Source organism: Melanerpes formicivorus, unplaced genomic scaffold (genome assembly GCF_026170545.1).
Source record: "Melanerpes formicivorus ecotype bairdi unplaced genomic scaffold, bMelFor1.0.p_v2 SCAF_65, whole genome shotgun sequence".
Lineage (NCBI taxonomy): Eukaryota > Metazoa > Chordata > Aves > Piciformes > Picidae > Melanerpes > Melanerpes formicivorus.
The window spans coordinates 2,369,547-2,492,596 of NW_027142417.1; the positions used below are offsets into that span (position 1 = coordinate 2,369,547).

The 123,050-nt window shown below is 54.2% G+C and overlaps 3 protein-coding genes across 8 annotated transcripts; 1 reads left to right on the plus strand and 2 right to left on the minus strand.

Annotated features, from left to right (window-relative positions):
- Positions 1 to 13,645: 13,645 nt before the first annotated feature.
- Positions 13,646 to 33,757, minus strand: ARMC1 (armadillo repeat containing 1). 2 transcript variants are annotated; one of them, XM_068162483.1, is made up of 7 exons: positions 33,585 to 33,757; positions 30,441 to 30,642; positions 27,204 to 27,295; positions 19,007 to 19,196; positions 16,232 to 16,348; positions 16,080 to 16,154; positions 13,646 to 15,839 (listed from the first exon to the last, which is right to left on the minus strand). In XM_068162483.1, exons 2-7 carry the CDS (start codon positions 30,630 to 30,632, stop codon positions 15,648 to 15,650), a joined length of 858 nt encoding a protein of 285 aa, XP_068018584.1. In that variant the 5' UTR covers positions 30,633 to 30,642; positions 33,585 to 33,757; the 3' UTR covers positions 13,646 to 15,647. The 2 variants fall into 2 exon arrangements, with proteins under 2 accessions (XP_068018584.1, XP_068018585.1); XM_068162484.1 differs by having other exon boundaries at positions 30,441 to 30,645.
- A 568-nt stretch (positions 33,758 to 34,325) lies between these two features.
- Positions 34,326 to 54,456, plus strand: MTFR1 (mitochondrial fission regulator 1). 4 transcript variants are annotated; one of them, XM_068162488.1, is made up of 8 exons: positions 34,326 to 34,386; positions 43,767 to 43,909; positions 46,679 to 46,777; positions 48,767 to 48,873; positions 49,929 to 50,173; positions 51,341 to 51,602; positions 51,720 to 51,885; positions 52,640 to 54,456. In XM_068162488.1, the coding sequence occupies exons 2-8, from the start codon at positions 43,844 to 43,846 to the stop codon at positions 52,697 to 52,699; spliced, it is 1,005 nt and encodes a 334-aa protein (XP_068018589.1). In that variant the 5' UTR covers positions 34,326 to 34,386; positions 43,767 to 43,843; the 3' UTR covers positions 52,700 to 54,456. The 4 variants fall into 4 exon arrangements, with proteins under 4 accessions (XP_068018589.1, XP_068018592.1, XP_068018590.1 ...); XM_068162491.1 differs by having other exon boundaries at positions 50,022 to 50,173; XM_068162489.1 differs by having other exon boundaries at positions 34,343 to 34,360.
- A 2,721-nt stretch (positions 54,457 to 57,177) lies between these two features.
- On the minus strand, positions 57,178 to 108,278 carry PDE7A (phosphodiesterase 7A). 2 transcript variants are annotated; one of them, XM_068162486.1, is made up of 13 exons: positions 107,979 to 108,278; positions 78,912 to 78,972; positions 72,812 to 72,895; positions 66,120 to 66,271; positions 65,241 to 65,304; positions 63,794 to 63,889; positions 62,683 to 62,783; positions 61,780 to 61,911; positions 61,410 to 61,501; positions 60,114 to 60,258; positions 59,897 to 59,993; positions 58,681 to 58,761; positions 57,178 to 58,281 (listed from the first exon to the last, which is right to left on the minus strand). In XM_068162486.1, the coding sequence occupies exons 1-13, from the start codon at positions 108,114 to 108,116 to the stop codon at positions 58,064 to 58,066; spliced, it is 1,461 nt and encodes a 486-aa protein (XP_068018587.1). In that variant the 5' UTR covers positions 108,117 to 108,278; the 3' UTR covers positions 57,178 to 58,063. The 2 variants fall into 2 exon arrangements, with proteins under 2 accessions (XP_068018587.1, XP_068018588.1); XM_068162487.1 differs by lacking the exon at positions 72,812 to 72,895.
- Between the last annotated feature and the right edge of the window lie 14,772 nt (positions 108,279 to 123,050).

The window sequence follows — 123,050 nt, forward strand, 5'->3', positions numbered from 1 at the left end:
AACCTAAACATCCCCTGGCACAAGAAGAGGCTGTTCCCTCTGTGCCTCAGAGCTCTCTGGCACTAACTGACACCCCATAGTTGTTTAGTTAATCCAGCACCACTGGAGACCATGGAGACATGAACTGTATTCTGTCCACTACAGGCACTTAGCAGGAAGGGCTGCAACACCACAAACCCGAGTGCCTGGTCCCAGCCTGTTGGCTCAAGCTGCTCACCCAAGAGCAAAGGCTTCCTGGCTGGCCCATGGAGAATCTGCTTTGACTCATCAAACCTTTTTCTCCCCTTGGTCCTCTGGACCTCCTGAACATGGAGCTGCCTACCTCCAGCTGATTATTAATTATGGCTCCTTGCTTGTGTGCAAGACTGATAGCACCAGAGAACAAACAGGGCCCTTGCCTGTGCTGTTCAGAAGAGGTCTGGCTCATGCTTTCTATCACTCAGAGCTCCTCATCAATTCCAAAGAAAATATCACAGTTATTGGAGTTGGGAAAGACCTCTCCCTAAGAGCATCAAGTCCAACCATCAGCCTAACCCCACCACGGCCATTAAACCACATCCTGGATGTGAAGTCTCCTGGACCACAAAGCAGATTATACTGAGGGTGTCTCCTCCTCCTCAGTGGTGTAGAGGAAGCTCTTGGTTCAAAACTTCAGATCAAACCCCAAACCATTGACAGCAGCCATGGAAAAGACCCCAAGGTAGCTAACAGAGAGCTCCAGTGCAGATGTGCTGAGAGCACTAGCAATGAAGCCAGGAGGGGCTGCTCTCCTTAGGGATACGCTGGCCTTCGAGTGTGAGTTATTTAGTGAGCATCCAAAGGTCCCTGCTATGCAAGAAGGCAGATTAGATGGTCAGAGCAGACCCCTCTGGCCTTCAGCAATCAATCTCTGACGTGGTGTCAGCAGGTTGGTTCATCACAGCCAAAGGAAGCAATTTCCTTGCTGATAGATGAAAGAGTAAATCAATTTTCACTCCACGGTGAGGAAGGGATTTCACCAGTCCCTGGGGGCTGCTCCTGAACCACTGAGCAAGGACTGTGGCAAGCAGCAAGTGCTGGGCCTGGAGCATCTCTGTGAGGAGAAAAGACAGCCCTGGGGCTGTTGAGCCTGGAGAGCAGCTGAGAAGGGAGCTGATCAAGAGCTAAAGGAGCTGGTGGGGAGAAGAGGCTGAGGCCAGACTCTGCTCAGTGGTGCCCAGGGACAGGACAAGAGGCAATGGCACAAACTGGAAACTAGAAGGAGAAACTTCTTTGGTGTGAGGCTGCTGGAGCCCTGGAGCAGGCTGCCCAGAGAGGTTGTGGAGTCCCTTTCTCTGCAGACATTCTTTCAGTATTCAGTATCACTAAGGCTGGAAGAGACCTCAAAGATCATCGGGTCCAACCTGTCACCACAGACCTCATAACCAGAGTAGGGAGGACACTACTGCCCACTGCAGGCTTGAACTCACCACCTTCCCATGAAGGGTCTTATGCACTACCAACTGAGCCACACTAACTCCCCTGGCCACTGGGCAAGCTGCTGTGGGTGCCCTGCTTCAGCAGGGGGCTTGGACTGGATGATCCCCAGAGCCCCCTTCCCACCCCCACCATGCTGGGATCCTGTTTTCACCCATGGCACCCAGCTTTAGAGCACTGGAGATGCTGCAGGCTGGCATCCCTCTCTGTGGGGCTGCATGTTGTGCTGAGCCTGCAAGCAAACACCTCCCAAAGCCGCGAGTCGTTAGCGCTGCCTTCACAAGTTATAGCCAATTAGTCAATAATTAGCCAAAGAATTCAAAGTATCATTATGTAACCATGCTGCCTGCTTTAAATTAAGGACTCATTCACGGGCTGATTCCCCTCTCTGAGGCTAGGCTGCTTTGCTGCTGCAGCCCAAGCACAGAAGCCTCAGCTGCTTTTCCTCCCCTTCGGAATCAAGGCAGGATTCTGCTAATAAACGGACAGGCTCTTATTAAAATGCTGTCACCAGAGACACAAGGATGCAACTAAACACTTCTGTAGCCCCCACCAGATACAACTCTATCTGTGAGGGCCATCACTGTGCTGTTGGAGACCTCTAGAGCTGCAGCTCTTCTCCTGATGCAGCAGAGATCAGCAGTGATCAGGGCTGCAGCTCAGGGAGGCAATAACGAGCCTTAGTAAACAAAAAAGCCCCAACAAGCCCAGAGGTCTCCTCTAGAATGATCAAAGCATCTCCTGCATACAGCCACAAGGTGTGCCATGCTTCCAGTATCTTTAGTCATTTAGTCATCTTCAACACCTAGAGATGTTCAAGGCCGGGTTGGATGAGGCCCTGAGCAGCCTGGGCTGGTGGAAGCTGTCCCTGCCCATGGTGGGGGCTTGGAACTGGGTGATCTCTAAGGTCCTTTCCAAGCCAACCTCCCTGGGTAACCTGTTCCAGCATCTCCCCACCCTCTCTGGAAAGACAGGAGCCCTTCAGGCCACTTAGGTGAGCAGGATTCTCACCTGAAGAAGAGCTGAAGACCTTTAGCCCTGGTCATGAGGGCAAGTGTTCAATCCCAGCCACACAGCACTCTAAGGTTCTAAACCAGACCTCTCCAATCCTCCACCAGAAAGCTTCATTTGCTCTAGGGATGTTTTTTCCAAGCAAGCTCTCAAGCCCTAATTGGTACCAAAATGTGGGCTTGGCAGGTGCATGGAAAACTTCAATTTTTGTCTCTTAATACATGGTAGTAGAGATGGGAAACATTTTTGCCTTCATACAGGACCCAGATGGCAAACTGTGAAAGCTTAATTTTGAGAGCATTCAGGCTGACAGCTCCACAAGCAGCAAGCTGAATTTAACTTATGTGATTCTGACACATGCAGAGGACTCTCCCACCAAGTGGCCCAGCACCCTACCTGTTTGAGACATGCCTGTGAGAGCCACGGGCACTGCAGGAATGCCTCCAGTCTGCAGCTCAGGCCTGGGTTACTGCTGTAGAAACCACACCAGCACACAACATCCTGCATGGGCTACCTCATCACCACACAGCCACAGGGTTGTTTGGGTTGGAAAAGACCTCTGAGCTCATCCAGTCCAACCATCCACCCAACACCACCATGGCCATCAAACCATGGCCCCAAGTAACATGGCCAAAGGTTTCTGGAACACCTCCAGGCATGGGGACTCCACCACCTCCCTGGGCAGCCTCTGCCAATCCCTGACCACTCTTGAAGCAAAGAAATATTTCCTCCTCTCCAACCTAAGCCTCCCCTGGTACAATTTCAGACCATTTCCTCTCCTTCTGTCACCTGAGACTAGGGAGTAGAGTCCAACTCTGAGATAACTTCAGTCCAACCTCCTTTCAGGTTGTTGCAGAGAGCAGTGAGGTCTCCCCTCAGCCTCCTCCACACTAAACAACCCCAGGTTCCTCAGCTGCTCTTCAGCAGCCCTGATCTCCAGACCCTTTCCCAGCTCTGCTGTCCCCCTCTGGACCTGCTCCAGCTCCTCAATGCTCTTCTAGTAGTGAGGGGCTCAAACCTGACCCCAGAATTCAAGGTGTGGCCAGCACCAGTGCCCAGCACAAGGGCACGATCATTTCCTGCTGGCCACACCACAGCTGAGCCAGGCCAGGATGCTGGTGGCCTTCTTGGCCACCTGGGCACACTGCTGGCTCATCTTCAGGCAGCTGTCAGCCAGCACCTTCATTTTCCTTCTGCTTTGCAAGTGGTAGCAGAGTTGCTGCAGCAGGGAGTTGCTGCAGGCTCCTCAGCAGGTTGCTTTTGCTCTGTGCTTACCTAAAGGGCTTCACTCCTGTGTTCTGCCTTACTCAACGTCATGCTGGCAACACCACCTACTGACAGCCCAGTGCTGCTTTCTCTAGCCACTCTTTCAATCCCTGTGTGAGCCCAGGAGCTCTGATCCTGAGATCTCTGCCTGTGCACAGCAGCCTTTCCCAGGGCTCTGGAAAGAGAAAGAACTCGGGGGGGGGGGGGGGGGGGGGGGAGTCTTCGTGCCCCAGTGGTGCATTGATAACAAATTGATAACAAGACAGTAACCTCACCCCCTCAGCATTTCCTGCCAGGCACAGGGAAAGCCAAACTCTCCCAGCAGAATGAGAAGCCAGCAGTCAGACAGCTTGCCAGGAAATGGTTAATGACACCCTGGGAATTCATCCCATCCAAGCACAAAGTTAGCAAAAGGAGCCATAGTTGCATGGTGCTGTGCCCTCCTCCCCTTCAGCCTCCTCCTCATCTCCCTGGTGCCAGGGTTGGCTCCACTCTCTTTTCATTCAGTGTTGTTTGAAGGTGTCTGTGTGCTTTGGTGGCTGCAGATTGTGGTGCACAGGGCAGAAATGCACTGAACACCATCTCTGTACAAGGGCTTGTTGTGACAGGACAAGAGGGAATGGGTTGAAGCTTGAGGAGGGCAGATTCAGACTGGACATTAGGGAGAAATTCTTGCCAGTGAGGGTGGGGAGACACTGGAACAGGTTGCCCAGGGAGGCTGTGGATGCTCCCTGCCTGGAGGTGTTCAAGGCCAGGCTGGATGAGGCCTTGAGCATCCTGGGCTGGGGGAAAGCATCCCTGTCTGTGGCAGGGGGGTTGGAACTGGATGATCTTTGAAGTCCTTTCCAGCCCAGAACATTCTATCATCTTCCTGACTTTCCTACACACACTGCTGCTGCACAGCTCAATCAAGGTCCACTTCCTGTCCCTGTTCCTGGCAACATTTGATGTTCTTCCCAGCATTATTTGAGGGATCCTCAGCCACAGACTTTACACAGAATTACACAGAATTACTTTGCCACCTTCAGCAGCCCAGTGGTGGTTCCTTCCCCCCCTTCTCTCCCCAGCCTCCCATGACACATTTGTTCACTCTCATCCCTCCAAAACTCACAAAACTTCCTTAGAAACCTGCACACTTCAGAACTTGTGATACTAGGACAACAGCAGCAGAGGCTGAGACATGCCTGACTGACCTGCAGAGCCATGTGATCCTGGGGTGCATCAGAAGAGCTGTGGTCAGTAGGATGAGAGAGGTTCTCCTCCTCTTCTGCTGTGTGCTGGCAAGGTCACATCTGGAACCTTCTGTCCAGTTCTGGGCCCCTCAGTTCAGGAAGGGCATCAGGCAAGTGCTTGAGAGAGTCCAGTGCAGAGCCATAGAGCTGCTGAAGGCAGGGGAACATCTCCCTGCCTAGGAAAGGCTGAAGGAGCTGGGGCTCTTGAGCTTGGAGCAGAGGAGCCTGAGGGGTGCCCAAATTCACATTGCTAAAGGTGTGAGGATCACCACTTGCATGTCCCCATTGGACACTCAGTGTGGTTGTGGGTAATAAATGAAGGGACATTTGCTACTGAAGCCATCTCTGGTGTTGCAGCCTCTGGAAGTCTCCAGTGTCTCTAATCATCTTGAGTCAGTTGGAAAGAAGATTAAGGCTGGTCTGATCCAATTAGAGGGGATTTGAGGAGGAAACCCAAGACAAGTTGTAGGTTAAGCTTCAATCAAGTCTCATTTGTCCTCCTCCTAATGTTTTGCTGTTGGGTGTGCAGGCAGCAGTTCACACAGCACAGGAGCCACCAAGCCATCCAACTCCCACATCTCCAGCAGGGGCTGAGCTTCCTCACATCCAGGAGGACAACACACTGTCTCCATTTGTCCAGGTGAGAGCTGAAGCTTGCTGCCTTCCCCAAGTCACACAGGCACAGCAAGGAGCAGAGCCCAGGGATCACCAAGCAAACATGACTGAGCTTCCCCACCTGGAGACAGAAGGAGTAGTAAGAGTTAATCCCCAAGCTGTCCCACAGAGAGCCTCAGCAAACAAGTCCAAGCTTCCAAAGCACAAAGGTGTTGAGATGTGCAGATAAAACACACTCTTTACTGCAATGGTGCTGATAAAACTTCATTAAATGAACCATAACACTTAAACTAATGAAGAACCAGCAGATGTTCAATCTGGGCTACTTTATAGTGTGGCTTTATTGGGGGAGAGAATCCACTTTTGCTAAATTATTAATGAAACCTGCTCATTTTGCTCCTGGATTCACTCAATGCCTCTGCTCAGGACTTTGGTCTCATTTTCAGGTCCCACTGTTGCTGCTTCCTCTCACTAGCAACAGGCATAAAGCAACAGCTAAGTCTTTGTGCCTTGGCCTCTCAGATGTGTACCACGAGGAGGACAGGCGAGAGGCTGATGTCCCTGGGGTGTCCCCTGGAAACCCAACCATTCCAATGCACAGAGCCCCAGCATGGTTGGGGTGGGAAGGGAGCTCTGGAACTCACCCAGCCCAACCCCCTGCTAAAGCAGGGCAGCCACAGCAGCCTGCCCAGCATCACAATGCCCAGGGGGAGTTGGAAGCTCTCCTGAGAAGGAGACTCCACAGCCTCTCTGGGCAGCCTGCTCCAGGGTTCCAGCAGCCTCACACCAAAGAAGTTCTCCTCCTGTTCAGGTGGAGCCTCCCTGGTTCCAGTTTGCACCCTCTGCCCCCTGTCCTGTCCCTGGGCACCACTGACAAGAGTCTGGCCCCAGCCTCTTGCTCCCCACAGCTCCTTTAGCTCTTGCTGAGCACTGAGAGGATCCCCTCTGGGGCTGCTCTTCTCCAGGCTCAACAGCCCCAGGGCTCTCAGCCCTTCCTCCTCACAGAGCTGCCCCAGGCCCCTCAGCACCTTTGCAGCCTCCCCTGGACTCTCTCCAGCAATTCCCTTTGTCTCTTGAGCTGGGGAGCTCAGGACTCAGCACAATACTCCAGGTGTGACCACTGAAGTCTCCCTTTGGTGATATCCACACAGTATGGACATAAGTCACAGGAGCCTTCCCAAGCCTTGAGCTGCAGGTTGCACATCTTTTGAACACACCCAAGAGGATTCCTTCAGTTCAGGCAATCTTTGACTCACCACAAGAGCCCCTAACCAGTCACTGCACCGTGAAGCCCATCCTGTGCCACTTGATTGCTACCATTTCGGTTTGCCCGCAGCCCTCGCCACTTGGGACAGCCCTGGAGGCTTTGGCTGAGTTCTCTTCTGCCTGACTGCCAGGAGATCATTTTCCTGTCCCCACCAGAGAAACCTCAGCTCCTGTCATCTCCATAGCAGGCAGTGCTGTGGCTGTGTTTTGTGAATCACTCTGCTATACATGCCTCTCTGCTGTTATACATCTGTTGTGGCACGAGCTCATCTCCCCACTGTCATTCTCTGAGTCAGTATTTGTACTTCTGTCTCACATTGTGATGAAAACATCTCTAGTGGCACTACACTTTAATTGGTATCAAAATATTTGGTAGCAGAGTCAGTAACACCCACAACTTTCATTTAGCACTTCTCTCTCTATGGAATATTGCTGTCGTCATCCACTTTTACACGGCGTGATTTCATCCCTGCCTCTTATTTCTCTGGTGGGATTCCTAATTCTGACTGGCCCAGGCTAGCCAGACACATCAAAGCCTTTCTAGGGAAGGGTCTAGAGACAGGAGAAGGAAATTCAGGCCCACTGCAAGCATCAGAAGATCTTACACCAACACAGAGTCATAGACTGGTTTGGGTTGAGAGGGACCTTAAAGATCATTCAGTTCCAGCAGCTTGCCATGGGCAGGGACACCTCCCACCAGCCCAGCTTGCTCAAGGTCTCATCCAGCCTGGCCTTGAACATCTCCAGGGAGGGGGCACCCACAGCCTCCCTGGGCAACCTGTGCCAGCATCTCACCACCCTCACTGGAAAGAATTTCTTCCTAATCTCCAGTCTGAATCTGCCCTCCTCAAGCTTCAATCCATTCCTTCTCATCCTGCCGCTCCAAGCCCTCATGAAAAGACCCTCCCCAGCTCTCCTGCAGCCCCCTTCAGGTACTGCAGGGCTGCCCTAAGGTCTCCCTGAAGCCTTTTCTTCTCCAGGCTGAACAGTTCCAACTCTCTCAGCCTGTCCCCACAGGGGAGGTCCTCCAGCCCTCTGATCACCTTCAGGGCCTTCCTCTGGACCTGCTGCAGCAGTTCAATGTCCTTAGACCAGAGGCAAGATGCCTGCCTGACATGAAGCCACATAAGACAAAAGCATTCCTGAAGTGACTGCAGGTTGGTCTTGCTGGTCAGCAGCTGCCCACACACCAGGCTGACTTCTGCTGGCAAAGTCCCCTGAGTGAAATGAAACCACCATGCCCCTGTGTGCAGCCTGCTGCCAGAGCATCCCAGCTGCAGGGATCTGCTGACATTTAACCTGGCTGTGGACTGCAGGGGATGTGGTGGCTGAGTGTGCCCTGGAGAGCAGCAGGGGAAGTTTACACACAACTCTTTGGGGAAGCCTGAGCACCAAGAATGATTGGAACTCATGCCCACAGCATTTCCCTCTCCCACACACACCACACAACCATCTTGGTTGGAAAAGCCCTTTAAGGTCACTGAGTCCAACCATCGAGCTGGCATCATTAGTGCATCCACACCCACCAAAGCCAACTGGCCTCCCAGCAAGCCACCTGAAATGGGTCTGTGCCAGGAAAAGGCCTCTGCTTCTGCTTGCTGCCTTTGGGAGCTAGATGCACACAGGGCACCCTGAGAGAGCCACAGCAGAGGTGTGACACACACAGGGCACCCTGAGAGAGCCACAGCAGGGGTGTGACACACACAGGGCACCCGGAGAGAGCAGCACATCTCCTCTGGGCTCTAAACTAAAATGCCTTTTGGGACCTCCACTGCTCATCTCCTTAACACTGGGATTAGCTTCCTCCAATTTCACAATCAATCCCTCTGTTTTGTGCAGGCCAGGCCCAACAGAGTGAGAGGCAGCAGCTGGAAAGTCCTCGACCTGAGTGTGAGGACTGCTCAGCCCCAACCGAACCAGCAGTGTCTTATCAACATCATTCCCATCCAGACCCCCAAACACAGCCCTGCAGTGGCTGCTAGGAGGAGAGCTCACCTCACTGCAGCCCAGAGCAGGACACTTGTGCTTGCCCTGCTGATAAGGAGGCCAGCCCTGGCTCCTGGCACTCAGGGGGGTACAGAGAGCAAAGATTTAGAGGGGAAGATATAATCCTGGGGACGTGCAGCCCAGATCTGGGGCTAACTGCAGCAATTTCTCCACCCCCCTGTGACCCCTCCCCAGCAGAGAAGAACAGGAAAAGGCCTCCCAGGTTGTAAGGAAAAGGGTTTGTGTGGGTTTGGGCTGCCCACTAACGCCAGTATGAAGCAGATCAAGCTAAACTCACCCAGGGGGTGTGCAGCAGCCACCCTGAACACAAAGGAAGCCTTTGAGAGGAGGAGGAAGAGGAGCAGGGCCAGGAGAAGCTCGAGCAGGAGCAACAGGATCAAGAGAAACCTCAGCTCTAGCAAACTTCCCTCCTTTATACTGAGGCTGCTGATTAGGGGATGGGATTCACCTGCAGCCAGCTCCGCTCAGCTGACTCCAATCTACTGACAAGCTGCAGCCCCTGGCTGGCCCAGGGTGGTGTCCCAGCCAGACCAGGACAAATCCCCACCACCAATTCCACCTCATGGGTCATAAAATCCTCCTCCTGCAGAAGGGTTTTCCAATTCTCCTCTTTTCCAGCCGAGTCACTTCTGTGCTTCACAGCATCACAGTATCACTTAGGTGGGAAGGGACCTCGAGGATCATCGAGTCCAACCTATCAACACAGACCCCATGCCTAGCTTCTCTGACCTGCAGCTCTGGACGGGGATGCATTTGCTGGGGAAAACCCAAACAGCCCTGTGTAGGTAGTGGCAAAAGCCTGGACTGCCACAGGAAGTTTGCCTCTCGGCAAGCAAAGCAGCAAAGCCCAAGCGAACGGCAAAAACCTACCCAAACCATACAGAAACCCAAACGGAGCTGCACCGGAGAACAAAGAGAGCCAAATGCAGAGAAGAGCAGGAAGGGCAGCGGAGAAGTGAACGAATGCGTGCTAAAAATAAACCAAAGCCAAGCCCAGAGGCTAACGAGGAGGGGGTGCACGAGGGGCTCCCCTCTGACTTTGCCCCTAGCCTGGAGGCCACCTCGGGCTCTGTCTCGGCCAGGTCTGCCCCCCCCGCGCCGCCGCTTGCCGCCCAACGCACGCGCCTGCTGCCATCTAGCGGCCGGGCGCCGCCACTGCGCCTGAGTCTCCTGAGGTGCCCTGAGGCCAGGGGCAGGGGCCCCGGCAGAGGATTGTTAGGCTTGGAAGAAGCCTTTCAGGCCATCCACCGCTCAATCGTGTCCCCTCAGCACCACATCTCCAGGGCTTTGGAAACCCTTCCAGGGATGGGGACTCCACTACTGCCTCTGGCAGCCTGGGCCAGGCCTTGACAACCCTTCCAAGCAATAAAATGTTCCTCATGTCCAGCCTAAACCTTCCCTGGTGCAACCTGAGACTACTTCCTCTCGTGCCACCACTTGTTCCTGGGGGGAAGAGGCAGAGAACGTGAGCCCCTTCCTCCCTCCAGCCTCCTTGCAGGGAGCTGCAGAGAGCCAAAGAATCTGCCCTCAGCCTCCCCTCCTCCAGGCTGGGCACCAACAACCACAGCAGGCTGGGGGTGTGCAGGGAGGGAGAGCAGCCCTGCAGAGGAGGATGCTGGGGGGTAGTGGTGGGTGGAAAGCTGGACATGCGAGCTCACAGCCCGAGGGACTTCTCCCTTTCCATCACAGCTGCAGGATTAAGTCCACTTAGGAAACAGATAAATAACTTCTGAGGAGCCTCATAAAATTGAAACAGTTCTAAAGCACAGCGTTTGGAAAGGAGGACAGAGCAGCCCTCGCGGAGCTCCTGCGGGACAGAGCAGCCCTCGCGGAGCTCCTGCGGGACAGAGCAGCCCTCGCGGAGCTCCTGCAGGACAGAGCAGCCCTCGCGGAGCTCCTGCGGGACAGAGCAGCCCTCGCGGAGCTCCTGCGGGACAGAGCAGCCCTCGTGGAGCTCCTGCAGGACAGAGCAGCCCTCGCGGAGCTCCTGCGGGACAGAGCAGCCCTCGCGGAGCTCCTGCGGGACAGAGCAGCCCTCGCGGAGCTCCTGCAGGAACTGGAAGGCTGCTCTAAGGTCTCCCCAGGTCTTCTCCAGGCTGAACACCCTCAGCCTGTCCCCACAGCAGAGGTTCTCCAGCCCCCTGATCATTTCCATGGCCCTCGCTGGGCCTCCTCCATCAGCTCCATGTCCTTCCTGCGCTGAGGGCTCACAGGGTACACTTCTCCTAACAAGTACTATATGGGTCATGAGAGCTGAGTGTTCAGAAAGGAAGACCACCTTACCCACGGACAAAGTAACCTCTTTGGGGCAAGATTTATTTCTGCCCAAGAAAGTTTCCCTCTTGAAAGCGGTGGAAGATGTTGATCAGCTTGCAGACTTCTTCCCAATCAGCTCAGGGACAACACTGCAATCACAACAGCATTATGTGGGGGCATTTTTGTCAGCATTGACAATTTTTATCCTGTACAAATGGTGGTGTTTAACAAAGACATATGTTTACACAGATGGAGGAGGGAGGTTGTAGTAATGGTGTGATTGAAAGTAAATTGGATTGGTTGAGGAGCTGCTGCCAGCTGCTGTTTCAGTCTAGGAGTAGGTGGGTACTGGAGAGGGGCTGCAGGCACCAGGACCACGGATGGAAAGTTTGCTGGGCACCCCTTCTTGGCCACTTACCTGACCCCCAAATCATCACATCTGGGCTACAAACCCCAGGACTGCTTTAGCTACTCTTTTGCTGCTGCTCCCTTTGGGGCCTGCTTCCCAAGTTAGCCTCCACAGGCTGAGGATTCAGCAGGATGCTTGGCTCTGGGTGTTCCCATCCCCAGGGAAACAAACCCAATCTCCACTGGTGGCATTTAAGCACAAACCTCTTTTTCTTGCTTATTTTTATTACTTTCTTTCTTAGTCCACTTAATTTAAATGTTGCAAGGAGCTTGTATACAGTCAGGGTCTTCAAGAGTAGGCTTCTGAGACATGCCAGGTGAAAAACCAGCCACCAGCAGCTCTCATCTGCAGGGTCCTAGCTTTGGAATGGGGAACAGGCACTTCTGCATTCAGCCCAGGGCTAACCTACAGCAGCTGCTCCATCACCCCATGGCCCCTGCCCAGCAGAGGAGGGGAGCAGGGAAAGAAGACCCCTGGGCTGGGATGAAACAACCAAACTCAGCCCAACGCCAGTAGAAAGCAGACAAAGCTAAACTCACCCAGTGAGTGTGCAGTAGTCACACGGAACGGGAAGGGAGTCCTTGGGAGCAGAGGCAAGAGGAGTCCACACAAAAAGCCTCAAGCCTCTCCCTTTCTGCTGAGGGATGAGAGTCACCTGGAGCCAACTCAGCTCATCTGCCCTGGCTGACTCCAAACAGCTGACAGCCTGCAGGCCATGGCTGGCCCAGGGCTCTGGCCCAGCAGCTGCTGAGTTGTGTTTCAAGAAGCTGTTTTGCAGCACAGGTTCATACACAGAAGCACTGCATCTCCCCACCCGACCCAAGAACACGTTCCAGGCCGGCAGGGAGCGTTCCCAGCGCTGGAGCCACCCCCGTGAGAAAGAGCTGCAAGCAGAGCTATTACTCACTTTCCCTTTGCTTGTCCTGCCGAGGGGTCCAGCCGTAACTTCATTTGAACAGTGAGAGCAGCCTCGGAGCACCTGTGATTTACTGGTCCTACCAGCAATGGGGTTTACACAGCAGAACAGCCACACATATGGAGAGAGCAGCCCAGCTACATCGACTGCAATAAGAAGATTGCTCCAGCAGCCTAAATGCCAGCGTTAATGCTCAGCGGTGTTAAATGGCTGCTATTCCCCTATTACAGGGGGTGATAGATCTTCATTGGCTCGGCAAAGCAGCCAGCAATTGAGAGCTAAGTAGTAGCCGCTCTTCACCTCCAGTAAAGCTTTAGAGGTATTTTATATGCAAAGAAATAGACTCCTTAAACCCTGCCCTTTGCTGCCTGCCGCTGAGTCCCAGGCGCTAAGCCAGCCGGGGGGCTTGCTTCACGCCTCACAGGGGCTGCTGGGGGGAGCAAAGGAGGAAAACCATGAGACTCTGGAGGTTTGTCAGAATTAAAGGTGGGATTTCCACAGCAGCAGTGCAGGGCTCAGAGTCACAAAGCTGTTGTGGCCGGCTCAGGTTTTATCCAGGAATAAAGAAAAGGGATCTTGCAGGGTGAGAGGGGATTCTGCCCCTTGGCTCTGCTCAGAGCCCACCTCCAATACTGCATCCAGTTCTGGGGTCCCCAGCATAAAGGACACAGAGCTGGTGGGAGTGAGTCCAGAAGAGGCCACAAAGGTCACCTCTGCTCTGGGACAGGCTGAAAGAAGCATTTCAGTATCTGAAGGAGAGCTACAAGAAGGCTGAGGAGGGACTGTTTAGAAGGGCTTGTGAGGATAGGACAAGGGGCAAGGGTTTGGAACAGCAGCAGGGTAGATTTAAGTTGGACATCAGAAGGAAGTTCTTCACAGTGAGGGTGGTGAGACACTGGAACAGGCTGCCCAGGGATGTGGTTGAGGTCCTGTCCCTGGAGACATTCAAGATCAGACTGGATGTGGCCCTGAGCAGCCTGATGTAGTTGGAAGTGCAGGGGGGTTGGACAAGATGACCTTTGAGGGCCCCTTCCAGCCCAAAGCATCTCACTGTGAGAGGTGGTGCTGAGGGACCTGGTTTAGTGTGGCCTGGCAGTGCTGGGTTAGCAATTAGAGCTGGGGAGCATAAAGCTCTTTCCCCCCTAAGCAATGCTGGGCTGCCAATCCCAGGCCAGCCAAGGAGGCAGCAAGAAGGCAGCAGGCAGGCTTGGCTCAGTTATATTATCCTTTATTATTTTACAATAGATTTCAAAACCTTGTACAGATGCCTTAAACTGTTCTACAAGAGCTGCAATACTGTCAGAGAAGCACAGCTAGGGACCCAATGCACAGACAGGCTGCCACACCTACTGGGATCCAACCACCGACACCCACAGGCTGCAGTCTTGCCCTAAACCCACGTGCAGCAATGCAAATGCAAACACTGTGACTGCAGACCGAGGAAGCTCTGCATCCAGAGGACTTCTCAACACACATTGGGTACACTGGAGACAGCAGGATGAGCAGCAGCACACATCTAAAGCAATACATGCCCTGGGAAGCCTGTATTTGCAATCTGTGCGTGTAAACCTGGATCAAACAGAAACCAGAGAGGGGGAAACCAGGAGGCAGCTCTTCTGCCAGCAAGCTTTTGTTCCTGTTTTGATCCTAAAATGACACCTGGGGGTGGGGGGAGCTCTGGCCAGCATCATTCCTTGACATCATCTCCTCAGCACTACTACAACACTCTGTGCTTTTCAGTTGCTGTTATTCCTCGGGCAAGGGCAGGGAGGAATAAACTTGGATGCATTTTCTGAGGCTCCAAGTGGTAAACGAGGATGAACACTATCACTAACACCACACAGCAGCACTGTATGATGAGCTGGATACCATTACTTAGAGGCTGCTAACAACATTCCTTAGAGGCTGCCACATTTCCAGCTCTCAGCTGCCTTTCCCTGGGGCAGCTAAGCAGCAGTGGCACTGCAGGTCAAGCCCTGTGCACTGAACGCTCTCAGGCACACCCCCAGGGCTCACCAGCGGCTCACAGATGTTTGTTACCCTCTACCAACAGAAGTTTTGCTTTCATTATCACTTTCTGCTCACAGAAATCACCAAAGAAACCCTCACACCCAGGCTATGAAGGTCAAGCCATTGGTTTGCAGGTGTGTGGAAGTCTCATCAGGAGTCTCGTCAGGAACAGTGATTAACAGGTCAGATTTGTTAGGGAATAAACCACAGTAGAAGGGCTTAGAGTCCCAGTCCCTGTGTGGCACTGTGGCAATAGAGGCATTCAGCTCTGCTTTCTTCTTCAAGTTTCAGTCCCCATTAACCATCTGCTAACAGCAAACACCATTTCTTACCCAAGCACAGCCTCCACCCCTCTCTCTTCTGCAGACAGAGCTGCACTGGCTCATCAGCACCACAGCTTTTCAGCTCCAGTCTCCCCAGCTAGCAGGAGAGCAGCCAGTGGTATTGGCTAGTGACACAGCCAGCAGTCACTCACACCCATCCTTACAAACACCTGCTGCTTTATTCACTGTACAACATCTGTACACACAGCTGTGGCCAGGCAATCCCTTCCTCCTTCGTCCTAAGCACTCCAATGGTTAAGGGTAGGCTGGAAAACAATTCAGTACAGAGAGAAGGGTTCTAAGGTTCAAGTCTGTAGTGATTTGAGTCGAATAGCAAAGGGGGAAGGTGATGCTCAGGCAGTGAGCAAGAACTAAAGGACATAAAAGCAAAGAGAGGCAGACTGCATTCTTCATCTGGAGTCAGAATCTATAAAATGAAACAAAGTAAGGTTAGTCCCAAAGGGATGAGGAAATAAAAAGGGGATTTTGTTTAATACACAGCCAGAGCTCTCCAGAATTGTCTTCCACAGAGGCCCTGAGGGTTGAGCTAAGCAGCCTCTCCCTCAGGGGTGCTCCACGTGAAGCCAAACTTAAAGCTCTGTGGACATTTGGTATGGAAGAGTGGACCCAGTTTGGAGAAGTGAAGCAATAAAACCTTACAGGAACAACAACTGAAAGAGGTTTGCTTGGAGGCCTCTGTCCTCTGCCCCCTGTCCCATCAGGCTAAATGTCCAATAAAATGTCAGCTGGCAGCAGACTTTTGCTCAATCTAAACCTCCTGGGATGGGTTATTGCAAATTGCACTTGGCAGCTCCACCACAGCCAGGGCAGGCCGGCCCCCTCTCGGTTCAGCCACACAGTCTCTGAACACCAAACCCAAGTCACCAGTAGAAAGATCTCGATAGGAAGTTTGCTGCTGTGCTGAGCCAGCTGGCTGCACCCTCTGGGTGTGACCCAACACGGGACACTGCTTTGTCCTGCTCCTTGGTGGGGCTCTCATCTTCGGGTAGGTACTCCGGGAGGTCTGTGTTCTGCTCCACTTCCACAGGGGTGTCTTGGAACGGGACCAGCATCTGAGCAGACACAACAGGGGCAAGTTATGGCCAGTGCTGTCGGTTAGCAACCTGATGGAAGCACTTGGCTGAAGTGCACACCCACACCTGGAGCACTGGGGTCACTGCTGGGCTCCTCACCAGGAGAAGCGAGGGGCAGAGCAGCCAGAGGAGGGCAAGAGAGGTTAGGGGCACAAAGGCACTGGCATTAAAGACACAGCCAAGGGGACAGAGTCAGTCCTTAGGAGACCCACATCTTACCTCCTCCCCACTCTCACTCTTCACCACTTGCTGAGCCTTCATGACTTTGGTGGACGCTATGGCCGTGGCCAGGGCCTGCAAGCAGACAAAGCCGAGAGCTCAGCGCGGCAGCGGGCAGCGGCGCCGGGGCCGGAGGGCTCTGGGGCACTCACCTCTGCCTTCAGGTCTGAGCGAATTCGCACCACACACCTCTGGACAGCCATTTGAAAGGTAAAGCTGATCACCCCTTTGATCTTCAGCAAGGCTTCTTCACAGAGGTTCCTTCGAGACTGCAAAGCAAACAGAACAGCTTCCCAGTGAAGTGCTTCCAGAGTGCACCACGGGGAAGTGCTCAGCACAGGGTGCCCAGGAGCGTGGGTGTCTGAGGGCAGCTGGTGACTCAGCTGGGGGTTTGTAAAGGCAAAACTGAGATCCACATTGTAGTGCAGAGATACTAGACTGCCTTGCCACAGAGAAGCCAAAAGTGCTTACACTTTAGAAGTGGAAGGAGGATGGAATCAACTGTAAGTAATGAGAGGAAAGTGCTGAAAAGCAAAGAATGCTTCCCCCCGTCTGATCAGCTAAACAGTCCCCTCTGGTTAGGCTGTGAGTGACTCAAGTGCTCATTGATGAGTAGTTAGTGTGTAAGTTGCTATTTATCAGACACCTTGCCTCCATCCTGACTGAATGCATCAAAGCAGCTGCTCTGCCCTTCAGCTGCCTCACCCCTGGCAGCTCGCAGACAGGGCTGAACTCTCATTTCAGCCAGGGAAAATCTCTGGCTGATAACCCACAGAGCACTGTGGTTACAGCAAGTGACAGCTCCTGCTGTGCTCCAACATCCCTGACCTGTGCTCCCTGCATCTGCTCTACATTAGCTTACAACCTTCACAGAGTCACAGAGTGGCTTGGGTTGGAAGGGACCTTCAAGACCATCCAGTTCCAAGCCCCCTGCCACAGGCAGGGACCCCTTCCATCAGACCCTGGAGGGGTTTCAAAGCTGTGGAGATGTGGTGCTGAGGGCCATGGTTTAGTGGTGAGCTGGCAGTGCTGGGCTAAGGGCTGCAACTGATGATCTGAAAGGTCTCTTCCAACCAAACTCATTCTGGGATTCCATGAAACTGACCTCACACAATCCCACCCTGAAACAACAAACAACCTTTCTCCTGCTGCCCTGAGGCAATCGATATCTACTGTTTGAGGTTGCAAAATCCACTGGCATTTGGGGGACCTGCAGCCACCCCCACCAGCAGCTTCCTCTTTCAAATCCAAATGGCAGAGCACAGGTGGATGTGGACAGCTCTGTTTGCTTATGGCACCCCTTCAGACCCCTCTGTGCCACCCAAAGAGTCTTTGCTTGATAAGCAGGGAATAAGCTCCTGAATGAAACAAAGCTGCTTCTATTGCTCACATCCTTCATCCTCCTCCCACTCCCACTTCAAGCAGCATTACTCTGCTGGCTGGGCACCTGGAGAATCACCAGCACATAGCACCAGAGCTATGGACAGCAGCCACCCCCAGGCAGATTTTCATACTCTTCAGCAACCAGCACAGGAAACTTAGTGGAGAGCTCTGGGCAGCTACAGAACCTCAGCTCTGCTCTCTGGAGTATCAAAATACCACAGAATCATTTAGGCTGGAAAAGGCCTGAAGTGGGGCCAGGGGAGGGTTAGGCTGGAGATTAGGAGACATTTCTTCACTGCAAGAGTGGTCAGGGCTTGGCAGAGGCTGCCCAGGGAGGTGGTGGAGCCCCCATCCCTGGAGGTGCTCAGGAACCCTGTGGCCATGGCACAATGTCCATGGTGGGGCTGGGCTGATGGTTGGCCTCAGTGACCTTGGAAGTCTTCTCCAACCCAAACAATTCTACGGTTCAAGGACACCTGTGAACAAACCAACCAACTACAAGCTTAACAAACAACCCCAACTTAGCAGCAGACAGCTGACTAAAACTACTTGAGAGGAGCAACCCCACCCTGGTGCCACCACAGCGCTGCCTTTTCTACACAGAGCGAGCGCTGGAAGGACAAAAAGCGCAACCAAGACCGTCTCCTTTGTGTGAAGTGAGCGGGAGCAGCTTCTTGCTGCTACAGGAACTGAGCCTGGTCTCCTGCAAGGAGTGCTGCTGCTGAAGTGGAGCCTCTGGACACGCTTACTTGGCAAAATGGGAAGCAAAGCAGCAGAGGATCAGGTTTGATCAGTTAAAAGTGGGCAGAAAACTGAAGATGCAGAGTCCGGAGGGCAGTGGGGGCTGAGGCGCCGAGGGGCGAGGCGCAGCGTGGCAGCCAGGGAGAGGCAAACAGGGCCCTGGGCTGTGACCTGCAGGGGCAGGGCAGAGAGATCCATGCAAGTTATCCTGACATCACAGAGCCTCAGTGAGACCTCATTAACTCAAATGCCATTCTGGTCACTACAGTAGAAAAGATTCCCCAGACAATGCAAAGATGTAGCCAAGGCAGCTCAGAGAAAACTGAGCACTTGGGGATGGAGAGCAAGGCAAAGCCCAGCAGAGGCTGGAATCACCCAGAGACAGGAAGGGCTTGGGGTGGCTTCACAGAATGCTTTGGAAAGGGACCTTAAAGATCAGCCAGTTCCAACCCCCTGCCATGGGCAGGGACACCTCCCACTGGACCAGGGTGCTCAGGGCCTCATCCAACCTGACCTCAAACACCTCCAGGGAGGTGGAGCAGGGCAGCTCTAGGCTGGACATCAGGAGGAAGCTCTGCACAGTGAGGGTGGTGAGACACTGGGACAGGCTGCCCAGGGAGGTGGTTGAGGCCCCGTCCCCAGCAACATTCACGATGGACTTGACGAGGCCCTGAGCAGCCTGCTCTAGCTGGAGGTGTCCCTGGGGAGCGCAGGGGCTTGGACTAGACGACCTGGGAGGCTCCTCTGCAGGCCAGCGCGCTCTGTGAGCCTGTGTGGGGCAGAGGAGCCGGGGGTCCCCTCACCGAGTCGTCCAGGCCGTCGATGTGCAGCACCACGGTCTTGGCGCGCTTGTTGCTGCTGCCCAGGAAGAACTGCGCCTTCCGCCGCCGGTAGTTCAGCTCGCTCACGCCCTCCGCGTCCGACAGGCTGGAGGACTGCAGGACCTCGTACACCTCAGAGGCTAGGAGTTTAGTCTCCCCTGGGGTAGTGGTCCTGAAAGGGGAGAGACAGCAAAGAGAAAGGGATCAAGGTTTGGGAATGGAATCATCCTGGAACGATTTGGGTTGGCAGGGAGCTCCAAAGGTCACCCAGTCCAAGCCCTGCTGGGTACCAGCCCGCAGGGATTATTCACACCTCATCAGGAGCTTCCTCTTGCATCCAATGGCAATTCATTCCCATTCTGTCACCCTCTGCTCAAGGCTATTCATTCCCATTCTGCTCAAGGCCTGGGGGAGATTTTCTAGGCACAGCCTAGAACTACCACACCAAGGGACAGCGTTTTGAGACACTAAGAACTGGCCCACCTGTTTGGGCACCACCACAAAAACCCTGCCCATATCAGAGGGCATTTTGAGGGGCAAGCTGAACTGGAGTGAACTAAGCAGACATTGAAATGCCTCCATCCCAGCTGCAGCACCCCTGTCTTAGCAGCTGAGGGAAGTGGGGTGGTTTAGTCTAAGAGCAAAGGAGGCTGAGGTGAGAGCTTGGACAGGGCACCAGGCAGCATCACTGAGGTTCCCTTTCCCAGGAGAGGTTGGACCAGAGGATCTTTCAAGGTCCTTTCCAACCTGGGCTGCTCCACAGTTCCATGCCAGTGCTCTGCTCCCTGCCAGGGCATTGGTTGTCCCTGGTTAGAGCAGAGTAGCAGTTGGTGAAGCTGGTTACCAACTCTGTCAGAGGCAGCAGCATCTTTCCATCACTTCAGCAGGATTCAGAAGATGGCTGTCAGAAACCCAAACCTTCTTGAATTCCTGTCATGCTAGATTGCTGCCTGTCCTTCCATCATCTTCACCCAAGGCTGGCTGTATAAGCAATGAGCACAGGATCCAAGTGCCATGTGCTGTATCTGTCAGAAGACACAAGAACTAGTTCCCATCTTCACTCTTCACAGTGACTTTGTGAACAGGCTCCAACTCCTGCAGAGGTTTCATTAGCACCACGAGACATGAGCAAAGCTCAGCCCATGGGGAGGGCTGGAGGTTAACCAGCTGGAAGGCAGCTTGGCAGAGAAGAACCTGAGGGTGCTGGTGGACAGCAGGTCGAAGCTGAACCCACCATGTGCCAAAGAAGGGCAATGTGTCCTGGGCTGTAGTAGTAGAGTGCAGCCAACAGGTTGAGGGAGCTGATTCTCCCTCCCTGGAGGTGTTCAAGGCCAGGTTGGATGGGGCCTTGAGCACCCTGTTCTAGTGGAAGGTGTTCCTGCCCATGGCAGGGGGTGGAACTGGATGATCTGTAAGGTCCCTTTCAACCCAAACCCTTCTATGAACCCTGCCCCTCTACCTAGCACTACTGAGGCAACACCTTGAGTACTGTGTCCAGGTCAGGGCTGCCCTGAACACAAGAGATATGAGCATGCTGGAGGGTCCAACCAAGGGTTAAGAAGAGGATTAAGGGGCTGATGAGAGGCTGATAGAGCTGGGCCTGCTCATATTGATCCTGTTTCCCTAGGATCCCAACTGGTGATGCTTCCAACCATCATTTTCCTTCCATTCTGAAGCTAAACCTAGCAGCTGCACTAAAGGTAGCATCCTGCAGGACACCAGAAGTGCCAGCAGAATGTGATGGCTTGGCACCAACTCTGGCTAAGTGCAGGTGGATCAGAAAACTTCAGACACACTTGGCAGAGATTGATTGCATTGATTGATCATTTGATTGCATTACAGTTAACAAATGGCTACCCACATCCACCATGCCTGAAGGCCACTGCTGGGTTTGTTTCCAGGTGACCAACTCCTTTCAGAGCCCTTTCACCCTAAATGCAAGGACAGAAATTGTCTCCAGCAGCAAGTGAAGGCAGCAGTAAAGCTGCACAGAGCTGCACACTGCAGGGAGGGGGGTGGGAAGTCACTAATCCCTGATTGGAGAAGAGAGACAGAGTGATTGACACGGATTTGATGGAAACTTTGAGCATGAGTGACAAGCCTAAAGAAAGAGCAGGGTATTAGAGGAAAAGCAATCTGCTTCCAGACAGTTATCTGATCTGGCTGGGCTTTTCCTGGCTGTTCTGCTCCAGTGCCAGGGCAAGACTCCTCCTTATCTCTGAGAATGCTGCTCTTTCTTGGGAGCTTCCAGGGCATGCCGTGAGAGGCTGGGCTCCCAAGCATATGGCTCTCTCCTGACTCATTCCAGGCACCAAGCAAGTCCCTTGAAAACGACCTGGAAAAGAGCAGTACCTCAGTGCACAGCTCCTCACACTGCCAGGGGGTGCTAGCACCATGCCACCAGTGAGCACACCCCCAGCCAGCAAACCCAGGGGCCAGCAGCTGACTGAAAGCATCAGCACCTGCTTTGGTAGGGGTCACAAACCCCAAGGTAACAGCACCACCCTATGCTGGCCAGCACCACATCCCACAGCCCCAGCAGGGTGGGGGTGGGAAGGGGCCTCTGGAGCTCACCCAGCCCAACCCCCAGCTCCAGCAGGGCACCCACAGCAGCCTGCCCAGGAGCACCATGGCCAGGGGGGGCTGGAAGCTCTCCAGAGAAGGAGACTCCACAGCCTCTCTGGGCAGCCTGCTCCAGGGCTCCAGCAGCCTCACACCAAAGAAGTTTCTCCTCCTGTTCAGGTGGAACCTCCTGGGTTCCAGTTTGTGTCCTCTGCTCCTTGTCCCTGGGCACCACTGAGCAGAGTCTGGCCCCAGCCTCTCGCTCCTCCCACAGGAGCTCTTGCTGAGCATTGCTCAGATCCCCTCTGGGGCTGCTCTTCTCCAGACCCAACAGCCCCAGGGCTCTCAGCCTTTCCTCCTCACAGAGGTGCTCCAGGGCCCTCAGCATCTCTGCAGCCCAACTCTAGCAATGGGTTAACAAGAGGAAACACCATTCAGAGGTGTAGAACAGGAACAACAGAACCTGGAGGACTGAGCAAGTCTGAAGCTGCTGGAGCACTCTGGATCTCCAAATCCAGCTCCCAAGCAGCTGGGCTGCTCCATGACCCTGCCCACAGCCCCAGGGCAGCTGTGCTGTGTGAGTGCCCCCATGCTATGACTCTGTGGTTTAGGGCAAGATGGATGTTCTGAAGACTGCTGAAAGCAAACCAACAAAAGGCTCAGCATCAGCTGTGAGCAAAATCACAGCCCAGCCCCTTCAACTGCTGCAGCACCAGTGCTGTGATAGCACCTGAGACACTGAGCTGAGCAACTACCCAGCTCAGAACACCTCCCTGAGCCATCCCATTGTCCTCTGACCAGCAGAGGGGAGGCCACTCTCAAGACTGGGCTAACAGATTTGAACAGGAGCCGTATGTCTAACCCAGCTCCTCAGCTCGTTTGGTTCACCTCCTGCTATTTATATGCTAAGTGGAAGATCAGGAGTTGATCTTCCACAGCTTGCTACCTACAGATGGACAGATTCTCCACTTCAAAGTAAAGAAACCAGTGCAGGAGCTCAAGGCCTGCCTCTCAGCTCAGCTGGCTCCAGAGGGAACACTGAGACAGGAGCCTGCACAAGACACCAGCCCCATGCTGAACTTCACAGGAGCTGCTCCCAGCACCCTGCCTGCTAGTGAGCAGTGAGCAGCTATGGGTTTAGAGGGCAGAAACCATCTCTGTTGTCTGGCTCCAAATTGCATCAGGGTTAAAAGTAGCATCCTAAGGCTAATGACTCTCTCTGGTCCTTCCCAGTGGAAGAACTCAAACAGTGGCATCAAACAGGCAGCTCTGCCTGGGAGCAGGGAGGAACTAAGCTGTGCTGAAGCATGCTAGGAACATCCTGAAGGAAGCCAAACACCACTCCTGTATTAGCAGCAGGCTAATGGCATGACAGGATCACAGCCTGGGCTGGGTGGGAAGGGACCTTGCAAACTCATCCAGTCCAAGCCCTGCACTCAGCAGGGACATCTGCAACTACAGCAGGTTGCTGAGAGCCCCAACCCACCTGACCTGCAGTGGTGCCAGCCATGGGGCACCCCCACCTCTCTGGGGGACCTGGGCCAGGCTCTCACCACCCCCAGTGCAAGCATTTCTTCCTTCTCTCCAGTCTGCATCTCCCTCTTTCAGTTCAAACCATCACCCCTTGGCCTGTCACAACAAGCCCTGCCAGACTGTCCCCAGCCTCCTTGTAGGGAAGCTCTGGAGGACACAGGAAAAAGCCTCAAGTTTCACCAGGGGAGGTTTAGCTTGGACATGAGGAATAAATTCTTCCTCTAAGGCGTTGCCCAGGGCAGTGGTGGAGTCCCCAGCCCTGGAGGGGTGTCAGAGCTGTGGGGCTGTGGTGCTGAGGGCCATGGGTTGGAGGTGACCCCAATGAGCTTGCAGGTCTTTCCCAGTTCCATGATCCCCTTGCCCTTTGCAGAGCAGCTCTGAGGTGTTCAGTCAGCCAGCAGCAGGATGGATACATGCAGGCAGGAGGAGAGCTTTCCAGGCTACTTCAGTGTGATCACACAGCCAGCTAGGATGTGGCAACCTCCTCCTCCTCCTCCTCAGATATCCCCTGCATTAATTCCATTGATACATGGCCTTTGCCCTGCCTTCCCCCAACCATTTCCTCCCTTCCCATAAAGGAGAGCCAGGAGAATTTCCCACAGCCCCCTGAGCCTGCATCCCTGCTGTGCACTGCAGCAAACACCACCTGAGGCACTTGATGGCTTCTTGATGGCTTCTTGATGGCTTCTGGGGTCAGATCATAAACCTTTGCTGCCTTCCAACAAATAATTGATGCTTCCAAAAGTCCTGGTAATTAAGATCATCCAAAATTAAAGCTGAGGCAGAAGAGGGCAGTTAAGAGACTGGATGTATTTCACCAGATCTGCAAGGGACTCCAATTAACCACATATTAATTGCCCTAATCTTCTTAGGCAAGTAATAAATTGGGAGAGCTGATTAATGCCCTGGATTGAGTTCAGCTTGTTAGAGCTGACAGCCTGGCAAAGGAAGGCTGTCTTGAAAGGCTCTTTCAGCTGAGTAATTGGGATGTGACTCTCCATCAGCAGCTCTGTAGGACGTTGACTCTTCAGCAGTTGGTGGTTTTAAGCCAGGTTAGACTTCAGCAGCAGCACTGAGCTGCTCAGCACCACCACCCCCAAAACACCAGCCACCCAACCCTGAACCTGGGGCTCTGCTGCCCATCAGAAGTCCCCTCACTCTGAACACAGATGAGCACATTTCCTTGCAGGCTAGAGATCCTCACTAATTTGAATTCCAGAAGCTGCTAATGACTCTTCATCAAGTCCATAAGGACACATTAAGCCCTCCACACAGTGCATGAAGCCAGCAGCCAGACCAGTTTCCAATATTACATCACTGCTGGAACACAACAAAGCACCATTCTCCAACCAGCTTCTCCTCTCCTCCTGACCTCCCTCCACCAGCACTTCCACCAGCCCCAACTGGCAGCAGCAGATCATTGCTTTGGTTGGACTGGAGAAGCCCTCTGAGATCACCAGACCCAACCATCAACTCACCACCATGGCCAGCAAACCCTGGCCCCAGGTGCCATGGCCACAGGCTTCCTGAACCCCTCCAGGGCTGGGGACTCCACCACCTCCCTGGGCAGCCTCTGCCAGTCCCTGACCACTCCTGCAGCAGAGAATTTTCCTCATCTCCAACCTAACCCTGCCCTGGGGCAATTTCAGGCCAGCTCCTCTCCTATCACCTGACACTATGGAGAAGAGAGCAATCCCCAACTGCCCCCAAGCTCCTTACCTCCCTCCACAAGACCTGTACACACACAGCTGCTTGCTCACCTGGAGTGACACCTCTGGGGCAGCAGCAAAGCAGAGGATGACTTCCTGCTTAGCAGGGGATGAAGAGGTGGCACTCCAGTGCAGCTCCCACCCTCAGCAGGTTAGGAGAGAAACAGGACTTCACCTTCAGGATGAAGGGTTCAGACCTCATCATCTTCTCCCATGAGCTGTGGAGTCCTTGCAACAAAAGGGCTCTGGCCTGTTCCTGGGGCTCCCAGGTACTGCTACAAGAAACCAGAAGCAGCAAACCAGCTCCAACTATTTCCCAGGTGGTGGCAAGAGAGCCCTGGAATTCTAACCAGGCTCTTGACCTGTCCAGCACAGCATCAGCTCAGTGCTGCTGAACATCAGCTTAACCCTGAAATGTGACAAACATTCAGCTTGTGGCTTCCCTCTGTACTCAGGAGCTGCCCTGCACTGCTTGAAGAGACAAGCACAGCTTCATCAGTGGCAGAAACAGTTTGTCACCATTCAGTACTGAACAAGGAAAGCCAGTGGATATTAAGTGAGAAGGGAGTGGAAGGGAAGAGTGAAAGTTACAGAACTGCTGAGGAAAGGCAAAGATTCAGCCCCCAGGATGTGCTCACTTGCCAAGAGCAAAGCAGCATTGGCTCCTAGGGCTAGGAGATGCTGGGTCCTGTTTCACCTGATAGAACTGGGAATAAATCAGAACACTGACAGGAGCTCTCTTCTCTTCCCAAGGTTTGTATAACATCACCCAGGGAATGGTCTAAGCCCCAAACTGAACTGTGGCCATAAACAAGATGTTAAAGGGATGAGCCAGACAGGCAGAGTGGAAGACAGCCTGAAGTCCTTCAGACCAACTTCCTGCTGAGACTCAGCTCAAAGCACCTCTGGTGCACTGAAACCTCACAAGCAGCCAGAATGTGCAGGAGGCTGAGACCCTGACTGCTCCCCTGCAAACCTTCTGGCACAAAACCACAACCCAAAGCAGCTGGGTTCTGTGACAGAAATAATTCCCCAGCTCTCTTCTCAGCACTTTCCTGCCATCCCTCTCCATATTTCTGCAGGCAGCACAAACCCCAGCTTCAGCATTTCTTGTCAGCATGAAAGGCTCCAATCCTGACAAGCCCATGACAAAGTCTTGTGCTGAAGATGCTAGGTACTGAAATTTTCATGATCTCACACTCCCCAAATGTTACAAGCACACAAATCAAAGCCATGCTCTTGCTCTTGCCAGAGAGCTTTCTAGAAGACACCCACAGGATTGCCAGCTTCCCCTGACTCCTCTCTGAACCCTGCACTCTTTCAAGCCTTGACACTGAAATGCAGGGGGAAAGAGTGGTGCTGAAGAGACTGCCATAAAATCCTGCAAAGCCAAGGTTGAAGGCTGCTGCCTGAGGGATGCTGGTTAGCTGCAGAGCTGAAGGACATGGACTTGCTGGAGTGGGTCCAGGGAAGGGCCACAAAGATAAAGGGGGGGCTGGAGCACCTCTGCCTCGAGGACAAGCTAGGGGAGCTGGGGTTGTCCAGCCTGGAGAAGGCTCTGGGAAGACCTAACAGCAGCCTTGCAGTACCTGAATGGGGCTCCAAGAAGGCTGCAGAGGGACCTCCAGAGGCCATCTAGTCCAACCCCCCCCTGCAGTCAGCAGGAACATCCTGCACTAGAGCAGGTGCTCACAGCCCTGTCCAGCCTGACCTTGAAGATCTCCAGCCACAGGGCCTCAACCACCTCCCTGGGCAACCTGTGGCAGTGTTCCAACACCCCCATGGTGCAGCACTTGTTCCTCACATCCAATCCAAATCTGCTCTGCTCTCATTTCAAACCATTGCCTCTTGTCCTGTCCCTGCAGGCCTTTGCAAACAGTCCCTCTGCAGCCTTCTTGTAGCCCCTGCAGGTACTCAAAGGGCTCTATTAGCTCTCCCTGGAGCCTTCTCTTCTCCAGGCTGAACAATCCCACCTTCCTCAGCCTGTCCTCATAGCAGAGGTGCTCCAGCCTCCTGATCACCCAGTTCCAACCTCCCAGCAGCTCAGGTTGCTCAAGGCCTCACCCAGCCTTGCCTCGAACACCTCCAGGAAGGTGTTCAAGGCATAACCTCCCTGGGCAACCAGTTCCAGTGTCTCCCCACCCTCACTGTAAAGAATTTCTTCTTCATCTCCAGCCTAAAGCTGCCCTCCTCAAGCTTCAGCCCCCTCCCTCTCACCCTACCACCACAGTTCCTCTGGTGCAGTGCAAACAGAGCCATGAGCTGCTTGCAGCCACACAGCATCAACAGGGAAGAACTCCCAGTCAAGGCTTCATTTTGCATCAGAGCACTGTGTTTAGAGTCTCTTGGGATCCAACAACCCCTTGTCAACTTACTTCTGGATTACATTCTGTAAGCTGAGCATCATCCCCAGCTCACTCTTCATCTTCTCTCTGTTGGCACGGCACTCGGCCAAGTAGCGGAGAGCCTGGAAGAGAGGAGCAGCACAGGAGGTCAGCAGCAGGCCCAGCACAGGGGCACCCGCACAGGGGCACCCGCACAGGGGAGCTTCCAGCTCACTGCAAAAGTCACAGCACACTTGCAGGAAGAAGAGGAAGAGCATCAGCACCTACTAGGAACATTTAAGAACTGCTCTAGCCTCCTAAGTGCACAGGAAGCAGAGGATCTAACCTAGAAGCAAAAGAGGAGAGCCTGGGTTTGGTTAACCTGCTAAAGAAGTCTAAAGGACAATCTAACAGCTGCCTAGGGCTGCTCACAAAGCCTTTCTGGAGGGGATGAAGCCAAACTTTCCTCTACAGAAGCAATGAGCACAGGGAGCTAGCCACAGACTGCAGCCTGGGGAGTTCCAATCAGCTAGTACAGTGTCTTCACTAGGTCCTTCTACACTGGCAGCTAGTGGGACTGCAGGATCAAGGAGCCAAAGCTGCCACTGACCTGATGGAGTGCTGGTGACAGGCCCAGTTCAAGCAGGAAGCTGAAGTGAATGACTTCCAGAAGTCCCTTCCAACAAACATTTATGTGATTGGAGAACTAAAGCAACTGGCCCCATGCTGGAGGGGTTCAGAGCTGTGCAGATGTGGTGCTGAGGGCCATGGCTTAGTGGTGACCTGGCAGTGCTGGCTTAAGGCTTGGACTTGATGATCCTGGAGGTCTGTTCCAACCCCTACCAGTCTGTGGTTCTCTGATCTTAAAGGCCTCTTTCCACCAAGATTCTTCTGATTCTCTGCATTTTCATACACTATGCATCTGGGATGATTTCCACCAAGCTATGGGCTCCCCCAGCAGCAGCAAACTCAGCAGCAGCACCAAGGCTTTCTTGTCCACAAGAAAGAGGCCTCAGATATTTATAAGCACCTGAAGACTCCATGCAGGAGTAAGAACAAAAGCAGCAGCAAGTTACTTGGGTTTCTGTTATCTACACACAGTGTGACACTCATTTGTTGTCCAAGGCTTTGTTCATTTGTCTCTCAAGGCAGACTCTTTGCACAAGCCCAGCCAGCACCTCTGTATCTGCTTGATCTTCCTAAGGTGGAGCTAAAGCAGCAGCCCTCCAGGAGACATCTCCCCTGTTAATGCTGCCATGGCCTCAGCAGGACCCTCCAAAGGTGTCCTGTGCATTGTGCTTTGATCAGATGCAACAGCTGCACTTGCAGACTCCTGCAAACACACAAATGCAATGGTTTATAGAGTGGGGTTCTGACAGCAAGGCTCAGAAGAGCACAAAGCCTTTAAATATAGGCAGGAAATAGCTCTGCTCAACAGCTGCTTTGAAAAGAGCTCTCCCCCAGCTGCCTTCAGGGAGAGAGCTGATGAGCTGGGGGTGGTCTCCATCAGCTGCAGCACACAGCAGGTGAAATTCAAGGCCTTCTGAGAAAGTCTGGCTGCTCTCTGGCACGACCAAACCCCCAACTGTCTTTTGTTTGCTGCTTCCTGACCTGGCTCAGCCCCAAGGGCTGCAGTTTATAGCTGCTGTGCATGCACTGCTTTGTTCTTCAGCTGGGGAGAAATACCTGAATGGCAGCTTGGAATAGCTAGCTGCCAGATGAAGAAAAGGATCCTCACTGGGGGAAAGAGCTGCTCAATTTTGACTAGGCTGTGTTCAGGCACTTTGATGAGGATCTTATGCTGCTGGACACAGGGAAAAAGCCTCTCTGAACAGCTAAGCCAAGATGCAAGCAGTGCCTTTGCCAGCTGCACACCCCCTCACACACAAACCCAATCTCCACCAAGGAAAGACCAAAATCAGAGCAACCAAAGTGACCTGCCCTAGGGGGTCCTGTTCCCTCTGCTTCCCATGAGGGGATACAAAGTCCTGTCCCTACAGAGAAGTGAGGTGATTGGTACTGACTCCACTGCAGCCTCCTGAGGGCAGGAGGAGGACTACTCTGGACTGTGTCTCAGCCTCTGCTCAGCTAAACACCTACCTTCACTTTGAGCTCCCAAGAGATTTCATCATCATCATCAACAGGAATATCTCCAGCCAGGAACAGAAAAATATACCAACAACAAGAGCCACTTTTGCTGTGTTACCAAGGAAATGGTCATGCAGCTCCTTCCCAGGCCTCTGATGTAAAATTCAGTCCAAATTTGAGAGGGGGAAAAGAAAGCAAGCAAGCAAGCAGCATTGTCTGGGCCACTGCTGATTTAATTTACTTACAGCACTGAAAACCTTTAGCATTTGAAGTGCACTGTAAAGAAGTCCTGAAACCAAAAGCAAAGGAAAGCAGGAGAAAACCAAAATCTAGCAGCTCTTGATGAGAGAGAAGAGCTGAGCTGAAACTGCACATGGGGAGGAGAACAGCCTGAAAGACTCCACAAAGTATCAACAAGCTCAACAGAGAATTGTTAGTCAAGGCCTCCTTCAGAGAAAGGTTTAGGTTGGAAGGGACCTTAAAGATCATCCAGTTCCAACGCCCTGCCATGAGCAGGGACACCTCCCACCAGCCCAGGCTGCTCAAGGCCTCATCCAGCCTGGCCTTGGACACCCCCAGGAATGGGGGACCCACAGCCTCCCTTGGCAACCTGCTCCAGTGTCTCCCCACCCTCACTGGCAAGAATTTCTTCCTAATCTCCAGTCTCACTCTCCTCTCTTCCTGCTCAAAGCCATTGAACCTCATCCTGGCACTCCAGGCCCTTGTGAAAAGTCCCTCCCCAGTTTTCCTGCAGCCACCTTCAGGTACTGGAAGGCTGCCCTCAGGTCCCCCTGGAGCCTCCTCTAGACTGAACAGCCACCACTCCCAGCCTGTCCCCATAAGGGAGGTGCTCCAGCCCCAACAAGTATTGCTGTGGACTCCTCTGGACATTTGGAGAGCCATGGGATTGCAGGCTTGAAGTTTCTTACTGCTGAAAACCATTACACTAAGCAACCCCTTTCACATGGAAGCACCTTTCTGACCAGTGAAGGGCCCAGAAAGCCAAACCAAACCCCCTAAATTCCCCTGGAACAGTGTGTCACTGCTGGAGAGGTTTTGAAGCCATGGCTTCACAGCACACATCAGGAGTATCAGCAGGACATAAGCCCAGGGTTTGGCCTTTTAGACTCTTACCTCTTTAAGAGCACTCTGACAAAGTCAGAAAGCATCTCAGTGAGAAAGCAAGATGAGAACACTTACTAGTAAAGCTGAATGAACAACCTGAGGGTTGGGATGGTCCAAAAAGAGAATCAGTCCTGGCAGGCACCCTTGGTCCTGCACAATGGCCCTTCTGTTGAGGGGGTCAGCTGCCAGGTCTCGCAGCTGGTTCACCACAGAGAGGGCATCAGGCTCCTCACTCATCGTAGAATTCATTGCTGCTGCACCATGCATGGAACAGGACCTGCTGGAGAACAGAAGAAACCATCACTAATAGCACAGCATCTAGAGAATCAGGACTGGTTGGGCTGGAAAAGACCTTTAAGGTCCCTGAGTCATTGGGATCTCAATAATGACTGAAATCATTAAGATGAGAGAGTCAGAGAATGGTTATCCTCTGCCCAGGCTGGGGCTAACCCTGCCCCTCAGCACCACCTCTCTGCCTCTTGGCAACACCACCAGGGATGGGGATCCAGCCACCTCCCTGAGCAGCCTGTGCCAGCCTTTCAGAGCCTTTGCAGGGAAGAAGTTCCTTCCCATGGCCAACCTAGAGCTCCCCTAGCACAATTTCAGGCCATTTCCTCTTGTCCTGTCATTTGTTCCTTGGCAGAAGCCAACCTCCACCTGGCTCCAGCCTCCCCTCAGGGAGCTGTAGAGAGCAATGAGATCTCCCCTCAGCCTCCTCTTCTCTACACTAAACACCCCCAGGTCCCTCAGCTGCTCCTCCCCAGCCCTGTTCTCCAGGCCCTTCCCCAGCTTTGTTGCCCTCCTCTGGGCAGGCTCCAGCACCTAATTGTCCTTCTTGGAGTGAGGACCAAAACTAGACTCAGGATTCAAGGTGTGAATGGCCAGTGCCATGCATCCTGTGCTTTTCCAGGCTACCTTTGCCTCAGCATTTGAAAGCCCCCAGAGTTCCATTTGTTAAAGAAGACAAACACACACTTAAGGTAGAATCAGACCACAGCCAGCATATCTAAACTCAAAGCAGAAGGGGATGGAGTCACCAGCTGCAGTGAGTACCATCACCTTGTCTGTTACCAAGGCAGGCACAGGTAAAACCAAGGCCCAAAGGACCTGAGTTGCTGTAAGCATAAAAATAACTACAAATGAAAGGACTGGAATTGCTGGGATGTGGATGGAGCTGAGGAGGAGCTGGCTCTTGGTAGCTGTAAACTGGAAATCTCAGTTCCCACAGAGGACTGGCAGGTTTGGCTCATGACACCTGGACTTGTTTCCTACAGCTCCTTCAGAGCAGTGTGTGCCTGTGTCAGCCACAGAATCACCAAGGTTGGAAGAGACCTCAAAGATCATCGAGTCCACCCTGCCACCACAGACCTCAGGACTAGACCATGGCACCAGGTGCCACATCCCATCCCCTCTTGAACCCCTCCAGGGATGGGGACTCACCACCTCCCTGGGCAGCCCTGAGAAATGCACTTCTCTCCCAAGAAGGCACCCTAGAAGCCTATAGACACCCATCTGCACCTACACCTGTAAAAACCAACAGCAGCAGCTCCAGAGCAGCTTCAGCAGCAACCAGACCCTACACAAAAACGATGCAGAACAGCCAGCAAAAGATCAGCACTGCCCCAAGAGCAGCAAGCACTGCTTGGACCTGGATCTACAGACTAAATAACTGCCACACTCGAGGGCAAAAGGGGCTCAGAAAGTGGATTGGGCTGGTTTCCTTTTCACTAGCACCCTCTGAAGGAAAAGCAAGCAGGTCACAGCGTGCTGCAGCTGAAGTCCAAGCACAGATCAGTTTCAAAGGAGACACGTGTCAGCTTGAGAGTGTCGGATTGCAGAGCTGCTGCTGAGGAGCAGCCCTTCACAGGCAACAAAAGCACAACGATTCAGAGAAAGTGCTACACCCTGCTGCAAACAACTGCTTTCCTTCAGAAGACTTATTATGGGTCCCTGAAACAACTACTCAATGCCCATTCTGGCCCTGCTGTGCCAGCCAGTGCCAAGGAACTTTCCCCAAGGCACAGAAGTTGCAGTTAATTTGTGTTCTCTTCTTTTCCCTCTGCATAAAAATGACACAAATGAGGTTTCTAAGTGGTCACATCCTTCCAACCCATTTCCCAAGCACACACTGCTGCACAAGCACTGTCTTGTTTCCTCACTGGAGGGAGGCCTCTCAGCAGCACAAACCAATCAGACTCCTCAAACCCAAGCAGCCACAAGTGTGCATTTTGGTTATGGTAATTCCTGACGTTTTCAGAGAAGGAGAAACGTTGTGGCCCTCCAAGTCAGTCCAGGAAAGTGGTGATGGGAAAAGTGAGGTGTCTGCAAGGTGCTCCTCTTGGCTACAAGTCCAAGAGATCAGCTGGGGGACACAGCAGCTCAACCAATCCACAATGATTTCTATCTCACAAGCAGAGAGCTAAAAAGCTTCTGTTAAGTATTATCAATTCCTTCCCAGAGGTCACAACAGAACTTCTTCAAAACTTGTATCCAGTCAGCTGGGGAGCTGATGCTGCCCCACCTCTGACCTCACTTCTGTGTCCCAAGCACTAGATCATTCCCACAACTCTCTCCCATCCTGATCACCTTTTCCTTGTTTCCTTCAAACCTCCTGGAAACCACAAAGCCAAATTTCCCCTCCCTCCCTCACCAGTGAGCCACACTCACACCCACCCCAGACTCTGCTCCCCTCAGCCGAACAACTGAAGTCATTACTTTCCCCATCAGCTACAACCAATTCCACGCTCTAGGAGCACAGGCATTTTTAAACGCTAAAAACTGAAGTGGTTAAAAAGATTCAAGAAGTTATCTTGAATTTGTAGGCCGAGCAAAGGAGTTAGCCAGGCACCAGATCCTTTCTCCTCCCTGTAGCTTTGAGAACAAAGCTAAAGCAAGGCAGTGCAGACCTCTCTGCCGATCTCTGTGCTCTCAGCGGGGAGGCCCAGCAGAGGAAGCGCCTCACACCCCCGCTGTCAGCCTGAGCCTTCTCTAAACGGCGGAGCTGACAGCCCGGCTGCGACAAGGCCCCGGGGCTCAGCTCCGGGCACCTTTATCCGGCGAAAGCACAACCCTCCAGCGACCGACTGACAGGCGCTCCGGGAGCCGGTTAGGGAGAGCGGGAGGCCCTCCCCGCCCCTCTTTCACGACCATCCAGCCCTTCCCCACCATGCCCCCCCTCCCGCCCACCGGCGCGGCCTGTTCCCCTCCCCAGCTTCATACCCTCATCAAACACGTCTCCGACCGAGCAGCTCAGCCTCGGGACCCCATGGCCCGCGGGGGCGACACGGCCATGAGAAGACAACGGGAGAAGGCCGGAGGCAGAGCCCGCCACTCACGCACCGCCCGCCGGGGCCCGCTCTGACCCCCACACCTCCCACCGTCCCGCAACGCGATTGGCCCACGGCGCTCTGCCACTCGTGGGGCTCTTTGTTCCTGGCGAGGCGTGATTGGCTGCCGGGGCTGCCGCGGTGCACGCCGGGAGCTGCAGTGCAGAGCGGGCCGCAGGGGTAGCGGGGCTCCTTCGGTCGCTTTGTTGTCTTTTTTATTACTTCTTTCCATGGATTGTAACCGGCGGGATTCGAATTTACCGCTCAAGCAAGGTCTAAAGCGTGCTGTAAACCCATGTAGTGTAAACCACTCCTCGGCCTGCATGGAGACACGATACCTGTCCCTGAGCTGAAAGCCGAGACAGGCACTCCTCACCCCATGAGACCCTATCAATTAAGTTTATAGTCATAAAATGAGCCGGAGCCTTCCTCACCACCGCCTAGCAACCGTTGACGGCTACACCGGGGAGCTTTTTCTATTGGCCGTGTCGGATCCTGTGACCGGCATGGGCGCAGTGGCTGCCGGGTAGGTCACCGCGCCGCAGCCCGGCGGAGGGCTCTCGAGGTCCCGCCTCCCGCGGGCGCGGCGCCCATTGGTGGAGGTGGCGCCGGGGCGGGCGCGGATTGGCTGCGCGGAGGGGGGGTAGCGGGCGGCGGTGGAAGAAGCGGGTGAGAGAGCGCGGCGGCCGCCGACGGTGGGTGAGGCCAGGCCTGGCGGCCGCTTTCCCGTGGGCTTCTCCTCCGTCCGGGCTCTTTCCTTCTTCCTGGACTGTCCCTCTTGGTGGGTGGCGATGCATGCGGGGAAGCGCGACCCGGGCGCGCAGGATCCGCTGAGCCCCGGTGCTCTCACACCGGGAGGCCTGTGGGTGTCTGGGGGGTGTTTTCCTGGGGGATCTACCCTGAGGAGCTCCCCAGTCGGCGCTGAGGGGACTAGTAGTGGGTAGAGGCCGCTCAAGGCCGCCCCGTTCGTGGCCGGTGTCCCCCGGCAGGGCGGCGGGACGGAGCCGGCGCCTGCCGTTGTGAACGTGGCAGCGCCGCGGGCAGATCCTGGGCAGGGCAGGTGCCGGGCGGGCAGTGGCCTTGCGAGGTGGTGTGCTTGCGCCGCCCCTCCGGAGTGGCACAGCCGCGTGGACGTGGGTCGGGTTGTTGAGGTCGAGGCTGTCGCAGGCAAACTGCCCGAAACTGAAACCCTCCGACGGTGCTGTGACGGGAGGGACCGGGCACGGGGATCACGGGAGGGACCGGGCACGGAGATCACGGGAGGGACAGGGCACGGGGATCACGGGAGGGACCGGGCACGGAGATCACGGGAGGGACCGGGCACGGGGATCACGGGAGGGACCGGGCACGGAGATCACGGGAGGGACCGGGCACGGGGATCACTCACGGGAGGGACCGGGCACGGGGATCACTCACGGGAGGGACCGGGCACGGGGATCACGGGAGGGACCGGGCACGGGGATCACGGGAGGGACAGGGCACGGGGATCACGGGAGGGACAGGGCACGGGGATCACGGGAGGGACCGGGCACGGGGATCGTGTAAATGACAGGGCACTGGAAGAGGTTGGAGGAGAGTTCTTTTAAGGAGGTGTTCTGGATTGGCTGGGACGGGATGCTGGGGCAGCCGCGGGCTGCAGGCTGTGAGCAGGCATTCAGCCATCCTGCTGCCGAGCTCAGGTTCTCCTCAGCTTCTCCTGCTGCCCTGCTCAGGTTCTCCTCAGCTTCTCCTGCTGCCGAGCTCAGGTTCTCCTCAGCTTCTCCTGCTGCCGTGCTCAGGTTCTCCTCAGCTTCTCCTGCTGCCGTGCTCAGGTTCTCCTCAGCTTCTCCTGCTGCCGAGCTCAGGTTCTCCTCAGCTTCTCCTGCTGCCGAGCTCAGGTTCTCCTCAGCTTCTCCTGCTGCCGTGCTCAGGTTCTCCTCAGCTTCTCCTGCTGCCGAGCTCAGGTTCTCCTCAGCTTCTCCTGCTGCCGAGCTCAGGTTCTCCTCAGCTTCTCCTGCTGCCGAGCTCAGGTTCTCCTCAGCTTCTCCTGCTGCCGAGCTCAGGTTCTCCTCAGCTTCTCCTGCTGCCGAGCTCAGGTTCTCCTCAGCTTCTCCTGCTGCCGAGCTCAGGTTCTCCTCAGCTTCTCCTGCTGCCGAGCTCAGGTTCTCCTCAGCTTCTCCTGCTGCCGAGCTCAGGTTCTCCTCAGCTTCTCCTGCTGCCGAGCTCAGGTTCTCCTCAGCTTCTCCTGCTGCCGTGCTCAGGTTCTCCTCAGCTTCTCCTGCTGCCGTGCTCAGGTTCTCCTCAGCTTCTCCTGCTGCCGAGCTCAGGTTCTCCTCAGCTTCTCCTGCTGCCGAGCTCAGGTTCTCCTCAGCTTCTCCTGCTGCCGAGCTCAGGTTCTCCTCAGCTTCTCCTGCTGCCGAGCTCAGGTTCTCCTCAGCTTCTCCTGCTGCCGAGCTCAGGTTCTCCTCAGCTTCTCCTGCTGCCCTGCTCAGGTTCTCCTCAGCTTCTCCTGCTGCTGAGCTCAGGTTCTCCTCAGCTTCTCCTGCTGCTGAGCTCAGGTTCTCCTCAGCTTCTCCTGCTGCTGAGCTCAGGTTCTCCTCAGCTTCTCCTGCTGCCGAGCTCAGGTTCTCCTCAGCTTCTCCTGCTGCCGAGCTCAGGTTCTCCTCAGCTTCTCCTGCTGCTGAGCTCAGGTTCTCCTCAGCTTCTCCTGCTGCTGAGCTCAGGTTCTCCTCAGCTTCTCCTGCTGCTGTCATAAATAAGTCAATATCTGAGTTTGTGTTGCATAACAAGCTGTCGACATTGCCCATACTGAGTGTGAGCTGGAGAGCTTGACAGCAGCCACAGCACATTGATCTGTCTGACAGCCTCAGCAGGGCTTAGCAATGCTTCCTAGCTGCAGCTCTTTCACTCTTGTGAAGGCAAGGCTAACAAAGACTGAGTCAAAAGGAAGTTATTGTCTTCTGATAAGCCACCTAGGTGATGGTGAGAGGGGAAGGCAGCTGTGTTTTCTGCACATCAGCTCTGTTCCAGTTAACTGACACTGGATGAAAAGGCTTCAGAGAGCTGAAGTAAGATCACTGTGTGGGGACTCAAGGTTGTTACGAAGAGTGGAGGGAGCAAACCAAACTCTTGAAGTGCTTTTTCAGCCACATCCATCATTTTGTTGATGAAATGTGCATGCTCTGTGTGTGGCAGGGAAGTGTAGCTCTGTGTGTGTGTGATATCAGCCCCTGTGCTCCAGAGCTGCTGAAGGGTTTCAGCGACCTCTCCACGGTGTCAGCTTGCACAGGGCAGGTATCATCTGCACTGAGCAAAGGCTTTTGATTGAAGCAGTGCTGAAACACTGCTGGGAGCACAGGTGAGATGTGAGGGCTGTGGGTTTGCACTCTGAGGTGTGTGTGTGGGGTTGGCACTCATGACCAGGCTGGATTTGCAAGAAAGCAGCAGCAGCTTCTAGAGCAAGACTGTCCTTAGTTCTTGCTTTAGGTTCCATGCTGGTAGCAGCTTGGATAAGCCCTTGCTTGTCCCTCTGCAGCACTCACTGACTTTTATCTCTCTGCATACCTTCCAAACATGTTTCTGCAGTAGCAGGGCACTTCATTGTGGCTTGCACACCAAAACCCAGCCTTCTGCACTTGCCTCTGTGCTCTCCCTCAGCAGATTCTCCCTGCCTGTTTGGGTTGCTGTTGCTGTGGTCAGTTTTTGCTGGCTGGCTGTCTTGCCTACTGCTTTGCTGTGCTCCCACATGGCTGCAGTCTCACGAGATGAGCTTGGGTCATGGTTGGTTTGGAAGGCTGTGAAGATATGTGTGCCCTGGTTCCCTGCTAAAATGAGGAGGGACCTGCCCTCTTTGCCTGTGGTTGGTATCCCTGTGAAGCCAGGCTGCTGGGGACGTGCTGGGCTGCTTTTTGTTACACACAGCCTTGCACTTCAGCTGCTCCACCTTTCATTCTTCAGCTTTCCTGGAGTCATTTATCCTGTGCCCAGGCTGAGCTGCTGCACCAAGCACATGAAGGCATTCTCTTCTGGTTTGTGTGGGTCTGCTGTGCATGAGGGAAAGGGACTTGGGCAAACACTGCATGAGGAATACCCACAGAGGGATTTGCATTTGAAGGCTGATTTGTCTTTCACTCAATCTTTCATGTGTAGGACTCCCCAGGAAGCCTGGCCAAGGGCTCCATCTCACATCTGCTGGGGGTGTGTGGCCTTGTGTACATCCTCCAGAGCCTTTGTGTTTGTTTGATGAACACTTTGTAACTCCTGAGTGCTATTGGCTTTCAGCTTGGTGCCTGAGATGTGAGAGGAGAGTGCTGAGTGACACCTGCAGGAGTGGCTTAGCTTGAATGTCTTGCACAGCTTCTGGACGTCTTCCCTTGGGTTTCCACAGTAGATGTACAGCAGGGCTGCACTGTGGAAGGAGCTGGAGTGCAGCACATGGCTCCCACTGTTGGAACAGGCTTCCCCTCTCAAAGGAGCATGCCTGCAGCCCCAGCTCTGCTGCCCAGGCTAGTGAGGGGCATCTAGAACAGCCTGACCTGTCCCTGGTTTGAAAACACAGCAGGGGCAATGTGATCAGGGAGCTGTGCCTTGTCCAAGAGAGGGATGCTTAAAGGAAGTCGGTGGTCCTGCTTCCCTGGGGCTTTTCCAGGTCTCCATGCAGCAGGCCATGGTTATTTGGTGTGTGAGGGTAGCCTGCATTCCTGGCACGTTGGCAGGTGGCCTGTTGCTCTTCCTTCTTTTTCCTGTAACAGCTGTGCTTCCCATCCTCACCTCCTGGTGGGTGAGGCGCTTCAGAGCTTGAGCTCACACCTCCAGGAGCCCTCCTGCAGCTGATGCTTCATTCTGACCCTGTTGGGAAACGCCTTTGTTTTCCATGGTGAGGAGAAGCTGGTACCAGCTCTCCTCTTTTGACAGGCAGAGCTGCTGCCAAGAGTCCAGAAGCAGCAGGGTCTTGCTCAGGAGCTGTAAGCTCTCTGTAGTGGAAGCAGTGCTGGTCTGACTGCAGTGCTTGGGGGCACTTCCAAACAGCATCACTTTGCCATCTCCTGCCTTTCAGACTTCCCCAGGAGCCAGGTCCTTGCTGCTTCATGGCTTTAGTCAGCCCTCTCTGTGAGTGGATAATAAGCAGAGTGGCTTCACCCTGCACACAGACTCCTCAGGGTGGTTCATCAGTGTGGTTCCCAGCTTGATAGACAAAGCAAACCTAAACCCCAATCTACAGCTCCCTTGGTTTCAGTGGCACATGCTGCTCTGCAGTGTCCAAGGGGTGGTGCAGAGCACAGAGGAGCTGCACTGCTTTCTTGAGAGGAGCAACAAACATCTTGCTCTCAGGGGAGGGCAGTACCTATAAATAGATGGAATCTGAAACCTGTCCAACTCTGTAAGCCACAGGAGGATTTCCAGGTCCCACATCTGGGCCATTTCCTGTCCTGCTCTTGCTTTAGCCACTTTCCACTTTTCCTTCCTCCCCTCAGCTGGGGGCAAAAAGGAGGGGACAGGCCAAGCTGCCAGTCAGTGTGAATGAAGAGAGGGGATCAGCTTTGTGGGGCTGGCTGCTGCGTATGGCTGAGCTGCTAGAAAGCAGCTCCACAGAGAAGGGCCCAAGTGCCCTGCTGGCCAAGCTGGCCATCAGCCTGCAGTGTGCTCTTGGGGCCTAGGTGGCCAGCAGGAGCAGGCTGCCCAGGGAGGTTGTGGAGGCTCCTTCTCTGCAGAGATTCCAAACCCCCCTGGCCTTTGGGATCCTGGCCAGCCTGGCTGGGGGTGCCCTGCTGTAGCAGTGAGCTGGACTGGATGGTCTCCAGAGGTCCCCTCCCAGCCCCCCCATGCTGGGATTCTGGGATAGAAAGGAGGTTTAGATAGGAGCACAGCCCTTTAATCTTAGTCCTGGTCCCCAGCTGCAGGCATTGTGTAGAGCTGGCTGCTCCCTCTGAGCTGCTGCGCTCCCTCTGAGCTGCTGCGCTCCCTCTGAGCTGCTGCACTCCCTCTGAACTGCTGCGCTCCCTCCGAGCTGCTGCGCTCCCTCCGAGCTGCTGCTGCGCTCCCTCCGAGCTGCTGCTGCGCTCCCTCCGAGCTGCTGCTGCGCTCCCTCCGAGCTGCTGCTGCGCTCCCTCCGAGCTGCTGCTGCGCTCCCTCCGAGCTGCTGCGCTCCCTCCGAGCTGCTGCTGCGCTCCCTCCGAGCTGCTGCTGCGATCCCTCCGAGCTGCTGCTGCACTCCCTCCGAGCTGCTGCTGCGCCCCCTCCGAGCTGCTGCTGCGCCCCCTCCGAGCTGCTGCTGCGCCCCCTCCGAGCTGCTGCGCTCCCTCCGACCTGCTGCTGCGCTCCCTCCGAGCTGCTGCTGCGCTCCCTCCGAGCTGCTGCGCTCCCTCCGAGCTGCTGCTGCGCTCCCTCCGAGCTGCTGCGCTCCCTCCGAGCTGCTGCTGCGCTCCCTCCGAGCTGCTGCTGCGCTCCCTCCGAGCTGCTGCGCTCCCTCCGAGCTGCTGCTGCGCTCCCTCCGAGCTGCTGCGCTCCCTCCGAGCTGCTACTGCGCTCCCTCCGAGCTGCTGCTGCGCTCCCTCCGAGCTGCTGCTGCGCTCCCTCCGAGCTGCTGCTGCGATCCCTCCGAGCTGCTGCGCTCCCTCCGAGCTGCTGCTGCGCTCCCTCCGAGCTGCTGCTGCGCTCCCTCCGAGCTGCTGCTGCGCTCCCTCCGAGCTGCTGCGCTCCCTCCGAGCTGCTACTGCACTCCCTCCGAGCTGCTGCTGCGATCCCTCCGAGCTGCTGCTGCACTCCCTCCGAGCTGCTGCTGCGCCCCCTCCGAGCTGCTGCTGCGCCCCCTCCGAGCTGCTGCGCTCCCTCCGAGCTGCTGCTGCGCTCCCTCCGAGCTGCTGCTGCGCTCCCTCCGAGCTGCTGCTGCGCTCCCTCCGAGCTGCTGCGCTCCCTCCGAGCTGCTGCTGCGCTCCCTCCGAGCTGCTGCGCTCCCTCCGAGCTGCTGCTGCGCTCCCTCCGAGCTGCTGCTGCGCTCCCTCCGAGCTGCTGCGCTCCCTCCGAGCTGCTGCTGCGCTCCCTCCGAGCTGCTGCGCTCCCTCCGAGCTGCTACTGCACTCCCTCCGAGCTGCTGCTGCGATCCCTCCGAGCTGCTGCTGCACTCCCTCCGAGCTGCTGCTGCACTCCCTCCGAGCTGCTGCTGCACTCCCTCCGAGCTGCTGCTGCGCTCCCTCCGAGCTGCTGCTGCGCTCCCTCCGAGCTGCTGCTGCGCTCCCTCCGAGCTGCTGCGCTCCCTCCGAGCTGCTGCTGCACTCCCTCCGAGCTGCTGCTGCGATCCCTCCGAGCTGCTGCTGCACTCCCTCCGAGCTGCTGCTGCACTCCCTCCGAGCTGCTGCTGCGCTCCCTCCGAGCTGCTGCTGCGCTCCCTCCGAGCTGCTGCTGCGCTCCCTCCGAGCTGCTGCTGCGCTCCCTCCGAGCTGCTGCTGCGCTCCCTCCGAGCTGCTGCGCTCCCTCCGAGCTGCTGCTGCGCTCCCTCCGAGCTGCTGCTGCGCTCCCTCCGAGCTGCTGCTGCGCTCCCTCCGAGCTGCTGCTGCGCCCCCTCCGAGCTGCTGCGGCGCCCCCTCCGAGCTGCTGCGCTCCCTCCGAGCTGCTGCTGCGCTCCCTCCGAGCTGCTGCGCTCCCTCCGAGCTGCTGCGCTCCCTCCGAGCTGCTGCTGCGCTCCCTCCGAGCTGCTGCGCTCCCTCCGAGCTGCTGCGCTCCCTCCGAGCTGCTGCTGCGCTCCCTCCGAGCTGCTGCTGCGCTCCCTCCGAGCTGCTGCTGCGCCCCCTCCGAGCTGCTGCGCTCCCTCCGAGCTGCTGCTGCGCCCCCTCCGAGCTGCTGCGCTCCCTCCGAGCTGCTGCTGCGCCCCCTCCGAGCTGCTGCTGCGCCCCCTCCGAGCTGCTGCGCTCCCTCCGAGCTGCTGCTGCGCTCCCTCCGAGCTGCTGCGCTCCCTCCGAGCTGCTGCGCTCCCTCCGAGCTGCTGCTGCGCTCCCTCCGAGCTGCTGCGCTCCCTCCGAGCTGCTGCTGCGCCCCCTCCGAGCTGCTGCGCTCCCTCCGAGCTGCTGCGCTCCCTCCGAGCTGCTGCTGCGCTCCCTCCGAGCTGCTGCGCTCCCTCCGAGCTGCTGCTGCGCTCCCTCCGAGCTGCTGCGCCCCCTCCGAGCTGCTGCGCTCCCTCCGAGCTGCTGCTGCGCTCCCTCCGAGCTGCTGCTGCGCTCCCTCCGAGCTGCTGCGCTCCCTCCGAGCTGCTGCTGCGCTCCCTCCGAGCTGCTGCGCTCCCTCCGAGCTGCTGCTGCGCTCCCTCCGAGCTGCTGCGCTCCCTCCGAGCTGCTGCTGCGCTCCCTCCGAGCTGCTGCTGCGCCCCCTCCGAGCTGCTGCTGCGCCCCCTCCGAGCTGCTGCTGCGCTCCCTCCGAGCTGCTGCTGCGCTCCCTCCGAGCTGCTGCTGCGCCCCCTCCGAGCTGCTGCTGCGCCCCCTCCGAGCTGCTGCTGCGCTCCCTCCGAGCTGCTGCGCTCCCTCCGAGCTGCTGCTGCGCTCCCTCCGAGCTGCTGCTGCGCTCCCTCCGAGCTGCTGCTGCGCTCCCTCCGAGCTGCTGCTGCGCTCCCTCCGAGCTGCTGCGCTCCCTCCGAGCTGCTGCTGCGCTCCCTCCGAGCTGCTGCTGCGCTCCCTCTGAGCTGCTGCTGCGCTCCCTCCGAGCTGCTGCGCTCCCTCCGAGCTGCTGCTGCGCTCCCTCCGAGCTGCTGCTGCGATCCCTCCGAGCTGCTGCTGCACTCCCTCCGAGCTGCTGCGCTCCCTCCGAGCTGCTGCTGCGCTCCCTCCGAGCTGCTGCACTCCCTCCGAGCTGCTGCGCTCCCTCCGAGCTGCTGCTGCGCTCCCTCCGAGCTGCTGCTGCGCTCCCTCCGAGCTGCTGCTGCGCTCCCTCCGAGCTGCTGCGCTCCCTCCGAGCTGCTGCTGCGCTCCCTCCGAGCTGCTGCGCTCCCTCCGAGCTGCTGCTGCGCTCCCTCCGAGCTGCTGCGCTCCCTCCGAGCTGCTGCTGCGCTCCCTCCGAGCTGCTGCGCTCCCTCCGAGCTGCTGCTGCGCTCCCTCCGAGCTGCTGCGCTCCCTCCGAGCTGCTGCTGCGCTCCCTCCGAGCTGCTGCACTCCCTCCGAGCTGCTGCGCTCCCTCCGAGCTGCTGCGCTCCCTCCGAGCTGCTGCTGCGCTCCCTCCGAGCTGCTGCTGCGCTCCCTCCGAGCTGCTGCTGCGCTCCCTCCGAGCTGCTGCTGCGCTCCCTCCGAGCTGCTGCGCTCCCTCCGAGCTGCTGCTGCGCTCCCTCCGAGCTGCTGCTGCGCTCCCTCCGAGCTGCTGCTGCACTCCCTCCGAGCTGCTGCGCTCCCTCCGAGCTGCTGCTGCGCTCCCTCCGAGCTGCTGCGCTCCCTCCGAGCTGCTGCGCTCCCTCCGAGCTGCTGCTGCGCTCCCTCCGAGCTGCTGCTGCGCTCCCTCCGAGCTGCTGCTGCGCCCCCTCCGAGCTGCTGCGCTCCCTCCGAGCTGCTGCTGCGCTCCCTCCGAGCTGCTGCGCTCCCTCCGAGCTGCTGCGCTCCCTCCGAGCTGCTGCTGCGCTCCCTCCGAGCTGCTGCTGCGCCCCCTCCGAGCTGCTGCGCTCCCTCCGAGCTGCTGCACTCCCTCTGAGCTGCTGCTGCACTCCCTCTGAGCTGCTGCTGCACTCCCTCCGAGCTGCTGCTGCACTCCCTCCGAGCTGCTGCGCTCCCTCCGAGCTGCTGCTGCGCTCCCTCCGAGCTGCTGCTGCGCTCCCTCCGAGCTGCTGCTGCGCTCCCTCCGAGCTGCTGCACTCCCTCACCTGCCCAAGCTGAAGTCATCAATCATTCCCCATCTTTTTAATCATTAACTTTGCAGCAGCTTTGATTTCTTCCAGCTGACACTGCTGCAAAGTCTTGGTCACCTCTGATCAGTAAAAGCCTTCTGCCTGCCCCTGCTTTGCAGCACAGGGAGTGCTCTCCCCAGCATGTCTTGTCTCCAGGAGCTCTTGCTGCAGTCTGCTTTCCAGGGAGCAGCTCTGGACATGCTCCTTAACATGTACCTAAACTTCTCCTCTTTCTCATTTCAGAAGTACTATGGAACCTCTGGAGCCCTGTAGGCTTGGAAGGCTTAACTCCACCTGTGGAAAGGCTTTTCCCCTCCCAGATGATTTGCTGGCTTAGGCACTTCCTGAGGATGGCCTTGGAACAAGTTGGATTGAACATGGAATCAGTAAGTGTGAGATGTGCTGAGTGTCTGCAGGCTCTTGGGCTGCTGTAGCTTGTGCCTGCCCCCAGAGTAGGTGTACCCAGCACCTGGGTCAGGTTAGGGCTGGACTCAATGATCTTGAGGGCTCTCCCACCCAGGCCCTCCTGGGAAGCAAGCCTCTCATCTCTTCCTCCTCATTCCCTGTTTGGATCAAGCCTGTGGGGGTGCAGTTACCCTGCCCAAGAGTCTGCTGCCCTGGACACCCCCACCTGCTGCAAGAGGAGGCTGTGGCTGTGTAACATGTGGCAGACTTGCTCTGCCAGTGCTTCCAGCCAGCAAGGAGCTGTGGGAGCTGGGGCAGAGCAGTGCTGAGGCTCTGCTGAGCAGTGGCTGGCTGTGTGTGCTCACCTGGTGCACAGCTCCCACTCACTGCTGAACATACTGTCTGGAGTTACCAAAACTGAGTCACTACAAGGTTTTGGTGCTCCAAACAACTTGCTGAACAGCCCCAGGGCTGTCTGGGCATGCAAGGCTTCTGAGGCTCTGGGTGCTTCATCTTCTCTGTGGTCTGAGCACTCTCTGAACGAGTTGCACCACCCATTTAAAGCACTCTGCACTCCTGCTGGGGCCACAGCCTGTACTCTGGGCTCTGCTGCCCCTCTGGAAGTGCTTCTCTGCTTCACTCAGCCCTCCCTGCAGCAGCATTTTCCCCAGTGCAGCCTCACTTGGAGGCTGTCACCAAGAGCTTGCTTGTCAGTCAGGGAGGCTGCCTCGCTGTGGGGCTGGTTGTCAGGAGCACTCTGCTGAAGGCTGCTGCTCCACCTGCTCTTGGCTCACACACCAAGGGGAAGGAGGCAGTCACAAAGGGCAGGCCCAAGAGTGCTCTGCACTCAAGCCCTTTGCACTTTGAACAAGAGGATGCAAGTGGAAGTGGTTCAGGATGGATTCAGAGCATCACTGAATGGTTTGGATTGGAGAGGGGCAGGGACACCTCCCACTGCCCCAGGCTGCTCAAGGCCTCAGCAAGCCTAGCCCTGAACCCCTCCAGGGAGGGGACAGCCACCCCCTCCCTGGGCAGCCTGGGGAAGCTGCAGCTGTGCTGGGAGGGCTTGGGCAGTGCACACCTGCTGCTGCCAAAGTCAGTGCCTTCCCCTAAAGCCCAGAGGAAGGAAAGTGTTGTTCTAGAGGTAGCCCCCATGTTTGTGAAGTTTCTGAGAGGCTTGATGCTGTGGAGCAGGACTGTGCTGAACAGAAGCTGCAGCATCTAAGAGCAGTGATCTTTGCTCAGTCTAGCCAGAGGTAACTCAGCAGGGCTGTGAAACAGCCACAGCCACATGCACCAACCACAGGGGCAGTGCTGCCAGGCCAAGCTCAACAGCCTGGATTGTCACAGAGCCCCAGCAGGGGGGGGTTGGAAGGGACCTCTGGAGATGATGCAGTCCCAGCCCTTGCTGAAGCAGGGCACCCACAGCAGCCTGCCCAGGAGCACAGCAGCCAGGCAGGGGTGGAAGCTCTCCAGAGAAGATTTTATCTGAGAGCTCCTTGGGCAGCCTCCTGTCAGGGTGTTTTGTTTGCTTGGAGCTATGAGCCTTTAAACCTAAGCTCTGAGTAGCAAACTCATGGCTGCAGCTCCAAGCAAACACTGGCCAGGGTTTGCTAATTACTACACAATGCTCTGATTGTTTGCTGTCAACATCCTCTGCCCATCCTCCTTCTTTGCATTGATTGTTGTGGCCTTTCCCTGTGCTGAAACCTTTCCTCCTCTCTGGGTTTAGTTTGTTTTTCATGCACCTGTGGCACACAGCAGAGCAAACATTCCTGTCACAAGGTACAGGAGGAGGAGCAGATTGCAGCCCAGCAAGCTGAGGTGCAGCAGGCAGGGCTGTGAGGAGGGCAGAGGCTGGGGGGTGCTGGGGGCAGCAGGCAGGGCTGTGAGGAGGGCAGAGGTGGGGGGTGCTGGGGGCAGCAGGCAGAGCTGTGAGGAGGGCAGAGGCTGGGGGGTGCTGGGGGCAGCAGGCAGGGCTGTGAGGAGGGCAGAGGCTGGGGGGTGCTGGGGGCAGCAGGCAGGGCTGTGAGGAGGGCAGAGGCTGGGGGGTGCTGGGGCAGCAGGCAGGGCTGTGAGGAGGGCAGAGGCTGGGGGGTGCTGGGGGCAGCAGGCAGGGCTGTGAGGAGGGCAGAGGTGGGGGGTGCTGGGGCAGCAGGCAGGGCTGTGAGGAGGGCAGAGGCTGGGGGGTGCTGGGGGCAGCAGGCAGGGCTGTGAGGAGGGCAGAGGCTGGGGGGTGCTGGGGGCAGCAGGCAGGGCTGTGAGGAGGGCAGAGGCTGGGGGGTGCTGGGGGCAGCAGGCAGGGCTGTGAGGAGGGCAGAGGCTGGGGGGTGCTGGGGGCAGCAGGCAGGGCTGTGAGGAGGGCAGAGGCTGGGGGGTGCTGGGGGCAGCAGGCAGGGCTGTAAGGAGGGCAGAGGCTGGGGGGTGCTGGGGGCAGCAGGCAGGGCTGTGAGGAGGGCAGAGGCTGGGGGGTGCTGGGGGCAGCAGGCAGGGCTGTAAGGAGGGCAGAGGCTGGGGGGTGCTGGGGGCAGCAGGCAGGGCTGTAAGGAGGGCAGAGGCTGGGGGGTGCTGGGGGCAGCTCTTTCTGGGGGGATGGCTGCAGTTTTGTTCCTTTGAGCCCAGCAGATTCATTCTGGCAAGAAAGGAATAACTTGGACTACCTTTAGCACCAGCCCAGTGTGGGAGGGCTGCAGGGGGCCAGAGCAATCAGCTGACAGCTGCCTGCCTCTCGCTGCCTCTCCCTGCCCCAGGTGCTGTGGTCGAGCAAGCCCTACGGTTCCTCTCGGAGCATTGTGAGGAAGATTGGCACCAACCTCTCCCTGATCCACTGCCCAAGAGTTCACTTCCAGGTAGGTGCTCTCACACCTCAGAGTCTGCCCCTCGCTCTGCTCTTGCCTCCAGAGATGTTCAGCCCAGATGGAGTCCACCTGATGCCTGGAGGGTTTGTAACAGCACACTGAACACCAGGCACAGCTTGCTTCCTTTCTTCCCACCTCCAGCCCAGTTTCTTTTCCAAGTACAGATTCTTCAGCCTCTGTTCTGCCTAAGACCTGCCTCAGTGCTGCTGTTCCACACCTCAGGGAAGCTGAAACACTTTTTCCTGAGGAAACTGGGACCTGGAGACTGGAGCAGCACAGGAGGCAAACTCTTACTGGGGGAAAAAAAGGGATAGAAGAGAAAAATATTTGCAGCCTCTCCCTGGGAAGAGGAATTCTAAGCTAGGCTTAGGCATGGCAAGATGAGCAGTGGTGCTTCCAAGTGCTGTGGCAAAAGTAACTGTCAGACAATAGAAAGTGAGGGAGCAGGTGGCTGAGAGCCCACTCTTTGCTCTAAATCCCAGCACTGGAAAGGGAACAGCAACTCCCTGCAGCTTCCTGACTTCTTGATTTTAACTGCATCTAGTAGGAGGGTAAAGAGTGAGGGTGGAGCTTGAGGGAAGCAAGCCTGGCTTTTTACAGGCAGCCTTTCAGGAACAGATGGGGAAATGGAAGCTGTTACACTCTGGGTGTGGGGATAGAGACAATCAGTGCTGGAAGCTCAGGATGAGGGAGGGATGCTGCTTAGGCTGAGGAACAGCTCCCACAGTCAGAGAGGGCCAGCTCCACACAGCTGTGTTTTGCACTGTGAGTTCCTTCATCCCATGTGAAATGTGTGGACAGGAGTTAGAGTGAGGTCAGAGCAGCAGAGCTGGGGGCAGGTCAAGGGGCAATGGTCTGAAATGAGAGCAGAGCAGACTGAGATTGGATGTGAGGAACAAGTTCTGCACCAGGAGGCTGCTGGAACACCACAACAGGTTGCCCAGGGAGGTGGTTGAGGCTCCATGCCTGGAGATCTTCAAGGTCAGGCTGGACAGGGCTCTGAGCAAGCTGCTCTAGTGGAGATGTCCCTGCTGACTGCAGGGGGTTGGGCTGGATGACCTTTGGAGGTCCCTCTGCAGCCTTCTTGGAGCCCCAGTCAGGTACTGGGAGGCTGCTATTAGGTCTTCCCAGAGCCTTCTGCAGGCTGAAGCACCCCAGTGCAGACTTCCTGACCACTGCCAACAGGAAAGGATCCCAAACCCAGAAATACAGGAGTGGGAATTGCTTGGCTCAAATGTGAGTGTCATGATCTGAGGGTTGGAACACTGCCCCTGGTGTGGTTTGTGCAGGCTCTGTTCTACTGCCTCAGCTGCTGACCATTTCCCAGTGTGGGGCTGACATCTGACTTTTTGTGTCTTTAAGATTCCCTGCTGAAGCTCTCCAATGCTTTCAGTCACCTTTGAGCTGTTTCAACTGACACTTTCCTGTGGCTGTCTCTTCCTCTCTCTCTCTCTCTTGCCAGCTTTAGCTATGCTATGAAAGGACCATGCACTGAACCTTGCTGTAAGTCACTGTGTTTCAAAACCAAAGCCAACCTCACTTGCCTCCCCTGGGGCTGCATGCTCAGCATCAGTGTTTGTCTAACAGCCTTCCCACAGGCCTTCATTCTCCTGGTGATAAAGGGATGAGAGCTGCTGAAAGAGCAGCAGGTGCTGCATGTCTGGGCAGGAGCAGCATGGGTTAGCAGAGCAAAGTAGTGGAGACTGCTGAGGGGTGCTTGTCTTGAAGGAACAGCTGACCCTGGATGCTCAGTGGTGCCCTGGGAGAGCAGCTCCAGTTAGCTGAGAGCCTCTGCAGAGTGTCCAGCAGGCTGGGGGGAGCAGTCTGAAGTCAGTGATGTGGTTCTGGACCAGAGCCAGGCTGGGAATAAGTGTGTGAAGCCCACAGCTGCTCAGTTACCTGTGGCTCTGGGGGGAGGTGAATGGGGCCTGGGCTGGGAAGAGTGACTCTAAACCCTTCTGTCTTGTCTTTGAAATGCAGCTCACTTCTCATGCCACAGAAGGACAGCTTAGAGAAGATGCAGTGGCCTCCTTTGCAGACGTGGGATGGGTGGCTCAAGAAGAAGGTGAAGTCTCCACAAGGCTCAGGTATGTTCCTCAGGTCTTCCCTGGGGACTTAAGAACTGAAAGGAGGAAACTTAGCCTCTCTCCAGGGAGCATGTGCCATGCACTGCCACTAAGAGAGCACTGGGAGGAGAGAGAGGGAAGAGTGGTGGGAGAGGTAGGGGCTGGGAAAGAAGTAGCAGAGGTGATGCTAAGAGGATCAAGAGTGAAGGCTGCCTTGATGAAGCTCTGGCCCTGCCTGCCCAGATGGCTGCTCAGACCAGCCAGAAACAAAGGTGCAGCTCTGCAGTGCAGAGGAAGTTTTCCTCCTAGACAAAGTAACCTTCCAGAGCAAGGCAGAAAGTTGCCTTCAGGAGACCTTTCTTACTCTGAAAGCTTGGAGGGGGTCAGTGGTGACCTCGGTGCCTCCCCACATGGCAACAAATGTTGTGGCACTGCCACCCTGTCACAGCCCCCAGGGCAGCCACAGACATCAGCCCTTGGCTGGAGGTCCCCTGGGTAAAGGCTGCTTGCTGGGCAGGAAGCTCACTTTGAATGGAACTGTGTGAGGTTTCCTTCTCCTCCTGGGTTAGGACAGGAGATCCAAGCCCCTTCCCAGCTACTGCTGAGCAGCCTTGGGCTCACTCAGCTGTTGCAGCACTCCCAGCACTGCTAGGAGGGAGGACTGTCCCCTCAGGAAGCCCCTGCAGGACAGTCATGTGCTTCAAAGGACTCAACTGCAAGTGCCTGTTTGCAGCCCCCAAGAGGAAAGGGTAGCATGTGGGCAGCACCAGCCAGCAAAGTCCTAACTCCACCAAGAAGTGCAAAGGGTCTGAGGCAGAGAAGTAAGTAGGGGTGAGAGGAAAGGGGTTGCCTTTCCTCCTGCAAGTGAGGAGTCCACACAAAGCTGGCTAGGGGAGGAGAAGAAATGAAGCTGGTGATGCAAAGAGAGGAGGAGAAGCTCTCTGCTGGAAGCTCTGATGTCCTGGGGGAAGTGATTGGTGTCAGCTCCTCAGCCCCTGCTGCTGCTCTGTGTGTGGCATTCAGTCTTGCCTAGCACAAGGCCCTTGAAAAGGAATCTTGGGGTGCTGTTGTTGCAGGTCAGAAGCTTGGGCACAGGCAGCCCAGCCTCCTCTCTCAGGTGAGCTACATCATTCTAGAAAGCCTCTCTACAGACAGATGTCCTTACACAGCCCACTGGAGGAAGAGCCAGAGCTGAGGAGCCCAGTGCTGGCCAATGATGAAGCTCTGCAGAAGATCAGTGCCCTGGAAAATGAACTGGCCTCCCTGAGAGCACAGATAGCCAGAATTGTGACCATGCAGGAGCAGCAGAGCCTGACAGCAGGTATGGCAGCTGCTGGCATTAGCAGAACCTCTGAATGTGTCTCTGTTACCACTGCTGTGCTGGTTTGGTGTGGGGAGGTGCTGGGACACTGCACACACCTCCCTGCTGGCAGACAGCTGCAGCATGCTACCCAAGGGCTGCAGCACAAGAGACCTGCCAGGAACTGTGCAAGACCAGGCTGGATGAGGGCCTTGAGCAATCTGGGCTGGGGGAAGGGGCCACGGTGGTGCTGGGTTAATGGTTGGACTCTGATCTCCCAGAGCTTGTCCACCCCAAACAGCTCTGATTCCACTCTGCAGCTGCCTCCTCAGCTGCTCTTGCTTTCATCTGCGAGCTGCCAGCAGCGCCTTTAGTCCTGCTGAGCTGTTGATGGGCAGAGAGTGACGCTGCTGAGGCTCAGAGGGTCTCGGCCCGGAGCTGTGACCTCCTGGCCCCCTCGGGCCAGGGCCAGCACGGAGCCGATTTCCCCACCTCCGGCTCCCTCTGCTGGTGGCAGCTGGCACTGACACGCCGCCTGCCCGCGCAAGGAGCAGCCTCCTGCTCCTTTGATCTGCTTTTGCTCACCTCTTTGAAGGTTCCTTCCAGCAGAGGCTTCGCTTCCTTGCCAGCTTCTGACTGCTGTTACGTTTCTAACATCGAGTTTTGCCTACAGAGTGCAGGGAACCTGACATCAGGACTGTCAGGAGCAGCTTTGTCTTCAGACAGATGATTAACTGGCCTGAAAAGCTTTATTCCAGCTCCCTGAGGAGGCAGAGTCAGCTCTGATTCTCTTCTCAGAGCTGGGTCAAGCTGCACTTTAAGCACTCCTTGAGCTCTGAGGTTTTTAAATACCAAGTCTTGTGTTGGAACTCCTTCTGAGCGAGGCAAGCAGGAAGAAGCCCTGCTCACATGAGAGGCTGTGGTGTCCAGCTGCCTCAGAAGACAGCTGCACCATGAGGGTGCTGGAAGAGGTTGCTCAGGGAGGGAGTGGAGCTCTTCAAGGCCAGGCTGGAGAGGGCTCTGAGCAAGCTGCCCTAGTGGAGGGTGTCCCTGCTGACTGCAGGGGGGTTGGACTGGATGCCCTATGGAGGTCCCTTCCAACCCATTCTGTGATGCCTACCTGAGCATTTGAGAGGTGTGAAGAGGCTCTGCAAGTGAGCTGAGGTGCAGTGCATCTTTTCCTTGCAGTTGGGTCAGGTGCAGTTGCTCCAGCTGCTCTTCCTGCTGCACCTCCTCCTCCACCACCACCTCCTCCTCCTCCGCCGCCGCCGCTGCCAGCGCCGGGCCGCCAGCAGAGCATGTCTGCAGTTGACCTCATTAAAGAAAGGAAAAGCAGAAAGAACAACTCTGGCCAGCACCTGGCAGAGAAGGGGCCAAAGAAGGCTGAGCTGCCAAACATGCTGGAGGTGCTGAAGGACATGAGCAGCGTCAAGCTGCGCGCCGTCAAGAGGTAAGCGGCAGGGGCCCCCGGGTGCCGCCGTGACCCTCAGCTGCTGCCAGGCAAGCAAAAGCCTTCACAGCTTCTGAAGCCTTCTGTGGGGTTGAAGCTTCTCCTTTTCCTCTCTAGGTCCTCAGAAGGTACCAAACCCAAGGCTGACCCTGCAGACCCAGCAGCACTGATAGCAGAAGCACTCAAGAAGAAATTTGCTTACCGCTACCGGAGCGACAGCCAAAGCGAGGCCGAGAGGCTGCCCCCAAAGCCTGAGCCAAAGGCACAGCCTGAGGTGGTGCTGGTGAGTAGGGGGCTGGGGAGCCCAGCCTGGGGCTGAGCTGCAGTGAAGCCAGGGCCTGCACCTGCCTGGGAGCTGCCTTCTGTGGTTGGACTCAGTGCTGGGCTTGGGCCAGGCACAGAGCCTGGAAGCCAGGCAGGAAGCTCAGGAGGGTTGGGGTCATTCCCTTGGGGCTTTAATCTTTTCTGTTGCTATCAGAATGTGAGACCCCAAGAACTGCAACCCTGAGGGCTCAGAACCAAAGCTGAGCTCAGTCACCTGTTAGGACTGACCTGAACCATTCATCAATGGTTGCAGTTATCTGGAGGGTGGGTGGCAAGAGGCAGCAGCCTCTGCTCAGGTGCTAGAATCCCTTCAGAGCTCCCTGGAAGTGTGGCCATGGCTGAGCAAAAGCACCACACCACCTCCCACAGTGCCACACCTACGTGTTCCCTGACCACCTCCAGGCATGGGGACTCCACCACCTCCCTGGGCAGCCTCTGCCAACCCCTGACCACTCTTGGAGTAAAGAAGTCTTCCTGCTGTCCAGCCTGAACCTCCCCTGGTACAGCTTGAGGCCCTTTCCTCTTGTCCTGTCCTTAGCTATGTGGGAGAGGAGGCCCCCAGCAGCTCTGAGGGGGGTGGGACCCCCCCACAGAGGAGCAAGCTGATGAAGGAATGACCTCTGGGCCCAGCTCTGCTCCCAGCTTGGGGGGGTGAGAGCTGCAGCAGGTGGCTGGGGGCAGGCAGCTGAAGGGGTCTCTGCTTTCCTCCCCAGTTTGGGCCTCACCTGCTGAAGTCTACAGGAAAAATGAAGACTCTAATTGAAAAATCTTAAGCCCTGGAGACCCCCAGTGCAGGACTGTGCTGAGCTGGGCTGCCTGGATGGAGCCTTTCCTGCTGCCAAGAGCACCCAGTGGCCTCAGCCAGCAGAGGGCAATGCCAGGGGGAGCTGGAGGCCCTGAGCAGGCTGGTTTGTGAGTCACTGCTGCACTCGGCTCCTCCTTTCGTATCCAGGCCTGGCTTTCCTACCCAGCCTCGTGTGGTGGCTTTCCTGTATGAACACTAAGGTGTAGAGAGCAACATTCTGTGCATGACTGACCCCTGAAGCCTGTGACCATGCTGACAGTGACACCACCCCCTTCAGCTCAGAGCAGTCCCTGGAGCTCTGCCTAACTGCCACTACAACCTTTGGCTGGTACTGGAGTTTCCCTGTCCAGAGCCTCCTTTTCACCCTCACTTTGGCAAACTTCTAAGCCCCAAGACAAGCTGAATGCAGGCAGCTTCCTCCTGAGAGGGACAGCTTCAACCTGCTGCAGAGAGCAGCTGCTGGGAGATGGTTCCAGGCACAGGGTTTGGGGTTTTTCCCCCAGTGAGCTTCAAATAAGATGCTGTGGAAGCCTCTCTGGAGGTCTGGAAAGAACCAGCAGCAGAGCACAAGGGCCAGCAGCAGAGCTTAGCTGGCTGGAAGTGTGCAGGGAAGAAAAACCAAAGTATTTGGTGGTGCAAGTTGCCAAAAGGTCATTGCTCTTCCCTGTGCTGAGAGCTGCTGCTCAGGGACACCTCTTGAGCCCCTGCTGGCTCGGGCTTGGGCAGTGCCCAGCTGCTGCAAAGCCCCTGGGAAGGTGTTCCAGCAGCTGGGCACTGCACAAGCCCTGGTCCTGGCTGCAGAGAGGAGGTGCTGCAAGCTGCTGTCCAGAGCTAGCTCCTTAAGCAGCCACCCAAGCTGCTGTCTCCAGCCCCAGATGGAGGAAGGACTGAAGCTAGAAATGAGGTAAACAAGAGCTGGTTAGGAAGCAGAGTGACAGCTCAGCTGTACACTGAGCTGCAGCCAGGGCTGCCTCTGACAGAGGCTGGGGCTGGGTCTTGCAGAGCTCTGAGGGGCTGCTGGCACAAGCACAAGATGCCTCTTGGAGCTTCTGCTTTCTAGGGAAAGAGAAAAAGCAGCTTAGGTAAAGCCAGCTGAAGGGAGCTGCTGCCCCTGGCTGAAGGGAGCTGCCCTGGGCTGAAGGGAGCTGCTCTGGGGGGGCTGCTGCCCCGGGCTGAAGGGAGCTGCTCTGGGGGGGCTGCTGCTGCCCTGGGCTGAAGGGAGCTGCTCTGGGGGGGCTGCTGCTGCCCCGGGCTGAAGGGAGCTGCTCTGGGGGGGCTGCTGCTGCCCTGGGCTGAAGGGCTCTGGGGGGGCTGCTGCTGCCCTGGGCTGAAGGGAGCTGCTCTGGGGGGGCTGCTGCTGCCCTGGGCTGAAGGGAGCTGCTCTGGGGGGGCTGCTGCTGCCCCGGGCTGAAGGACCTAACCAGGCTACTGACCATGGCTGAAGCTTTGCTGCTTTTAACTGGAGGCTGTACAGCCCAGGAGGATGTCTTCTGGCATGACACTTCCCAAGTCCCTTCCTTCCCTGCCATCACTGTCACTGAGGGGCCATGGGGTCCTTGTGTTCTTCTCAATGCCTTTAACAAGCTTTTGTTGTTGTTTGTTTGAGAGAGAAAGGTTGGGTTCAGGTTTTGTATTTAATGCTCTGTTGCCACTGGCTGAAATGCAAAGCAGTTCAATAAACACTCTGCATGCCACCAGGTTCCACCCTGTTGTGGTGTGGCTGTACATCAGTGGTGGTGACAGCTTCTTTCCATCTCCTTCAGGACTGGACCCCTTGCCTGGCAGTGAGTCCCAGGACAGTGCTGGTGATTCAGTTACAGGCAGGTAAAGACCAGCAGGAGGAAGGTCCTTGTCCAGCCAGGGCCTCTCCAGCCTCTGCTCCCCAACAGGCCCCTGTGAGGCACAAACCTTCTCCCCTAAGGTCTGTGCTGGAGCTCTTGGAGACAAAACCTCTCTTCAGAGTGGTTGAGCTGCTGCTGTTGATTCTCTGATGCTGTCAGCCTGTACAACTCAGGCTCCACTTGCCCCATGCCACTGCTCAGCTGGGCTAAAGCCCCTGCACACCCCACACCAGGCTGCCTGAGCTGCTGCTTGGGGCAGGGAGCCAGCACCCCAGAGCCTGTAACAGACATAAAGCACTGCTGAGGCCTCACACTCAAACCAAGCCCCCAGCAGCTCCTGCTGTGAGTGAGAGGCTCTTTGGGAGGTGGCTGCAGGCCTGGCCTCTCACAGGCAAAGGGGAACTGGTGCTTTCCCACACTTACCTCTGCAGAGGAGCTCAGCTGCAGCTCTCTGGGGCAGGATGCTCACAGGGGCATCACAGTGAGGGAAGTGAATACTGGAGCAGGCTGCCTGGGGATGTGCTTGAGGCCCCATTCCTGGAGACATTCAAGAGCAGACTGGACGTGGCCCTGGGCAGCCTGATCCAGTTGGAGCTGTCCCTGCTGGCTGCAGGGGGTTGGACAAGATGCCCTTGGAGGGTCCCTTCCAACAAAACACAATCAGTGAACCACCTCTGTCCTGGCAGCTGCAGCCAGCACTGCTGCCCATGGCCCCCTGGAGCCAGCCTGCTCCAAAGCAGACTCTGCTGTGACAGCCAAAGCTCCTCAGCCCCTGGCTCCTTCCTGGGGTGAAGGCAGACAAGAGCAAAGGAAGGAAGCTCAATGCAGGTTCCAGAGGATGGTTTCAGTAGAAATTTATTTCTTTCAACATGGCCACTTTGAGATTCAGGGCAACTGCTTCAGGGAACAGGAAAGAACCAGCAACAGCTTCAGCTTGGAAGGGAAACAACCTCGACAGCTTCGTCTGGGAAGGGAAACCACCTCAGCGACTTCGTTTGGGAAGGGGAAGAGCCAGGTGGAGTCAGGATTTGCTTTTCAGGAAGGCCAAGCTCTGAGGTGATCGATTTGGGCAGGTCAGGACCAATTGAAGTGTTTCCAGATCCAAAAGTTGGCTGCAGCCTTGGGCTGCCCTCCGTGCGCCGGGCAGGGCGAGGGTCCGGGCGCCTCAGGCGAGAAGAGTGGTGTTGGTTGATGGCAAGGTCACAGCAACAGGCACCTTTCCAACAGGGATGGCAAAGCCTCTGCAGATGGCTTTAGGCTGCAGCTCTCTTCCCCCATGGCTGTAAACAGAAGTAAGGAACAGTCTGGTAGGAGAACAAGCAGCAAGCAACCAACGGACCGAAAGCACCGGGACAGGAGCTCCCCCTGGCTTGCGCTGTGCTCGCTCCGCTCCGCCCCGCCGCAGACCAACCCCAGCAGTGGAATGTTTGCAGTTGAGAATCAGTCCTTGTCCCAAAAGCCCATCTTCTCCTTCCCTTTTGTTTGGGTGTGTTCTTGTCTTCCCCATCCAAACCCCTGTCCAGTGGGTGATGTCTCCAAGGGAGGAGCAGGTAAACAATGCACTTCCTTTGTGTCTGGCTGGGGGGGTTATTGTTTATTGTTAGCATTTTCTGCTCCAATCCAAACCCCAAAACGCCTCCCATTTGGTCACTTAGCTTTGTGCATAGTTTAAGGCAGCTGTAGCAATTGGTTACAGTGTCCTCCCCACCCTCCCCACCCCCGCTGTGGCTGGTGGTGAAAACCCTCGGGGTGGAAAAATAAATTAGAAGAAGAAAACTGGTGGCAGAAAAAGGAATAAAAAAAGGGAAAAGCACCAAAAAAACAAAAGGGAGGGGAGAAAAAAAGCACAAAGAGGGAAAACAAAAAGGAAGAGTCACAAAAATGGAGAGGGAAGATACAAAAAAAAAGGGGGGAAAAAACCCCAAGAGAATAGGAAGGAGGAAAAAACACAAAAAAAGGACAATAACACAAAGTGAAAGAGACAGGAAGGGAAAAAAAACAAAACACACAAAAGGAAGGAAAAGGAAAAACAAAAAAAAAAGGAAGAAAACAGGAAAAAAGGAAAACCCAATCAGAAAAAGGAACAAAAAAGCAGAAAAGGAAGGGGAAAAAAAAAACAGGAAGAAAAAAGGAACAAAAAAGAGAAAGGAAGGAAAAAGGAACAACAGCAAACCAAAGGAGGAGAAAACCACAAAGGGGAAACCCAAGCAACACAACAGAAGGCCAACAAACAAAGAGAGAACGCTGAACAAGGCAACCCCCACCCCCAACCCGGGACCCGCTGCCCCCTCCCCACCACCCTCCCCCCGCAGCCACGCTCCGCCCCGCAGGGCCAGGCCACGCCGGGGCCTCTGTCCCCTGCCCCTGGAGGGCCTCTTCCCACCCCCCGGCTTGCGCCTGGCCGATACCCTGAGCTGATTGTGGAGTCTGTTGGTTGTGTTGGCAGCCATGCCCCCGGGCTGGGTCCTTGCTCTTCTCTTGCAGGTGCAGTTGAAGCGTGCAGGAGTGGAAGCAGCATGCGGTGCTCCCACTGCCCCTCGCGATGCAGGCCGGACGCTTCCCCCCCACCCCCTTACACCCCGACCTCCCAACCCCCTCCCCCACAGTCTGTTTGGTTTTTGCCCCCCCTTATTTCTCATTTCTTTCAGATCCTTTTCCCCCTTCCCACATTCCCCAGCTGGTTGGTTGGGTGCTTTTTGTTCCCCCCAACAGGAGAGTTGCGTTCCCAGGGAGCAGCGGGGCGAAGCTGGGCTCAGTCCCCAGGGCTCAGCGCGAGCTATGGCAGAGAGGGAGAGGTTTGTTCCTGGCCTCCAAAGAGCTGCAGGCTCCAGTTTGAGCTTTTTCTTTTTTTTCTTTTTCTTTTTTCTTAAAAAAAAAAAAAAAGGCAACAAAACCCCAAACAAAAAACCCCCCCAAAAAAACCCCAAACCATAACCCCAACCCAACGACCCCAAGAGTCTTCTTGTCTTTTCTTTCCCCCCTCAGTGGTTCCTTCACGGGCGTGAAGCAAAGGTTCAGAGGTCTATTGTAAACATGGAGTCTCGCCAGAGGCAGCAGAGGATGGGCACTTCACATTTCCCTATGGAGAGAGGGGCTGGGAGGAGGGGGTCTGCCCTCACCAGGCCTCGCTGCAGCCCAAGGCAGTGGAACCATCCCAGCCCGGGATTCTGGAGACCCTCCGTTTCGCTTCGCTCCGTTTCTCCTCCGAGCGAAACCGAGGGAGGAGGAAGCCAGGAGGCAGAGGAGGCTCCGGCCGCGCTCCCCCGCGGCGCAGTCCCTGCTGTGCTTTGCATATTGGAGGTTCCGAGCGCAGTCCGGCCGGGTATTGCTCTGGGTTCTGGCCTGGCAGGGGCAGGAGGGCTGAGTCGAAAGGGAAGCTGGAAATAAATAATGCTGGCATCACTTCGGACCAAAACCTGGGGCTGGGGAGCGGCTCCTGTCCAACCCTGCAGATACCAAGGGAAGAGGCAGTTTCGTCGGGAAGGCTGAGGTCAGGACAAGCGAGGTTCCTGAGGTAATAAGTCTGAGTCCATCTCCTCGAAGGCAGGGTCCACGTCGTCAGCAGCAGCACCCGCAGCCTGCTCCCGCTGCACCCCCTTCCAGCTGGCCTTGTTGAGTCCCAGGTGGCCCAGCATGGTCTGCGAGAGCCTCGTGTTGGAGAAGCGTGCCCACTCCCCGAAGAGAGGCTCCACCAGGTATGTCATGAAGCCTGCAGCAGAGCGCACACACACGGCCTGTGAGAGCGCAGCCCAGGGCCCCCCACCGGGCCAAGGGGCAGCACAGCCCCGGGGCCCCCCCCCAGGGCCAAGGGGCAGCACAGCCCCAGGCCACTCAAATGAAGTCTCTGGGGCAAAAAGCAGTAGCAAAACTGTGACCCAAGGCAGCAGAGCTCCAACTGGGGAAAAACCCACTGCAGATTTTAGGGGATCAGAACTGTTGGGGTTGGCAAAGCCCTCCAAGATCACCCAGTGCAACCACCAGCCCCACACCACCATGGCCATCAAACCACGTGCCCAGGGGCCATGGGCAGGGTTCCTGGAGCGCCCCCAGGGACGGGACCCCAGCAGCTCCCCACAAGGCAGGGGCTGGCAGGGCCCCAGGGCATTACCGATCTGGATGTTGGCGATGGTCTCTGTCTGCCGGTCACAGAGGGGACTCACACCCAAGTGGTATTTCTTCTCGATGTCTCCTGAGGAAACAAAGAGTTGGCAGCTGTTAGCTCAGCGGGTCCAGGCCCTAAGGGGGCCATCAGACACCAGCAGAGGGGAGATGGGCAGGCTGCTTCACCTGGGGGGTCCCTTGCAGCGGGCTGAATGCTCTGACTCCTCTCCCCAAGCCCCCAAGCAGGGCTTTGCATTGCTCTTTAGATAACACTGAAAGAACAAGCCCTCAAATCCCAGGGCCCTGCAGGACTAACCCTTCCCAGGCTGCTGCAGCAACGACAAATGCCCCTGAGCAGTCTGGAAGGGGAGAGCTTGGCCTTCAGACCTTCCTCTCCACAGCCACTTGGCTGCTGCTTCCCCATCACCTTGGTCACAGTTCACAGAGTGCATCTGGGTGGAAGAGTCCCTCCAAGGGCATCTTGTCCAACCCCCCTGCAGGCAGCAGGGACAGCTCCAACTGGAGCAGGTTGCTCAGAGCCCCATCAAGTTTGGCCTTGAATGTCTCCATGGATGGAGCCTCCATCAGCTCCCTGGGCAAGCTCTTCCAGCACCTCCAGTATTTGACCTCAGAAGCAGCCTCAGAGGGCCAGCACCAAAGAAAGGAGGCTGCTCCCCACTGGTGGCACCAAAGGAGCAGGTCCCAGGCCAGCTGAACCAGCCCTGGGAGAGGAGCAGCACATTTTGGTTCATTATTAAACCAATATACTAACCCTGGAGAAAGCCTTCTCTGTGTCAGCCAGAAGCTTCATGGACTGCTCACAGCAGCAGCCTGAACTGCATGGTAAGCAAACCCCCTCCCCTGCCCTCCCCTGCTCACCAACAGCCCTCCCAGCTGCTTCAGCAAGGAGGACTCCTGATGAAGGGGCCTCATAATTCACTGGAACCACTCCATAAATGCTCAGTGAGCACAAGTGTGCACCTGGAGCACCTTTCAGGCTGAAGGCTCTCCTGAGCCAGCCCATCCAGGTCCTGATTCTCAGCAGGCTCTTGGCTGGGGTTTAGCTGCACCAACCCCTCCCAAGCAGAAGCCATTAAGGTTAACAGGAAGAAGCCCCAAGGGCACTGTAAATCTGTCAGGCCAAAAGACAAAGCCCAGCAGCCAGTCGAGGTCTCTCTCCCCCAACGCAGGAGGCAGCAGCAGGCCCTGCTGCTCTCACTTGCCTTGGTGGAAGAACTCCTCTGTTACTTTCTCACTCCACTGCTTGCTCAGCTCCCACGTCCGGCAGGGGTTGCAGATATCAGCGCACTTCAGAGCCATCTAGGAAGGCAACAGAGCAGCGTCAGAGCAGCTGTGCCCCCAGCAGAGCCAGCTGGGGGCTGGCAGGAGTGCCCAGCACTGCCAGGGAGGGGCCTGGGACTCTGCCCTCCCCCAGGTCACCTGGAGGATGAAGTGTCGGTGGTTGGCGTTCTCCAGGCATAGGTCTCCTCTGTCCAGGTGGGATCGGAACATGGCCAGGTACTCATTCTGCTGGCTGATGTCAGTGGCAAGGATCAGGTCTCCTATCTGGCTTTCCATCAGCTGCCTGCAGGCAGGGGCAGCACACTCAGAGAGCAGAACAAACCACACCAGCAGCCAGCCCCACACTGCTCAGGCTCATGACAGTGTCTGTGCTTGCACCGGGCTGTGAGGATGCCCTCTGAAGCGCTTCCAACAAGAGAGCTCCTGAGGGTGCCCAGCTCAGGGCTCCCAGCTCAGGGCTCCTGAGGTGCCCAGCTCGGGGCTCCCAGCTCAGGGCTCCTGAGAGTGCCCAGCTCGGGGCTCCCAGCTCAGGGCTCCCGAGGGTGCCCGGCTCGGGGCTCCCAGCTCAGGGCTCCTGAGGGTGCCCAGCTCGGGGCTCCCAGCTCAGAGCTCCTGAGGGTGCCCGGCTCAGGGCTCCCAGCTCAGGGCTCCTGAGGGTGCCCGGCTCGGGGCTCCCAGCTCAGGGCTCCTGAGGTGCCCAGCTCGGGGCTCCCAGCTCAGGGCTCCTGAGAGTGCCCAGCTCGGGGCTCCCAGCTCAGGGCTCCCGAGGGTGCCCGGCTCGGGGCTCCCAGCTCAGGGCTCCTGAGGGTGCCCAGCTCGGGGCTCCCAGCTCAGAGCTCCTGAGGGTGCCCGGCTCAGGGCTCCCAGCTCAGGGCTCCTGAGGGTGCCCAGCTCGGGGCTCCCAGCTCAGGGCTCCCAAGGGTGCCCGGCTCGGGGCTCCCAGCTCAGGGCTCCCGAGGGTGCCCGGCTCGGGGCTCCCAGCTCAGGGCTCCTGAGGGTGCCCAGCTCGGGGCTCCCGAGGGTGCCCGGCTCAGGGCTCCCGAGGGTGCTTCACTGGCAGCTCTCTGGGTGACAGGAACAGTTTTTAGCTTTCCCTTCTCCCCCCTCCTTTCCCCCCCCCCCCCCCCCCCCCCCCGTTTAAAACTGCTTAGAGCTTGTTTCTTGCTGCAGGAGCTGAGGAAGGTCTGCTCTAACCTGCAGCTGTGGTGGCAGAAGAGGAACCAGCTGCCAAGGCTGACCTGAGCAGGAGCCTGACTGGATGGAGGGAGTTGCAGTAAGGGTTCCTCTCCACACATCACACTGCCCCATGAACTGCCTCCCCTCCAACACCCTGGCACCCAGGAACCCCTCAAGAGCAGGATCTGCAGCTTGGAGTCAGAGCTGCTGGCTGTGGGAGGCTGCCCCAGCCCAGCCTGCTCACCCCTGGAGCCATACCTGTTCTCTAAGGACATGTGTGCAAATAAACCAGACTCTCTCAGCAAGCCCACTGCTGATCTCCAGTGATGGTTCTCCAGTACTGAGGTATTCTGCCAAAGGAGAGGGGGTCAGAGGCAGCAGGCAGGGAGCCAGAGCAGCACCAGACACATTCATAGGGGCCTGGGGATGCTGCTTGCCTTGTTTCCTTTCCCAGCCCCTGAACACTTTGCTAGCTCACAGGTGTTTGTTACCCCAGTGACATGGGAGCAATGCCTGGACCCAAGCCTCCCCCAGGCTGAACACCCCACAAGCCAAAGCCCTTTTCCCTGCTCCTCAGGGACTTCCCCAGCCTGCCTGTCACAGGAGCACCAACCCCTTGTGGCCTTACCTTATACAAAGTTGCTAAGTAATGGTTGGTTTTAATTAGGAAGGGTTGGTTGACACCTGGGTGATCCAAATCATGTGTGGCAGCTGCTATCAAACTGAGCAGGACGTCCCATGGGGTTAGAGATCTGGAAAGCTGGAAGAGAAGAGCAAACAGCCTGGTAGCTCTGCCAGAGTGCCCTCAAAGAGGGGCTGGGTGGCTCTGCAGTGGCTAACAGCCACCAGCAGCTCAGAGCCACTTCTCATTTCAAACCAAGGTTCCACTGACTTCTGGCAGTGCTTCCCCCCCAGAGCTGCAGAATGGTCACAGTGCTTTGGGGGGTGCTCTTTCTGAGGGGGAAGGTCTGGCCTCCAAAGGTGCTGGCACACTAAATGCTACTTCCTGGCTGGTCAGGAGCTCCCCATTTCCCAAGCAGAGCTTGGAAAGCACCCAAGCAGCCAGAACTCCTTTGTCTTTGTCTCAGAGCAGAATGCAGAGCTGTGCCCCTCAGGGAATGCCACACTGGGGATGAGCTGCACTGAGGACACAGGACCAGAGAGCTGTTTGGGTTGGAACAAGCCCTCTAAGGTCATCCAGTCCAACCATCAACCCAACACCACCACATGCCCAGTGCCATGGCCACACAGTTCCTGAACACCTCCAGGGGTGGGGACTCCACACCCCCCTGGGCAGCCTCCTCCAGTGCCTGACCACTCTTGCAGGACAGAGATGTTTCCTGGTGGACAAGTCCACCAGCAGCCACTGGGTGTGAAGCCAGGGCCTCAGCAACATGCAGGGGACCTCCCTGCCCCTGTGTGCTCCAGGGGGGCTCTGCTGGGGGCTGGGTTGGCTGTAACAAAGCCTGCAGCGAGAAGATGCACACACAGCAGCTGCCCCCCCGGGGAGGAGGTGAGAACATCCCCTTACCTTGGGCTCTTTTAAGTAACAGTGCATGGCCTGAGTCACATCAGCAGCATGGACTGCGTTGTGGTAGGGGTTCTGACTGTGATAGTCTTCCTGAACCATAACTGCAGGGGAACAACAAACATCCACACCTGAGTAACACAGCAAGGTTGGATGTGTCCTTGCCAGGAGCAGCCCCCCAGAGGCGCCCGGGAGCAGCCCCCCCAGAGGCCTGCAGTGGGAGCAGCCCCCCCAGAGGCCTGCAGCAGGAGCAGCCCCCCAGAGGCCCCCAGCGGGAGCAGCCCCCCAGAGGCCCGCAGCGGGAGCAGCCCCCCAGAGGCGCCCGGGAGCAGCCCCCCCAGAGGCCCCCGGGAGCAGCCCCCCCAGAGGCCTGCAGCAGGAGCAGCCCCCCCAGAGGCCCCCAGGAGCAGCCCCCCCAGAGGCGCCCGGGAGCAGCCCCCCCAGAGGCGCCCGGGAGCAGCCCCCCCCAGAGGCGCCCGGGAGCAGCCCCCCCAGAGGCCTGCAGCAGGAGCAGCCCCCCAGAGGCCCCCGGGAGCAGGAGCAGCCCCCCCAGAGGCCTGCAGCGGGAGCAGCCCCCCCAGAGGCCTGCAGCGGGAGCAGCCCCCCAGAGGCCCCCGGGAGCAGCCCCCCCAGAGGCCTGCAGTGGGAGCAGCCCCCCCAGAGGCCTGCAGCAGGAGCAGCCCCCCAGAGGCGCCCGGGAGCAGCCCCCCCAGAGGCCTGCAGCAGGAGCAGCCCCCCAGAGGCGCCCGGGAGCAGCCCCCCCAGAGGCGCCCGGGAGCAGCCCCCCCAGAGGCACCCAGGAGCAGCCCCCCCAGAGGCACCCAGGAGCAGCCCCCCCAGAGGCCTGCAGCAGGAGCAGCCCCCCCAGAGGCACCCAGGAGCAGCCCCCCCAGAGGCCTGCAGCAGGAGCAGCCCCCCCAGAGGCCTGCAGCAGGAGCAGGGCCCTGGATTCAAGACAGATTCCCACACTCCTGCAGCCTTCGCCAGTGTCTCAACCACATCGTTTCCACCACCACCTGGAGTCATCCCTGCTCAGCTAGGAGCAGCAGGGGGCAGAGCAGGGCTGCAGGGAGCCAGGGCAGCAGCAGTCACTGCCATCAGGAGCTGCCCTTACCCAAAAACCTGCGGAGCTTCATGGTGTCCAGCTGGAAGTGTTCGATGAGTCCATGGAGGTTGAAGAGGTGAAAGGTTAGGCTGACAAGACTGTTGCCTGCAAACAAGATGAAGACACTCAGCTCACTGGCAGCCAGGACAGCAGTGGCTCTCAGGTGCATTGCTCCAAGCACAGTGCTCACACACCTTGCACAAGCAAACGGGCAGGGGCAGCGCTGCCACCCCAGGGCAGGGGGAGGCTGCAGGAGCTCTCTCCTCCAGCAAGGCCTCAGCAGAAGGCATGCAGCACCCAGCTGGGAGGAGGAGAATGTGGCTGGGCAGACAAAGCACCAGTTTCAGTGGGCAAGCTGCTCACAGTGGGATCCAGCCTCATCCACAGCAGGGTGCAAGACCTCACCGGCAGCCCTGCGGCTTCACACTGAGTCACACAACCTGAGGTGAAGAGCAAACTGCCACTGCTCTGGCTCAGTGTGCACTGGGCCTGTGCCAGCTCTCACTTCCTCAGCTGCTGGCCCAACTGCTCCCTCTTTCACCCAGGACATTTCCAGTTCCTGCAGGAAATGTGCAGGAGGAGAAGCTTCCAGCACCCTTCCCCTGCTCCCAGCTAGCAGCGTCCTGGTCACCTGCAGTGGGCAAGCTCTAAGAGACCAGAGAGAGCCTGCAGAGGTCTGCTTGCTCCATGTGCCTGCTACTGACTGCAGACAGATCCCAGTTGTGGCTTATTAGAGAACCACAGAATGCTCTGGGTTGGAAGGGACCTCCAAAGCTCACCCAGTCCAACCCCCTGCACTCAGCAGGGACATCCTCCACTGCAGCAGGCTGCCCAGAGCCCTGTCCAGCCTGACCTTGAATGTCTCCAGGGATGGGGCTTCAATCACCTCCCTGGGCAACCTGCTGCAGTGTTCCAGCAGCCTCCTGGTGCAGAACTTGTTCCTCACATCCAAATCTGCTCTGCTCTCATTTCAGACCATTGCCCCTGGGCCTGTCCCTACAGGCCTTTGGGAACAGTCCCTCTGCAGCCTTCCTGTAGCCCCTTCAGGGACTGGCAGGCTGCTCTGAGGTCTGCCTGGAGCCTTCTCTTCTCCAGGCTGAACACTCCCAGCTCCCTCAGCCTGGCCTTGTAGCAGAGCTGCTCCAGCCCCATGATCATCCTTGTGGCCTCCTCTGGACCTGCTCCATCAGGTCCATGTCCTTCCTGTGCTGGGGGCTCCAGAGCTGGACCCAGCCCTGCAGGTGACTCAGACCCTGAGAGGATTCCAGCAGGATTGTAAGAGTGAGCAGGCAGGTTAGGATTTAGATTCAAAGCCATCACATCACAAAGTGCTGCCTGATGAAAAGGGGGGGTGGGGATGGGGGGGGGTGAGCCAAGCAATGACATCCTGCACCCTGAGAGCAGAGGTATTTCATGCTAAGAGACAGCAGAGATGCAGCAGCCCCAGCACACTCACCATTTGTCAGTCTGTCAAAAAGAAAAATATCAAAATTCCAATTGCCAACCTTCTCCAGCATGCACTGAAAGAAAACACAGAGCTGTCAGTTCCCCCTTCCCACAGCCCAGGAGAGTGCTTCAGTTTCCAGAGGCAGGTTTGTGCATTCCCACATACACAATAAATGGCACCAAGAGCAGAATGAAGCCTGAGAACTGCACCCCTCTCAGCTCCATGGTGCAGAATGAAGTGCAAGCAGTGCCCTGCCAGACTGGCTGCAGAGTGTCCCTCACCCTTCAGCCACTGTCCTAAAGGAACTCAGACGCTTTCCAAGACTGAGGTTACAACAGGACACCTCTGCCTCTCCCAGCTCAGCTTCTGCAGGGAGCCAGTGCACTCAGCTTGCTGCAGGCTCTCCCCTTGCTTGATGTGTCTTTTTCTTGTTGCTGAGAGAAGTAACACCTGGGTCTGCTACTGGACAGAGGAGCCAAGCTTCTCACCTCCTTGAGAAGCTGCCTTTTGGCTGCCCAGCCAACTGAACCAGCACCGCCCTGCTGGTGCAGAATCATAGGCCAGAGACACACACAATGGGTGGAGCTGGAAGGGACCCTGAGGATCATCCAGTTCCAACCCCCTGCCCTGGGCAGGGACACCTCCCACCAGCCCAGGCTGCCCAAGGCCTCCTCCAGCCTGGCCTGGAGCAGCTGCAGGGAGGTGCCTGCTGCAGTGCCTCCTCACCCTCCCTGCAAAGAGCATCCTGGGACTCGCAGGCACAAACCAGAGGTCGCAGCCCACGCTGGGCTGCACTGCGAGCAGCGGGGCCAGGCCAGCAAAGAGCCAGCAGTACTTCACAAGGGATAAACCAAACCAAAGAGATGAGCAAGAGCTGAAGCAACCAACCTTGGCCTGTCCATTGTAATCATCATCTAGGATGTTAGAGGCGTGCGGGCCGGCGCTGCCGCGGAAGAAGCGGGACGATCGCAGGTACCTCTGGAAGCTAAGCAAGCGCCGCACGTTCCTCGCAGACACAGACACCTCGATCTCAGAGTTTGCTACAAAGGAAACCAGGACAATCAAACACTCTCCCAGGAGCCTGCGCCAGAGAGGGCTGGCCAGGGCAGGGCAGGCAGGCTGCCTGCTGGGGCGGGTTTGAGTTCGGCCTGGCGCTGAGGGCGGCGCGGGGGGTGGGTGTCAGCCAGCCGCACGTAACAGAGCTTTCCGTGGGTGCAGAGCCACGAGAGATGGAAGTGTTCTGTGTGAGCACCCTGTGAGGAGAAACAAGCATTGAAAGAGCTGAAACTGAGCTGTCTGAGGACCTCTGGCACTGAAAGGTCAGAAGTGTTAGGGGAGTTGTGCACAAACACCCAGCACTGCAGACAGCTGCCTGACGCCCAGGCAGCACGCCAGGACCCCAGCAAAGCTCCTCTGCTCTCACACCTCAGTGCCAGCCACTGCCTGCTGACCCAGGAGCTCTGGCACAGCTGTCAGAGCTCAGAAACTCCCTTGGCTGGCAAAGTTTTAACCAGTCAAGGGATTTGGGTGCTTTTGCAGACAACTCTGCTGCAAGCTCTCCTCTGCCAAACAAGGACCACAGACTCACAGCAGCTCCAATTCCCTTGCCCAGCACAGTGAATCTTTTACCCTCTTCCTGATCCAAAGGGTTTGCTTTGCTTTAAGTGGTTAGTTCTAACAAGTGATGCTGGCTTAAGCCTGATCCCACCTGAGATGCCTGAAGTGGTTCAGAAACAGTTCTGCACAAACAGTCAGTAATCTTGGAATTCCCTCATGCTCCCCAAAGTGACTTGGAGCAGGGAAAAGGAGGGGGGAAGGGGGAGGGAAGAGGGAAAGAAGGGAGGTCTGGCATTATAGCAACCTCAGCTCAACCCCTGCCTTCCAGCAGAAGCAGTTTCATTCTCCCTAAGTCTTTATCCACATCAGTTCTTTCCCCTGCAGATGTCCCAATGCACTTTGTGTTCTCCATCAGCTCACCAAGCCATTCATTCCCCACCTGCACTGAGCAAAGCCCCCTGGACAGGCCTGGCAATGCACAACAAGGCAGCATCTAAGGAAAGGCAGCAGCATGTCACACCCCCCAGCCTGTGCCAGCAGAGATGCAACTGACACAAGACCATGAAACACTGGAGCAGGGGGCTGGAGCTCCCAGCAGCTCCCTCAGAGTAACCTCACAGGAAAAATCATCTTCAAGTCATCCCACTCAGGCCAAGGGTTGATCTCCCCCAGCCCAGCTCTGGCAGCAGCTGCTAAAACTGCTTGCACAGCCACATCCACTCACACACAGGGCAGTAAGGACATTGCCACACTCTGCCCCCTCCCAGCCTTCCTAAGCACTCTGGTTCAAGGGAGGAGAGTGCCTGAGCAGTGCCAGCCTGCAGAACACAGAGCAGGGAGCAATGGAAGAGGTTCAGCAACCATGGCTTGACCCAAGCCCCTCTCATTCAATCTGCAAGGACAGGAACAAGCTGCCCATGAGAGAAGATTTGGAGCCCTAGAAGCTTTCTGCAGCTCCAGAACACCAAATTCAGGGGGACTGCACCAGCCCCAAAGGCAAATTGCTCTGTGTGACAGCTAAGCATTTGCCAACAAGACACTTCAGAACAGGTGAGTCAGCTGTGGAGGTTTGACAGCTGATTCATTTCAAAGGCAAATGGGTGGCTTTCAAGGAAAGAGGGGGAAGGGAGCAGCAGAGAGAGAGGCTCCTCAGCTGCAGGAACACTGACAGCATCCATGGCTGCCCTTTCCTCTTCCTCTCAGATAACCTGCTCTAAAGGAGACAAAAAGCAACCACTTCCCAGCCCTGGCAGACCAAAGCTCATGGGATGGGCTGCTCCAGGGAAGGACTCAGTTGTGCAGTGGGAAGTTGGTGTTTCCCTCCTGGCACAGGCAGAAGGCTCCTCTTTACAAGCATGATTAATTAGGGAGTGCCAGCCTGCCCTCTGCCATCCTGAGTCACCAAATGCTCATTTCAGAGCCCCTGCCAAAGCCAGGTTCAGTAACAAGCTCATCATGGGAAGGAGGAGGTGCAGAGGAGGTTACAGCTGCTCAAGAACAAGCAGGCTGCAAAACATGCCCTGTGTCATTGGGAACCTTCAGTGTGCCAAACACCCCTGCAGGATTCAACCACAGCCACTGGCTCAGGAGCTGAGGGCAGATTAAAGGACAAGTTAGACACTACATAAGTGCACAGGACCTGGAAAGTCTGGAGACCTGAAACAGCATGGGAGCCAGGGCAGGAGGCTGCCAGGGGAACGAGGCCACAGCCCTCACAAGCACCTTCCATGCAAGGAACCAGGGGACTGGAACTGCAGCTTCTGTGCAGGTCCCCAGCAGCTCCCCCAGGCTGCTCCTCCTCCTTTAACTCTTCCTCCCCTACTTCAACAGCCCCCAAAGCGTTTGTCACTCCCAAGCTGTTGGCTTGTATTAATTAATGAAACGCTGCTATTCTTGTTTCTCAGCAGCCCAAGTGAGCTGCTGGTGTGCTAACAGAGTGCCTGTGTCTGCAGCAAAGGCCCAGCTCTGCTCCCTGCTCCCAGCCAGCCTGCTGATGCTCTGCAAGGACAGCAAGGGAAAACAAAAGCTAATTCAAGTTGTCTTCGTGCAACAGATTTTGTGTTTTCCAAGACACTTATTTTAATCTCCCTTCCCACTCCCAAGCTGAAGTGTGTTGTGCTTTGTGAAAACCTGGGGAAAAGAGAAATTAATGTTCTCACATTTTAGAGGCATATTAAAGACTTCTCCTTCCTCCTGCTGAAAGAGAAATCCAAAGTGAGTGGAGCACAGACAGCTGCCAGCCACAGAACCATACCCTCCTGATGACACACAGCCACTCTGCATCTTCTGGGGAGCAAGGACAGGCCCCCAGGGGGAGAAGGACAACTCCTTCATGCTTTGGGTTGATTTTGTATTCATGGAAACCTTCAATCCCAGCAAAAAGCTTCAACCTGCTCTTCATACAGTGATAAAAGCCTCTGCTGGGGTCCTGGTTAAGGCAAGGCATAAGAGCTCTGCCTCCAGCTCTCCCCTGCCACAGCCCAAGAGGGGAACAGGAAATGATCCATGCTACCAGCCACTGAACTCTGGGATTAGCAAGAGGGCTGCCACCAGCAGAAGAGGAATTAAAGGGCATACAGGAGAGGAAGGATGCTGTGTGAAGGGCAAGGCTGAGGTTTGCTGGGGGGGTCACCAGAGGAGGGCTTTCCCCTTGAAGTTCAAGGGAATCTCTTCTTCCAGAGGACTCAACCCAGCTGATCGTTTTCACACAGCAGATACTCCCAGCAGAGCTGCTGGCAGTTCCCAGCACCTGGAAACACACACACTGGGCAGAAGTGCTCGTTTCCACATGCCAGCTCTCCCCACATGTTCAGTGAAGAGCTCTTTCTGCCCAAAGTGGAGGCATTCCCCAGCACCTCACACCACTAGAGGGACCCAGCAGCATTCCAGCGGCAGCTCTGTTCCCATCAAGCCATTCAGAAATGCAGGAGATCCTAGCAAGCAGTGTGTCTCCTGGCTGAGAGGAATCCAAACCACTTCACCTTCGAGAAGCTCTACCAGTACCCCACCTAAGAACAACTCTACTGTGGAGTCTCCTTGATCACAGGATGGGAGAGAGTGGAAGGGACCTCTGGAGATCATCCAGTCCAAACCCCCTGCTGAAACAGGGTCAGCCACAGCAGCTTGCCCAGGATCACAAGGGCCAGGTGGGCCTGAAGGAGGCTCCAGGAGTTGCTCTTCTGGAGGTGATGCCCTGCAAGACATCACCAGAGACCTCCTTTCCTGAAGAGTCTTACAGACTGCAGCAGTGCCACAGAATCACAGAAGGGGTTGGGTTGGAAGGGGCCTCTAAAGGTCATTAGTCCAACCCCAGGGCACTCAGCAGGGACATCTTCCACTAGAGCATCCTGCTCAGATCCTTGAATAGCTCCAGGGATGGAGCCTTGACTCCCTCCCTGGGCAACCTGTAGCAGTGTTCCAGCACCTTCATGGTGCAGAACTTGCTCCTCACAGCCAATCTCAATCTGCTCTACAAACTTGACTTTGTTAAGCCTAGCTGAAGATGCACTCTAGGAAACAGAGGTGATTAAAAAGGGAATAAATAGCCCCAAGACCACAAAGCCAGCAGCTTCCTGAAGGGAATGCACTCAAAATTCAGTCCTCTGCAAACCTACCAACAGAGAACCGGGTTAAACTGGGGGGAAAAGAGAAGTGGTCAGCAGACTGTGAGCTGGACTTCCTGAAAGACACTCAGCTTCTTCACGAGACATGACTGACACCAGCAGGACACTGGACACCAGAGCTCAGCCAAACAAAACACAGACTTGCACTAAGACTTCAACACTGGGAGCCACAGCCAGGACAGAAGCCCCCAGCAGAACAGGCAGGCAATGGTCACTGCAAAGCACTTAGAACCAGGGGGTGGAATTAGTGGAGAGGAGAAGTCACAGGGAAGCTTGACAAGGACCAGGAAGTGTATCCATGCACTGCTGCTGGGGTAGAGGGGAGGGAAGCCAACACTCGATGTGCTTTACTCTGCTTTAGCTGCAGAGAAGACCCTTTGGGGGGCAGTTTTGCCCAGACCTGCTCCTCTCTCACACTGCCCACTGCTCAGATGGGCTAACATTCCTTAGCCATGTAGCTCTGTGAAGGAAAGTCCTTCTGGAGGGCAGGGAGAATGCCCTCGAAGTCAGGTCAAACCTGGCTCTCCACCTGCAGTCTGGAAGGAGGATACTAAAACTCTTTTGCTTAAAGGATTACTGACCTGGACTCAACTAAAAGCCAACATTTTGCTGATAAACCCCATTCTGTAATAGGTAACCTCATGATTCAGTGAGACTGGGCTGGATCTACCCCTTCAGGTTGGAAGGGACCTGCAAGACCATCTAGCTCCAACCCCCTGCCCCAGGCAGGGACACCTCCCACTAGAACTCCTTACTAAGTCCACAGCATATGGAGTCACAGAAACATTTAGGCTGGGAAAGACCTTTAAGATCATCAAGTGCAACCAGGGAGCAGGAGTCTGAGGTCAAGCAGCAGTCCTGAACTGCAAAAGAAAACCTGACTCTACCACAGCAAGTCCCAGAGCTGCCCCAGCAGCTGACTCCAGAGGGAAGTTACAGCCAAAGAATTTTTTGGGCCTCCTAGCAACATTCTTTGCTGTCATCAGACACCACAGTTGATGTTGCTCAAAGTTGGTGCCTGTGCCTGGACAAGCAGGAACAAGAAGAAAGGGTGTGAAAAGCCTTTTCCTGATTAGTCATGGGCTGCCCGGTGCACAGCCAGGGGAGAGACAGCGGCAGCCCCGCAGCAGCACAGCCACCCACCGGGGCTGCCTCCCAGCAGAGCTCTGCTGGCAACTGACAGCCTGAAAGGCCATGGAAATGCCTGCAGCACAGAGTCAGGCAGCTCCTCACTCACAGGCCACTGCCACAGAGGATTTTTATAGCACTCAATACAATCAGCAGGACCTGAAACAGGATTCTCACCCTCTCTTGAAAGAGAACCCCAACACAAACCAACACAACCCCCCAGCAGGCTCCTCAAGCTTTGCTTTCTCACCTAGTTTGTGCCACCAGCTTCTGAGTGAAGCCCAGGGTTTAAGAGTTCTGAAGCAGTGATCTGCTTGTCAAGAGGAACTCAAGAGATCAGAATATTCACTGGAGCAGCCTCTGCCACTCATTGTCATGCACAAAAGAATGACAGCCACCACACTGGCTGCCAGGAGGGAGCAGAATGCTTGGAGTGGGCTGATCCAGTCTTGGTAGAGACACCTGAGGAGATTTAACACACTCACTGCTACTGGCAGCACTCAACTGAGGCTCAACTCCCCTGCACCTTGGCTGCATGGTGGTCATCAAAAGCTTTTGTACTACAACAACTGCTGAGAGATTTAGTTCTAGAAACAGAGAGGGGGAAGTGAAATCCAAAATTATTCTTCTGATAGCAAAGATAAAGTTTGGGGGAGGGGGGGAATAAAGTTTTTGAGGAAAAAATGTTTCCTTAAACACAATTAATTAATTATTAATCTGCTGTTTTCTTAGAACACTTCAAGATTTATCTGAGATCTGTCTGTGTCCAAGAGCTGAAGTCCTGGCTTCATGCTTGGGTGAATGTAATGCTAAGTGCTGCTGCTGAGAGCAAGAGCTTTGCCATCTAATTGTCTTCAAATAGCATCCTGGGCCAGGCAGGAAAACGTTCTTCTCACCTGGTTGTGTGTGCCAAGGAAGAGCTCAGCACTCAGAGTCTTCATTTCCAGAGGGAGTCAGGGTTCAGGGAGCTTAAATTTTTCAAGCTAGAAGTTTAGAGATTCCCAGGCTGCACTGGGTTGGAAGGGACCCTCCAAGGTCATCCTGTGCACCCCCCCTGCAGTCACAGCAGGGCCACCTCCCGCTGCAGCAGGCAGTGAAGCTTTTCCTCTTGTCTTTGCTGATGAAGTAGCACTACAGACTCTTCCTAAGAAGCATAAAAAATCAGCCTTGCCATGTAAGCTGCTGGCTTTCATTTTAAGAGGCTCAGGAGTTCAAACCCTAATGGAAGCCTTTGTTTATTACTTTGTGATCGAGCTGCTTTCAAATACTTACAGTGAAAAATACGGAAATCAATGTATGGATGAGAGCCTCTTCTCTCTGTCTCAAATCCTGCCCGACTTCTTACTCGCACATCTCCTAGAAACAGGGTCAAGAGTGAAAGAAAAGTGTGGAAGAGTGGCAGAGATAAAATGCAAATGCACATAGCCTGGAGGGGGAAAGAGTCACCAACCCAGCTGGAGGAGGGCTATTCAAACAACAGGCCGGCTGCAGCGCTCCTGCTTCAGCGCCTGCTCCAAAGGGGAGATTCAAAGTTTGAAGACTCGGTTGGCATGCAACCTGCCTGCGTGCTCCTCTCACTCTCCCCTGCCTGAGCACAGCTGCTTTGCTCCTCTCACTCTCCCCTGCCTGAGCACAGCTGCTTTGCTCCTCTCACTCTCCCCTGCCTGAGCACAGCTTGCCAGAAGCACGTGAGAAGCATTCAGATGGAATTAGGGACAGCTTGCTACACCAGTATGGGACAGGGAAGGAGGACATTAAAGGCTGGGCTGGCTCCTCAGTCACACACACAGAACAGTAACATTTTGTACCACAGCAAAACAAACAGATTCAGGTCTAGAAATGGCAGCTTGGGGACGAGATGGGGTTAGATCACACAGGAGAGTATTCTCCCACTAGCATTTACTTACTTGTGCTCAGCTGTTTGAATACTACACAAGAGCCCAGTAAAACACCAAAACTCAGTATTAAAATGTCAGCAAAGCCCCTTGCACTGCAATCAGCTTCAGCCTGAACCCTGCAGCATGCCAGCTGACTTCTGCTCAGGCACTGGACCAGCTGAAAGCTGATCAGTATTCCCTGGTTAGCTATCTGCACACATTCACCTGATTAAAGGCTTGCACTTCAAATCTCTGGCAGCCACAAACTGGGCAGCCCTTGGAGGCTCAAATGCAGCAGAGGTTCACTTCTCAAATCCTAACCAAGTGGTGGCATTTAAGATGGGAAAATGTCCTGGTGTCTAGCTGTGAAAACACTTTCTGCTCTCCTCAGGCACAGTTTGATATGAACCCCAAGTCTGACATCAGCTTCCCATGAACCCAGAGTTTGATGACCTGCTTCCTATGATCCCAAAGTTCAACGCCTGCCTCACAGGCACCCCAACAGAAGAACAAGATAAAATACAGCTATTCCATTTCCAGCTAACTTCTTGAGAGCAGTTTTCCCCTTTCCTCTCCATCCTGCTCCTCTGTAATGCTGAAGCAGGCAGGTGATCAGAACACAGTCAAAGCCACTGAGTGAAACTTCAGTAACAGACTTCTAACACTCCAGAGGTGCTTCCTAGAGACCCATCTCTCTGCACACTGCCTATCTGTGGTGACAGACTGCGCATGAATGTTATCTCATGAGGCAGGCTGGGAAGCCCACAAACCCTAAAGAGGCCAAGAGCTCCCCAGAGAACAAGCCTGAAGTTTGTGTAGCAGTAAAACCACACCAAACACACTTCTAACTCCTCTGGGGGTTTTGAAACTGAAAACCTTGAGAGCTGCAAGGGGAAATAATCCAATTTCTACCTGTGGCTATTATTTTTCAGCCCACTGACAATATATTGCTTAAGGAGGTTCCAAGCATTCAGCTGAGCAGAGGGCAAGAGGCAGTACAGAGGCAGCAAATTGCAGAACTCCTCTGTTGGGCACCCAGAATAAATCAGCACAAAGGGAAAGGGGAGGGAATTCTGGAAGAAGAGGGGAAGGCAGTAGTGGCTGTGTAAGGAAAGAGAAGTTTAGAGGGAGGAGAATGCAACCTTCCACTCAGTTATCTGGGCAAACAGTCCCAGCTACAGCAGGGTGAATGAGCTCACAGCCTGAACTACAGCAGAACAGAAAGGGGTTACTTCAGTGTTGGTTGGTGCTTTTACAGAGGAGGTGATGCAGCTTTGGGGCACTGTGTGGCTTTCAAGGCAGCCTTAGCCTCCACGTTCTCCCAACCACGATGTGGATTAGCAAACAGCTTCAGAGGGAGCTGTGGGTGAACAATTCACCTGAACCTGCCCTGAACAGCACAATCCTACAATGGGTTGGGTTGGAAGGGACCTCCAAAGCTCACCCAGTCCAACCCCCCCTGCAGTCAGTAGGGACATCCTCCACCAGAGCAGGCTGCTCAAATCCTTGTCAATGAGGACACCCAATCATGGGATGGTTTGGGGTTGGAAGGGGCCTTTAAGGGTCACCCAGCCCAACGCCCCTGCAGTGAGCAGGGACATCTTCAACTAGAGCAGGTTGCTCAGAGCCCCAAACCACCTCAGCCAGAATGCTCCAGGTGATGTTAAACCTGACAGTTCCAGTGCTGCCTGATGAAGAGGTTCAGATCCTGACAAGGACCACAGCCAGCTCTAGGTGCCAGATGTGGGTTTAATTTGAGATCTAATGCTCAACCCCAAAATTCAACTGAGAGAGAGCCAGGACTGTAATGCTGCTGCAGGCCTGAGATCACAGGTCTGCAAACTGCATGGCACAGGGGAATGTCATTTGCTAGACATCATCCTCCAGGGCATGGCCACTGAGTCACAGCCATGACAGAAGAGCTGTTCCCCAAGCAGTCAGCTGCATTTTTCCCTACATCACCAGGACTGTAAGTATTTTTAAGACAAAGGCTTGAAGACTGAATAAACAGCAGAAGGAGGAATGTGAGAAGCAGCTTTGCAGCTCCAGCTGAGAAGGCATCAGGGCTGTAACAAAAACTTACCTTGAGCCAGAGCTCTCAGCTCCTGCCCCCTGCTCAGTTTGCTGCTCACACAGCAAGGACAGCTCTGATACTCAGGGGGCAGCTGGAAGGCCACAGCTGTCATCCCTGCCTGTTAGGGTTACACTGCACATGCTTGGTGCTACCCTAACAGCCCAGCATGGCACAGTAACAATGCAGCAGCTGCCTGGGGAGATGAGGCAGAAATCACAGAGCATGGAGAAGGACTGCTGGGAGCAGAAATTGTGACAGACACCTCAAGGGAAAGCACCCAAGGCAGAGCTGTGAAGAGCAGGATTTCCAGCAGGGATCATTAGCTTCACAGCCTAAAGCTCCCAGGAAATTTGCTGGAGAAACAGAGGACAGGTCAGCTGAATGTGGCAGAACTGAAGCAAAAGGAATACAGCATCACAACTGCTACCAGAGGAGTGTGAACCTGGGCTCCACAGCAGCTCTGCCTCCACTGTTCTCTACCTGAAGTGCTCAGGACCTCTGAAGGAGGTTGAAACACTCCAGTCTGAGCTGAGGTACCCCTCACCAGTACAAGCAGTCACTGCCCCACTCCTCCCCCATGCACAGCAGCAAAACTTTCAGGCAATATAAAAACCAAACAAATCAGAAGAGCAAAATGAAGACAGCAGCAAGAGGACACAGAAGCACTTACAGGAGCTGTTGGAATCCCTCCCAGGTGCTGAGAGCAAAAGCTGGCTGAGGTGAAGCAGCTCCAAGGGCTTAGAAGGAAAATTCTACAATGCTGCATCTGTATCTGTACTTTAAAATAGTAAATAAGGCACTGGGGAGTGGCCTGGGAGTATTTTGGGCATGGGGCATGACAGATGAGTCAGAGCCAAGGCCATTTGTTTGTATCCCTGCCGATGGGGACAGTTAAGTTCCTTGTTTGGTCTGTGTGCCCTTAAAACCGGCTCTTTCTAAGGGCCCCTGGAAAGGCTGCCACCCCACAGGGCTTTCTGAACCCTTGCTGCCAAGGGGCTCCCACTGGAGCAGCCTGAAAGGTTCAAGGAAGCAACTCTCCAGTCTGCACAAGTGGAGAGGGGCAGAGAGGTGTCCTAGATACCCAGCTTTGTATTTTTGGTCTGCTAAATAAACACCCTGTTGAGGTCCATTCTATTGGGATGATAACCAAGCAAGGCAAAGGCAAAGCCTCTTGTGGCTGTGCCTACCTTGCAGCTATGTTACACCTGAGGACTCCTTACAGCTTCCTCTGCTGAAGTGCATGAAGACAAACAGGAAAAACTAAACCAGAGCTCTCACAGTTCTGCAGGGGAAATGCATTCACTCCTGAATCCACTCTGACCTGGCTGCTTCTGCAGACTGCTGTGTCCAACTGCTCAGCTCTCAGGCTGCTCTTTGCTACAGTCCCTTCATGAATCAAACAGTAATACATCTGTAAATAGCTGCTAACTCCTGCAGGAGAGCAGAGGGAACCCCAGGGGAAATCAAGTGATCACCCACAAGTGAGAAACCCTTCCAAAGCCTCACTGCCTCTGAACAGCAACAGCTGCCAGCAAGCCAGCCACACCAAGCACCCAGCACACCCTCTGCTCACTAACTGCAAGGAGAGAATGAGGGAGAATTTCCCTTCCTTCACATTCTGGACACATTCCAGTTCTGCCCAGGACAGTCCAGGGCTTCTCCTACAGTGCTTTGCTCTCCTCTGGATTTACTCAGGCATTAGCACAAAGCCTCCTGCAGAAAGGATGGGTCGAGTACTTCATGGGACTGCTCAGCTTCCAAAGCAGCAGCAGAAACCAGAAATGAAGGATTACTTCCTCACAAGCTGAGTTCCTATCCCTGGCAGACCCAGTTTGAAAGGCTAAACCAGACCCACACTTGCAGCACCTTTAATTCAAGCATATCAGTGCAGTGGAGGTAAATCCTTACAGATCTTCACTGTACTCAGTCTGGAAGATTTGAAGCAGAAAACCCAACTCTTCTAATTGCAGCACAAACTAAACTGAGTTTTTAAACTGTCACAACATGAAGACAACAAAACCCCCTCAGGCCTGAACTGACTTCCTTTCTCTTCTGGGTAGAGCAGGGGGGAAAAATTAATCACATTGTGAAGTATTGTAGTGTGCAGCCTACCAAAAGGAGGAGTAAACATTAAAAGGTTGGTTTAACTTTTTAAAATCACTCCCATTTCCACCAGCAACAACCAGCAGCAGCTTTTCCAGGCAGCATTTAGCTGCCCAGCATCTTCTGTCCTCTGCCTCTTAAAGCCTCCAAAGCAATTCAGGACAGGCTCCTAGCAGAAAGCCTTCAGCAGGCAGTGCTGTGCCATTAGCAATCTCAAGCTTCAAATAAAAGAAGACAGCAAAGTAGGTGAGAGGATCAGTTGGCTGTCCAGGTGCACAGGCACACAGGTGCCTCCACACCTGGGCTACGAGGAGATGTGCACACAGAGAGCTCACAGCTGGAAACTCACAGGCAAGGCAGTGAGGAGTTTCTGGGGGCCTTAAGGACCACAGAATGGTTTGGGTTGGAAGGGACCTCCAAAGGTCATCCAGTCCAAACCCCCTGCAGTCAGCAGGGGCATCCTCCAGCTACAGCAGGTTGCTCAGAGCCTTACTGAGCCTAACCTTGAATGTCTCCAGGGATGGGGGCCTCAATCACCTCCCTGGGCAACCTGCTGCAGTGTTCCAGCAGCCTCATGGTGCAGAACTTGTTCCTCACACCCAATCTAAACCTGCTCTGTCCCCATTTCAAACCATTACCTCTCATCCTACCCCTGCTGCAGGCATACACTGTTAGCTCATGTCCAGTTTCTCACCCACCAGCACCCCCAAGTCCTTTTCTGCAGGGCTGCTCTCTATCTCCTCACCCCCCAGCCTGGGCTGGCATCTGGGATTGCCCTGACCTAGGTGCATTGTTTCAAACCAACAGCTGTTTATCAATACAAGCAATATATCCAAGTACTCTTTTCAGAACACCTTGAGCATTTCATAGCCTCACTTTTGAGGGTTTTAAAAGCCTGTGGTAAGCTTCAGACAAATGTTCTCTGCACTACAGCTTTAAGCAGAAGAGTCCCAGACAGAGGTGAGAGAAATTCCATTGTAGCAATACAAATCACTCAGGAGTCACCTGGAAAACTCCACTTCTACCAAAGACATCAGATTCATTAGCAGAACTTTCTTTGATATAGGAGTACAACATCTGGCAAGAACTCTTCATTTGATTCCAGGTGAAACATCTGGCACAAAGGTGAATGCAGGAACAGCAAGAGGAAAGTCACCACGCAACCCAGCCAGCCCCACAGCCACCACAGCCCAGACCCTTCTAAGCAACCTAACCAGCACAAAGGGAATGAGAAGTTGCCACAAGAGTCAGCTGTAACCCATCCTTGGAGCTCCATCCCAGGCCTCAGAGCTCGGCAGTACAAAGCTGCTGTGCTTACCTAGCATACGAATGTAGAGCGCAGTCTGGTCGGAGCTGTCATAGGAAATTGCTCCACGTCTCTGCCAAGAGAAAGGAAACAGAGTTATGGTCTGGGCAGGTCAGAGCTGAATTGTTTGCACTTTGAGATGAAAATAAACTGTCACTTGTCCACTTGCAACTTAGCAAGAGCCCCGGAGCAGGCTGCCCAGAGAGGTTGTGGAGTCTCTCTCTGGAGAGATTCCAAACCCACCTGGATGTGTTCCTGTGTGCCCTGCCCTGGCTTATCCTGCTCAGGCAAGGGGATTGAACTCTGCAGGTCCCTTCCAACCCCTACCATTCTGTGACTCCATGAACAAATTCCTTAGATCATTAGGTGAGGCTCATAACCACCCTGCTCCTTTCCAGGCAGGAGCACAGTCACCAGAAGAGGGTGGGCTGGTTTGCTTCAGCACTGAAGCCAGGGAGCGATCTGGGCAGATTGTTTATACAGGGCTGCCGCTTTGAAAAGCTCACCTTCGATTTCAGTTTCACACCAGAGTGTCATTTACCCTTCCAGAAGGCAGAACAGTAAGAGAAGCTTTTGCTTCTCCTCTTTTCTAGCACATGTTTAAGGAAGAGGAGTGGAAGAAGTTCCAACTGCAGCAGCAGATCATTCATCCGCCCAGAACAGCACCACAGGGACTCCCTGCAGACAGGTGAAGGAAGCAGCTACCAAGAGAGGAGATTTTTCAGGAAGCTCTGCCTTAAAACCTTTTCCCAAGAGGAGAGGAAGTTACTAAAGGCCATGCAAGGGGGGTGAGGTGCCAAAATAGCACAGAGGGAGATCTTCAAAGGGAAACCGTGCAGTGATGCTGGGGAGCACAGCCTGGAAACGGAGCACCTGCTGCTGTTTGTGCCAAACACAGACGTTTCCACTCATGTATCAGTTTTAGCTCCCAGCTTTCCCAGTCCAGCCCAGAGCACAGCCCCAGCAGCACTGATGGGCACTGGGGCTGAGCAAGCACTGACCTGCCGCCTTTGGGAGCCTGGAGAGGGACAACTGCTGGTCTCATGCCCCAACAGCTGAGGGAGGGCAGGCTGCTGAGCTGGGGGCCTCCGAGGCTCAGCACTGCCATCCAGAACCATCTCTGCTCTCTGGGGGAGCACACAGCACTCACACACACCTCAGGGGGTTGTTCAGAAGCCAGAGGGCAGCAACACACCCAGGCAGGTGGTTTTACCTTCTGGGGGCTTTACTACCCCAGTGACTTGCCCACAAGCAGAGGATGGGTTTCAGGAAGAAAACAAGAAGTAGTTTGGAGCTTTCTCTCAGGCAGTTCTGGTTGTGCTGCTCCCAACAGGCTTCTCTCTTTTGTTCATAGAACCCTAGAATGGTTTGGGTTGGAAGGGCCTTTAAAGATCACCTAGGTCCAGCCCCCTGCCATGGGCAGGGACACCTTCCACTAGAGTCCAGGCTGCTCAAGGCCAAGCTTTGAAACCATTTAAGTTTCTAAGACAGCTGATCAACTGCAGTCCCCAGAAGGACAAACCAACCAGCCCAGGTTTCTCCAGCCATCACTGACTCCAGAGCAAGCCTGGCCTTGAGCACCATCCTCAGAATTATTTCAAGTGATTCCAAGTTCCACACTAAGGTCTGATCCAGAGTCTCCCACAAGGCATTTGCCTACTCCACAAGAGAAGCTTTTCCCCACTGACAACACTGGGGAATGGTCTTTTACACCACTTAAACTGGGGCTGAGCTTGGGAAGGCGCTGCAGAACACTGCTGGCATTTGCTGTATCCCTCACTGGAGCTCAGTGTTCTGAGAGTTCATCAAACCAGTAGCCAGACAAAGTTGCTGTCAGGAAGGTGACACTAACCAGCTGGAGGCATCAGAGCCCCCCTGCAAACACCTGAGTGAGGCAGGTTTGTCTTTTCCCCCACACAAAGCTGTTTCCCAGGAGCATCTCCCAAGGCACTCAGCCACAAACTCAGCTGCTTTGAGTGAGTTACCAGCACCAGTGACACCTCAACAGCAGCTGTAGGGCATTTTCTCTTAGACACCCCAGCAGGTCAAGAGAGCTGATTCTGCCCCTCTGCACTGCTGAGGCCTCACTCACAGTGCTGTGTCCAGCTCTGGAGCCCCAACCACAGGAAGGACACAGACCTGGTGGAGAGAGTCCAGAGGAGGCCACAAAGATGATCAGAGGCTGGAGTACCTCTACTATGAGGACAGGTTGAGAGACTTGGGTTCAGCCTGGGGAAGAAATGCTCCAAGGAGACCTTAGAGCTGCATTTCAATATCTGAAGAGGACCTACAGGAAGGCTGGGGAGGGACTGTTCAGAAGGGCCTGTGGGGATGAGGGGCAATGGTTTGAAACTGGAGCAGGGCAGATTTAGGCTGGACATCAGGAGGAAGTTCTGCACAATGAGAGTGGTGAAACACTGCAACAGGTTGCCCAGGGATGGGGTTGAAGCTCCATTCCTGGGGACATTCAAGACCACGTGGACCTGGGCAGCCTGATCTAGCTGCAGATGTCACTTCTGACTGCAGGGAGGCTGGACATCATGACCCTTGAGGGTCTCTTCCACCCCAATGCAATCTGTGACTCTGCATCATGTGGCATCTTAAGATTTACCCAAAGGTTTATCAACACAAAACCCTCAAGACTCAACAAAACCAGACAGAACAAAAGCTTGAAAACTGATCAGAAAAGAAAACAGAGTTGGGGGGTGGGGGGAGAGCTTGGTTGACTTCAACTTAGAACTCTAGAACTCAATCAGAATAGCAGGAGGACTGAAAAGCAGCAGGAAATAGGAGGAATGGATGAGCACCAAAGGAATTCTTCAGGAGAAACATCAGGCATCAGCCCCTTTAAAAACACAGCCAGCAAGTGCAGAGGCATTAATGTGGCAGCTACCTGGAACCCCTCCTTTTTCCCACCTGAACACAATCTCTGACACCCTTATTATGGGGGCCACCCTTTACAAATGGAGATGAAGAGGAACCCCTTATCATGGGGCCAGTTCTGTTCCTTAGCATGAGAAGAGGAATTGCTAACTCAGACAGCAGCACACATTTTGCAAACAGAGGCATCTCAGATGGGAAGGTTACAAAGTGAAGCAGCCAGCACTTCACCCAGGCAAACAGAACTGGTATTTCCACTCCTGTAACCCTGAAATCAACACCACAAAAAGGATATCCTGTCCAGGAAGCAAAATGCACTGATTTCTACTATCCTCACTAAGTTTTAAGTTGTTCTTCCTTCTTTCCACGAAGCCTTTCCAGCCCTAGGAAGCTGCAGCTCTCCTTAGCAAAGCCCTGCCATTCAGAAGCCATTTCAGCTCCCTGCTCCCCGTCTCCCCCTCACTGGCCCTGCTACAAACACACTCCAAGGCCAGGCAGAAGTTGAGAGCCACAAAATCATGGATGAACACTTACCAAAGACAATCTCTAATGACTAATGATGTGTTGCCAAACAAAAGCAAAAGCAGAAGCAGGTACTGCTGAAGTTCTGAATGACTTGTTTCCTCCCAGGCTGCCTGAAAGCCCAGTGAGCCGAAGCAGAGCAACAACCTGGCCTACCTTAGCAGTAATCCATTTGATAAGGCTCAGAGCTAAGCACCAGATCAATGCAATTCCCATTGGATCTCGCCACAGAGCCGAGGCATAATCTCCTCCCCGATCCCAGCCCGTGCTGGAAGCAGTGTGAGGGCTGAGGAGCAGCAGGCAGGGGCTGCCTGCACCCAGCAGCTGCCGTCAGCTGACGGCCAAGCAATGCGCTCCACGTGAGCGGCGCTGCCCCGCGTCCCGCTGCCAGCCCCACGCTCACCGCCAAGCTCTTCCAACCAGAGGGCACAGGCAGGAGTGAAGCCTCAGCCAGCCCCACAGAAATGCTAAAGGAAATGGAAGGCATCATCAGGTGCTCCTGAAACAGATTTTAATACAGCAAAAGGCTGGTGAGACTCTGGAACAGGTGTGGCTGCCCCTCCCTGAAGTGTCCAAGGCCAGGCTGGATGAGGCCTTGAGCAGCCTGGGCTGGTGGGAGGTGTCCCTGCCCATGGCAGGGCGTTGGAACTGGATGGTCTTCAAGGTTCCTTCCAACCCAAATCATTCTATGAATCTATGACCAGCACTCAAACCACCAGAGCCAGCTCAGGACAGCAGGCTGTGAAGTGCCTGTTTCCAGCAGATCTCTCCAGGGCTGACACCCACAAGTTGCTTCTGTCTCTGCCACCTGGAGAGCCACTGTGAACTGGACTTCAAAACATCCAGACTGATAGAATGGGTTGGAAGATAAACCATCTGCTGCCAAGGTCTTTACACCTGTGTTGTATAAAGACCAGCAGAGGTTCTTTGCAGGCCACATTCATTCCAGCTTCCTGAACTGGAGCCTACAGGAGGTGCAAAGCTGACAAAAAGGACCCAGAATTGGTCCAACCCCCGGGACTCTACCAAGCATTAGAGTGCATCTGGTACACACTAGACACGGCATGGCTCAGTTTCTGTTGAAAGGAGCCCAGTTAGCAGCCACTGCAAGCACGCTGGAAAACAAGCCCCTGGAGCTGACAAACAGGGACAATGAGGTGATTTGCTTGGAGCCTGAGCTCTCCTCCAAATAAAACTCTCACACAAATAGCCTGAAACACTTTGAAAGGTCAAGTATTGTCCTCTGTCACCACTATTTTCAATCCCTGAGCAGTCTTCTCTCTTTTCATGTCTCACAAACACACGGAGGGCTTTGTGGAGCATGGGGTTGGGCTTGCACGGAGCAAACCTTTTCTCCGCCGATGTGGAAACCCAGCACTATCCCAGCAACCCAGTGGCACCAAAGAACCACCCTTCCCTCCTTTGTCTTCCTGTAGTACGTGGGGTAACCCAGGAGCCTCCTCTTACTGGAAGCTCTTCTTAAAGCCACAGTCTCATGCAGCAGTTTCACACCAGAAGAGAGAAACGAAAGCCCTTGCCCATCTGCTGAGCAGCACTCCAGCACCGCTTGCCTTAGCTGTGGCTTGGGGCAGGAGAGACTTCCGGACATAGGGTTCCAAAGCTGGGGACAAAGGAAGACCCAAAAGTGTGAGAAGCAGGGGAACTCAGCAAGGAAGCTGAAGTGCTGCTTCTGGGGAAAGCACTGCTTTGAACAACATTCTTGATGAGCAGGACTGCTGACAGTGGCACAGCTAATGAGGGTTTACAAGCACCCAAAGCAAGGAGAGGAGCAGGACAGGGAAGGGATTCTGCCCCCTGCTCTGCTGAGACCCCACCTGCAGCACTGCATCCAGAGGGACATGGAGCTGCTGGAGCAGGTTCAGAGGCCACAAAGATGATCAGAGGGCTGGAGAACCTCCCCACACCATGAAGAGCTATCACAAGCTGCATGTTTGGTCTGAGAACTCAGAGACCTTCCTCAGGCTGCTTCACTTTCTCCCTTCTGTCTTCCCTCTCTGCTTTTTAGCAGGTTCTTTTTCAGCTTTTCTAGAACTCATTTTCTCAGTGCATGCAGAGATCTCATGTTTGATGGGGACTGGAAACCTTGCCTTAACACTCACAAGCTAGCACACAAGCCACTCTCTAGTTCCTCTGGCCTTGCCATCAGCTCCAAGATCCAAGTGCACTCGCTGTCTCTTTCCATTTCCAAACAGCACTCTCCCAGGGACCTCAATGCAAACTCAATGCTGTGTGACAGTGGGGATGCATCTGAGCAGCAAAATGCAGGTTTTGTTACCTTTCTTGTGTTTGCTGAGTAAACCTTCCTGTGCAATTCCTTCCAAGGCCAGAATTCATGATCTGATCAGCAGAAAGCATCTGGGGGCTGACAGAGCTCTTACCCAGGTCCCACTAAGGAATCTGCTGAAGACACCATGGTGGGACTGGCATCTCCTGGGCCCAGCTCCTATGGACTCAGAGCAGCTTTCCATTCACATATCATTTGCAAGGGCCCCATGATTTCCATTCTTTCCATGGATGCTCCCAGCCACCTGCAAGGCTGCACATGGAAGCCCCCTCCCCTCTGTCAGCATACTCTGGTCTCTGAGGCAGCAAGTGCAAGGTCCCAGTTTTACTGGTGGATCTCTAACTCCCCATCTGTTCCCATCCTTTTCTCTTTCTCTTTTTAAATCCATTCCAGCAGTCCTGAAGAATGACTCAGTGTTGCCTTACAAACCCCAGCAGCTACTATAGCTACTGAAGAGGCTTTAAATGCTCCCCCCCACAAAAACCATTTCATTAACACCTACAGGAAAGGCAGAGCTGAGGCGGCAGCACCGTATTTCAGACATCATGATGCTCCTGTTGAAGTGCAGCAGGGCTCCTCAGATCTGCATGAAGCCTCCTGTGGTGATGGAGAAGTTCAAGGCCCGCTGCTAATCTCCCTGCCTTTGCAGACTGACCTGATTTCACACACTTGTACACCTGGCCCAGAAAGGAGATCTCCGTGGAGTCTCCTTTGCCCTTCAAAAGGCACAGAACAGGCAGAGAACGGCAGCTTGTGGCACACTGATTTCTAGGCTACACTTCTGACTTGTTATGGACCAGCCAGGGAAGTTAAAAATGTAAAGACAGCAGAGGAATAAACCCATCATTTACCAGCTCATCAGCATGGAGTGACAAACCCCACAGCTCTCAACTCATTTCCATCCTTTCATCGCTTCTCTCCCTCATTATCTATCATGTGTGATCTCTCTCTCCAGCAGACTTCACTAACAAAGAATAATTAAATGGTAATCTGTGAGAAGGATTCTTGTAACAACTGTGGGCTGCTATTACTGCAGCCCAACCCAACCACTGAATGCTGCACTCCAGGGAAAAATCAATTCCAACTATTCTAGCTGCTTAGTAATCGAGCTACACATCAGCTAGTAAGCAACAGGCAATGAACATTAAAGGCAGTTCCAAAATTCACCTCCTTTACTACACAGAAGTCATCATTCCTGTTCATTGCAACTAAGCTCCAAAGGCTGGCCGAGCTTAAACCAAGAACTCAGAACTCCAAGGCCAGGTTGGATGAGGCCTTGAGCAGCCTGCTCTAGTGGGAGGTGTCCCTGCCCATGGCATGGGGGCTGGAACTCAATCTTCAAGGTCCCTTCCAACCTAAACCATTCTATGAGTCTATGAAACTCCCAAACAGGGACTCCCAAAGCCAAGGAAGGCTATAGATGCAGAGAGATGCATTTAGCAACTCCCTGAAAGATCACTTTTCACTTCCAGAGATCTTCCAGTTCAGTCTTCAGTAAGATAGGAGAAGAATTTTCCTTAGCAAAGGAAGGATCTGGTCTCTGTGAAGGAAGCCAACAACCTACATGCCTCAACTGTAACACAGAATGGTCTGGGTTTGAAGGGATCTCCAAAGGTCATCCAGTCCAACCCCCTACAGTCAGCAGGGACATCCTCCACTAGGGCAGGCTGCTCAGGGCCTTGAAGACCTCCAGAGATGGAGCCTCAAGTCCCTCCCTGGACAACCTGTTGCAGTGTTCCAGCAGCCTCCTGGTGCAGAACTTGTTTGTAACTGGCAGGATCAGCACAGTGTCCAGTTCAAGAGAAACAAGGAGTTACTGGAGGGAGTCCCACAGAGGATACAAAGATGAGGAGCAGACTGGAGGGTCTCTGACATGAGACATCATCTGTGTAGCTCTTTGTGGGCTAATCAGCTGAAGAGATTGAACAGAACCAAACTAAAAGCTTTTGCCTGGCCTGTGGGTGATCTCCCACAGCTGAGAGCTCACCTCCCTCTAAGCCTAAGAAACATCCACCTGCCTGGCTCTGGACTGGCACATTCTCCTTAGCCCAGCATGCTGAAAGCCATTTCAGCATCTCCCTAGGCACAGGGGCACATGCTACAGCTCAGAAAACAATGCAACAGGTTCACAAGACTGTAATAAACTAACCTTTGTTTCTGGTTCCTTGCCAGCCATTACACTGAACTATTCTGTTGTCAAAAGAGATTACACTTCCAGGGGAAAGCTGGAAGTCTCATTAATAAATTAAGCAGAGATGGCAAAAGAGCATCTGAAATAAATCACCTAAGGGTTTTCATTTCATCTCCTGTGATCACTGCCATTAAATGAACTGAAGGACTACACAGGACCAACACTGAAGCCGGTCCCACCGTGTGCTATCCAACTCACAAATCAATAGAGGATTGTATTTGTGAATGAAAATAAGAATTAGCTTCAACAGCCAGCACAGAGTTCCTACAGAGCCCAGGGAAGGATCACACACCCCATGGCCAAGCGTCTCACAGAAGAGCAAAGCACAAACCCGAGCAGCTACAGGAAGCGCCGGGGGTACAAAAGAGCTGAGGAGAAGGTATGTTGGCCATCTACACTCAGCTCCTTTCACCTCAAACATCAGTGCAAGCTCAAAACCCCAACACCAGACAAAAGACACCCCCAGCACTAGCAGAGGCACTTTCTGCTACCATGTCCTCTCCAGAGGAAATCCACCTGGAGACTCACCTGCACTCAACTCTTCTTTCAGCACTTGCTTGTGCACCACAGCCACAAACCGCTTGGAGCCTTCCATGCCTTTCCCCAACACCCAATTAAATCTACACCTGCTAAGGTTAAGCTGCCCAATTTCAGCAAAACTGGTTAAGCAGACCAATTTCAGCTGAACTGGTAAGCCCTGGACAGGCTCTAAAGAGCTGGTGAGCAGAAAGCCAGCCCTTGCAAGACCTCCTCGCCTTGCCAGCAAGGTATTTTCATGCACCCCTGAGTTTTCCAAGACATTCACACATTTGTGAAGCATGAAGCAACTGCCTTCCACTAACACTGGGTGCAAGCAACCCATGAATCTAAAGGCTTCTCATCCAAGCCCTCAGCTATTCAACCCAGCATCTTGCCCACTCTAGCTAAAGCTGACCCAGTGACAGCCAGAGCCATTCAGCGGTGGTGTGGCTTCAGCCTGCAGGTGTTGCACTGAAAAAGGCTACTGTGTTTGAGACCAAAATGCACTGAAAAGGTTCAGCCCCCCATTACAGAGACCTCAGCACAAGAAGTTTCTTTCTTTTGAGCACAGAGGCAGAGGTCTTTGTTTTAAATACATCAGTGCTAAGAGGCAGCTGACAAAGGAGCAGAGGAATTAAAAGCTCAAAACTAATAGGAAAAAAACAACCCCATGGCTGCAGCCCCCTGTTAGGGGGAGGCATGGAAGGAAGGATGGCAACAGGCATACAAAGGAATTGTTCTACTAATAGATTGATATATTTCTTATACACTTCACAACTGACAGAAAAAGAAGGTGGAAAGCTGATAAAAGTTTAGGGATGCCTTCCACTGCAACTAAAATGCTTCCCCAGCCTTCCCCAGCACACAAGATCTCACACAGGCCTCTCAGCATTCAACTCCAGTCTGCATTCTATGGCATTTAGAACATTTCAAGGCCTCCTACAATTAAAACCCACTTTGAAATACTTCTTCTTGCAGGGATTTCACAGCAGCAACCCCCTGAATTTAATGTTCCAGTGTGGAAGGCAAGAAGATGCTCCTTCCAGCGAGCTGGAGAACCCGGCCCGGAAACACAGCTCCTTCGACAGGGTGGGAAAGGTTTCCATCGGCGAAAGCGAGCTCCCCCGCGCCCCAGCGAGCCCGCAGGGATGCTGAAAGCAAGCCACACAATGATTATATTGTTGTCTTCAAGAAGCAAGAATTGTAGCAGTACCAACAAGAATGTTTCTCTCTGAAGCTCCTTGCCACCCACTGGACACCTGTCAGTCTTGGCACTGGCCTTGATGTGCCCATGTAAAGAAGATTTTGCATGGCGTAGCCCTCTCTTGACCAAATTAGGCTAACCTCATCTGCATTGACATCAGTGCCTATAATTTTGGAATCTCATCGACAGAAATAGCTTTATCACAGGGCCCAGCATACAAATTAAGCATCTGTATAGGGCATGCTGAACTTGGGGAAGTGATGAAAAGCTGGAGTGGAAAAATCTTCGCATACGCTTTGAAGCTCTAATTAAGGCAACAGTTAACGGCTTGGGGTGAATTTATTACTTGAAGCCTTGGGTTTAATTCACTTGCAGTCTTCTGTTTGCACACAAAACCTCTCGGTTTTAACCCCAAACTTCGAATGGTGCTGAGCTTTGCAGGGAATATTTCAGGTGTTCAGGAACCAGGCCGCTTCCTGGCACGGCGGTTTGGCCTCAGTGATCTTGGGAGGCCTTCCCCAACCCAAACGATTCTGCTGTACCAGATCCCACTCTTGCCTCCAAATGGGGGGTCTCATTCTGGGAAGAGTCTGGATTTCAGCTTGGTACAGGATTGACTTAGTTTTGGTGCACAGAGAATACTAACAGTAAGAGATAGAAAGTGAAGGAGCAGCCTGAGAATGGCACCAGGGCAGGGTTAGGTTGGAGATGAGGAAAAGTTTCTTTGCTGCAGGAGTGGTCAGGGACTGGCAGGGGCTGCCCAGGGAGGTGGTGGAGTCCCCATCCCTGGAGGTGTTCAGGAAACCTGTGGCCATGGCACCTGGGGACAGGGTTTAACAGCCATGGTGGTGTTAGGTTGAAGGTTGGCCTTGATGATCTTAAAGGTCTCTTCCAACTCAAACCTTTCTATCAATCTATGAACACCAGGACACAATCAATTCCATTCCTGTTGTCTGACTTAGGCAGTGAGGCTAAAGCCTGTGGTGCTGGCTCCATCTCTTCATGGATGCTGTGATCTAATTTCACAGAGGGATTTTGGAAAGCAGAATGATGAAACAATTCAGCTACATAAGCAACCTCAAAAAGGCACTTGGGAAAATGAGGGATGAGAAAGAGGAATAACTTGCACGACTGTAGCATCATTCCAGGCTCCTCAAGGCTCTGTCAGAGCTGGGAGCTTCCAGATCAAAAGGCGCAGAGCACTGCTCGTCCCATTCTCTGAGGGAAAGGAGGATCTGCTGTCACTTACTTCTCCACATATGATGGAAGACAGACACAAGCCTCAATATAATTAAAGCCTTTCTCATCTTATGAAGGAACTTGAAGCCTTGTGGAAATTGAGATGAGCACGTCCAAGTGAAGATCAGAACAAAAGATGAACAGCAAGCACTGAACAGCTTCTTGCTTTAAAATAGTTCCTGGGTATGGATGTCACTGCCTCTGAAGGGAGCAGTGCTGGAAGCACTGAGCCTACCCACAAAGGATTATAGGAGAGAGAAGCAGAGAATTCTTTGGGTTGGAAAAGACCTACAAGATCATCCGGTCCAACCATCAACCCAACACCGCCATGGCCACTAAACCCTGTCCCCAGGTGTCATGGCCACAAGTTCTTGAATGCCTCCGGGGATGGGGACCCCACCACCTCCCTGGGCAGCCTGTGCCAATGCCTGACTGAAGAGAAATGCAACCCCAGGGATCCTGAACCACAGGCTGCCCTGGGGAGGGAACATGAGGTGCCAACCTGTGACATACACAGCACAGCCTTCCTTCCCAGGCTCTACATCAGCCTGCCCACGCCACAATTAACCAATCCCTTTCTTTACTGCTTCCTACACAAGTTGCTCCTCATGCCTCTAACCAGAATTTTCCAGGTGTAATTAAAGACCCTATTCTCATCCTTCTGTGCCCTCTTTCCCATCATATCCCACCAAATATTAGCATAGGAGAGCAGGGAAGGAAAAGTACCAAGTGCTTGAGGTGGGTGTCAGTCTCTTCTGCCTAGTAACAAGTGACAGGTTGAGAGGAAATGGCCTCAAGGTGCACCAAGGGAGGTTTAGGTGGAATACTAGAAGAAAATTCTTCTCTGAAAGGGTTCTCAAACAGTGGAACAGACTGCTCAGGGAGGTGGTTGAATCCCCATCCTCAGAGGTGTTTCAAAGCTGCAGAGATGTGGTGCTGAGGGACATGGTTGGGCTCCATGATCTTAAAGGGCTTTTCCAACTGAAACAGTCCTGTGGTTCTCAGGGGAGCCAGACATCTTCTTGCCTCCCTCAGCAAGGAGACTGTTTTCCCTCCCAGCCTGACAGTTCCTGCTTTGGCACACAGATGCAAGAGCACATGCATGAGCTGCACCGGTTTGGACAGAGTTCTTCAAGAGTAACCTAGCCAATTTCCCTGCCTTTATCAGCCTGGCCTGGCAGATAGCTGCAAAGCTTTCAGAGAGCAACCTGGGATGGTGCCCAGCAAACCAGCACGTGCTGGGCACCCAGATCCTTTGGTGTGATAGAGTCCAGGAGAGTCAGCAAGGTTATGAATCTGGGAGCAGCCTACATGTGTGCAGCAAAGCTCTGCATGTCAAAGCCTGCCACACGTGTGCAGAAGGCTCCTCAGACTCCTAAGCACCTTCTCCAAGGGAGAACAGGAGGTGACTCATTTCCCTCATGCAGCATTTCAGTGCAGGTAAGAGACTGGTTCTTTCTTGCTTTTCCTTTTTTAACTGCAGGTATTGTCAAATTCCATCAGACCAAATCAATCTCACACCAGTGAGACTGCAGGGAGAGGAGTCCTGCTCCTAACCATTTGGCAGACCTGGTGCCAATCCACATGCCTGACAGAAGTTGTTAGGGGGAAGAGCAGGAGCTGATGAGGAGGGAGCTCAGCTGGCTTGCTAGGGCAACGTGGGGTTTTACACCTCTGGTCACCACTGACAGGAGAGCTACCAAAGAGTGTCCAGCACAGAAAGCATCCTAAGGTGAGGAGAGAGCAGAAAAGAGCAGCTAGAAAGCAGAGATGATGTCAGGCATTACACAGCCCCCTGAACAGCCACGGCTTAGGAGTTCTCTTTATCATCAATCAAGTACCAGGCCCATTATATCTGCTGATATAAGAGGCTAATTCCCAACATCTAAAGGCAGTTTAATCTGTAACAGAATTGACAAAGCTCTCCTTGGTATCTTGATAAAGCTGCCTTTAGTATCCTGGACAAAGCCATCTCCAGTTCCCTGACAAAGCTATCTGCAGTACCCTGATTTAGGTGCTTTCTAAAGCCACAGAATACTCCTCAGGCATGCCACCAATGTTTTTGTTCCTTGCCCCTCTGTCTAGATTTCTACAGCATTTCAACAACCCTCAACTTAATTCATGTGTCACAAGGCAGCTCTCTAAGAGAAAGGATGGCAGATTGTGGAGCTGTGTGCTGCTGACTTTACATGAGGTTCTCTATTGTGCTGGCAAAAGAACAGTCTGTCTGTCAGTGGAACCAAAACTCATTAAGCCACACAAGTCACTCCTAACAGCAGAGAAGAAAGGCAGTCAGGCACGCGGTGGTGAGGCTCCTTCTGCCCCCCAGCCATCCCCAAAACAGCAGACCCTCAAACTCTCTCAGAAATCCCTAAGAGGAAGCTGCTTTCAGGAGCAGCACCGACCCATGCCAAAGCCCCAGCAGAATAACACACTTGGTTAGAACCCAGAGATAAAAACCTGGTACAGCAAGCTAAAGCCTCCTGAAAATGTAATGATCAGTCACCAGTTCTACAGTGCAACCTCCAGCAACATTTGTCACTCCAAGGCACTAAGAGACTTTCCCTTCTGCTTTCTCCACCAACAGAAAAACATCACAGAATGTTAGGGGTTGGAAGAGCCCTGGAAAGATCATCCAGACCAACCCCCCTGCCAGAGAAGGATCAGCCAGGAATGCTTCCAGGTGGGTTTGGAATGTCTCCAGAGAAGGAGACTCCACAACCTCTCTGGGGCAGCCTGCTCCAGGGCTCCAGCACTCTCACAGAGAAAGAAGTTTCTCCTCCTGTTCCCGTGGTACCTCCTCTGCTCCAGCTTGTCTCTGATGCCCCCTGTCCTGTCCTTGGACATCCCTGAGCAGAGCCTGGCTCTGTCCTTCCCACACTGCCCTGCACATCTTTACCAACAGGTATGAGGGCAGCCCTCAGGCTCCTCTGCTCCAAGCTGCTGAGCCCCAGCTCCCTCAGCCTGTCCTCACAGGGAGATCTTCCACTGCCTGCAGCATCTTGGTGGCTCTGTGCTGGGCTCTTTCAAGCAGTTCCCTGAGGTGGTTCTTGAAGTGAGGAGCCCAGAAGCAGACACAATATTGCAGATGTGGCCTCAGCAAAGTTACTGTCACAGAAATACTGAGAACTGGGATGAACCCTTCAGAGCTAATGAGAACAGGCAATCTGTAGAGGCGAGCTGAAAGAAGAGGGGCTGGATTAAAACCAACACCCAAACACCAAACTAACAAGAGATTGCTCTCTTAGCTTTAAAGCCCTCCACAAACAGGAACAAAAGCCTGGGGATAAAAACCTCTGTGGATTCCAGCAGCTCTCATCATTCTGCCTCACCTGCTGGGCTTGAATGAAAGCAAGAGAACACAAACCAACCTGGATTTGCCAGGAGACAGTTTCTAAATGCAATCCTTGAAGTCAATCCTATCCCTCATGGAGGGATCATGCTGCTGGAAGGGTGAACTTGGAAGGAAGCTCACTTCCAAGACATTCCTTCTTTTAGGAAAGGATTTCTCCAGCTCCTGTGAATCTGGAAACTCTTGAGATAGTAAAAACTATTCAAGTGCAGCTGGGGCTGTTCCCATTGGCAGGTACAGATAAACACAGCTCCTGGAGAGCTGCTCTGGGAGCTTCCAGTGCACAGCCATGCCTGTCTTCCAGGCAACACCAAGGCAGCTGGGATTACCTATAAAGCCACTTACAAAGGACAACACAGATCCACCAAAACCCAGGCTGCAAGTTCCCTTCAGAAGAAAATGACCTTTATCTTTCACTTCATCTGCATACCCTGACAAACCAGTTTGCAGGGAGAGACCCAGTACTGAAACACATTCTGCAGGTCTCATCTTCCAGAAGGGAACTAAACAGCTGCTTCAGCTTCCCTTCTTCCTGTTCAGTTTCTTACAACCACACTTTCCTCACCACAGGCTCTTAATTAACTGATAGCAATTCCAAAGACAAATCACAGCATCACTAAACCATATCCCTAAGCACCATACCCACAGGCTGCTTGAACACCTCCAGGGATGGGCACTTCAGCACTGCCCTGGGCAGTCTGTTCCAGTGGTTGAGAACCCTTCCAGTGAAGAAATATCCAGCCTGAACCTCCCCTGGTGCAGCTTGAAACCATTTCCTCTTGTCCCACTGCTTGCCACTAAGGAGCAGAGGCTGCCCCCTCCTTGCTCCAACCTCCCTTCAGGTAGCCATAGAGAGCGATAAGGCCTCCCCTCAGCCCCCTCTTCTCCAGACCTCAGGATGGCCAGCCAAAGCTGATGCAGAACAGAGCAGCCACACCAGCTTCATCTGAGGGTGTGGGAGGAACCCCCCCTGGTGCCAGCACATTGGTGTAATGTGGTCCCTGCAGATGTTCACAGGCTCGGGGGTGGCGGCTGCCTTCAGAGATACACACCACAGAGTGGGCTGGCAGCCTGGAGAGCAGCCCTCCAGGTGGTGGTGTGTGGACTGGGACATGGCAAGGCATCTTGAGAGACACACTGGGCTGTCTGCCTCGGGGAATCAAAGTCCTGAGAACCTCAGTGACAGAATTCACCTGTGCCCCGGGGCCTCAAGGGTCGCTCTCAGAGCACTTGGGACTCCTCCACACCTGCAAGACCTCCTCTGGCCATCATTTTGGCTCTGCAGGACAATTTAAAGCAGTGTACCTGGAAAATCCCACATTCCAAAGCTTGTCCATCCACACAAGCCCTTTTTAAACACCATTGTTTCTTGTGCCAGTGTGTGTTCCCCTGATGGATTGATCCACCTTGCCTGGGCCTTTACCACTGGCAACAGACACCAGCCCGCAGCTGCACCTGGGCCACTGTTTGTACCCTCACGAGGAATCCAAGGACAAACCCAAGCAGGCATAGCTGTTAAATACCACCACAGAGGAACTCCTATCCCAAGCATCTGAAAAATCTACCCAAGAACACCACACTGCTTTTTTTCCTTGTAAATTACAGGTTCTGCTATGCCTTTCACCCTGCCTTCTGCCACCTTCACCTGAACACTTCAAAGCCACTTCAACAGTTGCCTGCCTTGCCCTGGAACTGTTTACCACAGAAACATAGAATGGTTTGGGTTGGAAGAGCCCTTAAAGAACACCCAGTTCCAACCCTTCTGTAGTCAGCAGGGACATCTTCAGCCCAATCAGCTTGCTCAAAAACCTGTCCAACCTTGAATGCTTCCATGGAGAGGGCATCCACAATCTCCCTGGGCAGCCTGTGCCAGTGTCTCACCACCCTCACTCTAAAGGATTTCTTCCTAATCTCCAGCTTCAATCTGCCCTCCACAAGCTTCAAACCATTCCCTCTCACCCTATCACTACAAGCCTTGTAAGAAGTCCCTCTCCAGCTTCCTGGAAGCCCACTTTAGGTACTGAAAGGCTACAATAGTCTCCCTGGAGCCTTCTTCCCTCCGGGTTGAACAATCCCAACTCTCTCAGCCTGGTCTCACAGCAGAGAGCTTCCAACCCTCCCATCACTGTTGTGGCTCCCCCTGGTCCTGCTCCAGCAGTTCCACCTCTCCCCTATGCTGAGAACTCCAGAGAAGCAGCCCACAGTCCAGAGGCAGGGCTGTGCAGCTGCTGGAGCTCCAAGGCAAACCAGCAGCACAGGAAGCCCCAGACTGGGAGCACACATCATCCTATCATCTCCCAGGCAGCACCACTCAGCAGATGGACACCAAGCACTTCACAGCCTTGGGAGGCCCCAGGAGAGGTTTAAAAGACCTCCTGCAACAGAAGAGTGAGAGCTGTCTCCCCGCTCTGGCAGCACCAGAGGCCACTCCACGGTTTCAACAAGGGTGTGAAAATTGATCCAGAGCCACTGCAGAAGGGGCTGAGGAGCCAGCTCGATGTTGGAAACCGTAACTCAGCAACTCCTGCCTCACTGGAGGCTGCTCTGTATTGTGTAGGCACTGTCATACTCCCTGCAGCACGATCTTTTTTCATCCCCTGCAGAGAAGCAGCAGCACAGCCCACAGCCAAAGAATGTCTCTGCATGGAAGTACCACTGTGTGACAACACACACCAGCCTAGGTGCCCACAGCTTTCTCTCCTGGCCAGAGCTGCTGCCTCCTTTCTCCCGAGGCAATGAAGTCAGAGGAATTCATAAAAAGCAGAGATCTGCTTCAAACCTCACTAGCCAAGCCCTGCATTAGCTCCACTTCCAAACTCTGTCATTAACACTCTGAGTCAAGAGAAGCACCAGGCTCCATAGAGACTGCTGAAGCTTCCAGAGAGAGTTCAAGAGGCTGTATCTGGGCCTGGGCCACCCCGCAGGGACGTGGAGAAAGCCATGCCACAAAGCAGGCTGTAGCAGGTGGGAGAGATGGGGATCAATGTGTGCATTCACCAACCCCACTCTGCTCCCAGAACAAAAGGAAGAGGCAACGTTCTGCCAGCAGGCACTTGACACAAGTTATCTGATCAGCAGCTTCTCCCAGGGGCCAGGCCCCAGAAGGCACTGATGTCACAACTCTGACTGCTTTCAGTCTTGGGAACTAGTGACAAGACGAGAGCAGACGGCCTCGAGCTGCAGCAGGGGAGGTTTAGGTTGGACATCAGAAGAAACCTGACTGCAAGGGTTCTCAAACCTGGCACAGGGAGGAGGCTGAATCCCCCCCCTGGAGGCGCTGAGGGCTGTGGCTTAGCACCAGGCTTGGCAGCAGGGCTGGACTGGATGATCTTAAAAGGTCTTTTCCAACCACAAGGACTCTGATTCCATGACTCCAGTCAGCCCCTGCCTGCTCTCACAAACACTACGAAGCAAGCTTCAGGTCAGACCTTCACCTTGTGCACACATCACTTGTCCCATCCTCAGTTTCACTTCATCTGCAGAACCATCATCTGCTACCCACCACCTTCTCCCAGCATGCTGAAATGGAGACCAAGACATTTACTGCTGCAGCTTCTCCTCTGTCACAATGCAGGAAACCTATCAGCAGCACCTATCTTATCTGCTGCACGTTGAAGGCTCCCAGGAATGTTCTCATGGTGCTGCACTGGGCAGACCGGTATCTGGCATCCAAATTCCCTCCAGGCACTCCTCCAGGGAGAGGGGCTGAGGTCCACACAGCCCCCACCTAACTAACCCACCCCTGAACACCTCTGCCCTTCAGGCTGGGACTGAGAAGAGCTCAGGCAGTCAAGGTGCTCAGCATGCTGTGTGCTCTGCTGAGCTCCACAGAGCCGGGCAGTGACCGGCTGTGCACACAGGGATTTGGACAACGCAAGCAGCCTGGGCTTGGCAGCTCCACAGAGCTAGGGGTGGCTGTCCTGGGCCTGAGATGTGCTGCAGGGCAAGCTCAGCACTTCGGAGGAGACAGCTAACAACCAGGAATCTGGACAAAGGAGGGGAACAAAGGGCTATAGAGAACAACCCCAACCTGGCCTCATCCTGAGGCACTCAGCCCCAGTGGAAAGTGTCCTTGCCTGCTGCTCCTCCTGAGCAAGTGCTTCTAAAGCCTTGCTGGACACTGAAGGTCAGCATGGTAGCAACAGGTGCAATGAATGGAATCCCAGAACGGTTCAGGTTGGAAGGGACCTCAGAGAACCTCTACTCCAACCTCTCTGCCAGCCAAGACCTCATCCAGCCTGGCCCTGAACACCCCCAGGCAGGAGGCAGCCACAGCCTCCCTGGGCAGCCTGTGCCAGAGTCTCACCACCCTCATACTGGAGAGCTTCTTCCTCAGCTCCAGCCTAACCCTGCTCTGCCTCAGCTCCAAACCATTCCCTCTTGCCCTCTCTGGACACCCTTATGGAAAGTCCCTCCAAAGCCTTCCTGCAGGATCCCTTCAGGCACTGGAAAGCAGCTCTAAGTCCCCCTGGGGTCTTCTCTTCCCTAGGCTGAACACCCCCAGCTCCCCCAACCTGTCCTCACAGCAGAGCTGCTCCAGCCCTTGCATCATCTTTGTGGTCTCCTCTGAACTCACTCCAACAGCTCTGTGTCCTTATGCTGGGGACACCAGAACTGGAGGCAGATGAGGTCTGAGCAGAGTCAAGGGGCAGAACGCCGTTTGCTGACTCTGGGCAGCACCCACCATGCCCTCACTCAGCTACCACACTTGCAGAGCTATCTATACACTGATTCTCATCTCTCCCTCTGCACACACACCTCCACACACTCAAGCAAGCCTGAGCAATTCTCCAAAGACAAAAGACAGGATTGATGCTGAGGTTCTGACATTCCACAGCTGAGCTGCAGCAAGCTGAGCTGCTCACAGCAGCAAGCACAGGAAGGCAAGTGGCTTCCAGTGACACCTGAGAGCCACCTTTCATTTGTAGGTCAATTCTAAGTGTTCTGTTCATACACATGACAGGAAAGAGAGGGAAAAAAGAACCCATGGTTTGGAGATCTCTGTTAACCCAGATTTCCAAACTGGATGGCTTGCAGTTCAGAAAGGAGGGAGGACTCCAGAGTCCCTGGCCCTGGAACCCCAGCAAGCCTCTGTTCAACGGTTAACAGCCACCCTTGGTCTTGTTACCAGAGAACCACAGTCCAACCCTTAGCCCACAGCTGAACAGTCACCACTAAATCCTGTCCCTCAGCACCACAGCTACACAGCCTCTGAACACTTCAGGGATGGGGACTCAACCACTGCCCTGGGCCACCTGGCCCAGGGCTTCACTGCTCTTTCAGTGAGTAAATTGTTCCTCATGTCCAACTGCAGCCTCCCCTGCACAATTGAGGCTGTTTCCTCTTGTCCTATGGCTTGTTCCACGGGAGAAGAGACCAACCCCTACCTGATTCCAACCTCTTTTCAGGTCATTGCAGAGAATGAAGACTCCCCTCAGCCTCCTCTCCACACTCTACACCCCCAGCTCCCTCAGCTGCTCCTCCCCAGCCCTGTTCTCCAGACCCTTCCCCAGCTTCACTGCCCTGCTCTGGACCCACTCCAGCCTCTCAATGTCCTTCTTGTAGCCAGGGGCCCAAAACTGAACACAGGATTCACAGTGTGGCTTCACCAGTGTCCAGTACAGGAGGACAGTCCCTGCCACAGTCCTGCTGGCCACACCATTTCTGATGCAAGCCAGGATGATGGTGGCCTTCCTGGCCACCTGTGAACACTGCTGGCTCCTACCAATCAACACCTCCAGGTCCTCTTCCACTGGGCAGTTTCCAGACACTCTGCCCCAAGCCTGGAAACGGTCACAGGGCTCTGGCCCAAGTGGAGGAGCTGGCACTTGGCCTTGCTGGAACTCCTCCTATCATGAGCCAGGGCAGATTCCTCTGCAGAGCCTACCAAGTTCACTCTGTCCAACATCTGACAAGCCTGGAAGTGTGGACTCAAACAAAGATGAAATTACAGATCTGGAAGTTCTGTGACTACTGATGTATGAAAGACACTGGGAGGACAGGGAGGGAGGCCCAAGGCTGCTTCCTAAGTGAAGAGCAGAACCCAGTGCATGGGTGAACTTGAGGAACACCAGGGAATTATTCAGCCCACTCTTGTTTGGGGAGAAAGAGAAACAATTCCACACAGTTGTCAGCTGTTCTGGACAGTCCTCCAACTGCAGAGGCAACAACTTGAGTCAGTGTTGCCACACGTGGTGCTGCCTCTGCCGGCACGTCCCTGCTCCTTCCCTTGCACCAAGGCTCCTCAGATCCCACAAGCAGGCCAGGGAGCGCCAAATCAGCAGGAAACTACTGCTCCAGAAAGGAAAGGGCTTTCTGCAGGGTCAGAGGAGTGCAAATGTCAGCACAAGAGGAGAAGATAGGCAGCTAAAAGTGATTACAGTGCAAACAAGCCTGCTCACATTTAACACCAAAAATGCCTTGGCACTGTGGCTGCAGCCACGAAACAAAACACCTGGGGAAAGAAGAGCTGCTGGTTAAATGAACATTAACAATACAGACTGCAGCTCCAGCCAGGGATGCTCAGCCACCCCTGTGCCTCCCCAGGCACAGAGTGCAGCAGTGCCACACAAGGCAGAATGAAAGGAATTGCCTTCCCATTTTCCAGGGACTATTAAAACAGCAAAAACACCAACCCCACAACTTGGAACCATCAAAACAGAAGCAGCACAACTTGAGCCACCTTAACGTGAGGAGTGCTAAAGACCTTCTGTCACTTGTGCTGTTACATTGAGAAATAAGCTTAAGATGCATCCCTCGATGTCTGCCTCCTCCTATGCTAATCAGATCCCTTGCCACATTCAGCATAAGACAAAAAATTGACCTCTTGGCCCCCAGAGTGGTTTCAAGACAATCACCTCTGGAGCATCCTCAACACAGGATAGACATGGAGCTGATGGAGCAGGTCCAGAGGAGGCCACAAGGATGATCATGGGGCTGAAGCAGTCCTGCTATGAGGACAGGCTGAGGGAGATGGGAGTGTTCAGCCTGGAGAAGAGAAGGCTCCAGGGAGACCTTAGAGCAGCCATCCAGTACCTGAAGGAGGTCTACAAGGAGGCTGCAAAGGGACTGTTCCCAAAGGCCTGCAGTGATAGGACAAGAGGCAATGGTTTGAAATGAGAGCAGGGCAGATTGAGATGGGATGTGAGGAACAAGTTCTGCACCAGGAGGCTGCTGCAACACTGCAGCAGGTTGCCCAGGGAGGTGGTGAGGCTCCATCCCTGGAGATAGTCAAGGTCAGGCTGGACAGGGCTCTGAAGAACCTGCTCTAGTGGAGGATGTCCCTGCTGACTGCAGGGGGTTGGACTGGATGACCTTTGGAGGTCCTTTCCAAGCCAGCCCATTCTATGATTCTCTTTCCTCCACCCCATATGAACACAACAGTATTAAGGCTATAGAAACAAAGCTTTAAACTTCCTTAGTCCTAAGAGTCTTTCCTCCCTAGTCAACCAATCATGAGGAATAACTTCTCCCCTAATCCTCCCAAATCATCTTTCCCCAAAAGCTCGTGAACATGGCTTAGCCTTGGAGTGCACAGCAGATTAGTTCCCTCACAGTCCAGCCCACCAAAAGTTTCTTAGGTGAAGAACTTCAACCAACTTTAAGACTGAAAACATCTCTCTCAGCCTCAGCTTCAGCAGCCATAACATCCCACAGAAAAGCAGAACCCCAAGGTAACCTTAGCTTCAACCACTGGGCACTCCTGGATGAAGCCTTTCCTCTTTAGAAGAGCCTGAAACTCAGTACAGATCCCAGAGAGAAGCCAAATACATTCCCTGGAGGAAAAGCTTAGGTATTTTAGGACTACATTTAACTTCTGGCCTTCACTTATGGTAGGCTGCAAACAAACTCAGAGAATCAGGCAGTACTGCAGGTGAGGTCTGAGCAAAGTGGCAGCATCACCTCTCTCGACCTGCCGGCCAGGCTGCTTTTGATGCAGATCGTAAGTGACAAAGATACTTCTGAAGCTATTCGGAAGAGAATCAGCCTCCTTTTTTGGAACACAAAGCATGAACCACCACAGGCCACCACAGCCAGGGCCCCTCCACTACCAGGCAATGCTATTAAGCCCAGAGCACTTAGTGTGTTAACCTTTTCTGATCCAGATGGAAATCACCTACTGCTAGCATCCCACCCTCACACCTACCTCCATTTCTAAGCCAGCTATGAACCACCAGGTAAGAGAGCACCAAACCTCCCCCGTTCCAGGGCTGAGCCTCCTGCTGAGGTCTCAAGCTTTCCCTCACAGCCTTGGAACAGGTTCCTGTATCTGTTATCTCTTCCTTTGATGTGTTTTTTCCCCCCTTGGGGTAGAGTTGACCCCTTGCCCTGAAGTGGGCAGCGGGCTGTGTTTCCTATGTATGAACATGCAGCCTTAGCAGTGAGAGGAGCTCCAGCTCCGCTTGCTATGGAACAAAATCATAGCAGTAAACCAAAAAGTCACTGGGAGAGGCAAAAGCCTTCTTCTCTCCACATAGCAGCTGGCAGCAAGGAGTGGGAGAAAGAGTAACATGTTCTGCTAATAAAGAGCTCTCTCCATGACTCTCTCTGCAGCACAAAGATGATGGGGCAGGCAGAGAAGGGACTGCTGCAAATTTGGGCTCCTCCGTGCTTCCAGCAAGGAGATGAGGAAACAATTTGCCTTCTACCTCAGGATGAGAAGCAGACTCCAGGAATCTCTTTAGCTTTAATTATTGTGGGAGTGTGGTCAGGAAGACAATAAATCAGGCGGCTGTATCACAGGTGTACAAAGCTAGGCGAGGGGGGAGGGAAAGAGGAGTGAGGCTGATGTTGCAGGGGCTGGAAGGGAGGAGGGCAGGGAAGGGGAGGTTACAGCCACAGATTTATATCCACCCAGAAAGAACACAAAACATTTGGCTGCAAATTCCTTCCCAATCCATCTAGGATGCGAGCACACAAACAAACAATTCCCCAACCAACTCTTCAATCCAGAGCTGCATGTTTGCAAGGAAAGCCTTGGTCTCTGGCAGGCTGCCTGCCTGGATTCCACAGGGCGCTTATTTACACCGCAGCGACTTGCTAATGACATAATCAGAACAAACTGAGGAGAGATTCACATCTAACCCAGCACAATCCTCCCAGTCAGCCTCTGAGGCTTTCTCTGCACAACACCCAACAGCAATTGGAGAGGTCTAGCTTCAGTTCCTGGTCCTACGACTCGTGGGCATGAACACACCAAGCATGTGCTTGTATTTGCTGCTCCTCCTGCAGAGCTGAACCTTTCCCTCAGCTCCAACCCTCTGACCATCTTCTTGGCCTCCTCTGGAAGAAGACCTGGCACATCATGTGGCCAAGGAAACAAACTGTTTGGGGGACACTCACTGCTAGGGACAGGCTCCCACACAAGAGTGCAGGCTTGCCAGCACCTTCCTTACTGGAGGGGCCTCCCCATTGGTACACTCTGCCTTTTCAAACCTATCTCTCTAAAGACAGCATCAAAAAACCGAGGTTCATAGCAAGCACAAAACACACTCTTCCACAATCAGGACAAAGAAGAATTGATTTCTGGTGAGTTAAGACAAATTAATGAGGACTTTGAACTATTATTCTGCTTACACCTTCCACAGGCAATTACAGGGCATGCAATAAGCTGCTACGACTTTCTGCAGAATGAGAGGAGCAATGGTGCTTTGCACTAGGAGACATGAGAAAGTTAATTGGTCATAAAAGTCAGAGAGCATTTGCAAAATGAACTGAGACAGAGAATGACTGTAGTGCTGGAGAGCCCCGACCAGAACCTGTCCGTGCCGAGCGCGGAGTCAGGCTCTGCCTCTCATCTGAATAGATGCAATCTCAGCAGCCAGACACAATAAACACAAGATGAAGGGAATGGCAAGCATAGCAACAACACACAGAATTAATTCCAGAGGCTAGGAATCACAGCAGGAAAATTATTTCATTATTTTAACTTGTTAATTATTCATGCAGCAGAGATATGGGAAACAGCAGGGGAAAGCTAATAAAAGAGCCAGCACCTGAGATGGAGAGGATTAGCAAGGTGAAGACGAGTTAGGAAGCCCAGTGGATAAGGAGAGGAAGGGGTTTAGGAGGCTCCACAATAGCAGGGCCAACCTAAGGCATTCCTTCTGCCTCCCCACTGCTTGTTCCTCCTGGTCTAGCACTGTGCTGCACAGCTTCCCCCTAACTGACAGCGAAGCTGTGCCGTGAGTCAGCCAGGGCTGAAAAATAACCTGAGCAAAAAGAAAAAGAAGTTGACACAACTAAGAAGAAAATGCAGAAGCAGAAACAAGCAGCTGCAAAGGAAAAATAGGTCAGGCCAACACTTCTCCTAGCAAAGAGGTGCAAGTGTGGGATTACAGACCTGTGTCTATCCTCAGAGCACACACACACCCCGCACCGCCTAGGTCTGGTGCTGCTACACACAGAGCCACACTTGTTTGGGTGACACCAGGTGAGAGTGACTGAGAAGAGGAGCACCCAGCAAGAAGGGGCCAAAGCACTGGGGGGATGCTGGGGATTCAAGTTTTCAGAGGCAGTGTGTGCCTGAGGAATCCAACCTGAGGCTCCCCCAGCTGCTCTCAGTGACTGTTTCCCCACTGCAGCCTCTTCAACTCAAGTCTAGGACTCCATGTGCACGATCTTACTCTGTGTGATATGTTCCTCCCAGTTCCCTTTGGGGGAGAAGTGTCATGCAGGGCACAACCTAGAAGTGCTTGCAGCCATGTCTGTAAAGTGGTTTTCATTCCATACCCTTAATCAGACTAAGATTTGCACACTGAAGTACAGGGCTAGAAACTTTTTATTACTGTTAACAGAAGTGGGGGAAAACCAAGTCGATGAGGCCAAGAATCCCCAAAGTGTCCTCTGCAAGCTCAGCTTTCATTTGCAAACCATTGTTTTGCAACATCTGGAATGAGCACCCTCAAGGTAGGATCCAAGGTACCACTTAGCATCCACTTGATCTCCCAGTGAACCCAAATGCCACCCCACCAGCAGGAAACGTCCCAGCCATTTCAGCAGTTACCCCTTCAAGTGCCCTTAAAACCAGCTTTTAACACCAGCGTTTCAAAGTTATTTCATGCTCCAAGACAATGATTAACTCCACCGATTGTACGAACCTGTACAACAGCAGCTTTTCACTCGGCTGGACCCGAACAATAAATATCACAAATTACCTCCAGGTAACAGATGTCACTTTGCTTATTCTTGTTGCTAACGCTTTGGAATCGAAGGAAAGAGGCCACAGGGAAAGCATTCATACACGAAACCGCAGAGAGAGCAGCAGTAAGCTTTTCTCTCCGTCTACTGAGGGTAGGAGCAGGTGTAAATCACCACAAGGAAGATCTCAATTCGGTATCAGGAAGGAACTCGCTCCTGACAAGCCGAGTTAAGCACTACTAAGAACTTCTGTCCTCTGAGACTGGGGAATTTCTATTATGAGAGGCTTTGGTGGGTTTCAAAAGCCGAGTGGCAGCAGCTTTGCTCTTAAACGAGTTCCAACAAACTTCCCTCAGCCTGCTCCATCCGAAGACACTGCAGGCAGCTCCCCAGTTCCCTGCTTGAGTTACACCTCTGCGGGTTTGGTGAACTGAATCAGCAAAGCACCAGAGATGGCACAAAGGAAATGACAACACTGAAAGCCCAATGTCAGGAATTTAACCTTCAACGGAGTCATGGCAGCTCTTGTAAGGATGGATCTTAATTAAGCAAACAGATTAGACACACATCCCCTAATAACTGTCTAAGTACAATTTATCCTTCCCGGCGCTGAGAGGAGCCGACCAGAACTCTCCAGGTCATTTTCAGCACCACTTCATTTAAGGTTTGAAAAGCAACACACGGTGCTTGTAGCACCCATTCAGTGGAACTTCAGCAAGGCGTTAGCTTGAACCATCAACGTAACATCTCTCTGAACAGAGGGAGAACGATTTGCCCGCTTAGCGCTGCCACAGTTAAATGCTGTCTAATGTAGCATGCGGTGTCTCATGTGAGCTTCTCATGTAAAATACTTTCACCACCACAGAATGGTTTGGGTTGGAAGGGACCTTAAGAGAAGAAAAGTCTGCCAGATGTATATGAACTGCAAACCACTGGCTGCACAGAGCAGCTTCTTGAGTTTGGTAACACCCATCTCCAGCTTTGCTCCTTTTGTCTGCAGGAGACTTCAAGGAAGAAGAAAAAAGTGAAGACAGCAAAACACTCTGATCTGCTGGCTGCTATTAGCAAAGACTTCCTCACTTAAATATCCCAATTAGCTCATATTAAGGCATTCATTTCATTCGGTCCTTCACTCCAAGAAGGACCAGTGAGTGGCTGGAGCAGGGCAATGAAGCTGGTGGAGAGTCCAGAGCACAGGTCTTGTGAGGAGCAGCTGAGGGAACTGGGGTTCCTCAGGCTGGAGAAAAGGAGGCTGAGGGGAGACCTTCTGGCTCTCTACAGCTCCCTGAGGAGGTTGGAGGCAAACAAGGGTTGGTCTCTTCTCCCAAAGAACACTTAATAGGACAAGAAGAAACGGCCTCAAGTTGCATCAGGGTAGGTTTAGGACACAAGGAACAATTTATTCACAGTGGTTAAGCCCAGGGCCAGGCTGCCCAGGGCAGTGGCAGGGCCCCCATCCTTGGTGGGATTTAAAAGCCATGTAAATGCAGTGCTGAGGAACACGGTTTAGTTGTGACCTGGCAGTGCTGGGTTAAGGGTTGGGCTTGATAATCTTGGAGGTCTTTTCCTACCTTAATGCTTCTGTGACTGAACTCAGTGGCCACACACCACTTGCTCAAGCACACTTAGAAGTCTTCACTTTTTTCCCCCCCACAAGAATTCAAGCACCTCTCCCTGTGACTCATTCCAATACACCTGCACCACATTGGTCAGAAAACAAGGAATCTATTGAGGAGCTTGAAAGTTGGAGCAAAAAAAAACCCAACCACAAAACCCCAGCCTTAAATGTCAACCCTGTCTTGAATTTGATAAGCTTGCCCAGGCTCCCTGCGTCACCTGCTCCAGAGCCCACGCGGGGCAGGAACAAACACCACCGATCACCTTGACCGCTCTGCCCGCTCCTGCTCCCAGAGAATGCTTCCAGCCAGACTCTCCTCTCAGGTGCACGGGACAAAAGGTGCTAAACCAGGGTGGACTCTTCAGAAGCTTTCTACCACGGCCAAGTGCAGCTGGGATCGAGCAGGACAGAGGGCAAGTGTCCCGTCCCGGTCGCTCGGTGGCAAACGGATTTGTCACAAACCCAAAGTTTTTGTCAGCTCTTAGTCATAGCCAGGGGAGGGAGGGTTGCCAACATATGTTCATCTTCATTTGCTGGCTAATGATTATTTCCATACACATTAAAATGCCTGGTAATTAACACTGTACTGTGTTGATGCTTCCTTCCCAAACATACACATCTAATGCACACACACTGAGCTTCACTGCTACCAAACCAGGGACAGAGCCAGAAGAGACTCAGCTCTGCATGCTCTACACACGAAGCAAAGCAAGTCATGAATCACACAGTGGCTTGGAAGGGACCTTAAAGATCATCAGGGACACCTCCCACTAGACCAGGTTGCTCAAGTCACCATCCAATCTGCCTCTGAACACCTCCAAGGCTGAAGCCTCCACAACTTCTCTGGACAACTTGTTCCAGTGCCTCATCACCCTCATGGGGAAGAGTTTGAAGCCACTCCCTCTCATCCTGTCACTCCATGCCTTTGTCAAAAGCCCCTCTCCAGCTTCCCTGTAGCCACCTTCGAATACTGGCAGGCTGCTCTAAGGTCTTCCCTGAGCCTTCTCTCCTCCAGGCTGAAGAAGCCCAAATTTCTCAGCCTGTCCCCGCGAAAAAGACAAACAGCTTCACAAGATATCCAAATAAACGCACACGGTAAGAAGTGACCATTACACACGGCAAGAGTGAAGACAACAGCTTCTGAGGACAGCATACTTCAGAGCACTCAGACATCTCAACCCTAACGCTACAGAAAACCCCTGGAAGCCCAAACGGGCTGGTTTCCCACCCCAACACATCCTTCCCACCACCATTCCAAATTCTCTCCAAGCCAGAAAACAATTTCATCCCTGTTTGCTGGGAAACCACTCTGAGCCATGCTCAGAAATTCAGGGCAGCCTTCCGAAGGAAAACCTCCCTTTTCTCCCAACAGTTCTAATGACCTTTTTTTTCTCTCGGTAGTATTTCCACCACGACCAGATGAAACAAAATACAGAGTAGCTCATCTTGTGACTGATGTAATGTGGGCAGGGAACAATACCGTGGAAATGGGGAAAGCCAAGGATCTTTGTCTCTTTCGAGAGCGATTGCCAAGTCTTAATAGTTGGAGGGAGAACCAGCTTAGCATCCCAAATAAAACACTGCAATGCATGTTCATTATTTCAGTAAAGTCACTGCAGCTTTTGGCAACCCTGTAGGAAACTTAGACCCTTCGAAGAAAGCCCGAGCTAAAAAGCTGGAAAACAGCCCTAGTTTCACGATCACAGAAGAAATAATTCGCCGGCTGCGGAAATAAACCCCAAGGTGTTCACCGCTCGCATTACAACCGATGCTAAAAGATAACCTCGATGATAACTAGCCATAAAGCCATAAAATGTGGCATTTTCTCGTCACCGCCACTGGTACCTGCTAGCAGGCAGGGAATGCTCGGCCGGAGAAGCAGCCAGGCCGCTCGCCCCCCGGGGCTGCTCTGCCGCCAGCCCACCCCCGCCGCACGGCCCCGGTACCGCCGGCTGCCCGCCGGCACCGAAAGCAGACCCCGGTGCCCGGCAGCGGCACGGCGAGGGCTGGCCGCAGACACCTGCCCGGGCGGGGGACGGCAGGGGACGCCGAGCCCGGCGCAGAGCCCTCCGGCGCAGAGCCCTCCGGCGGGCCCGGTGACGGTTCTTACCTGCGAGAGCTGCCGGGGGTTGGGGCAGCCGAAGAGCGCGGAGCTGGAGCTGAAGCTGATGGCCCCTCTGCGGCTGAGGACGTGCTGCGGCACCGGCCTGTCCAGCGGCAGCACCGGCAGCTGGTAACATACTTCCATTGAAGAAGCCTCCGTGCGCCGAGCCGCCGCAGGGCAGCGGCCTCACCCGCCGCCGCACCTGCCCGCGCAGGGCTCGCCGCAGCGGGGCGGCGGGGGGAACCCCGCCGCAAAACCCCCGCGGGGCCCGGCGCCTCCTCACCGCCCCCACACCCCCCGGGGGGTCGGGCCGGGCCGCGCCGGGCCCCGGGCCTTTGTCCTCCGCCGCCAAAGCCTGGCGGGAACCGCCGCCGGGAGCGAGGGGGAGGCGGCGGAGCGGGACGCCTCTGTCAGCGCCCGAGGCGGCGAGTGCCGGCCCGGAGCCCGGGGCCGCGGCCGCTTCCTCAGCCTCGCTGCTGCCGGCGGGAGCCGCTGTCAGCCCCGCTGCCCGGCGCCGCGCATGGAGGCGAGGCCGGCCTGGGGGGGCCGCTTTGGGTGAGACACACGCTGCGCTCGCCCCTATTGTCCGGCACGGCCGGGAGAAGGAGGAGGAGAAGGAGGGGAAGGAGAAGTAGGAGGCGGAGGAGGAGGAGGCGCTGCTGCCGCACGGCCCCGCTCCGCCGAGGGGGAAGGGGCCGGGCCCTAGGAGAGGGGACCCGGGGAGGGGGAGGAGGAGGAGGAGGAGGAGGAGAAGGGAGGAGGGAGAGGAGGAGGAGGGAGGGGAGGACAGGAGGAGGAGGGAGGAAGCCCTCGCCCCGCCCGTCCCCACTGGGAACAGCCCCGAGCGCACTGGCCCAGAAGGAGAGCACGAGCCCGACGGACCGTGCGTGGGTCGCGCGCCTGGCGACACGCAGCGCGTCATCACGTCACGACCCACTCTCCCCGTCCGCCCGCGCGCGGCAGGGTGGCTCGGCGGCGCCGGCGGGCCCCGCGCATGCGCCCCGCAATTCGCGCCCTCGGGGCGGCCGCGGGCTAGGAGGCCGCGAGTGACGGCGCGGACGAGGCCGGCGGGCGGCGGAAGCAGTGTGTGGGAGGGTGGGGTGCGCCGCGCCCTGCCACGCCACGCCCTGCCACGCCACGCCCCGCCACCAGGGCCCGTCCCACCCCAACAGGCGGTCCTGGCTTGACAGCTGGACTCGACGACCTTGGAGGTCTTTTTCAACTTCTAGGAGCCTGTGACTCCATTCTGAGATTCCTTCCTCCTTTGCTTTGCTCCTTGTCCCTCCTTGTCCCTCCTTGTCCCTCCTTGTCCCTCCTTGTCCCTCCTTGTCCCTCCTTTCCCCTTCCCATTCGCTTTCCCCTTCCCATGCGCTTTCCCTTTCCCATTCACTTTTCCGTTCCCATTCCCTTTCCCCTCCCTCCTTCCCTGTCCCGTGCTGCTGCAGCAAGGCCTGAGGGAGCCAGGCCGGGGTTAGGGCTGGAGCCCTGGGCAGTGGAAGGCACTTGTGGAGCAGCTGCACTCAGTGTCCCCATTTCCCCTCAGCCCTTTTGCTCCCTGTGGGCTGTGCCCTGCAGCCTGGGGGAGCCTTGCTGAAGGGGCTGGGGGTCTCCCCAAGGCAGTGTCCAGCAGGGGAAAGGGCAGCAGTTAGGGCCTGGCCTTGGCTGCCCCACCTGTGGACCTGCTCCAAAGTCAAACCTGGCAAGTCACTTTTGTTCAAGTGTGTTCTCTCCTAGGGGTGCAGACAGAGGAGTTCATGTTTGCATTCGGAGCCTCACTGGTCATTGTTTTTAGAGGGTGGGGGGGAGGTTTGGTTTGGGGTTGTTTTATTCAAGATGGAGAGGTGAAACCATCCATGTCATTTTTGTTAAGGTGAAAAAAAAGCCTTGGAGATTGCTGGCAAACCACACAATTGCAGGCACTGGATTTAAGGAAGAAATGGAATAATTCATGGGGTGGTCTGCTCCGTAGCTATGTACATTGCATTAGCTGGGATGCTGAGAGCTACACTGCTTTTTAGGACTAAGCCTCCCTTTGTCTCTCCCTGAAGCTGCTTTTTTCCCTCATCCTTTCATCTCTTTTATTTCCCCATTTAAAAAAAAAACAAAAACCCACAACCCAAAAAACCACAAAACTAAATATAGCCTGATAGGTAAGGGAACATTTCTGTTCTTTGAATAACTTCTGAAGTGCCTGTACCTACTTAAAAATCAGAGTTTGCAAAGTGATTCATATGAGTTCATTTTGCATAATGCATTGTTCTTGCAAGTGCTAGCTTATGGCAGAAAGGTTTCAATTTCACCTGCTAATGGTTATTTATAGGCAATAAGCCAGCTTTTGTGTCCAGCTCTGGAGCCCTTCACTCAGAAAGGACATGGACCTGATGGAGCAGGTCCAGAGGAGGGTCATGAAAATGGTCAGGAGGCTGGAACACCTCTGCTATGAGGACAGGCTGAGGGAGATGGGGTTGTTCAGCCTGGAGAAGAGAAGGCTCCAGGGAGACCTCAGAGCAGCCTTCCAATACATGAAGGAGGTCTACAAGGAGGCTGCAAAGGGACTGCTCCCAAAGGCCTGCAGTGACAGAACAAGGGGCAATGGTTTGAAATGAGAGCAGAGCAGATTGGATGTGAGGAACAAGTTCTGCACCAGGAGGCTGCTGGAACACTGCAGCAGGTTGCCCAGGGAGGTGGTGAGGCTCCATCCCTGGAGATAGTCAAGGTCAGGCTGGACAGGGCTCTGAAGAACCTGCTCTAGTGGAGGATGTCCCTGCTGACTGCAGGGGGTTGGACCGGATGACCTTTGGAGGTCCTTTCCAACCCAACCCATTCTATGATTCTCTTTCCTCCACTCCCAATGGTTTGAAATGAGAGCAGGGCAGATTTAGATTGGATGTCCCTTCCAACTCAAACCATTCTGGGATTTGGAATGAACAGGTGGTTTGCATGGAGGGTTTTTATCTCTGAGCTAGTTGTAGAAGCAAGAAGTTTCCTGCTTGTGGACTGCTGGCCATTTTACTCCAGAAGGTGACAGATACACTTTGCTCTTTTGCAGATCTGCAGCTTTGCATTGTCCCAGGGCTAGCCACAGGACACATGAGAGAGGACACTGTATGAACTGCCTGGCCTTCAGAGCTTGCTTCAGCTGCTTTTCTCCCATTCCTTGGTACAAAACTGTCAGAAGCACTCACAGGCTGATTTTATAATGAACACATGCAATAACTCCAAAGATAATGAGCACAGCATTAATTCAGAGTAAAATAACATCTCAGCCTTTCTTTTGTCTTCATAATTAAGGTATGTCAGGGCTTTTTTCCACATTCTTTTCTAATTTACTCATACTTGGCCTTCTGACACTAACTCAGCTCTGCATTTAAGTTGCTGATGGAACTCCACCAGCTTCACTGGACTCAGAATGTCCCTCCCCAATTTGCCTTTCAGAATTAAATTTGCTCCTTTCCTACTACTAACAAATTAATTTTCTACACTCAGGTAGGAGAGGTTTTAGCTCTTCTTCTTACCTGAAGAAACTGCATGGTTTAAGGGCAGGGCTATTTCTATAGCCAGGGGAAAGGTGTCATTTGTGATGCCCTCAGTAACTGCTTTGGAGGACATTGCTATGGACATGTGGCATTTCTCTGCCACCTGCTTGGATACATCCTTTTGTTCTACCCAGAGTTGTTGTCTGAGTCACCACCATGTATTTCCATAGGATTTCCAGCTGAGGTCCAGTTGGACAAAACAGTTGTTGCTGTCCCCATTGGGTGTGTCAGAGAATCATAGAAGGGTTTGTGTTGGAAGGGACCTCCAAAGCTCATCCAGTCCAACCCCCCTGCACTCAGCAGGGACATCCTCCACTAGAGCAGCTTGCTCAGAGCCTTGTCCAGCCTGACCTTGACTATCTCCAGGGATGGAGCCTCACCTACCTTTCTGGGCAACCTGCTGCAGTGTTCCACTACCCTCATGGTAAATTTAATCAGCCAGCAGTGAAAATTCAGTGCATGAATCAGTCCAAAATCTGGAATAATGGTATCTGGTCCACCCTGCCTCTGAGAAGGGTTCCAAAGCATCTTTGCAGCCACCTTGCTGTAGCTTTGTCTACTCCATGGCCCAGGGTTCTCTTTCCTAACTTGGGAGGCTCAGCCTAGAGAGCAGTTGCTGGGGCTAGTTTCATAGTCAACAATCAAGGGAAAGACAGCAGACCACTGGAGTTACTCTCTGAAGTTACCTTGCTTTTCACTGCAAAGGAGGACCACAGCACAGCCCTTCTCCCAGATCTGACACTTGGAGTGGGAATCATGATTTTGTTTATGGTGGTGTCAGGGTGGACCATGGAGAAGGAGCATCAGCAGGGACAAGCTGTGTCACAGGGACCATGTTCAATGAGCTCCAGGCTTTGTCTGTGCTGCAGAGGCAGATGAAGTCGGGTTTGACTTGCTTGGGCAGACTGCTTGTTTGCTTCTCCTTCCATTCCTGCTCTTTGGAATATTATATTGAAAAAGAGTTAGAATATCCTCAATATTCAATTTCACTAAACTAACCTTGGCTAATGGGCACATACCAAAGCTGTGCCAAGCCCTAGCAAGCTGGAGCAGAGAAGTTAAACAATGATCCCAGGGGACTCCAGCCTCGCTTTGCTTCCAGCCCTGAGCATGCCTCTCTACGCTTCACTGCAGGCTGCAGCTTCACTGACAAGTCAAAGCCTCCAAGAAACAAGGAGTGAGTGGAAACAGGAGAACAAAACTCAGTCCTGAGCACAGCTGCAGTCTGTGGAGGGTTTCACACCATCTCAAAGACAGCTTTTTGTACCTGCACTGAAGAGGTTGTTGGGAAGAGCAGCAGGAAATGGTGAGGTCTGCATTTCTTTCACTCTCTCATTCTTCCCTAAATGCATTTCTAGAAAGCTTGCTGGGGTGCACAAAACCTAAAGGGTCTGAGCCATTAAAGTTCTGGTTTTCTCAGGGATTCAGAGTTTTCTGAGGGGGGAGAAAAAAACCCAACTCATGTTCCAGTAGTGCTAAAATGACTAAGGGCGTTGGTGTCAGCATGAGCCTGGGGAGCAAGCATCTCTTTGTGTCACTTTTACATGCATAATACCAGCTGATGTGCTGAATATTTTTAATATCAGAGTGGGAGGATATCAGAACCCCAGGTGCAGTTTCAGAGGTGCAGCTCACCAGTTTAATGGTGGTGTTAGCAGCTGAACATTCACAGCTTTTAGTCTGGGGAACAGCAGGGGGTTTGGCCCCCTGGGAGCAGATGGGACGAACACTTAGCATGGTCACCAGCTGAATCTCCACTTACTGTACCTGGGAGCCCTCATGATAAGCTGGAGAGCATCAATTAGCCCTTCTGTCTTCAGAAGATCATAGAATTGTTTAGATTGGAAGGGACCTTAGAAATCAGCTGCTCCAACCTTCCTGTCATGGGCAGGGACACCTCTCAGCTACACTTGGCTGTTCAAGGCCTTGAACACCCCCAGAGAGTGGGCAGCCACAGCCTCCTCCCTGGGCAGCCTATTCCAGAGTCTCACCACCCTCACACTGAAGAACTTCTTCCTCAGCTCCAGTCTAACCCTGCTCTGCCTCAGCTTCAAACCATCCCCCTTGCCCTGTCTCTGGACACCCTCAGGAAAAGTCCCTCCAAAGCCTTCCTGCAGGATCCCTTCAGCTATTGGAAGGCAGCTCTAAGGTCCCTCTGGAGTCTTCTCTTCTCCAGGCTGAACACCCCCAGCTCCCTCAGCCTGTGCTCACAGCAGAGCTGCTCCAGCCCTTGGATCATCTTTGTGGCCTCCTCTGGACTCTCTCCAACAGCTCTGTGTCCGTCTTATTCTGGGGACAGCAGAACTGGAGGCAGGATTGGAGGTGGGGTCTCAGCAGGGCAGAGTAAAGGGTCAGAATCCCCTCTCTGGTTTGAATTTGTGACTTTGTTTTGTGTTTCCTGTTTTACACCAACACCTCCTTAAAACTGCACATCCTTTGTACACTTCTTTACACAAAGGTGGAATTTTCAGCATGACCTTAGCCATTTGAAAAGCAAACTTTGAAAGCAAGCTGGACTTGTATTTTAAAAAGAATTAAATAAAGCAGGGGCTGAGAGTTAGGTTTGTATTTGGGAGTGCTATTTAGGTGCCACAGCTTCTTGGTGTCCCATCTGATTCTTGCCTGGCCTATTGACATATTGTGAAGCTGTCCTGAAATACTCAGAGACTATCAAATCCTTTTAGAGGTGAGATAATGAGCTACAGCTCCTGCTTACCAACCAGGCTGAAGCAACATTGTCTTGTTAGTCTCACTGGGTTGGCAGAGCCCTGGAACAGGCTGCCCAGAGAGGTGTGCAGTTCCCTTCACTGGAGACACTCAAAACCCACCTGGATGCATTCCTGTGTGACCTGCCAAGGGTGATCCTGCTCTGGCCCAGGGCTTGGGCTTGGCGATCTTTCCAGCCCTCTTCCAACCCCTAGCACTCTGTGAGTCTGTGTCAGCAACTAAATCCCAGAATCCAAGGTTGGAAGGGACCTCAGGGATCATCTGATCCAACCTCTCCAGGTGATGGTGTAATTGAAATGAGATGAGCCAGCACCTAAAGGACACCAGCAACTAAAGGAGAGCAGTTTGCTGTCCAAAGCTCAACAATGAGACACTTCTCAGTAAGACTAGGATAGAACTTTCCAGACCAAGAAGCTTTTACTCTATCTGTGCTTACATTAAAGACGAGCCTGCTGCCTTGCAGAAGCTTGTTTGTCTGAGGATGTGGAATAGTTGCTTTTCTCCCTGTATGCTAAAAGCACTGGAACATTTCTGGGAACAAAAAGGGCACCTTAACAACAGTCACTCTTTGGTGGATGGAGCAAACCAGAGCTGGGAACCAGAGTGACTTGCAGCATTTGCACATCTGATAGCTTGGATGACTCCAGGACCCTCTCAGCCTCTCTCTTACAGCTCCCTGCCTCCTGCCCTTGGGCTTTCTTCCTGTTCAGTTTGGTTTCTGTTGAGGTGCCATTCTGTGCACTTATGCCCTCACAAAAAGAGTTCAGTTGAAATAAATACTCACTATGGTTAGAATGAACAATTGCACCCAGAGGATCACATCAGGAGTTCAGATGCATGCCAATTAGGATGCAAATGAAATGACTCCCTCTATGCCACGCAGTTCTTTTGTCTGCCTCTTCAAAAGGCACTCCACTATGCTTCACTTCCTCCACTGCGTTTCAGGGAATCAGAAAACCATAGGCTGCTGGGGGTTAGAAGGGACCCTGAAGATCATTCAGTTCCAACTGCCCAGCCATGGGCAGGGACACCTTCTGCTGGAGCAGCTTGCTCAAGGTCCCCCTGGCCTTGAACACCTGCAGGGAGGGAGCATCCACAGCCTCCCTGGGCAACCTGTTCCAGTGTCTCCCCAGCCTCACTGTAAAAGATGTCTTCCTAATATCCAGTCTGATATCTACCTTCCTCAAGCTTCAAGCCATTGCCTCTCATCCTATCACTACAAGCCCTTGTGAAAGCTCCCCAGCTCTCTTGTAGGCCTCCTTCAGGTACTGGAAGGCTGCACTGAGGTCTCTCTGGAGCCTTTTGTTCAGGCTCAACAGCCCTAGCCCCCTGAGCCTGAAGCAAGCCTTTGAGCTGGCATCAGACATTAACCAGGCATCTCATTCTTTTAGCTAATGGTGGGACTGCTCTTCCAGCAAGACCCAGAACAGCAGATTGGGATAGATGAGGGGTTGGACTAGATGACTTTTAAAGGTCCCTCCCAACCTTTCTATGACTTTATGATTCTTAGGTCATCCCATTTAGATAAATAGGAGTGAGAGGATGGTTTGCAGCAAGTCACATTGATAGGAGTGAGAGGATGACATGTGTGTAGGAACTGGTGTTTTTCCACCCTGTAGCATCCTCTTTGTGAAGGAAGCCTGTGTCAGGGTTAGCATTAGCATGAGCATGACATCTCCTGGAAAGCCTGGAGAAACCTCTGTCATTCTGCCAATGTCCCCAGGAACTACCTCAGCAAAGGCAGCCAGGAGCTTTCATTGCTTTCAAGAGATTGCCTCTGCTGAGGTTTACTCTTTGCTAGACCCTTTTGTCTTTCCCAGCAGCAGGAAGGTGGCTGGAATCCTGTCTGCTTTACCAGCTCACTACAGTGCTGTGTGCTTCATCCAATTAAAACTGGGAGGAATGCTGCCAACGTGTCAACAAAAAGGCAGCAGAGTGATGGGAGGGTTAGTTTACAGAAATTCCTGAATTCCTTTGTCTTGACCCAATGAAAGAAAATGATTCTTGTAAGACAAGTGCATACTGAAAGGCTTAGCTCTGCTGAGCTGACTTCTATGTTCAGAGGAAAGCCAGGAGAACATTTTAGATCAATGCCTTAAAAGCAGCTTTGCATTTAATTACTGATGAGCCTCTCATTTATAAGCTGGGGGGGGTGGGGGCTAAGCCTCTTCATGGTGTGGAAGGCACTGGAAATGTGGGGTTAAAATACAGCTGTGGGGTTAAAATACATCTATGGGGTTAAGATGCCTCTGTGAGTTTAAAGTACATTTGTGCTGAGCCAGGTGCTGCTGTGCCTCTTTGTCTCACTCCTTCAGGCTGCTTGCTCCCACCAGCATCAATGCTCAGCTCCAGGTTAAGCCAAAAGATTTTAGGGAGTTAAAGTGGTGGGAAAAGAACCTTATCCCCCCCCCCCCCCGACCCTGGGACCAGCCAAAGAGCACAGCTGGGACAAGGGGTAGGTATGAAACTGTGGAGGGGAGCGTAGCATCCCTTTAGGAGTCAGCCCATGTTGTCTGTACCATGGGAGCTCACCTCCATGGTGTGAATCAGGATTAAATCAGGTACCACACCATCCCAAAAGCAGCTCATCTTAGACAGTCTCCTTTGAAAACCTCCCAGGAAGGTGTTCTTTGGAATGTACAATCAGAGGGAAGAAGAGATCTTGAAGATCATCAAGTCCAACCATTCTCTAACTACCAAGTCTGATGCTAACCATGCCTGTCAGCACCACAGCTCTACCTCTTTCCAACCCCTCCAGGGATGGGGATTCAGCCACCTCCCTGGGCAGCCTGTGCCAGTAGTTGAGAACCCTTTGGGGGAAGAAGTTTCTTCTACTGTCCAACCTAAACCTGGCCTGCTGCAACTTGAGGCCATTTCCTCTCAATCTCCTGCAAGGGAGGTGTAGAGAGCAATGAGTTCTTCTCTCAGCCTCCTTTTCTCCAGCTGCTCCTCACCAGCCCTGTTCTCCAGACCCTCCCCCAGCTTTGTTGCCCCTCTCTGGACCTGCTCCAGCTCCTCAGTGTCCTTCTAGTAGTGAGGGGCCCAAAACTGAACCCAGGGTTTGAGGTGTGGCCTCATCAGTGCCGAGTCCAGGGGCACAATCACTTCCCTGGTCCTGCTTGTCACACTGTCCCTGACCCAAGCCAGGATGCTGTTGGGCTGAGCACACTGCTGGCTCCTGTGTAACAGATTTGTGCTGTAAGTAGCACAGATATGGAATGCAGAAGATGTCTATGGAATGTGGAATGTACCTGTCACATGTTTGTGACACAAAGCAGGCATGGCAGAATTTGCACCAACCATATGGACTCCTTGGCCCAAAATATTAGTGGCACAAAGTCTGCCCTTGATTTCCTGCAGGTTCTTACATGCTTGGCTGCCTTGGGGCTGTGGGGAGGAGCCTCTGGCCCTGGGTCAGAGCATCAGTTCAATCTCCATAGATCAATACCATCTCAGCATTTCTCTAGATTAAATTACACAGCTAGAAGTTTGCAGACTGCTTTTTGCCAGCAGAAGCCTCACAAAATAAGCAACTGCTCTAATGTGTACTCTCACCCTGGCCCCTGAATGTTCTCATTGTTTGCTAAGCAATTTCATTCTAAAATGTGTAAAATCCTGAGGGAAGGCTGAGGGGAGACCACTGCTCTACAGCTCCCTGAAAGGAGGCTGCTGTGAGGTGGGAGTTGGTTTCTCCTCCCTAGTCTCAGGTGGCAGAAGGAGAGGAATGGCCTGAAAAGGTTCCAGGGGAGGGTTGGGTTGGAGAAGAGGAAAAAATTCTTTGCTGCAAGAGTGGTCAGGGCTTGGCAGAGGCTGCCCAGGGAGGTGGTGGAGTCCCCATGCCTGCAGGTGTTCCAGAAACCTGTGGCCATGGCCCTTGGGGAGAGGGTTTGATGGCCATGGTGGGGTTGGGTTGATGGTTGGACTGGATGAGCTCAGAGGGTTGTTCCAGCCCAGACAATTCTCTGATTCTGTGATAAATGCATTCCTTTGGAAACTGCACCAAACCAGCAAGACAGTGGGTTTTACAGAGCAGCTAGAAGCAGGGGAAACCATGACATCTGCTCAGTGGCATGCAGGAGGTTTTATTTGTACACTCAAGTCGTGATTCCACCACAGAAATAGAACACAACCCCGGGATTTTGCAGTGCCTCTCCTGTGTCTGCAGAGACCAAAAGGGTGCAGAGCTTCTAGCACAGGATCCTGGGACTGGGGGGTGCAGAGATTTGAGAACCAGCAGGCTTAAACACCTTGATTTGGGGACAAATTGCCTGTATGAGTGCTGATCCTGGATGATCTGTGGGCAAACTGCACACCACTGCATCTGTAGCCAAGAGAATCCATTCCCAGCTCATTTGGGTCAGTTGGATTGGAGTGGTTAAGGCAGAGGCAATAGCAATGCAGTGCAGGTCGATACAGTTTGCTTTGCAAGTGACTGCTTGATTGCAAGGTATGGGAAGCAACCTGCAGCACGGAGCTGTGCTCCCAGACAGCAGAGCAATTCAGGATCACGGAGTCCCAGGCTGCTTGGGGTGGGAAGGGAGCCTTAAAGTCATCTGCTGCCCCCCCCTGCACTGAGCGGGGACACCCCCACCTGGAGCAGCTGGCTCAGAGCCCCAAACCTGCCCTGCAGTGCTTCCAGGGATGGGCCTTCCGCCACCTCCCTGGGCATCCTGAGGCAGGGTCTCAGCACCCTCGGTATCAAGTATTTCTTCCTTCTCTCCGGTCTGAATCTCCCTCTTTCAGTTTCAAACCACCACCCCCTGGCCTGTCACAATCGGTGCTGCTCAAAAGTCTGTCCCCAGCTTTCCAATTGGCCTCTTTAAGCACTGAAAGGCCACAGTGAGCTCCTCACCAGTGCCAAGAACAGGGGCACAATCATTTCCCTGTGCCTGCTGGCCACGCTAACGCTGGTCCAGGCCAGGATCCCTTGCCCTGAAGTTGTTGTCCCCGCTGCAGCTGGATCCCAGCGCTGGATCCCGCAGCCGTCACCGCCGGGCGGCTTTGGCACCTCCTTGCCGTTCCACTACACTCTTTTGTTTCTCAATCACGAGCAAATTAAAGCAGGCAGCTGCAGAATCATCAATAGGTTAAATTCATTAGCTGTTCTCTGTGCGAAATAAACAGGAAAATGAAGCTCTCCTCTGTCTTAATTAGTTCTTATAAAAGCTGGCAGGGCAACAAAGGGCTTTGTGCACTCCTTTATTTTTGTAAGAGACTTGCCCCAAAGAAAAACCTCAGACGTGTCATTTCCTTCTCTTTTCCCCCTCCCCTCTCAGTCAAGGGCTAGCCCAGCAGCCTGCCTCCCGGGGCAGGAGAGCGGTGGCTTGGCTCCCTCTGCGTGGTGCCGGGCAGGGCACGCCGCGGGCAGGCTGCTCGGGAAGTTTCCCCAGCGCTGCGCTCCGCACCCAGCCTCTCCCACACGGCGGTTCCTCGGCGGGAGGAGCCGGAGCCGGGCGCTGTGGTTCCACAATCATCACCGCTGGCTCTGGGCCACGCCGCATCAGCCAGCAGTACAAATTTGATCTGCAGCAGGTGTGGGCACACGATGAGGCTCGCTGTCAAATTAGCAGAGCGCTTTGTGAGGCTTTGATGCCGCCTGGCTGCTTTTATCTGGGCTGCAGAGCAACACCCAGGGCTGGAAGCGCACAGGCTTAGAGCTGTGTGGGCACCCCCTGCCTGTTCAGAGAGTCACAGAACGGTCTGAGTTGCAAGGGGCCTTAAAAATCATCCGGTTCAAACCCCTGCCCTGGGCAGGGCCACCTCCCACTAGCTCAGGTTGCACAAGATCTCATTTGGACACCTGCAGGGAGGGGGCATCCACAACTCCCTGGACAACCTGTTTCAGTGTCTCCCCACCCTCACTCTAAAGAATTTCTTCCCCATCTCCAATCTCTGTCTCCCCTCCTCAAGCTTTCATCCATTCCCTCTGGTCCTGTAGCAGAGGGACAACATTAACAACATTAACCTGACAGAGTTTGGGGTGAGGCTGCTGGAGCCCTGGGGCAGGCTGCCCAGAGAGGTCATGGAGTCTCCTTCTCTGGAGAGCTTCCAAAGCCATGGTGCTCCTGGGCAGGCTGCTGTGGGTGCTCTGCTTTAGCAGGGGGTTGGAGTGGGTGAGCTCCAGGGGTCCCTTCCAACCCCACCCTGCTGGGGCTGTGGGATTTGTCTTCCTCCTGGCTGCCTCCCTGAGTCACTCAGAGCTGGGGAGGATGGACAGAGCTTTCTTGGAAACCACAGCTGAGAAGAGAGTTGCCTGTGTTCCACTGAGTACCTTGTTGGAACAGTTCAGCTTTATTACTGAAAACATTTTTTAAGCCTCTAATGTAATTTCTAGGGGGGAAAAAATCATCTCAAGTGACTTAGGTAATAGCCTTTGACCTGGGTGGACTGGAGCAAGGCAGGTGTTTGCAGTTCTGGATTGCCTCTCTGTGTCACACTGACCACATACAGGCAGCAGCAATTTGGATGTGGGACTGACTGCTCCTCTGAGGCCCAGACTTGGGAGTTTGCTGCTCTTCCCCAACTCTGCAGCTGCTGAAGGATATTTAAAACCCCAGCCCCTATTTCTGGGGGGGATTCTGTGTGAGCAGCAACCAAAGGTCACAATATGTTCAGAGAATCCCAGTCCCTGGATGTTCTCTTATGAATGCTCTACATCTTGTAGAGATGGAGTTGCAGATGGGCTCCCAGATGGGCTAACCTTCCTTCCAATGCACTTGCCTGTCTTTGAAAAGGGATGCAATGCAATCAGATCATTTAAATCAATGCTGTTAGTATTTTTGAAGCCATGGTGGCAGTAACTAACAGAAATGTGGGGATGTGAGTTCTTGCTGCGGTATTGTTGGGTTTGAGATCTCTAAAGGCTCTGAGGAAAGGCCCCCAAACCAATACTCTCTTCTTCAGGAGATTGTGTGGTTTGGTATCTAGCAGTCAGGGCACTGGGCATCCAGGAGCATGGGAAGCAGAGCTGGCAAAAAGAAATGGCAGGAGGAACATTTTGGGATGTAGCTGCCCCAGAAGCACTCACTGCTCCTTAACAGACCCCACTCCCCATGCCTGAGCCTGACCCCCAGCACATCTGCCAGAAGCATCCTTTCCCACGTGCTCAGTCTTCTGCCCTTTGACTCCAACACCCTTGTGAATGTTCTTACCAGCCTTTGGGCAGGACAAGGCATAGGAATTAGTGAGAGCTGTAATTCCTCTAGGGAAGGGTTGGGGAAAGGAATCAGGGCCACCCAGAGGCGGTTGCCCAGGCCCAGGCCCAGGTGGCTTTTGAAGATCTCCAAGGATGGCAACTCCACAGCCTCCCTGTCAACCTGTGCCAGTGCTCAGTCACCTTCACAGTGAAAAAGCTTTTCCTGATGGCTAGAGGGAGCCTCCTGTGCCTCAGTTTATGCCCATTTCCTCTGCTCCTCTCACTGGGCACCACTGGATAGAGCCTGGCTCTGTCCTCTTTGCAACCCCCCTCAGGTATTTGTCCACATCAGTGAGATCCCTGGAGGCTAGATAGTCCCAGCTCTCTCAGATGTTCCTCCTAAGGCAGATGCTCCAGTCCCTCTATCACCCTTGTGGCCCTTTGCTGGAGTCTCTCTTGCACTGGGAGGGGCCTGATCTGGACCCAGCACTCCAGGCCTGGCCTCACCACTGCTGGGTAGAGGGGCAGGATGACCTCCCTTAGCCTGTATGCTTTGCTCATCAGCAAGATCATTTATTTCAGTCCCCAGATTCCTCTCAGGAAAATCAGAGATACTTTCTTTCCTTGGAGGAAGGAGTCAGAAGCTGCAGGTTCTCCAAGGAGGTCCAACCACTCCTGTCTCCTCCATGGCTTGGTGCTGGCAGGGTTAACACTGCCAAATGCAACACATTAAGCAAACAATTTGTCTCATAGACATTTCCTTCCAAAATTGCCTTTCCTTGCCTTGGAAGCTGGAAATGGACAGCTCTGTTGAGCAGTGGTGCCAGTCCTTTCATGCATGTGTGTCTTTCAGCTCCAGGCTGAAAGTTCCTCAACTTGCTGTGAGCCAGGAAAAGGAAGGACAGGAGTGACTCAGAGTTCTTCAACCCTTAGCTCTGGAGGCTTCTGAAGCAGCAGCCCCAGACCTCTGCTCTCTCTGGGCCATGTTTCAAGTTTTGTATCGGCTGAGAGGCAGCTTTGCATTTCCAGACAGGTTCTGATTTGTCTGGCTGGGAATGTGTGCAGCATGTACACAAGACGTGAACTGTCAGTAAGACTTCAGGGGCCTAAGGTCCTTCAGAACCAGGGCTGCCTTTAGGTTTTGTGCTGCCTGCCAGAGTGGTGGTGGTGTGGTGCAGCATGAGGTGTGACAACACAAAAACTGAGTGAGCAGGTATTGAATGGAAGGGTTTGTTCCTCCAGGGGATAGAGCTGAGCTCCCGGGAGACTCTGACAATCCATTCAAGCTGGAGTCTTTTCAGGACCCAAAGGGAGAAAGCCCAGCAGCAGGGTTTGCAGAGACTGGGAGAGTTTCCTTCAAACAGCAGAGAAGTGCTTGCACGGGAGCCGGAGCAGTGTTCCCTCACCACACGAGGGGGAGCTGTGTGCCCATGGAAGTGCAGGGCTGGCTGTGTGTCAGGGCTGCACAGCAGGCAGGTTTCCCCTCACACAGGAGCTGAGTCACCTCAAAGCGGTTTTCTTTCCTTCCTTTCATACTTCCCCCCACTCCCCCTCTTGATTTCTTCTTACCATTCAAAAGGGCTTGGTTTGGTTTTGCAGGAATAAACTTCAAAGGCTTGGATCAAGCAAGCTCATTGAAGGATCTGCTCCAATGGGTGCACAGAACACTGAAGGTGCTGA

What these genes read in the sequence shown, in the direction of transcription:
- ARMC1 (XM_068162483.1), bottom strand. Translation starts at nt 30,632, where the DNA reads ATGCATGGTGCAGCAGCAATGAATTCTACGATGAGTGAGGAGCCTGAT. An exon ending in TCGACGGCCTGGACGACTCG is followed by an intron (nt 16,349 to 19,006) that starts GTGAGGGGACCC and finishes TTTGCTTTGCAG; the next exon opens with TCTCGAAGGAACCTCTGTGA. An exon ending in AGAGTGAGAGTGGGGAGGAG is followed by an intron (nt 15,840 to 16,079) that starts GTAAGATGTGGG and finishes GTGTCTGCTCAG; the next exon opens with ATGCTGGTCCCGTTCCAAGA.
- MTFR1 (XM_068162488.1), top strand. Translation starts at nt 43,844, where the DNA reads ATGATTTGCTGGCTTAGGCACTTCCTGAGGATGGCCTTGGAACAAGTT. An exon ending in GAAGTCTCCACAAGGCTCAG is followed by an intron (nt 48,874 to 49,928) that starts GTATGTTCCTCA and finishes CTGTTGTTGCAG; the next exon opens with GTCAGAAGCTTGGGCACAGG. An exon ending in GCAGCAGAGCCTGACAGCAG is followed by an intron (nt 50,174 to 51,340) that starts GTATGGCAGCTG and finishes TTTTCCTTGCAG; the next exon opens with TTGGGTCAGGTGCAGTTGCT.
- PDE7A (XM_068162486.1), bottom strand. Translation starts at nt 108,116, where the DNA reads ATGGAAGTATGTTACCAGCTGCCGGTGCTGCCGCTGGACAGGCCGGTG. An exon ending in ACCCCCGGCAGCTCTCGCAG is followed by an intron (nt 78,973 to 107,978) that starts GTAAGAACCGTC and finishes TTCTCTTGGCAG; the next exon opens with AGACGTGGAGCAATTTCCTA. An exon ending in AGAGGAGTTCTTCCACCAAG is followed by an intron (nt 58,762 to 59,896) that starts GCAAGTGAGAGC and finishes TTGTTTCCTCAG; the next exon opens with GAGACATCGAGAAGAAATAC.